The 109,872-nt window shown below is 38.1% G+C and overlaps 4 protein-coding genes across 6 annotated transcripts; all 4 read right to left on the bottom strand.

The window, feature by feature from the left end:
• Nucleotides 1-12,716: 12,716 nt before the first annotated feature.
• On the bottom strand, nucleotides 12,717-40,919 carry ctnnbip1 (catenin, beta interacting protein 1). 2 transcript variants are annotated; one of them, XM_084721343.1, is made up of 5 exons: nucleotides 40,761-40,901; nucleotides 31,217-31,342; nucleotides 27,888-28,002; nucleotides 25,807-25,897; nucleotides 12,717-13,653 (listed from the first exon to the last, which is right to left on the bottom strand). In XM_084721343.1, exons 3-5 carry the CDS (start codon nucleotides 27,981-27,983, stop codon nucleotides 13,595-13,597), a joined length of 246 nt encoding a protein of 81 aa, XP_084577469.1. In that variant the 5' UTR covers nucleotides 27,984-28,002; nucleotides 31,217-31,342; nucleotides 40,761-40,901; the 3' UTR covers nucleotides 12,717-13,594. The 2 variants fall into 2 exon arrangements, with proteins under 2 accessions (XP_084577469.1, XP_084577468.1); XM_084721342.1 differs by lacking the exon at nucleotides 31,217-31,342 and having other exon boundaries at nucleotides 40,761-40,919.
• Nucleotides 40,920-43,602: 2,683 nt separating this feature from the next.
• pik3cd (phosphatidylinositol-4,5-bisphosphate 3-kinase, catalytic subunit delta) lies at nucleotides 43,603-72,968 on the bottom strand. 2 transcript variants are annotated; one of them, XM_084721341.1, is made up of 23 exons: nucleotides 72,680-72,968; nucleotides 71,248-71,422; nucleotides 68,972-69,200; nucleotides 66,880-67,112; nucleotides 66,399-66,575; nucleotides 64,056-64,211; nucleotides 62,930-63,019; nucleotides 59,794-60,015; nucleotides 56,136-56,232; nucleotides 55,572-55,702; nucleotides 54,020-54,070; nucleotides 53,733-53,900; nucleotides 52,945-53,066; nucleotides 52,696-52,839; nucleotides 52,513-52,612; nucleotides 52,248-52,414; nucleotides 51,045-51,154; nucleotides 50,851-50,929; nucleotides 50,609-50,776; nucleotides 48,072-48,195; nucleotides 46,848-46,993; nucleotides 46,624-46,756; nucleotides 43,603-45,582 (listed from the first exon to the last, which is right to left on the bottom strand). In XM_084721341.1, exons 2-23 carry the CDS (start codon nucleotides 71,386-71,388, stop codon nucleotides 45,445-45,447), a joined length of 3,126 nt encoding a protein of 1,041 aa, XP_084577467.1. In that variant the 5' UTR covers nucleotides 71,389-71,422; nucleotides 72,680-72,968; the 3' UTR covers nucleotides 43,603-45,444. The 2 variants fall into 2 exon arrangements, with proteins under 2 accessions (XP_084577467.1, XP_084577466.1); XM_084721340.1 differs by having other exon boundaries at nucleotides 72,704-72,968.
• An 8,073-nt stretch (nucleotides 72,969-81,041) lies between these two features.
• Nucleotides 81,042-94,443, bottom strand: tmem201 (transmembrane protein 201). The gene is made up of 11 exons (XM_084721339.1): nucleotides 94,319-94,443; nucleotides 92,857-92,977; nucleotides 92,538-92,732; nucleotides 92,268-92,447; nucleotides 90,933-91,297; nucleotides 90,627-90,827; nucleotides 86,344-86,564; nucleotides 85,426-85,488; nucleotides 85,023-85,313; nucleotides 84,647-84,775; nucleotides 81,042-83,441 (listed from the first exon to the last, which is right to left on the bottom strand). Exons 1-11 carry the CDS (start codon nucleotides 94,426-94,428, stop codon nucleotides 83,344-83,346), a joined length of 1,974 nt encoding a protein of 657 aa, XP_084577465.1. The 5' UTR covers nucleotides 94,429-94,443; the 3' UTR covers nucleotides 81,042-83,343.
• A 1,342-nt stretch (nucleotides 94,444-95,785) lies between these two features.
• Nucleotides 95,786-97,071, bottom strand: foxl2l (forkhead box L2-like). The gene has a single exon (XM_084720017.1). It carries the CDS (start codon nucleotides 97,031-97,033, stop codon nucleotides 96,209-96,211), a length of 825 nt encoding a protein of 274 aa, XP_084576143.1. The 5' UTR covers nucleotides 97,034-97,071; the 3' UTR covers nucleotides 95,786-96,208.
• Nucleotides 97,072-109,872: the final 12,801 nt, after the last annotated feature.

The raw sequence follows: 109,872 nt of genomic DNA, 5'->3' as shown, positions 1-109,872 counted from the left end.
AGGTACTCAAATCAACACAGTTTCAGATGGGAAATGAATCATACTAATACACCGTGATTTGTCAGCCACTTAAAGAATGTAGAAGCATTTACATTTTGGGCTTCCAGACTCCATCATCTGCTGAAAATGAAACAGAGTAATAGATACAGCTTTGAACTTGAGAGCTCTGAGTCTGTTTCATTAATCAATGCCAGGGGTGCTGCTGGCTGTGCATCTTTCTATTCCCTCCCCAACCTCCTCAGGGAGGATTTTTATCACTTTAAGGTTCAGCTTTTTCAGATTCCTGCCGCATTGGGTGAATTCAAATGAGAAAGGAAGTTTGGAGAATATTAAGAGAAACTACCAAGATGACACATCAGACAAAGAAAGTGAATTTATATTGTTGTTCTCTATGAAGCTTTCATGTTTGAGGCACCATTTTAGTTGGCTGCAGCACTTGTGTTATTGTAGTAGTTGGATCCTCTCTAAACACTGTCTAAGTATATTCTGTTCTTGCAGCAACAGCAGTCACCCATGCTTATTTCAGTCAACATGATGATGCATACTTCAGGCCTGATGGCACAGACAGAATCTGTTTGTTATGACAGACACTCACAGTCCTCTCTGGATATTTTGAGGCTACGGTGGAAACTTGTTCATATATTCACAAACAGTAATTATATTTATAACATTTGGTGAGCTTATATTTTCACAGCATAGATTTGTAACGTTTCCAGAACACCCGGATTTGTCTTTTCACCACCTGTCAAATCACATCATAGAAATCTGACACATACTGTAGGCAGTGGTGGGAGAAATACTCAGATCTTTTCCTTATGGTATAATATCATAAATATATAAGTACTCCATTACAGGTTAGAGGCAGTCATTTAAAATCTTTCTAAATAAAAGCAGATTAGTATTATGGTATCAAACATAAGTGCTTGTTTTACAAATCATATATTGAATTTGACATGATTAGATTATTAATATTAATGAAACAATGCAGTAGTAGTGCTTAGTGGAGCTTATTTACCTCATACAGTGAAGTTCTGTAGTTTTGACCAGTGGTTGCCAACCAAGGGGTTGGGCACCTCCAAAGAGTCACATGATAAATATGAGGGGTCATGACATCATTAATGATAAAGGAAAGAAAAACAAAATTCTACTATACAAATTTCTAGCAATTTTTTTTTAAACTGTTTCTCTAAAATTAGATATTTAATAAAATATTTGATAATTTCATTTATCCTGGATTTGAACAATTATTTAAACGAAATCATCTGAAAAGTCCTAGTAACTACTTTTCAAGGAACTGAAAGGTTCTTAGTTGAGAGGTTCTTAGACCCTGTGGAAGAAATGGAAAACAGCCACTGTTTTAATCTTCAACTAATTGAATTTTGTAAAATGTGTTTTGAATCTAAAATTTTAATTTTGAAATGTAACTACAGCTGTCAAATAAAGGTAGTGGAGTAAAAAGCACAATATTTCCCTCTGAAATGTAGTGAAGTAGAAGTATAATGTAGCACATAATGAAAATACTCAAGTAAAGTACAAGTACCTCAAAATTCTACCTAAGCACAGTGCTTGAGTAAAAATGCTTAGTTAAATTTAAGATTTACATTAATTTTCTATATGACTGTGCATTATTGCCAAATATTAGATGATTATATTGTCTTGAGATTTACTCTAGTTTTGGCACTATAAGTCAAAAGTTGGACACCATGTATTCTCTACCAACAGACTGAACACTTCTTATTCTTCCCACGGTGTTCTCCTCGTCACATTTGTCATATGGAAAAACCAGAGATGACATCTCCATACATTTTGCCTACACACTGTATCATGTACAGGAAATAAATCTCACACAGTGTGAGCACTGGAGTGGGAATCCTGGAGGTGGACAGGTATGTTGATCCTGAGAGTATATTGTGGAAATAAGCGTCTGTCAAAGCAATATCACAGCTAGAAAGAGCTCGAGCAGATGGCTGAAGTCAGTACGCCTTCAGGGGAAGAAGGAGCGTGCTGTAACACTTAGGTGGGAAACAGAGAGGAAGCGTCAAATCTTTGTTTCAGCCAATACAGTCTCTGGCGGTCAGTGGTTGATGGGTTTAAAATAGGATGCATGTTTTTTTAATCACAAAAATCAGATTACTGTAACACAGGTGGTCCACAGGAGCAAATTCATGACCCCAAGGCAGCTAAACAAACACATGGTCCAGATTCAGAGCGTCCAGGTGCAACACTGAAAAAGTTCTCCTCATTACTAAGATGGTCATTTCAATGCAACAGGGAGAATAACTTGGGTGTCTGTCAGAATAAAATGCTGAATTATGGGCCTAAAATGTTTTTACTGTCTTACAGCAAAACAAAATATACTTGTTGTCCCTTAAAATGGAAAGAAGCAGGTGTTTGAGGCAGATATAAATACTAGTGGTCAGAATTTATCCCTCTACTGTCACAGGTGCTGAGGGGTCACCTGCACCCGAACCCTCTGAAAATACAGCGAGAATGTCATTTCTTTTTGTCGACCTCTTAAACTGCTCTGACCTGCAGGGTCAACTATTACAAACTCATGCTGTGCACCCAAGTATTGTTTACTCTCAAAGAACTGTGTTTTGAATTCTAGCGGAGACCCAAAAAGTTTCCAAAGACAGCAAACACGTCGGCCCGACAGGTTTTGAGGATGTGTGTATAAAATGATGCAAGAGTATTTGATGAAATGGTACAGCCAAGATATCAAACTATAATAAAACAAATAATAATAGAAAAAAGACCAACAAAGACATAAACAAGGTCAATGCAATGTGAATAAAAAGAAAATAAGGCAACAGCCATTCTTGCAGCTCTCTCAGGCTGTACTTTGGCACAGCAGTGCTTTGAGTATCATGCTAATGCTAACATGCTAACATGACAATATCTCATTGATAATACTAATATGCTGATATTATACCAAAGTTCAACTTGTTAACATGCTAATATTTGCAAATGAGCACAAAACAAAAAACTGAGGCTGATAGGACTAGCATGAGTTTTGAAGATAGGTGGTCATTAAAGAATAAATTAAAAATTCTGACCTGATGATGACCAATGGGGCCGACACACAGGGTTGCCAGGTCTGCAGTTTTCCAGTGGCATTGGACTACTTTTGAAATCTTGCAGCAATTTATTTTTTGTCCACTGGTTGGGCTGACCTTTATTGCATGCAAATTGCATAAATAATGTACTAATATCTATGAATAAACTCACACACACAGACTTGGGACATACACATTGTGTGCCTAATGCTCTTTTCACAGTTAGGGTTAAGGTTAGGGTTGATCTGACATTTGGCTGCTTTTGTCACACAGACCTGGCAACTGATATTGGCAAGATGCTGCCAGCATGGCTGAAAAACAGCAACATAATTTGGGACTTCTCAGGCTCCGTAGTCTACGGTGAGCCTACTCAACAGGAAAAATTGTTTATGTTACTGTTTGTTTGCATTTGAAACACACCATCACAGTGTCATCATGAAACTGACACCAACTGCTTCTCTCTCTGATTTAGGGGGATTTTTGGCAGAACATGGCAGAAATGCAATATAATATTAATAAATATGTTTAATTAGAGTATAATTACCTCAAAATAAGAATTGTGGTATCTTCGCTACCTTATAATGAGCCCTTTACATCTACAGAGGCCTCAGGACGTCTTGCACAGAGTCCATCATGTCGCATGCATGTTCCTACAGTAGCCCAGGCGGAACAAACCAAACATGGGCTCTAGATAGGGCATTTTGCAATTTTGCATTCTTCCCAGCCATCATAACTTCTGTTAGCTTGGAAGAGGAGGGCAGGGCAAGGTGTTTCCAATCTGCAAGCTCACCGCTAGATGCCATTAATCCTCCACACTGGTCCTTTAATCAGTGTGTGGTCCATTTCTAATGAGATGCGCTGCCATGAGGCTGAGATAAACTGCACAGAATCTTGGAACGCACCCATCATTTGTCAGTAGTCTGTTTTCTATATTCTTTATAAAAATATTACTTCCTGTATATAACTGTCTTCTGTGCACAAGCAAACGACTGATCTTAGTCGTGTCTGCAGGATTATAGATCAGAGAGGAATAAAAAAAAACAGAAAGCACAGAGTATCTGATGCATAAAGGGAGGTTTTCTGTCTGTGAAGAGAGCTTTAGACGCTGTGAATTGAAGGAACTGAGGGCAAATCTCATCTATTAGTCATGAGGTTTAGGGTGGACTAGAGTGTATCTGCAGAGCTTTGTGCATAGCTATGAGTGATTGTGCAGTGCTGCATTACTCCACAGCCTGCCTGCATGCGTCTCCCTCCTCCTCCTCCTCTTCCTCCTCCTCCTCTCTGGATTCCTCCTGGCTTTGCTTAATAATGTTGAGTCATAAGGTGGGAGGGAGGAGAGTCGCCTCCCTCGCTCCTGGAGCTGCACGCCGCATGCTTGTTTTGTGCTTTGAAGATGAAAGGTGGGGCTGATCACCTTCATTTTGTGCTGTAAAGTTATATCCTTCCTCTCAAATTTATGAGGTGGAGTTATTTTAGTGCAGGATCAGGAGAGTCAGGTGGCTTCAGACTTTCAAATTATGTTTATTTTAACTCTGTCAAGATGTTATTGATGTTGAGGTCCAGAGTCGAAGCCCTGATTCTTGCAGAAAATACTAAAACTAATACTAGAAAATAATGACTAAATACCAGAATGATAGTCTCAAAATGTTTTAACATTATACTCGGGCATCTCCATGTCATTAGCTTTTCATGAACTAAGAAACACAGTCCTATTTTCAGATTTGTAACAATGCAGTTTCCACATAATATAGTGGGTTTAAATGGTTTATTCAGCTCAAGAAATAGAAGATTCTTTTATCTACAAAAATGTATCATTTGGAGGAGCATGGTATTCAGTTTACAAAAGTTTGAAGCATCATTCATTTTTTCTTGAATTTGCCAGTGAAACTATAAACCTGCAACTTAAAATTCCCTGTAATTATTGTCAGAACACTTAAGAACTAAAACACCAGTTCTTCTAACTTCTTCTTCTTCCCTTCTTTTTGTTCTTTGAAGAAAATGAATATGATGAAAACTTGCTGTGTCTCTAATACACTTTAAGATAATCATGGTTGCTTGTTTTCACAATAATTAAAAGTCCAGTTAACTAACATTTTTAAGTTGAACCAGCTCAAAGTCATTTACAGTGCACATTTTAAAAGTTTTGTGCTTACAATAAACTCTTAAGTTGAATGAGTGAATGTTAAGAGTGAATAAGGGGAAAACTGTTTGGGTGAAAAGTGTTCAGTTCAAGATGCAAAGAAGCACTGAAGCTGTTCTGGCAAGTCATGATGAACCTTCTGTATCATCTGTTGAGGGATTGGCTGGTTTATCTCAGTTATCCCCTCACTGAGACATCAGAGATCACTCAGGACTTAACTGTATGTTTGTTTTCTAACTGCTGCGTAATGTGCTGCTCTTATGATGATTATTCTTGTTGATAGTGTGTGTGAGTTGTTTTGCTGTTTGGCTTAACAGCAGGCTTACATCCCCTTTTTGTGCATAAATCTCATTCTGAGGCACAGTGGCTTGAGATTCATCCCTGATCCTCACTCATGTCATCTCCTTTTCATTTCATTTAACCCACCTTTAACTGGAGAAAAATGGTGACTCTATCAATGATGAAATAGATTCCATCCCACCAACCCTAAATATAAATATAAAGAATTTAAATGTGTAACATTACAAAAAAAGAAGAATTAATCAACAGCATATTAGGAAAGTATGTGTTATGTTGCAGAGATAACTACTGAAGTTAGCATGCTAAACTCTCAGGTTATCCCCTCCCCCCATTCCTCTCCTGCGTCACATCTCCTGAGCCTGTCTTTGTCATCACAGGAGTCAGAGGCCAGTTCCATTTCCCGCTCGCCAGGCTCCGGTTCTGGTTCTCATTCCAGCGCCCTTCACTGCCAGTATTCCTCTGCTGGGTTCCCCTCACCCTGGACCTGAGAACCCTCTACTCCCAGAGGTCTAAGTTCTTGTGCTATGGTCTGAAACACCAACACTCCAGCCGGTGCTCTGAGCTCACAATCTGGGCAGAATCACCCAGCAATAGGGCCGCTAGCTGCACCGCTAACTGAGCTAATGGCAGCTACACTTAGCGGCGGTTTCTCTGGTGATATGCTGCTTCCTATTTTTATGGAGCATGAACAGTTTTTAAGTGGGTAAAAGCAATAAATGAATAAGTACAACTCCTTCTTTCTGGGTTTAGCTGTCAGCTGTTCAGTTCAGAGGCTTCCACTCACTGAGCCTCCCTGGAGACACTTAGTGGGTGGAAATGAAAAAATATTACATTGTTTATCACACTGGAGATCACATAGAGTAGTCTAAATGTGTGTGATTTGATTAAAAGGAGAGTTCAGGGATACAGTATTGGGGAATTTGACTGTTTTCCTAACTTTCCCAGATTCATAAACTAGTAAATGTCTTCGTACAGACCCTTTTTGACATAACCATGATCCCATAGACATCCTAGAACTGAGAGAAACCAAACATAACCTCTGCTGTCTTGTAAAATTAGGAAGTAGTACCACAATATTCATAGAATTTCCTCAAACTACTCAAAATAATCACGTCTCTGCTATCGATCCATATGTGCAGACATATTTATGCCCAAATATGGCACCGATAATGTGCCATTCTGTCACCTTCATCCAAACTCCAAAGCTCTGTAGCATCTTTGGCTATATTTAGCCATAACATCAATTTGATAAATACTGAATGGAGAGAGGAGAAGTAGATGATGCTGCAGGAGTGGTTTGGGACATTTTGATTTTTTTCCCCCCCCATTTCTGTCTCCTTCAATTGTTACTGACATGAATTGAAGCAGCCCACAGACACTGTTCTCTGTAAAGGAGCAAGCCTTTTTTTCCAGCCTGCAGAGAATCAGTGTTTGATACTCAAAAGATAGATTTTGCACGGAGAACTCTTTCAGTGTCACCCAACTAGCTGCATGTCGAACATCAAAATTTGACCACCCAAACACTTAATTAAATTAAATTAAATTAAATTAAATTAAATTAAATTAAAAGTGATGATGTTCTGTCCTGTGTGGACACTCAGCACAGAGTACAGCATGCTGTCTGGGCACACACACACTGTTGCATAACGTGATGTGATAGTGCTGGTGGCAGATATCGGCTGGCTGGTGCACAGACGCTGCTGCTGTGGGTCTGATCTGTCTGACATGGGATAAACACAACGTCAGGCTCACGTGTACAGTGCGAGAGGGAGCTTATGTGGTGTTTGGAAGGAGAAATGTGCTGCTGTCACATGCTGTACTTTGTTTACATTTCAGACAGCAGCACACAAAGTGAGTCTCCTCTATGGAGTCTAAGAGCTCTAGTTAAAAAATTATAATTGCAATTGTTGTTAACTCACAAAAAAAAAATCTGTTTTGTGATGAGGAAGATAATGTTGATACATAATCCTCACGCCAGGATCTAAAACTAAATTTGGACTACTCATCAGCCTGATCAACTTGTTCTGGTGAGGAATTTAAGTTTTAATGTCAGTAAATGACAGCTACAGTCTTAAGTGGTGCACGAACACTTTGCCAACAGCTGGCGTTCGATTCCCAGAGCTCGCTGCCTCTAAATCGCAGGATTCTCATGCATCTGTGAGAGACGGCATGGGAACAGGGAACAGATGCTCACCATTAGCACAGGAATAACATGGAGCCCCATTTCCAAGTTGATGACCAGACAGCGCCCAATTTAAACATCTGCCTGAACACCTGACAGGAACGTGTAGTGCGAGGGGCTGAGGCTGGCTACCGTTAGATAACAAGGTAAATGGTGGTGTTTTTATGTGACAAGTAGATTTACAGCAGTTAGGATGTCACAAATCCCACAGCATAAGGTGTCACTGCTGTCAGTCTTAGCAGAGCTGAAATGTCAGTGAATGTAAAGTAATGTGTGTTTGAATGTACGAGAACGAACAGCCTGGTCTCGTAGTCCTGACAACCCACCTGAGGATACTTTGTCAGGGTCAGGTTTTGTCTCACTTAGATGTGGATTCATGCATATGTGAAGGGGTGAAAATGACGGGAGTAAAGGATGAACATAGTATAACGCGTGAGAAAGTCTGGTTACACACAGGACTTTCACACAGCGGACAAGGGTTTGATTCTCATGTGAGACAAATAGTCAAAGTTGACTGAATTTGTTAGTCTAACCCAAAACTATTGTGTTTACTGAAGTAGTTTTGTTTCTTAAAACCTGACTATCTTGACTCTGTCTCTGGAGGGAGTGTGCTTGCTAGCACTGTAGCGTTAGGGCTTTGCATTTTACTTGTTGATCATAGATAATTGTCACGTCCGTCCTTTTGGAAAGTAGTTTTCAGTTGCATTCTTAGATTCTTTTGTGAATCCCTTTAGTTACATTATTAAGAGGAAAGAACTACATTTATGTACATTCTTTTTCCTGGATTTTATTTTGTTACTCCTTTCATCTCCTAGACAAAACTGGGGAATATAACAAGTTGGGGGCTCATCCAGGTTGCTTTATTTTGACAGTCAGACCAGACAATGCATATGTATCATTGCTAACTTGGTGTGAATGAGAACACATGTACTTGAGGCAAAACATGACACTGTCACGGTTGACCGGTGGGTCTATTACATGCTTTGGCGTGATACTGAGTTGGAACACATAACTCACTATCCCCCCACTCAAGGTCCACTTACTCACTTGTTTTGGAGCTTTTGACCAGATCATAGTACTCATCAGCAAATGAGGTTTGCTCAGGTGTCAAAGTTCAAACTTTGTGTTTTGGCTTCTAGAGTAATTCTCAAAATTCGTAACAGCTGGGGAACTTCATCTGTTGTCTATATTACGGTCAAGACAGTGTTAGGTAAACTACCCACATATATATCTGACCTCTTATCCTCCTCTTCACACCTGCAACTATGGCACTAGATCCTCAAGCCAGATTCTTTTAAATGTCCCCAGGGTGCACTCTGAACTTGATAAAATTGCTTTTTCTTTTTATGCACCCTGGGCCTGGGTTGTAAAATACCATTTCTTTAGAAGAACTTCCATCTTTGAATACCTTTAAAGGTCTTTTACAAACTGCCCTGAAGGAAACATGTTGCTGCTTTACAGGAACATGAACTTTTTAAATATTTGTTGTAAATAATGAATGGGCATAAATGTAATGGGCAATACAAAATGAAATCATTTTTATCTTCAGTTACACCAAGATGTTGTGGTAATACACCACATATTAACAGTGCACACAGTTATCTCTGACTGTTAAAATTATATTTATATTTTTCACTTTTGTAAGCTTTCTTAATTAATAATAAACAAGCTTTAATTGAATATCTTTTTGGTTATGTTTTTGCATTTTCAAAGCATCTTTCTAAAGCATGGGGAAAAGAGGAGAAAATTAACATTTGATAGATAAATTTCCAGCAGCTCACTTTATTCTATTATAGACTATTTGTTTATGAGCTGGATCAAATTCAGGCCTACAGTGTTTGGCACTAATGGATGTAGATGCAGCTTTTGTTTTGTTTGGATCTGTGTATTGTGCCTTGTGTTTAAATTTGTTTGTGTGCTTGTGTATTTGTTATATTTCTTTTGCGGCATATCTGGAGTGACATTTGTGGAAAGTTGATGATTTTGTTTTGTTCATGTTTGCGTAAATGTTTGGATGATGTTGTTTTCAGCACCAGCCACCAGTCAATTGCTGGTAATTTAGCAAAGTCGCTGGTAGATTTTAGACACAAAGTGATGATTTACAACAGAGTGGCTGGTGAATTTGAACATTTATTGGTCAGTGGCTGATAGACGTTCACATTTTAAAAGGTTATTTCTTAGCCTGGTTTTATTGTTCTGGTAGATGATGGTGAGTCAACATGTTGTAATGCTTGTGTTGTTGTTTGTGAAAGCTATAGGTCATGCAAACCACCAGACATGACATAAAAATAAAACAGAAATCTATTTATTCATTAATTCTAGAACAAGTGAGTGAGTGAGCCCAGAGTGAAGTTGCTCAAATAATGGAAGGTATGAACTTTTACAGTCACTGGAGCAAATGAGACAGAGATATGTTCAAAAGCCCAAGTACAAACAAGTAAGTGGACTTTGAGTAGAGATTGTTTTGTCCTCTGCAGCTTCCAAGATCGTAAGACTCCTGATTTAATCAAATATACAGACTTGTCTTTGTATACAAACTGCATTTTTCACTAAACAGACAGAACGAAAAGATAATTTTCTTCTGTACATGCAGATGATAAGAGGAACAAAGAAGCTATGATTTTATCCGCATTATGACTTTGCTGCAGAATTTTCTCCCCCGGTGCCCAGCATGAGGCCCCATCTCAAGACAGGCAGCCAGTCTGAGCTGTTAAAGGAAGTTTTTCATCTCCGAGTTCACAGTTTATTAAGAAGAAGAAAAGGCAACTTTTCACTGTTTAAAATATCTTTAATGGTTCAGTTGGTATAGGATTTGGAAGCATTAAGTCAAGACATGGTCAGCAGCCATACAAAACAAAACCAACTAATCAATGTCGACTGAGAGGAAAATAAAATACAAAGGCAACACACACAAAAAAAACTAAAAAAAAAAAAAAAAAAAGAGGACAATTAGGCAACGTCAGGTCATCACAGTAAAAAGACATATCGATCCTAGTCAAACTCAATAGCATGCTGAAAATCAAAACCTGTAGCAAGTTCAACAATGATCACACACACACACGCACTCACACACACGGACATTCATCCACGACTTGAATGAAGGCTGCAGAACAACCCTGATAGGTAAAATGTACAGTAAGACGCCTTTTAGAGAAAAAAAAAACAATGCATAGACAAATAAAGAATGTTTTAAAACAAAAGTAAACATTAAAAGACAAAATGTCTTTGTCATAGGCGGACAGCGTGACAGATCTGTTGGCGGTTTACAATGCGATGATTGCTGAGGACATTCAAATAGAAGTTATTGCCAACAAGATAAAATGGATAACACTTTACCCATTGAGAAATGATTTGTTCTTTTTTTTTCTTCGTCAACATTTTAAAAGAGCTAGTAGCTTCCACAAACGTCAAGAATGTACAAACAATGGTCATCATTGTGGTGAGGCTTCAAAGGCCCCCCGCTTGAATGAACATTATAAACCACGAGGCAGACATGCTTGGCTTCAAAACATTACGTTACAATTATTTTTAAGTTATACAAGTTAACAAACTGTACGTAAAACACATTAAATATTGAGCATGTCACTAGAAAAACATGTTTGTTGTTAACAAATATTCGTTTGAGCTATTCCAGTTGAGTCAATTAACACAGAGAAGGTATTTTTTCCAAATCACTGAAGGAATAAAAACAAGGTTACAAAGTTTTCTTTTATCCTTCGAAACAAACATAGAATCTCTGTGCTAAATATCAAAATGTATTTTTTGCAAATATCCCACTGATAATAGTGCAAGAGATACAGTACAGTCAGAGATAGCACACAGTTCTTATGTTTGGCTTCACGTGTTTAGTTACAGGTAGTTAAAAATTAGAGTTTGTGTGTATTTTAGTGTCACCGCTGATGATATTAAAAAGCGACTCATGTTAGGCTTTCACTATCTACTGGTTCTCCATCTTTAATGATGTGTCGGAGGAAGTCAATTCAGTAAACAATAAATTACAACTACAGCTCGTCTCTTATCGATTTTCTTATTCATGTTAATTTTTATCTTACAGATTAAAAAAAAACAACAAAAAAATACAATTGGCACAATCAAGTCATTATTGTATTTTCCCAACTATCTGTACAATAAAAAAAGGTTTTACATTGTCACAATAACCCAAAGCCAGTTATGTGTTTGGGGAGAATGTGTACACCTGTGTTTCATGTGATTATATCTGCTAGTGTTTTTAAATTCTTGTGCTTTCCTCAAGAGAAAAGCATTGTTGCACTCTCAACAGCCTATGGTTTTAAAATAAAGCAGCAGAAGAACAACAGGGGCCTCATTTATAAAAAAACAGTGCGAGTGTTAATATACACATCAATTTGCAGGTCATTATAGTATCTGTGTATACGAATAAAACACAAACATGCAAGTTGAAATACTACGGAGTGTAAAATATTGTAGATTTTGTGTCGGTTAAACTCAGGGTGGGAAATTAACTTTTTAAAATGTGACCATCTACCAGCCACTGACAAATAAATGTTCAAATCCACAAGCTACTCAACAGAAAATCATTATTTTGCATCCGGCCACTTTATTTTTTAAATCTTTATCTTAAAATATGTTCAGAATTTACCAGCATTTGGCTGCTGGCTGATGCTTATTTCCCATCCTGGTTAGACTGTTTTGTCTTGTTCATAGTTCTGGTTTAATTGATTAAAGAGACGATCAGAACTAAAACTAAAATAGCATGATTGATACAGAAAAAACATATTGTAGCTCATATTTGCAAAGAAACAGAGCCAGAGGTCACTGGAACTCATGTCACTGCACTTGATGACTGTGTCGGATGTCTGAGTTCTACAAGTGACTTTCTGCTGCAGAAAAGTGATAAACAGAGCAGATTTTGATATAGAGTGATACTACCTGTCTGAGAAGTACGACGAGTATTAGGGTCAGGCATAAGGGAAAAAAACAGAAGAGAAGATTTTTTTGTATTATGCATTTTTGAGGATAAATTTGAAATGCCAAATCAGAATAATATAATCGGAGAAGGAAGATTTCTTTTATTTTGCATTTTGAGAAAACTCAAAATGTCCAGAATTAAGTTGAAATACCGTTTCGACTTCATTCTCAAAATGCTAAATAATAAAAAAAAAAATGTGGCCCTAATATTTGTCACAGAGAAAAATGAATACATTAGATTTTATTTTACTACATTGCTTGTGTGGGAGATGGCGTGCACATCTTTTGTGCCTCCTTTTGTACACACAAAATATTTATAAATGAGGCCCCTCATGTGACAGAATACAAAAGCCTTTATAACACAACAGCTAAATCAAAAACAATTTCAGCCCCATAAGGGTAAGCAGAAATAATTAAAATCTCTCCCCTAACACGATCAATCATCACACTCGCTGCTTGACCAAAACTATACTTCTCTTTGCTTCAATCAGCTGCTGACTGGTCAATTCCTCCAGCGACCACAGCAGATATAACATGTAACACTGCCTAAAGTCTCAACACAGACAAAATAATACAAAACAAAACCAACCCACCCACCAAAAATAAACAATCAAAAAGAAAAGAAACTACATTTGATATTCATCCACACAATCTGTGAGTGTTTTCACTGACCGCCTCGTTGCCAAGGCTTCAACCCACAGTGAAGCACTTGAGTGCATCTCAGGTAATGGTGTGCCAGCTTGTACGAGGAGGAGTCGGGAGTAGTAAAAGGCTGGGAGAGAGCAAGGCAGAGGCAGGCAGCCATCTCCTAGTGTCTCTTCCCCTCCTCTTCCATCCCTCCCAGGTGCCCCTCCTCTCCTGAGCTCATCAGTGTCGTGTTTGTGGAGTTTGGGTTGTCATGGATCACGTGCGGGACGGGACGGGGGTGGGATGCAGAGGGGCGGAATGAGGGGGGTGGGGGGCCAAGGGTCACTGGCGCCGATCCTCCGTCTCTGACCGTGAGAACGCCATCACCACGTCCTCTGCACCTGAGAACCAACAGTAGAATAATGTAAGGTAAGTCCTCCAAATAAGTTAAAGCTTTAACTCAATTATGAAGACTGTCTGGGAGGGACAGGTGCAGGTCTGCAAAACTGGACAATCTAATTTACTGTTAACTGTTGTAGATGTTAGCAATGAGGGTTTTAAAGTTGATGTATTATAGAAGTCAAAATCTGATTTAAAATATAAACCAAACATACCGAACAGACAAATTGTAGATTTTCAAGATGATACATCAAGACATAATCTAGAAGCTAATGAAATTACGTTGATTCCAGCTGACTCACTGGTGTCACTTGTGTCTGATAAGTTCATTAGTAAGAGATTTGGACAGATGAGGTGTTCATGTCCACCACAGTTGCTTTTATGACTAACTGGAAATGGCTCATATCTTACCTTTACATCAATACTAGGTATGACCTGTAATGTGTAGTTTTGGTCTAAATATAAGACAATTAAGCAGGGTTGGAAATGAATGCTTTAAAATATGATGATCTGCCAGCCAGATCATCGGGAGCCTCTGAATAGTAAAAGGTTATTTTGTGTGGCGTGAGCTGCTATGTTCAAGGCTAGAACCTTCTTGTTTTACACTTACTGTGTGTTAAATGAATGAATTAAAACTTTAAAAAAAATAAATGAATAAACAAGCGATACGTTGGCCAGTAATGGTTCAAGCATGGATGGATCGATACCGGCTGTCCGTGACATGACTTCAAACATGGAAGCTGTAAGTTTTGCCATGTTTTGTTGTTTTACTGTTTATTTCTTAGGTTAACCTGTTGGACTATGTGCTCACATGTTAAGAAACCAGTGTGACTCCTAGCACAGGCTGAGGTGATGTTGGACTAATGCTGTGATATCGTGGAACAATCAAGAGAAACTGCGTGAACGTTAAGCCTCTTTTGAAGCCAACTAAATAACCAGAGTAGTACGTGGGATGCCAATAACCCCCCCCCCCCCTTTTTTTTGTGAAAGTTTATACTAAAACACGAGGTTCATTAGCTGCTCTATGTAAATTCACTTGATAGACATGTGCTGGAGGTATCAGAGTAGCTACATGTGAAAAGGAAATGGTCAAACTACAGGAATTCATTTGTGTAACTATGACTAACAACCAGCAGCTAGTTTGCTCAGATCATAAAGTTGCCCTATGGGCAGTGGGGTGAGATCCACCGACAACATTACACTCAGCATGACGGCACCAAATCACTTCATTGATCATAAAGGGCAACACCGTTGTTAAATAACCGCAGGGGAAATTACATCACTGTATCAGCCCTAAAAAACACTTTTTATTGACTCACTAAATGTGTCTGATAAGTTAATTAGTTGGACAGATGAGGTGTTGTCCAGCACAGAACAATCCTATTTACTACAGTGACTAACAGAAAATGTCTCATACATTTGCTTTATATTGATACTAGGTGTGACCTGTAATGGGCAGTGTCTGCTTAAATGTAAGACGAAACTAATGAACCATGAATCTTCATTTACAGAAACACACAATATACACAATCTGCGTTCAGATATTATTATATATTTGGTCTCAGGCATGTATCGTTTGAGAAGAGGACCTTTACTCAGGTATGGATTTATGGAGGTCAGCCGGCTTTTTCTGAATGGGCAAATCAGCTGTACCCAAAACAATTTGGGATATTTGTTGTGTTTTGTGCACACAAACAAGTTTAGTTTAATCACAAATTTATTTGCTTTTCTGCCTACAGGAATTCTAGACCTCTCTCAATGTTGTTCTGATCACTGGACTGTGTGGCAAGTCAACATGTTTTCAACCATCCACTTATGATCTGATCACCCAAAACGAATTTTAGGTTGAAGTGTGACACGAGCTGAGTTTTCTCCAGGTTTTTGGATCCTGTCAGTATCCTGTAAATCCTGTCAGCTGTGACTCTAAAGCCGAGAGGGAATACGCCGCCATGAAAATCCTCTTCGTGCATTCAGGTAATTTCATCTATTGCCATGTTCACCTGTTGTGGAGAGCCAGTGCCTGCCATCAGAGTACCCTGACAGGAGATACTGTAACACAAAGAGGGGCCCGCTGACGGCAGCATCCTGCTCTGTCATGATAACACTTAGATCTGAGGCTTCAGCACAGTTCAATCTCAACTCAGTGCTGTGAGGCACAAGATCATCTGTGGGTAAACAAAACTAGATTACAGCTGGTGATATTAACCTCACTAAGCTGTGGAGAAAAGAATCAATGTGCCCAAAGAAAACAGACTAAAATTATCTATACCGTAAAAGGTCTGATTTCTTTCTTCTTCTTTTGTGCTTCTTTCACTTTTACCAAGTTAATGAGGACTGTCGATAATTACAGTCTCATCTGGGTTGAGTCAACTAATGGATCCTGCCAGATACACAATGGGACTTTGTGAGCTAGCTGTTGTTTAACAAGGAATCATTCATTAGTCTGTTGCCAACTGTGATTCATCAAGTCATTTGGGCCTGCCAACACCTGCTGAGACAGTTTTTTGCTGATAAACAAATTTACATTTTTCGATAATACTTTCAGTAAGATTAGATAAAATACTGTTCTTCAATATAGGCCTCATTTTCCAGTAAGTCAAATCAGGTGAATTTGTATAGCACACTTCATATTCAGAGTGCTTCAAAATAAAAGCAAAAATACAAGGACTTGTTATAATTTGACTCAGTCTGTAGATCAGAGACTCAACTGGTGGCTATGGGCCTAATCTGGCCCCCAAAAGGATGCTATGTGGAAGCCATTTTCATGGTATGATGATGGGATGTATTGAGGTATGAAATGAGTATCTCATACCACAAAGGTTTAAATGTACTATGTGTTCTTCCCCGTTAGGATCAGTTTATGCTATAAATAAATAAATAAATAAATACATAAATAAATAAATAAAAGTGGCAGTCATAAATGCAATAAAATATAGGTGCCCAGTTGCAAACGGTTTATTCCTTTAGCAAAATATTTCCCTAAGCCGAGGAGTTTGCGTGAAGCCTTAGAGATTAAAGGTTTTCCCTTACAACATCCTAAGGAAATCCTTATGATTTCATGCAAGTCATTTTTTCCTAAACCATGAAAATTTGAGGAAAACCTTAGCCTAAGTAGTTTTATGTAACTGGACACTGATTTATCTGTCAATCCTTGCATCAACTACATTTAGGTAATTTGAAAATAAAGAATTTTAAAGAAAGATTAATCATGGGCCTTTTAATGTTTATTAATTTAATCAATCTGATAAATAACATTATTAATGTTGTTTTATTAACCAGCCACTGGCCTCCCGTTATTTTGTAAAAGGGGCCCCTGGGCAAAGGAGTTATTTTTGAAGGAGCTTCTGCCAGATGAGGAGGAGAAAGTAGTAAAATTCCCCTTGCACTATCATGCTTGCTAGCCTAGTGAACTGCATTTACTTCCTGATAATGGCAATAAATTGATTTTAGAATACATGCCAACACAAAGTACATATGGCAACATTTCTAGTGTCCTCAAACATTTGATCAAATACACATCTTTTAAAAACGAGTGGGGCAAATGACAACCAAGAACCAGAACCTGCAGTATGCACAATCATGCACTGAAATAAAACATTTGACAAGCTATGATCACAAAAATATCATTAACACCATGTTCCACACCTTCACAGAGGGCTGAGAAGAATTCCTAACGGCACCTTGAGCACGTCTGTCTGCTATGAAAGAAAAAAAAAAAACTCTCACAGCCCTCAAGTGCTTGTTAGATTTAATTATTGTAGAGATATGAAAGTAGGCCAGGGACTGAGCGCTGCTGCATGTATTTGGCACAAAGGGCGGACCCTCCTCATCAGACAGCACAGACCCTCCAAACACTGAATTTCGTGTTTCATTTGGCTATCTCTGCGGGGGAGATAATTAGCGTGTTTCTATTCAGGTCGCCGTGAGCTCTGTAAGATTGAGACTTTTGGGGGAGGGCGCCTTTTAATGTGAATTTTCAAGTTCTTCTTCCCGTGGGAGCTCACTGGCTCACCAAATGAGGCTATGGCAAAGAGGAAACCAATAGGCAAAAGCAGCACTGAGGGAGGAAACGAGAGACAGAGTGATAAAAAAAATATTGAAAGAGACATGCTGTTCGACTTCAGTTAATAACATAAATCTCATCTGCTTTGAGACAGCACGTACGGATAATAATGGTTGAACAAGAGACAATTATGTAATATCACACAATAGGGAGCTCGACCTGAACTGCACTGCTGCTGAATAGCACTGCTGTTCAGGATGATGTTTTGGCGCATGAACTTGCAATAACACCCATTTCTCACAATAAATGCCAGTCTGAATCATTTTGTGGTTGTGTGAGGGAGTTCACCCTTGTGTATTGGGCAGTTCAGAGGAAGGACGTGTCAGACACTGTGTAACTCGAGCCCAATGACCAGGAGAAATGTTCTCAAAATACTTCCAACAGAGCCAAGTGGATGGCTGGGCTATATCTGTTTTACTTGAGCACTTTGCCTGAGAGTCATTTTGGGCCTCGCCCTGCCATAAACACACATACAATACACGCACACACACACAAACAAGCTCTAGCCAACACGATGGAAACGTCAGGTCCCTCAAAGCTGTTGCCTAGCGACAGATAAAATCAGACTGCTTCAGAGGATGGCAGGCTGCTGCTGCTGCTGCCTATGAGCAGAGATTTTTTAGGCTGTTTAGCTGCAGCTCTTGCCCCTCCCTTCTCTGTACACTGATCCCCTCCTCCCTCGTCCTGACAAGGGTATGAAGAGCGACTCCGGACGGTGGATTACATAAATAACAGCAACAACAGACACAGCATCTGATTTGTCCTCCATAAACACTTTCAAAGTAAGAGAAGCCCCCTCATCCAATGCAGAAATGGTATTTCCAGGAAAAGAAGACAAAGGTAAATGTATAACTATTTCAAGAGTGTTTTTTGTTTTCAAATAGGCATTGGTGCTGCAAAAGGGATAGATTAAAGTTATTTTTTTTAATCTAACAACTTACAAAGTTAGTTATTTTTATATCTACAAGTGCTCAAGAATTTCAGTGACCAATAATGTTTGAATATCACGCCATCACAACACAACACACACATAACCAGGTAGAGACAAATATTTGGCCAATGTTAGCTAGCTAATGCTCCCTCAGATGCAGTTACACAACATGAATTGAAACAAAAAAGTGATGTAAAAGACAACTCTGCACCAGTAGAAGCCCCAAAATGTGTGGTGAAGAAATATTGAACCCTAAATACATTAAATTTGGATTTAGAACAGCATAATTATTTACTCCTTTTTTTTGTCATGATAGAGGTGGGCCTTAAGCATTCAGCATCAGCATTGTATGAACTCCCTTCGCAAGGGCATGACTGTGGTCTAATAGATATAACAGTAAAACATTTAATATATACATATATAAAAAAAGATCAGTGATTAAGTAATTACCAGTTGCCCTAGCTTCATCATCCATTTCTTCACTGGAACTAATTCATAAGCAAACAAAGTATCACTTCACACTGCTGAGAGACTAGAAATCAATATGTGGTTGAGAAAAGGTAGCCTGAAATTAACAAAAAAAAAAACAAAAAAAACATTCAGCTGAGACCTCTAATGATAAGAGAGCTGTGAAATAAACCCAAAGGGAGTTTGTTTGAAGTTGGAGGCACCATGCTACATCCCTCGACTCCCCCCTGTCTGAATAAACAGAGAAACAGCAGCCATATGATGACTCCAGTGTTACAGTGATGAAGAGCTGAGTTATTAGTCAGAGCAGCGACAGCATTTGAGGTCACAATCTGTGCAGGGTCAGCTGAGAGGATAAAGACCCCCACCCCCCCATGAAACAGACAGCAGGGGCGGGTTCAGAAGCACGACACACACAACATGGGAGTGTGTGTGGTCCAGCTCAACATGTCAGCAAACTACTACTTGTTTTCAACTCAGTTTTGAAATCACATTTTTACTTTCTTTTATTCTGTCATCACTTTTTATTTATTTAAATGATAATTCTGGGTTCACAAGAATATTTCAGGTACATTTAAGCTCAGGACTCTGCACCTCATACTGCATTCATATTGCCATTTTGGACAGCTGGTCATTCTAAAAGAAATTATGTATTTTCATATATTTCCTGGTCAATTTAAGGTTTAAAGAGAGTCTAGGAATTTAAATGAATTTGTCTAATGTCAATTTGTTTAATGAGCTGCAGCCAAATGTTTGTGATAGCATTACAAAAGATAAAAGTGGCCCAAAGTGTGTTCCATCAGTGTCTTCCATCAATTCTGTGTGTGCTGTGCAAATCTAAAAAAGTATAATTAAGTACACAACATATGCAAATGCCTGAGTCCATGGAGGCTATCACATTTCTGCAACAGTTTGTTTTTCATTCCACACGGTGATATTTCAGAGATTTAACGAGCTCTGAAATGCAGTTTAAGCAGCGCAAACTGTTTTCTGAGTCATTTTTCTCCTCTAAATGGATCCTTTAAAGAAGAATTGAATTAATTTGACATTTTATAGACCATATCCAGAAAGTAAATTAGATTATAAAGCTGTAGACTTTAAGGGGGAAGGTCCAGAAAATCAGTTTTATTTAACTTTTGGTTTCTGTTGCTCAACAGAGTAGATTTCACTGAACACTGGCTGAGTCAGCACATCCACATTGACAATCTATCTTTTAGCATTTGTCTGTACAGCCACAGATGAGATGAAGGTGAATTTAAGGAAGCCTCTGTGTTTCAGTGGGTTAGGTAGACCTGGTACTTCATGAATCTCAGTGTCTAGCTCTGATTTATGCTGCAGTGAGGAACAGGATAAAGTAAGAATCAATGCCACTCTGCCCTGGCTGAGTCTACAAACAAAGGCAGGTTCTTGTTCCATGTCACATGGCTTTCACTCTAAAAAGCAGGTTTAAACAATACATGATTAAAAAGACAAAAAGAAACAAGATCTTGTATTGATTGCACCAGGCTGCAGTAATATCTGAAACAAGAGAAGCCATAATTCTGATACTGACAGAGAGAGATTGGAATATCACACTCTGGCTGTGTAATTAGCACTCCAGCTTGCCTCCAGGCCCCCTAATGTCACCTGCTCCAATCTTCCGATGCAGTACGCTGCAGCAACACCAAAGCCCACAGGGAAGCTTGGCTTTCCTGGGACAACTAAAGTTGCTATGGCAACGCCTCCTCCTCTATCCTCTTTTGTTGAGGCCCTCAGACGTCCTTCTGGGAGGAGGAGTAAACTTTCTTCATCAAATCAGACAGACAGGATAACAAGTCTTGAGACTGCTGGCTTTATGTGTGGGTCTGACAAACTGTATTGTTTAAAGTGACATGATGTCAGTTATAGAAAGCCGTGAATAATATGAGAATTAAAGGGAGAAGAACAACAGCCTGATTGTAAAGACAAAACTTCATACTCTCTATATTATGCTGTAAATACTGTGCCACAGAAAGCTTTCTGTACCACAATGGGAATTTACACTGAAACCTAAAACCAAGGCACCATCTTAATGAGCTCACACTTCATTTCCAATCATAATAACAACATTTACACATGGCATGCAAAGTCCTGCTCACCCACTGTCTTCCATTCCTCTGTGCCACCAAATTTCACCTACATCAAGGTGTATATATATATATATATATATATATATATATATATATATATATATATATGTATATATATGTGTATGTATGTAGTCTTAATTCCAAAGTCTTTGGCAGAGAATTCCTCTTTGGCCTGATTAAAATTGCAAAACAAAAATCTGCATTTGCATGTATGGTAATCAGCCAATTAAAACTATCTGAAATGCAAATTCAGTGACCCATAGACTTAAAAGAAATGTGAATGGCAGCCCCTGAGTTGGTTTTCTCTTGTTTCTTGTTGAGTAACCAGATTTGGCGAAAGATTCTGGGTTTCCAATCAGCCTGATCAGATGTGATGTAAACATTTCAGGATAAATCAGACTGGAACATCAACAAGTTTGTTGATGGTATATGCTATGATATATGCTAATCTGACAATAGCAATGATACTGGTGACATTAGCTCTCACACCAACACCTCTATTTAACATTTCCTGAATACAGCCTGGCCTTGACTTCAAATAATCAATACCCAAGTGCGTCTCCAACACTACGTCATCATGCTCTCGGCGCCCTCTAAGCGTGCTACAACTCAATCAATGAGGCCATGTCTGATATGTGACACTACTGCTCTACGCTGAGACTCCTTGAGGACACTAGTATCAGAGCCACCTGCATCAGCATGGTCAAACCATCCTCTGTTTCAAACTGCTGTGGTTGGAGAGTGGCTGAAAAATCTCTGTGGTTGGAGCCATCTGACCTCTGATAGTGACTCCAGCACTAATAGCCTCAATGCTTTTCCAATTTAACAAAATCCAAATAATGCAAGTTTGTATAAGGGGTGACAAAAGATTGTAGAAACCTTTCAAGTAGCAGACTAAATTGTATTACTTGAGAAGGTGGAAGTGGTGAGTCATCCACTCTAAATTATTACTCTTAAAACAGCTAGCTGAGCAGCAAAGATAGAAAACTGTGTGCTTTTTATTACAACTATCACCAAGCCAGTATTGCACTATTTCCATCTGTGCAGGAGAAGAGGTCAGCTTTTGAATAATGCTGCAGAAAAAAAGCTTTGTCAATTAGCAGCAGAAATAAAGATGGACTTAATGTCTATAACTCAAACTAGATATTTTTCAAAAGCAAATTTTAATTTGGTTCATACCGTAAGACATTATGCTTTAAATTGTCTGGCTCACAATTGGAAAATATAACTTCAGCTAACAAGTAAAGAAAAAAAAAAAAACAACTAAAGCTACCATCTCAGTGTCTGCTGCAGAGATTGACCAGACCAGGAAGAGGCAAGAGGGTATGTGGGCAGGCACATTAATGATATAAGATCACACACACAGACAAACAATCTTTGTTTGGAAAACTACTGGCTTGTCACAGAAGGCTTCTGTCTGACTGCAGTACTGTGAGATGGACAGAGCAAAACCTTATTTACCTCCACACCTATGTCCAGTACAATTACCACAAGGAAATTCAATCAACTACAAGTGAATTTAGAGTGTATCAGGTCCAATACTGGGCAAAATCACTAAATCATATATCAGGAAAATAAGTATAATCAGATATGACTCATTAACCTAGACTATCACATAGATGCTAAACTAAATTTTGAGCAACAAAGAGAGATGTTTCACAAGTAACATAGATGAGCAGAATATGTCCCATAAACAGCAGCTAGAATGTGAGGGAGACCTGTCAGCAGTGCTGTTGTTATGTCAGCTCTGTGAAACTATTTTAAGCTCAAGGAAGAAAAAAGCAAAACAGCTGAGTGCAATTTATCTATGTTGTTGATGTGGAAAAGTTTAAATAAAAAGAAGCGACAGTATTGCATAACAGAGTCATGTTGCGGGCTGGGTATTTATTCCTTTATGGAAGTAGAATATTTGTTTCACAGTTTGAGTGTGATATTTTTTAGATGACTAAGTTAAGCAAACTGCATTCATGCAAATCAGGGCCGTACAGTATAGTGAAACAATTATATTGCGATTATTGTGACACATATTGAGATTGCAATACGATTTATGTTTTGGGGAAATTATCTTTTTTGCATCTGAATTTTCATTTTCAGTGGGGAAAAAAAACTATTAAAAACACGATGACATGACATTTGTTTTGGTCTGTACTAAGCAAATATGTTTTCTTACATCTGGAAAATGAAATTTGTAGGCCAGGGCATCTCTGCAGCACAGTATAAAATATAATGCTAATGATTATAATGCTGTTTTGAAACAAATTTACCTTTATCAAAAAACTGTGGATTCTGCAATTTGGATATTGCACTCAGCCATATTGCGAATTGGATAATATTCTGATTAAATTTAATCACACAATTACCTACCTATCTACATACATACACACACACATATGTATATATGTATATATATGGATATATATATATATGTATGATACAATATGTATCATAGCCTCAACAATGGTGGCAATTGCTTCATGTGTGAAGCATGAATGTGATTAAAAACTTTGATAACTACTGAGTACATAGAAATACAAAAAATCACTTTGTAATATTTCACACAGCAAGTAATTTGTTATTTGAAATCTGCACGTCAATAAAATCATCTTTTAAAGAGCCACAATGATTGTGCAAGCTGCTAGGCAATAAGATGTTTCCTTTCATCCTATTACCATGTCTAAATGAGATCAAATAGACTTCCCACTTTATGTAACTGAACCTCTTCACACCACCTCAAAGGATCCCCGAATGTGCTGATACCTACAAACTGCTGTCCTTCAGCACAGCGTTTAAAAGTGATTAACTCTCATCTATCTCCACGATGCCTAATCACAGTACTTTAGATAAGATGCAGACCACAAATTATTTATTGGCACACCAAGGAGGAGGTGGAAGGCTGCCAAATGACACTAAATGTGTCTGTGATGTATAATGCATACTTGGAGCACCTTCCACCAGTCAGATTCGTCCATAATTAATGAGACTCTTCTTAGCAGTATTGACACAGCACAGACATGGAGTCCTGTATCCAATAAAGGGCATGCAGAAAGAGAGCGAGTGTTTGCTGCTGCACAAACTGACAGCTAGTCTGTAGTTGTTTAAACAGACAGAAAACATCCCTCATAAATTAATGACCAAAAATCAGTGCTGATGTCACTTTTGGTGCTGTGCTTTTTAAGATGTGATCCTTCCTCTCTGATGCAATATTTTATGCCCTGCTGCTTGATTAAGAAAAACACTGTAATAATGTAATCTACACTGCCCATGATGCAATGACCCACATTAAATTTTCAATGATGCATCCTTTATTGCAGAATGAGGCAGAATTTATGACAACGCAGTTTAATAGCCCGCAGGTTAAAACAAAGATATTAAAAAAACATCAGATGAGGACAAAAAGACAAAGTCACTGCATCTTTTACTTGCCTCCTTAATACCCTGTATAATAAGAAACCTAATCCTTCTCCAGCACAGAAAACCACAGATCTATCAATTCTAACAACACTGATTGTTTCCTTGCAGAGGAAGGACACAGACAAGGATACATAACACTTCTCTGTAAGTAAAGTGTCGCAGGCAATTTTCCCTGACTTATAGCTCCCCTGAGGGACCAATATTATGAGGGACAAAGCAAAACCTGGGTCCCAGCAGGTTTACCACAGGAGGACAGCAGAGCTCCTATCTGACAGCCGTGTTTGGACCAAGTCTGGAAAGCTGCTGATAAGTCGACTTACAAGAAAATCATCTGGAACAATTTGCTGCTGCTTCTTCAAGTAACTGCAGTGCCTCTCTATCTGCACCATTTTGTTTAATTTAGCTCCCTCTAGTGGTTTAAATGTGTGGAAACTGTGGAGGGAATAAAGAAAGCTCAACAACACCATCTGGTGCCATGAAAAAGCACAACCACCATATGCAAGGTCAAGCAAACCAAGTCTTAATGTAACATAACAACACATATAAAAAATCATTTGCTTTATCGTATACGTTCATCGATATTTGAGCTCAGGACTCTAGCTGTGGCACTTGTGAGAAGCAGCGCTGAAACCGGCAGTGCACTCATGCTGAGAATGAGTCACTTGTTTCCAGTCAGCCGCACTGTTTGCTGTGTGAGTAATCTCACAGTGCTGGTGGGCCGCTGAGTCGGCCTCGGTGCACAGTCAGGGAATCCGTTAGGCCTGCACGAGTAAGGACTCCGGAGGAGCAACATGTGCATGTGTGTGGAGGGATTTTCCCTTGTTTTCAGTCTAGGCAAAGTAGCACTTCTGTGACATGCAAAGATCTTGTTTGTGAGCTAATGTAAATGTGTTTCGTATTAATCCACTCCCACAAACTCCTTCATTCCTCATCCCTTCAAAAATTCAAATATTAAAATTAAATAAACTTGCAGTTACTTACTGTTACTAGTGCAGCTGCCCTGCATAGACAAAGTAAGTAACTCACGCTTGACCCCTGAAACAAATGTTTTTTTGTTTGTTTTAAATACAAACAAATGAAAAATTCCAAGTATAATAACACCGGATGGATAACTGCACTTTAACTGTGTGTGTGTGTGTGTGTGTGTGTGTGTGTGTGTGTGTGTCAGGCTTACCCTGGTCTATGTTGTGCTGTGGTAGCTGGCTCATCTGACTGTGGACCACACCTGCATAATTCCGGAGAAAAGCCTCTTCACTCGGTGTAAGCTGAAGAGAAGTAAACAAAGTGAAAACATTTTATCCCGAAGAAATAGTCAAGTAGGCTTTTATCAGCAAATTTAAATCAAAATAATTCCCCTCGAGGTAGGTTTGGGTGACATTTTGGATCCAAAATATTTTTTATTTTTATGTGAATTAGTTCAAAGAAATTGTTTATTTGGTTTTCCACCCTTGTTGTGTGTTTTGGTGCACATTTGTCTCTTCAATCACTTTAAGGTCTCAGGAGCATTTGACTGTTTTGCCCATTTAGAAAGTGAAAGAGTTGTTTGTTGATTGAACAGAGAAAACATAATTTTTCTGCAGCGTTGACAGTCACAAAGCCAAATCTGTCAGTCACTTAAAGTAGAACATCTTCAGTGTTTCAGCTCTGTGGTTTGTAGCTCTGGGAACTGTTTGTTTACTGTTTTTTAGTATAAGAATCTAATTTATAGCAAAAGAACTAAGAACATACTTTTGTTAGGAATGGACTCACATTTGACATGGACAGACAGTTGTGACTGTGTTATTCCACTTACAATTACCATATCAGAAGATATCTTAATTGAAAGATTTTTTTTTTTGCCTTAAATCTATCCTGTAAGACGTGTGATCGATCTCATTTTAGCCAACTGAGATTTCTTAAATCACAAAATGAAGCTCTTATTTATTATCTGGTTTTTATGTTTTCTACACACTGGAACCAGATTATGGGCTGAGTTTATCTGTTGTTCAAATATACCAACAAAGTTATGACTATTAGAGGTGTATCCCTCTGGCTTTTTGGTTTCTACTCCATGATCTGTGCTAAAAATAAAGACCCTGAACAGGGCTGAAATCTAACTTTTGAAAGTTGTTGCTTGGTTAGCTACTGGGCATCAGCTTTGGTTTGCCAAAACAGATATGGTTGCCATTTTTAGTCACCTTAAATTTTGTGTAATTAAGATACTAAGCAGCTATAAATCAGTTTAATAATGAAAATGAGACATAGTACAATGTTTAAAAGCTTTATTACCGTAACTTAACAAAATTATTAGCAGTTTGTGTTTCATTTATCTGGTTCTTTGTCACTTAAATCAATTTGCACATTTGTTTGTTATGGTGACGAGCTAGAACCTTTTCATCCTGCGGTTAAACAACTTAATTTGCTTTACCATTGCTTTCAAAACAGATGCCTATGCGAACGCTAGCCAACACAAAAATGCACGTGTAGCATTGTCTAGTTCTAACAGCAATATTTAAAGATCATTAATGCAGCAAATATTCTTTATTTTGGGGTGCACATATTACAACTATATTTTTGTAAGTGGCTGCCAGTGATGGCAACTAAAACTGTCCAGCCCTGCTGAAAATACAGGCATTTTTCATATTTAAATATGCTTGTTAGCTTTAAAAAATTATGTGAAGGAGGACAGGTTTGCATAATATACTTGTTTCTGTAAACTTGTTATCATTTAGCATGCAGTCAGTTTTTTTGTTCTCCAGAGGCTGCAAATGAGCTCATCTCTGCTCAATTCCTTCACACTGTCAAAAGGCATTTACTGCCTGAGCTGAACAGAAAACACATCTCTGCTCTGCCTGATGGAGACATACATAATCAGGTGGATATGTTTGCTGAGTGATGTTTGATTTGAAAACAAGTGTATCCCCTCCAGAAATTACAAAAATGTTTAATTTCAGACTGCTACAAAGTGACCACCAGGGAATTGATATTGATGGCCTCCAACAAAAGTAAGAATACAATAAATTTTAATTTCACTTTGAGCATTCTGACATCTTCAACATGAAATCTGTTGATCTAATAACCATTCTGTGCATGTTTTTCATGCCAGGTCTATAACGTTTCTCCTGCTTCTGCTTGTGAACCCATCTTACCAATGAAACATACATTTTGACATGTTAATGATGTTTCCTGGTCTTGATGGCCATGTTGTCAAGGTTTCTTAGGGGCAGATTTCAGGTTGAAATCATCTAAAGATATATGTCAAGACACAGTACTTACATTTGATCCCATTTTTTTAAGCATGAGCAGGACCCGCACTTTCTGTTGGATGTACATGTCTTCAGGAGACTTCCCCGGGGCCTCCTCACGGTTCATCCCCCCTGCTCCTGTGGCTCTGGACACAAACAACTCCATGTTACACAAGACTTGTGAAAAATCACAGCTACACAAACACTCACTCACAGTGTTATTAGAAGTTAAAAATACATTTATACACTGGGTTGTACAATCTGACAGGGGATAAGCTGATGGAGTGTGATACTTGTTTTTTCTGTTCCTTTTGCATTTGTATGCTTCTGAACAAGTTCTGTATGGAATACAACTTTTCATTCACTCATATAATCTTTGGCAGTGTTCTTAAGCAGATGAGAGATCCAGACTCATGTAATCAGGAGCACTGAGCAATTATTAATATTAAAGCACAGGGTTCGTAGAGCTTTTTAAAGAACCAGTGTGTACAATTTAGTGGCATCAAGTGGTGAGGCTGAAGAGTCCAAACACCTGCAGAAACATGGCGGCGCAACATGGTGGGAGAGGACTCGTGGTCCTGCACCCTTTGTAGATATAAACAGCTCATTCTAAGTAGGGGTGTAAGAAAATATCAATCTACTTAAACTGCACACCGTGAATATCAAGATATTATGTTTTGTGATACCGTATCGATTCTCAAAAACACTGTATTGTGATATTGAGGTACATGCAAAAATTTGCCACAATGATTCATTTTGAATTGTCTTTCAACCAATAGCTAGATTAGTGTTGTTGTCTTCTCAAATGTACAGCACTGAGCTACAGCTAGATGTTTTACTATTTGGGTAAATAATACAGACTCTAGTCTGTGTGATAAGAACATTCTTATGATCCAAACAGTGGTGATATTAGAAGTCAGAGGCCTTGTTTCAGTGCAGTCACACTGCAGGTTTGGCATTTCACAGCCTGAATGACTGTTATTAATATTGCATAGCAGTTTTCACACAGATCTCGCCCCTGCCTCTTCCTTCCATCTCTTATTCTCCGTCTAACTAATGACCTATTTTCACTGTCAGTCTGCAGAGATGCAAAATATAGGCAAAGGGGGAGAAAAAGGGGGAGGGAAAAGAAGCCGATAAAAGGAGCTGCCAAAGCTAATGCGGATGACAGAAAAGGGATAGGTTCCGCTGTGATAGTGTGCACACATCAAGGTCGGCTGTTGTCGCATTAGATCTCTGCTGTAACGCACCAACAAGACAAGGCATACAGCAGTGTGGCTTGATATCCACCCTGAATTTGCTAATTGAAAAAGCTAACATGCAGGAGAAATAATTCACAGAAAAGAGCAAAATTAATCTTTTAAAAGGATAAATCTGGTGACAAAAACACAAGATTTAATGGAAAGAATATCAGTATGCAAGTCAGGATTTGTTCTCTCCCCTAAGAATCTTTCATAAAAAGCCTACGGGAGCCACAGTGACTATGATAGTTCTGGCAATTTATTTTGGCCTCTTATCTATACAAAGGACCACTAATGCATGTTGACAGGCTGTTTGATGTGGGGTTATATTTAATTGAGGAGCTGGCTCGCCATCCCCCCTTCTCAGAGCCCAGAGGGGGGAAGATGAATGGGGCACCGTTGGCCATTGGCTGGCGTTTGGGTGCCACTGTGAGCGTGTGGATTCATCCAGATCAGAGCAGCTGGAGACCATGCTTCTGGCTATAGTCCTCATAATTATAGCAACCTTTGGTGGCTGTTTACTGCAAGCAACTCACACTTGACTTTGTCTACTTGTCTGTTTTCAGTAGAGCTGTAATGATTAGTTGTCAACTATTAAGTTAATCACCAACTATTTTTGATATCCATTAATTGTATTGAGTCATTTTTATGAAGGAATGTCCAGATTCTCTGATTGCAACTTTTCTGGTTAGTTGACAGTAAACTACACATCTTTGGGCTGTGGAAAAAAACACAAGACATTCAAGGATGTCACCTTGGCCTCCAGGAAGCAGTGATCAACATTTTTCATCACTCTCTGACATTTTATGGACCTACTGGATTAATCCAGAAAGTGATAGACAGATTTATCGATCCAAAATAATTGTCAGTTGCAGCCCTAGTTTTCAGCCACACAGAGTGGTAGCAGGACACTGAAGGTGGGGCAGATGAATACTAGTGCTACAACTTACAATTATTTTCATGATTAATCTTGATTAATCTATTAATTTGGTCCATAAAATGTCAGAATATGCTGAAAAATATTGATCAGCATAGCCCAAAGCCCAAGATGATGTTAAGTTTATTGGCATAAAGGAGTAAAGGCAACTGAAAATATTCACATTTAAGAAGCTGGAATCAGAGAATTTAGATTTTTTTTTTCCTTAAAAAAATACTCAAAAAGATTCATTGATTAGTCATAAGTGATTCATAATCAATTAATTGTTGCAGCTTTAATGAATATGTTCACATTAGTTATTCACTTGTTCAATCTGAGTGTCAGGTAGAATTTCATTAGAGAGCCACCGAAGACTCAAAACTGGACAGACATGAAAAGATGGAGAGAGCTTGCTGGTGTCAGTTGCTCAGTACACCTTCAGGGTGGTGGTGGTGTGTGGGCGTATTTGGGTGGGGGTAGTGATGCAGAGAGGATGGTGACGGTGTGTTCAAATCAGCAGCAGTGACACGTTTGATCACGTCTCCAAGCTCCTCGCTTCAGACAAATGGAAAGAGCTGAGACTTGGGGCAGAGAGCCCCACCAGTGAGAGGATACACAGAATGGAGCACCAGGCTGCCTGCCTCAGACCCGCATTGGGAATAAGTAACAGCATGAGAGCCACTAGGGTTGGTCAGTACCATCTGAGAGGAATAATTCTTATAGTTATTACCATTGCAGTGGTGGTAGCTTTATGTGTGTGTCATGCATTTTAAAAAATAATATTTCAGAAATAATTTTCTGAAAAGTGTCAAACTTAAAGTACAGCATACATATTCAACATAGTGGTAATTTGTACTCAGTGATCACTCAGCATTTAAATTAGTCATGCATGTTACATTTAGTCTGTGGATCACATGTGGGCCAAACCGTGGGGAGTGATCCGTATGGACCAACGACAATAAACTCTACCCTTCGTTTTCACTGTAGAAATTTACAACGTTTAAGGAAAAGTGCTTTGCCTTCGCTATTATTGTGAGCAATGACGACAACATACTACTATGTCAAATATTACATATTGTACTTTGTATTGGCCACTTTTCAGAAGTGTTTATTTGTGGTAGTGGTAGAAAATCTATGACAGCACACATAAAGCTACTACCACTGTAATGCTACAAGATTTTTCCTAACTCTAGAGGTGTTTACCTTGCCAAAAGTCACTATGAGAATTACTGCTCCTAGATGAGACAGACGGTCCAAATTTGTGGTCCTCGCTTGCAACTATAAGCAGAGGATGAAGAGGTCAAAAGGTGTCATCTTGTCTTGAAATTTCTAAAGACAAGGATGATACAACAAACTTACATTAATATACAGGCATATTTTAAGACATAACAACTTAACCATTTTCATGTCTGCAGCATGAAAGGCCAATATATTCCACAATCATCATCTGTATAAATAGGCCCACTGCTTTCATGACTGAGGCATTTCTGATCCTCTGATGTTTGCTTTTGAAGTTTGAAAACTGGCCATATTTAGTACCATCTCTGCCCAGGCTGCTGACTGTTTTCAGGGTTGCAATTTGTATTTTTACACCAGCTTGAAAAAACATTTAATCTCGTCCCACTTTCACAGCGATATCTGCTATAAGAAGAACAAACGTAGTGCACATAATCCTATGGGAAGAATCTCTGTAGGAAGCAGAAACAAGGTAAAATTTTAAATGTGGGGGATCAGTGATGTTCTTATATTGTCGTGACATGTTTGTGAGTCACTTTTAAAAAAGAGAGAAAAAGGAGTCAGATTCCATCCTTTGGTGGGTTTCGCCTATTTTTCTTCAGGCAGAACACTAATTTGTAGATGACTATTTTGGCAGCAGAGCAGCTGCAGAACTGGAATCATTACAATTCTGGTACTCAATGAACTGCAAGACAACATGTATACAACACTGATTAACATTGTGCATATGATTATATAACGCGTAGTTTCATCCGTGCAATCCTGCTGAACAAACTAGCTTTCCAACCATGTTTATAATTCCAACAATGCTCCAGATGGTACTCGGTGCCTGGCACACAACGCCTCACTGCCACAGACTTAACCTCCAAATAAAGTCTTCCTGGGTATCACTGCTGGATTACAACATTTTAAATACACTGAGTCACAGTCAAGTCCAGTTGAAGATTATTTAAAAGCCAAAAACCACATATGTCCTCATAGTCACGTGTATTATCAGGGGCCTGGATCTTGAGATATTTGGCAATATGAATGCTGCCATTATCTATTTTCATTAAGGCTATACCAAGTGTCTTATATTATTTTAATATACACAAAGCTTCAATTGAGGCTTTGAATTTCTTTAATCATTGAAGTGCTTGTACAGTGAAGAAAAAATTGTTTCTGTGACAATAATATCCTCATAGTTTCATACTTTGCTTTTAGCTTAACAAGTGCACTTTAGTTGCACAAAAAAGTTAGTTAGCAGGAGGAAATACACAAGTTATAGTCACTTGAGAAAAACATTGTGTGTGTGTACGAGCTGAGCCCCACCTTCAGTCAAACATGCAGGGGAGGGAACAGAGAGACTAACACGACCATAAATTACAGCAGAACATGGTAAAGAAATCTCTGCAATTTTTTCCCTTTTCATTTACATTTCTTTTCTATATTTGTTCATATCATTACACATATTAAGTAGGACAATCTTTCTATGCAACTACGCAGAATTAATGGGGTTAAGCAACAAACAAAACAGATGTGCAGCATTCGAATGCAAATTGAATTGAATTTGAATTTGAATTTGAATGTTAACATTGTGAATGATGCTTCAAAGCTTCAAACTATTCGGTACAGCACTCAGAATCATTATCAATTAATGTTGATACTTTGTTAAAGTAATCATTCTATAAGATCGTTTTAAAGTACAAAAAAATTGTGAAAAATGAGAAATCAGAATTTCCCAGAGCCTACTGCAAGGTTCAATAGCTCATTTTGTCCAAGACACAGTTCAAAACTTTAAAAATACATTAAAAAAGTGAAAAGTGGACTTACAAAGTTAAAGTGCAAGGTGTCCTCTTAAAATTGCTATGTGCGACCAATGCTCTAAAACCCCAAAATACTACATTTAAATTCTCATATAAAACAAAGAAATGCAACAAATCCTGTGTATGTTTGAGAAGCTGAAACCAGCAAATTTTTGTGATGACTTAAATGATTAATCAATCTGAATTGTTATTTTCTGTGACCTATTAAAATTACAGTTCAAAACATCCAACTTTCTGTTACACAAAAGCCACACTGACCTATAAAATCATTGCAAGACTGACACAATTCGTCATATGTCTCTTAATATTTCTTCAAGCTGAGTTCTGATTAAAACTCTTCTGGGAGGACATAAGACACAAAGTCTTCTATTTATAGAAGGCAATGTCTGAATTACATGTTTGCCACTTCAACAAACAAGCAGCTCCATTTAGACTACTCTTTGACAGTTCAGACCTACGCTGCTTTTTGTTGGATATTTGTATGGTCTGACACATCCACTAAATGATTAAAAAAAGACTACTCAAAAGAAAGATAAAAATAAATATATATTCTTATAAAATGATTCCAGACATATTTATGAGTATGCAGTGACAAAGTTAAAATTTATAGGTGACAGAACTCAGCTAAAAACCTATAAATATGGTTTTGAATAAAACCTTGTTAGGTACAGCCTATGAGGAGCATTATTCTGATGTACACGCTCTTCTGTGTAACATGTCTTACATCATTTCAAGGACCACAATAAGGACCCTGTCAGGCTCCTTTGTCTGCGCTTGATGTTAGGTTCCTGAGGTGGGCTGGCTCAACACTAATCCCCCAGGGGATGCTCAGCCAGCCTCAGACACATGCAGCTAATATTCCAGACGTAATCAAAGGCTTTCTTTAATGCTGATCTAGGCCTAATCCCCCCTCTCTGCCCATGTTGGGCTCTTGTCAGTGTTGTGATGTTGGGTTGAGCTGAGACACCGAGCTCTATGTGCCCCTCTGGGCAGCACAGCTACGACGACAGCATTGCTGATACTGAACTAAGAAATCTAAAGGACACAAAAAACAACAAGAAGGCCAGCTTCAAACCACTGATCTGAACACATGGTAGTGGTGAGACATAAAATTGACATGTTGTGACTCTAAGGATTAGTTTTTACTTTACTAACATGCACTTTGATATGATTTATTTCTGACTTTTGGATTCAGAGGTCCTTTTTCATCCCCACTAACAGTTACCATGACAAAAAGCTCATAATTTCTAGAGCTGCAATGATTGATTATTAATCCGTTATTAAATTAATTGGCAGTTATTTCGATAATCGCAAATAAAAAGTCAAAATTCTCTGATATCAGCTTCTTAACCCATACCCCATCCATACTGTCTGCCTAGGACTGTTCAGGAATTACTATATAACAAATGAAAGCTGCCAAACTCACATTATATCACCGGTACCTGTGATGCAACGTAAAAAGCTGCTTCCTGGCCATTACACCATGCCATTTGTCACAGTAAGTTATTATATTTTATTCTCCACAACCATCTGGTGACCCGCAAGAATTATGTTGCAACCTCCATCGAAGTCCCCACCCCCAGGTTGAGAACCACTGGACTAATTGATTAATCAACCAATCACTGCAGCTATAACGCTGCATCACTGGTCAACATCTGATTTCCTGCCCTCCAGGAACACAGCAGGTGACTGAATGTCTGGCTATTGCAGTAGTATAATGGAATCAGGGTGCAAAATTTACGTTTTTTTGTTCAGTGGCCTAATGGCTAATGAACATTCAAATTTTACCAGCCACTCAACAGATTACCATTGTTTTTTGTTTTTTTGGCTGGTAAGTGAAGCAAATCTGCCAGTCACTTGCACTTTTTACCAGCATTTGGCTGGTGGCTGGTGCTAATTTTGGACCCTGGTTGGAATCAAGAGCACAATATTAGTACAAATATTTTCTTCAGTTATGCATCTTGTTAAGATAAATGTATGCAAAATCAGATGTTAAAAGGCCACTAACTGTGCACCACTGGTTCTCTGCATTCCAGATTTCTTATGAACATTTGTGGATCAGTGTCCATTAGTGTCTCTAAGAAACAAAAACATGGAGAAGACTTCTCAAGACCTTTTCAACACTGTGATAAGGCCATGCAGTGCAGTGAGGATCTGCTGCCAGAGATTACAGTATGCAATGTGATAGGCCCTCACATTTGCAGAGGGTCATGAAGGGCAGAGGCTGCCACAGTGCAGCAGCCCAGTCACACATGGCCCGGTCCACTTTTCGAGCTTGTTACTGGCTCTAGAATCAGATGTGCACATGATACACAATGTCTGTCTGTTTTAGAAATCAAATTCCCCTAGCCAGCAGAAAAACAAGAAAACAGGCCTCTCTGAGTTGACGAACAAACTGTCTCTAAGTGGAGATGAGTTTTTCATGAACGGCACTGACAGCCATAACTCTATAAGGCCCGGAGAGGTCGACAGGAAAAACTGAGAAGGAAAAATAACTTGAATTCAATCATGAACTGCTCCAACATCTCAAGCAAATGTGTGAGAAACCTAAGTAGGCTAGAAGCCTGGTGTGGCTGCCAGCTGGGCTGCCAACAACCTGGCCTGGTTCTACAGAGCAGCTGTGTCATTGCAGGTACTCACACTCACTCACACATGCTTTCCTCTACTGATGTCACAAAACCTAATAAAACAACTAGTGGTCATGCTGAAATTAGGAAAAAGCAATACTCTCTTTCAACAGTGCAGGTCACTGAAATAAATATCCATTTGATTGTTTATCTCATGACTGTTTAAGTCAAAATGTAAAACCATATAAATCATAGAAAACATTGATCTACAATGTAAGATTGTTTTTATTACTTATTAATGTATCACTTATGTACCCAATTAAATAGTTATGTTTATATATCTATGTAAACTGAGAAAAGCAGTAAATACTCAGATTTTTATTAGTAGGGGGCAGTAAATGTTTGGCATTTTGTGCTATAAATGGCTTCTGATGATTCATAGATTATCAAAATTATCAGCAATTTATTTCTGTCAATTAAAAGGATAGTTTGTATTACTTTACTATTAGAGTTGCGTGAGGTACTTCTTGAGAGACAGTGTATTGCCCACAGTTTGGAGAGGCAGAGAGAGGCAGCAGCACAGGAGCTAAGCAATGAACTGCTGTGGAGAGGGTCAGCGGCAACAAAAGGTATTTTATAGGGACGAGACTACACTCAGTGTCAGTGCGATATTGGCCAAAGTCATTGGATCAGATTTCGGTGGGGAAAAAAATTGTAGAGGCAGCAACAGGCAACATGCAGAGGGAGATGTGTCACAGTGTTACAGGTGACACTGTGTTTTCATTTTAAATATATGAATGGCACTGACCAATCAAAAATGCTGCTAAAAATTCTGTGACTTAAGTGAGCAGCAGTTTAACTGAGTCATGTTGTGGCCTAAAAATCTTGCTCTTCAGAGTAAAGAAAACAGGTTTGTTTGGTACAGACGCCAACAGATACCATAACGATTTGTTTTTCTTCAGTAAAAATGAAAATTGTAATGCAAAAATGATTATTCTCACTAATTGTATCGCATATTGCAACTGCAATGTCAGTCAAAATAATAGCAAAATGACTGTCACCATATTGTGCAGCCCTTGTATGCGGCTTCTCCTAACTGGGGGCATGCCGATCGGCGTCTACTGTAGGTTATACACCGTCTCTCCATAAGCACTTCATACAAATCCCCTTCAAATAATACAAACCATCTCTTTAGTCGACTAAATGTTTCAGCATAAGAAAAAAAAATCCTTTCGACAATTTCAATAGCATCAATCTGATTGACCAACACAATTTCCACCTAACCAAACCTGCGGGAACCATAATGCAAACTATCTGACCAGCTGCATAGTCAGCAGACTGACTCTCTGTGGGTTGGGGCAGCATGGGGTCCTGAAACAGCGTGAGCCAGACAAGCAGACACTACAGGCCAGAAAGGCTCTGGCTTAGACTTGCTGGATGTCTGCATGCTGCCTTTGTGTGAAGCCATCTCCTCATATGTACAGTGCCCACAACAATGGCTACAGTATTTGGGGACAATGGTGATGAACTGGATTGTGAAAACATGATTGATAAGTAGGTCATGTCTTGTTGTCACCACGTGAGGCATGAACTCAAACAATCCTGCTCAACTGTATGAGCTTAGTTCATAGCTGGGTTTCTGGGTGCACTTAACTGTCCTTTGACTATTTCTAGAACCTACAGAGAGTGAATTACAGTAGGCAGGACATGACATCTTCCACAAATGTATGCCTAACATTTAGGACCGCAACTAATGATTGTTTTCATTGTCCATTATCTGTCAATCATTTCCTCCATTAATCGATTTGTTGTTTGGTCCATAAACTGTCAGAAAATGGTAAGAAATGTTGAAAGCGGTTTCCCAGTCCCAAGGTGGCATCCTCAAATGTCTTGCTTTGTCCACAACCCAAAGCTTACTATCAGAATTTGGACATTCTCTCTTATGATAATCAACAACTAATAAACTAATTTATATCTGAAGTTATTTGAGATAGACAATATTTCCTAAATATTTAAAAAATCTTTTCTATGATGCACATTTGTAATGCCACTACAGTTTAATCATGAACTTTTATGAAAATGTAACCGTTTTCCAGCAAAAACATTTAACAATAGTATTCATGCAACCTAATTTTGCACATTTTTCCAAGATATAAAATTTGATACAACTGGGTTTTTCACAGAGCATGCTATGTAACATAATTAAATCTGGTCTGTGATCTCAGAACATCTTAGCTCACTCCTCAGGGTCCCTCAAAGGAATTGAAACAGAAGCTGCTGCCTTAAGCTGGTCCCTTGGGGGTGCGGCTGCGAGATTTCAAAAGCACCAACGTCAAAGCAGAGCATAAAATTCTGAAAGTTATATGATCTATGAACTTGAAACAATAAAATGCAATGCAAATGTGCAGGATAGCATGCACAATGGACAAAGAACAGCAAACAGAAAAGATGGCTACGTTTTCTTTAAAGCAGTTAAAAGATTTGGTGGTCATCATTTGGACTGGGTGCATAACCACGAGTGGATACAAGCAGCTCCAGTATCATAGTGTCAGGCCACAACAGGCTGGTCAATGCTGACAGGCTGACAAGTTCTTGTGCCAAAGGCAGAGCAAGAGCTTGTGAGATGAACCAGCCCACCCTCCCAAAACACGCTTGCAGGCAGCTGATGAGATCCCCTCGGGGCTCATAAGGGGGTTGAGCAGGCGCTGAAGAGCACCTGCCCCGAATGTGAGGGGGCAAGGAGGGGAGTGAGGCGAGGCCAGGGGTCCTAATTTCTCTCCAAAATCCAGCTAGCACTGGGAATGTGCAAACTAAGGCGAGCTTGACATACTGCAGTCCATGACCAACTCTGCTAGTTGCCAGGAGGATTTGAAGTGCTTGCTTGCCTGTGGCCCAGCCCTGATATCCACTGGCTGCAGCACTCATCAATGCCCCGCAGCCGGCAGGGTGCCAGCTTCACCACTCAAAGGGTTGTCAGCTATCTGACATGTGGGGGAAAGCAGACACTGTAAGAGGCAGGCAGGGTGGCACAATGCATCCATGGGTGGCATGATCCAAAAATAGAAAACCAATGAAGGAGTTATGTGAAAAGCAAACTTGAACATTAAAAACAATTTGAAAGAAAATAAATAAATACCATAGTTTTTGTATTTGGAGCATGAGTTATTATAGCTTTGTATTTTTTATTATGACATTTTGTTCAGGTGTTAATTTTTGTTTTTAATTTAGTTAAGTTTCTCTTAATTTCCAGAGCGGTTTGCTCATTCAGTTGAGTTCTCTCTGACAAAAATGTTTAGTTTATACAAGTTTCAGTATCACTCACTAGTATTTTATTACAATATGGTGGTTATTTATTCTGGGTGCAAGAAATTACTGATACGCGAGTTGTTGATTCTGAAAACACTGTATTGTGATATTGTCATACATGCATAGATTTGTCATTTTGTGTTGTGTTTAAATTCCCCAACTGCTGGATAGCAGTTTTGTTATCTATGTTCCCCGCCCTGATTGCATAAAAAAGTTAACTTTTTAAAATCTTCAGTTTCTATGCATATGGTGATGTGGTCTTTATACCATGGCAGTTCTCCTAAAATTTGATCTGTAACGACAGATTTTGGCCAAAATACACCTGTAGTATTTACTAGGGGTTTCACAATTTCAACATTCAGTCTGAAATAGGTTAAAATTAGCTTTCAGTTTCATTAATTGAAATCAAAGGCAGAATCAGCGATTCTCCCAGTATCTTATTTTTCTGCCCACCAACACCTACTTGCGGCATGATAGCTTACAGGCTGTTTTACTCCACCTGAAACCATACAGACAATCTTTTTCAAAAATAATTTGAAAATGTGAATGACAGTTGTCAGGGCATAAAACTAATGATCTGTTGATCTTTACACATCAAGACTCAATAGTTTAACAATGGTTTAGGTGTCAGTGCAAAAAATAATGTTTATATCAAAAAAATCTAACTAAGTTGAAAATCAAATAGCATAATGGATGGAATGGAATAATTTGGACAATTGTGACGCCTTTAGTTGCAGCGACAAGATTTAAGAAGGTCAGAATAGGTATTACAATAAAAAACACAACACCCAGTTTAAATAAACATATGTACCAACGCCTCCTCATGCTTGTTGTGTTGGCTTATCTTAACAAAGATTTAAACTAAAGACATTTTCTGTATTTTTTATTTTATTTTATTTTAGTTAGTTTAGTGAGTACAAAATATCATTTCAATTAGATTTTATTATTATTTCAGTTAACTACAATGTTTTGTCACACCCAGTTATAATTTTTAGTTTAGTCTTAGTTAATAATGATTGATTGTAGCAGCAGTTTAAATGTTCTGTAGGCATTTCCTTGGCTGACTGGTAAGTGTTAGATGAGTGGAATAAATTGATCTAAATTTTATTTACATGTAGGCTGAAATTCTGTATGTGTTGTCTGCTAAATTTCTTATCGGTAGGATACAGAAAATGTAAGACAGGTTAAGTACAATGTCAACGTTAGATACAATTTAAACGTTACGTACAAGATAGTAACAGCATAACCGCTGATACAAGTAACCCAGACGAGTCTCTACATAACGTACACTAACGTTACCTGGGAAAAGACATTTTTTTCCGTGTGGGTCATTTCTCCATTTTGGTAGTTTTAATCAAAGACAAACTGAGTGAGAAATAATTTTCTTCAGAGATGGATACACATGACTGTGAAGGGTTCTTGTTATCATGTTGCGGGACGCAGACTGTTCAAACTGTAGCAGCGCTGTTGCTAGCAAGCAGCCAGGCTTCAGCACATTTTCGGTATGAATATGAAGCTACATCAGCCGCGTAAAAACGTATGGACAGTTGCTCTCACTGGCTTACGGGTCGCATTCATCTTAGCCTGACTAAAATTTCATTTAGTTTACACCAAACCCGCGCTACCCTTGGCAAAGCAGCCAATGCTAACCAGCCAAGCTAGCTCGCTAGCATGCCCGAGACAAAAGCCTGAATGAAGTTCCTATGGGTGCAAACACCATCCAGGTACCGCTGCTCTCACACAAGTGTACACGCCGGGATTCAAACACACCTAACGTTTCGAAACCCGCTGACAATGTGCGACTCGTCGGGAAAATGAGACGCGAGAGCTTACCCCTCCTGGTCCAGCTTTTCTTTCTTCTGTGCTCTGTTTGAATGGTGTGTTGTTGTAGGAGGGCGTCCTGTTCCGGGGTCACATCCCTCCAGTCGGCAGAGCTACGGCGGACTGACTCAACCAGAGCAGCCAGAGTCCTGCTGGAGCTGCAGTACCGCTAACCACCACAGGGGCCGCCACCGGACCAGACAACACGCTCTACATGAGCTCCGGGATCTATTACAAAACTAACACTGGATGTACTTCATAAACACACATCGCAGAAAATACAAAAACGCTGCTCATACGAGTTTTACTTTCTGTATTTAACAGACACGTATTTTTTTTCCGTGCTTGTCAAATCTTTTCCAAATTGAAATAGGTTTTTGTTTCTCATGTTATACAAGCACAAATACAGATTCTTAGGTTTTATGTGATCTGACTACTCTTGAAAGTCTATTTCCCACATAAATAGAAATTTTCCAATATTAAACTAGGTGTATATAACAGATGTGTTTTCCAGCTATTTTAGAATTTCTTATACAATTCTCTGTCTGTATTGCTTTATTTATTTATTTTTTAACTTTTAACAAGCATACATTGAGTATAGTGCATTGAGTATATTCATTTGTATTCACTACATATCTTGTATGTTGATGTTGTGGTTCTGTGGTTAATGAAGAAAATCTAACCAAAAACACCCAGTACTATACATACTGTGCTGAAGACAGACATTTCTTCGACTGCAGTGTATCAGTGAACTTTGTCACATTATTGCCAAAACAACAAAGAACTGTGAAGGCACTAAATGAACTTTATCACAATTGCCAAAACCATGCTGCAGAATCACAAACTAATTTAACTGTTACACTCCCAAATATGAAAGCAACACTGAGTATGTTCATTAAAAAATAAGAGGGGCCCAGATACAACAATTGTGCATGGATTGATACTTAAAATGATAATTTATTTCCCTGTCTTCTCCTCAGTTGTAAGGAGGTTGATTTTGTACATTTTAGATAAAGGGGGAAAAATTTGTTTTTGTTTTTTTTTGAAGTGTGAACTGAACAATTTACTTGTATAGGAAGATATCAGAAGATATTCTGATGTTATTCAGAATAAAATGGAAATGACTGATGGCCAATGGCTCTGGCCTACACGATCAGCTTTTTTAAGCTGCAAAAATAGGTAAAATAAAGCTGACATATGGCTTGGGTCCTAAAAAGTCTCAGTACACTCTGCTGTTGCAAACTGTTTATTGAGTGTTTCTCTCCCAACAGCAAGTGATGCGAATGTAAAAACAGGATGCAGATAAAGGGCAGGTCAGGAGGATTTATCTGTTTTAGCTGCACACATGAAAATGAGGCCTGAATCTTAAAATATTTGTACCATTTGACAGAATTCATGAATTACAATCAATTCAAAAGGCAACAGTACATTTTATAATTTGCAAAAGTAGCTCATCCTCAACTCATCAGACTCCACTCCTGGCTTAGAGCAGCTTAAAGCAGCAGTGTTTAGCTGAGCCCGTACTGAGGGACACTGATGACCCATATTTAAAGTCTATTCCACAGTGAATATTTCAGTAGCTTTTAAATCTTCTTGCTGTGTAATCTACAGCTACACTTGCTTTTCTGTAAAAGTCATCATTGCACAGAGACTCATACAAACGGTAGAGATAATTTGAACTGCTATGCAAAATAAAAGGCTATGAAAAACATCTTCCTTGCAGGACTGACAGCAAGATAATACACAGCATGTAAAACAATCTCTATAAAATTAAATCATACATCACACTGGCTCACTTGAACAGACAAACACCATTTTGCACTGCACTGGATATGTCAATGTAATGAGGTGTTTGACACTGAAAGCATGAAATCTCTTTCATGGCATCTGGCACATCAGTTCAAAAATGCAATGGCAATGACACAGTGCATAACTTAAATATCAGAAAATAACGCAGGCATACGCATACGCACACACAGAACACACACACAAACACACACACACACACACACACACACACACACACACACACACACACACACACACACACACACACACACACACAGACTGCATCATCTGAGATAGTACACATGGTCCAGATTTATATTTTCAAAATGGTCATGTGTACAGAACTTCATTTTGAGAAACACAACCACAAATCTATGGCTTATTTACTTATTTGGGTTTAATGCCTCATGTATTCCTTATTTTGTCTGGTCCTTTGACCAAACAAGATATCTTTGCCTAGTGCCTGAGATAATTATTTTCTCATTTGTTAATGGTGGTTCTCATTAAAGGAATAGTTTGACATTTTGGGAAATACACCTAGTTGCTCTCTTGCTGAGAGAGTACGGCCCAGCTTAGGCTCTGTGTTGAATCTATGTTGTAGGTACCGTGTAGCCATGTACCCTATCCCACAGCCGACAACACAGCCTGAAGTGCACCTCCACAGGAACGTAACTACACATTGTGGTGAGTAGGTCCACTTGGTAGCGCCACATTTTCTCGTACGCCTTTCCAGCTGCTCCTTGAACGTGAGTTGGTCCAAAATGGTCCAACTCAAAGAGAAGTTAACTGAGGAAGTCTGTAAATATGTACATTTGTATGATTCTCCTTTGCCTCATTACAATGACTTGTGTTAACTTTGAGAAAAGTAGCCGTTATTCAGCAGTTTTTAGCTTAAGAAGAGGGACCAAGTGTACACACAACCAGACAAAATATATTAAGGAGCAAGAAAAAAATTTCACTGGAAGGTACAAAGGAGAAAAGTCTGCACACTGTGGGCTGCCTTTTAAGAGAGTCTTAAAAGAGAATTCAAAGAATTATTTAGACTTACAGTGTGCAGACATGATTTTCGGTCACTATTGTTTGACATACATGAAGAAACTCAATATAGTGGCACAGAAACCCCGCTGCCGACAATAGTTTTGGCAGTGTGATTGCAGAGCAACGCAGACATGCCAGTATACAAGTAGGCCACTTGTGTAGGCTGTGTGTAGAGTCAAGCTACAAATATAAATAAGCTTTTGGATGAGAAAAGCAATTCCACTCTCATAACAGTTCAGTTAAACATTAAGCTGAATCCAGGAGACAGTTAGGGAACTCCTAGCCTGGCTGTGTCTAAATGTGAAAACAGTCCACCTACCAGCAAATCTAATGTGTCTGCTCCACACATAAAACTGTGTTAAACCGAAACATGTCCTTTTTACACTTGAATTTTTCTACATATCAAACAAACAAGATATAATGTGTTAATAGACAGAACCAGGCTAGCTGTTTCCCCTTGTTTCCAGTCTCTTTGCTAAGCTAAGCTAAAGAAAGTCCAGATGAAGCAGCATTTCGAGAGTATCTAACATCCGCATCGTGACATATTTCCAAGTGAAACAGAACAGGCAGGACATAATGTTATGAACGCTGAAAAGCAGGCGTGCCATAACCCGATCGTACCATGCTGACACAAGCTAGATAACAAATGAGTCTCGTGTCTGCATCACTAAAAGTCGAAGTGTGATTGATGGGTGGACGTCATTACATTATTAGCCGGTTCAAGCCTACGTAAGCATGTCATACTTTGTTTTACAGAAAGAAAACGTGACTGAATTTTGATAGAAGAAGCTGATCATTTTGTGTATTTTTTGACATATATTGTTAAATAGGTATATAGTAGTATATATAGTAGTAAGTTTTTTTTTTTCAGTGAAGGTGATAGGTAATCAACCTAGTCATCTAACTCGCGAAAACAAATAACCATAAATAACTGTAACTCCAAGTAACTGTATTTACCAAAATGTCAAACTATTCCTTAAATGCATATTAGCTGTTTGGTAAGAGTCTGCTGGGTAACAGCCTGGTCCACAGTGATGATATCAAAATAAAGATCCTTTTCAAAGTTATTTTGTCATCTTATAATAATTTGTAAATATTACAATTCTTCCTGTCTACTGGCACTACAAAGGCGACAAACTGTACTTCAAGGCAACATTACACATCAATAAGTCATACAGCAGTAAAACACATCTTTTTAAAATATCCTTCATGACTTTGTACAAGTTCTTCCAAGTTACCAAATTAAATAATATAGAATAAAATAAAATAAAAAAAAAACAAGACACAATTGCAAAGAGGCAGTTGAAATGAGAGGAAATGACACAGCCATCAAGGGTTGTAAACCTTACAAAAGACTTGAGGTGAAACTGCCGCTCTGTTATTTTACTCCGTGACTGAACCGTGTCATCTGAAGTCATCATAAAGTTTGTTTGCAGTTTGCTCCCTGCTGAGTAATGCAGTCGGTGAGACGAACTTTCAGTCTCCGCTTCTGTTCCAGTGATTCATGACACTGTTGCATGAGCAGGTGTTTTTCAAGTAGATTTTAACACATCAGAAAAAGCGTAGTTCATCATTTTTGTTGATATGTGCTCAAGGCAAAGGCGTTCCGTTGTTTGATGGGAGACAGATGAGTGTGATGGGTTTCCTTCAATGCTAAAATATCCTCTTGAAATGATGCTCCGTGTCTTTGGATGCCTCCACTTAGTCGTTATCTACCACAGACAGGCCAGTCAGATGTAAACATTTGCTGAGTGTCTTTGAATGCCATTAATAAAGTAAAATATTTGATTGTGTTTTCTTCCCTTTTATTTCCATAGGTTAAAATCCATAATTTTTGGTAGGTCCTCAGGTTCCCTTGGTGCAGTGTTCTTCATGGTCTGTTATCTTTGGCCAAGGAGTGCATCATCCAGTTGACCTTCGTTTTCCAGCTCTCCCGCAGAGCTTCGTTGAACTTCACTTTGAAATTCTTCAGTGCCTCGTCCTCTGATTTGCCCAAAGCTAAAGAGTCCTTTTGAAAGCAAGAAATCAAAACATTGTCAGAATTATTATCATCCTCATCAACAGCAGCATCAGAATCATCACTGACTACTATGGATGCAGTAATATCAAAAACTCAAGGTACGATAACATTATGATAAAAAGTCCAGGATATAATAATTAGTGTGATATTAAAAAACACAGAAAAATGTGTTGTATGAAATAGTTTTTTCCTTTTAACTTAACATGCTTCTGCTTTTCTTCTTTCATAAAATAAAATAAAAGTAGCCTGCCATGACTTAAACGTGCAGAAAGAAATGGCATGAATTGTCTTTGGCATTGACTGTTTGAATTGCATATATACAACTACAAGACAAAAACAGTGCAGCAGTTAGTAGCAGTCCTTTTACAAAAGAAAATAAAAATAATAAAGCTAAATAATAACCATGTAATACTGAGAGTGCATTTTGTCACAGTCTAGACATGTTTTATTGTGATATTGCATTATTCCATATATTGTTAAATATTCCAGTTTTTGCCCTGATTCTCAAAAAGACAGTACTCCCATAAAGCCATTTACATGACTAATGAAAATAAATAATCCACTGATATTCCCATTTACATGGGGCCGTGCATAGTCTGATTACTCACCTACTTGAAAAGGTGAACATTGCAACATTTGTGCATGTCAAGGAATCTCCTAATTTCTAAGTTTGTAATAATATTTAAAAGTAGGAGCGTTTCTCCTCCTGACCAGAAAAATGGGTTTTTCTTTTGTACATGCATCTCTACCCTGGCCTTCCAAACTGCTGGATAACAGTTAGTTGGTTTGTTTATAAGACACGGAGCTGACTGTAAACAGGTGAGAGGATGTGTGTCATCAACTGCACTAAAAACTGCTCTATACATGTTCAAAGAATGCTCCTAACAACCTGAATATTATGCATATCCTCCATGTCTTAAAATGACAATGCTACATTCGGAAAATGGCCTAATTTGCTGTTTACATGACCTGTATCAAATGAATAATATTGGAAAATAGCGTGCATGTAAACATAGTCACTTTGCATACCTTTAGATACTGGATGTCTTTGAAGGAGGTGAGCTCTGGCAGTCCTGCTGCCTTCATCATGGCAAAGAGGTTGACGAACAGTGTCCCGTTCCGACACAGGATCTTATAGGCCCGCTCACAGTACTCCCTGAACCTGACGATATGGAGGCGGTAATTAGCCATCGGTTGTAAATATGTGAACAGAATCCCAGATCAGGAAAAAGGCTGATATAAAAATACCGTACCTCTCAAACTTCTCACTGTTGTTTGTCCGTCCTTGCTGGATCACATGGACAAAGTCATAAGTCAAGATAAAAGGCACACGCTCCCTGTTGATCCCGAGTTTCCGCTTGAAGTTGCCCAGGAAATGCCCAAAGTCGATGTGGAAGAGCTGAGGAGCAAAGGTGAAAATGATGTCTGGGTTCTGGAGCACAGTCACATTTCAAACAGACTCATTAATTAGTGAGTAACTGGAAGGATTTTACCACCAACCTAATGTGACAAAACACTTTGACATTAAGAGTCACAGCCAAGTGTTATTAAGGTTGTTGTCTACTTGGAAACTAACAAAAAGTGACACACAATCAAAAGGCGTCAGGCGTCAATATTAAAAGTTGATTAATCAATCAACCATTCTCAGGAATGAATTGTATTTTCAATATGTATATTATGTTCAAAGAGGTTGTATGCTAAAGTTTGCATGAATTTAATCATTGCGTAGGCATGCAGTGAGATTCTGTGTAGTTTATTTATGGAAGCCTGCTGTTAGTACACTCACTGACTGCAGCTTGATATCATTATGTGAAAGTCCCTAAATGCTCAGGTGATAAACTACCTCAGATAATGAGAAAATGCAAGTTTTCAAACAAATGGTTGAAGGAAAAGTTTGAATCATGGCTGTGGCCTGTCTCTGGAAATAACCATTAGAGCGTACAGCTCTGTGTGTCGAAAGGCGATCAGTGTAGCCTCCATGGGGATAAACATTGTCCAGTCCCACACACGAAGTGCTCGCCACAATTTTTATTATTGATATTACTCTTTCAAACAGAACTTGCATTGGGTGAGCTCATTCTGTTGTGCTTTGTTCACAACTTAAGTGAATTATGTAACCACAAACTAACACTGTTTATTTGTGCTCTCTTACAATCGCTGTATAGTAAATGTAAGTTAAAGCGAGGCGCTGATGTAACCGAACAAGCGGTGGCAATGAGGTCTTAAAATGTGTGGAATGGGTCTTAAAAAAGTTCTTCAAAGGTATTAAATGTAACATAAGGATCCTTGCATATAGTCTGAATCAGTATTACAGTTCATGTAGCAGTGGAAATTGCTATACTATCAATTTTGGTTACAATTGTTCTACATTATGAAGCAGAGGATCAGTGAGGTCAGGCTGAGCACTGCATTTTAAGTACCACGCATTCCCCACCTTATGTCTAATCGCCCCCTTGTGGTAGATTTCAGTCTCATACCTGTCCAGTTTCCCTGATCATGATATTGTCGTTGTGACGATCTCCAATGCCCAAGACATAAGTAGCTACACAGTAGCCAGCACAGGACAGTGTGAACTCTTCTATTGCTTGATCAAGTTTGTCCCTGGTGACAAAAACACATCAGAGAAACAAGGAAGCAGAGAATGAGGGGGTTTTATTCTTACAATACATTTACACCTCTCTTATCTTCATCATATATCCTGCATAACTACTATACACACATGCACGCACACACACACACACACACACACACACACACACACACACACACACACACACACACACACACAGACAAGGTCACGAGGCAGAATTTCTTCACTGCTATATGAAATATTCACAGAAGAGTTCCTGGGGCCGATTAATGATTGACCGCCACGTCCTTTCACGGTCTAGACGTGCAGTGGGTTTACTGTGTCAAGCTTTTACTAATTTTCTCCGCTCCATTTTGGGTGCTGCAGCATTTCAAGCTAATTACCTTTCTGTTCTGTCCTGCAGTCAGCTCTGCCTGTCTTGCCAATGTGACGTACAAAGCCTTATTCATTACATTGAATGCTTCTCTCTCCTCGAGGAGCTTTTAGAATAGACAAGACATTCAGACTGTCTGGCACCAAATAAAAATCTACTCTCATTTAATGTTTCTGAAGCTGTAGTCGCCTATGCACTTTGTGTCGGTGTGCCACAGTTTGAAAATGCTGCGCACCATAAATACTTTGAAGTAAACAATTCAAGCCACACACACAGACATCCAGAGAGAATTCTTGAAGCACGAAATTTAAATGTTCCCATCATAGAAAGAGAAGGTATTTCTATATAATCTCTATACTATGAAGAAAAACTACCTACATATACTGGGCCTGTGCTCCAACTGAAGCTGCAGCATATAATGCTTATATCAAGTGAAATAATTTTACCCATGCAAGGTTAGCATACTGCTTTGAATTACATGAAAAAAAAAACTGTGAGATTACCTTGGGATCTTGACTAGAATTTAAAGTTCTAACCAATAATTGTTTAAGCACTAAATTTAAAGGGTAATGTACAGTGAGCAGTTCATTACTGTGAAATAAACCCCAACAGGGTGAAGCACAACCCTGACATGAGGCAGAGGTGTCAACCTGAGGGGTGTTATTTCACAATAACAATCTGCTCACTGTTCATTATCTCACTTATTACATGGCTATCTACTAAAAACCTCAATAATTTACCACAAAATAATAATTTAAATCATTTTATTGCTTCTGCAAAGTCCTAATGTCACAATTTATCAGAACTGTGTGATAAATAAATAAATAAATAATTTATAGCAGCTATTTAAGTGTTTATGAATATGCAGTATTTGCCAAGAATTATGACTTCTTCTTTTATATTATTAAACTATATTTTACTGTTTTATTGTCAGTTACCTTTTCTGTTTTATACAACAGTCTCTCTACTTATTGGCATCTCAGATGGAGTTGGACAAATACATCAATAGTAAAAATGTCCTTGTATCTGCGTACAGCCACCCTGTAGCGTAACCAGTTATTGAATGCTCATATACATTGTTTTAGAAACGCAACACAGGGGGAGGGTTAACTTTAAGTCTTACCAACAATACCATACATGTCAGTTCGAAACAGCCAGTGGATGTGACACCTTTCACACCATCACTGTGTTTCAGTTGCCTATCATGTAAAAATACTTTAAGTGCCATAGTTGGTGTGCTTTATAGGCAGTTTTTTTCACACTTGGACAAACAAAATCAATATACTACCTCACAATTCTACCTCTTGGTACTAACAGGAAATAACAAATTGCATGCTGAGACATGACAGTCAAATTGCAACTTGCTAATGCCTATTCCAAATTTTAAACAAAACTACACGACCAGCAGCTGCAAAATGTTTTCCCTGCACATTTAATTAGTTAATTTTAGTTTGACGAAATGTCCATGAAGCCAACGTTCCACTATTGTTTTAGCAGCTGTGGATAGCTTCTGCATTTCTGTTGTGCACTACACAAAGTGGAACAATAATGCTTCTTTAACCACACAACAAACAATTCTGCATGTTGGCATTCTAAGGCAAACTTGATTCCACATTTATGTGGGTGACCACAATAGAAAGAGATTAACATATGTATTTGGGACAGAGTTGGCCGGGGAACACTTGGGGATCCCCCGATGAGGAGCTGGGGGAAAAGTTACTGGGGAAAAGGCCATTTGGGTGGCTTTGATTTGTTGATAAATTCTTGCAATATTTGGACTGGAACTGATATGTAATTCCATCAGTATAACATCTGTATAAAGGTAAATGACCAACAGTTTGTTCCAATATATTTTGCTGTATCCCTGTTTCTTAAAAAAAAAAAAAAAAAACAGTATAAAAAAACAGAAAAACTGTGATTTTGTTAGCAATATATAGGCCTATATACACACACACATATCTATATATGTATATACAGATAAAATATGTAGAATGTGATATTTTGAGGCTTCCAGTGTAAACCATTTTGTCAAACTTGTTCATCATACTCACTCAGGATTCTTGGATTTGAGCCAGTTGAGCAGGGCGTCCTTGTTGAAGGCAGCGGTGGCGGCACTGTTACTGTTGTTCCGCTGGATATTGGCGATGGTGTCCGAGTTCTTCACCACCTCGATGAGCCCCATCTTGTTCCCAGTGGACAGGCAGCCATATGGGATCATCCTGTGTGAGTGAACAGTTTTAGGTCGTTGTAGAGGAGCTCCTTGTGCAAAACTTAACAGCTGCTCCCACTGTACCTGAGATCCAGGCCTTCTTTCTTCCACAAATTCTCCATGAGCTGTATCATCTGGAGGGTCAACATGTCTTGTCGAAGATCTAAAGGTGATGATGTCGTATATCAAATTTAAATGTCATGCTTTCACCTTGGTTACTTGTATGTTAATGAACTAAATGAGTGTGGTGTGTGTGCTCAGATTTTCTTGCATCTCACCATCTCCATTCTTGAAGATGATTCCAATCATGTCTCCTTGAGCTGAAGGGTTCTTATACATCAGCCAGAGCGGCTTCATCTTGGAGTCCATAAACCTGCACTTATCTGCACTGCAACAGCAAACACACTCCTTATAAACACATGATCATTGTAAGTCATTTCTAGAGACAATGTTCTTTGCATAACATGACAATTCAGAAGACAACTATACATACAGCAGGTGTTAGTGCAGTTATACAAGCTTTAGAGCACAACTGATATTGGGAGTGTCAGTAGTCTAGTCCCTGGGTCTTCAACGGAGGGGCCCCAACCCTAAGGGGGTCCTCAGAGTTACTGTGGGAGGGCTACCAAATCTTTTGTTTAATTTTTTATCTACCAAAAATTAAAATATGTAGGAAAATATACATTTATGTGACTCCAACATATTATTAGCAAATATAACTTTATGTTTTCATAAAACTGAAACATGTCATTTACACAACATTGACAAAATGCTAGAGCCCCCTAGTTTTGAGATGTTTTCAAATGTCTTGTGGGATGATTGATATAATATATTTACATTTAAAATTAAAGTGACAGTCTATGATTACACACAGATTTCTAGCTTCTATAACTGGGCCAGGTTCTTAGACAAAGGACAAAATACACTTGAAAATGAGGAAATGCCTGTTTTTATAAAATACTGAATACTTTTTAGTTTTTCATCCTGGTGGCCGTTAACTTATTTTTTTCTCAGGAGGAGAAATGAGAGCTTACCTGCCAAGCTATCATGAGGAGACTAAGAAGGCTAACTAACTTTTTAGCTAGCCAGCAAATAATGTAACATTTTTTAAAGAATACAAAAAAGTGTATATAAGATGATTTTCCAGCCTTTTACATACTTAATTAATTAATTAAATAATGAATTTCAGTTTGGATTCAAGCATCTCCTTATTGATTAAACTCTATTTAAATTTGGTTTACATCAATAAACTTGGACTTGGACTTTGATTTTTGCTTAATTTTAAATCTGGATTTACTTATTTGAAACCTAGTTTTGTATAAGATGTCATATAGCAGAATTTAAAATAAAACACATTCTACTGATGCTGTAACAAGGGTTCATTTGTCAAAATGCTGCATAAATGTATTATTTTTTTAATTCAGTAAACCCAGAAAGAAACCAAAATTGCCCCCGAAAATCTAATTAAGTCAGGCACTAACCAGATCTCAGAGAGGATGATGCTGGGGTTGAGTGGTGACAGCAGCTCTGACAGGACCTCCAGGTACGACTCCTGTCTGATGCACAGCTTCAGGTCGTCCACCGTCATCTTTTGGGAGCCCGACTTGACAAAGTCGCTCAGGGCCTTCATTTTGCCCAGAGCCTCATTCTGTGCGACAGAGGTGATACAGAGGCTGAGATTTAGCATGAAACAAAAACACACACTTCAGGGCTTGACGTCAGTTGTGTCTAAGTGTGTGTGATTACCTGTTTGCTTAAGAGCTTGATGTGGTGGATGTTTCCCCTGCAGTAGGCTTCCAGAATCAGGCCAAAACGTAAACTCACAGACGCCACGTGAATCTCTGACCTACAATAAACACAGATTCTCCGGTCACAAACAAAAGGCTGCAAAGGCACACCATCTCGTTATTCTGCAGGACCGTGACGCACCTGAGATGCCAGAACAGAAAGTGTCCTATCCTCCTGTTGGACAAAGCCCTCTCCAGCAGGAAAGTGGTTAGGTCACAGTCGAGATAGGACTCATACTTCAAGACCTGGACCAGCTGGATTAAATACTGTAGGAGTTCATCATCACTGTGTACAGAGAAAATGTTCCATAAATGAAAACGCTGTAAAACACAAAGTGTGTGATGCTCCATAGATATGAGCAAAAACATGAACATAAAGACGTGTGTGTACCTGAGCTTCCTGAGACATCTGATTGTGAAAGAACGGACTGCTGGGTCAGGAAAACTGTAATCTAAGAGCTCCAAGGCGTGGATGGCAGGGAGGTCCGGCCAGTTCCTCAGTAAACTCACCATCTGAGGGGAAGCAAATGACCATTTTCCACCTCGATAAGAACAATCTGAACTCTCGTGTTCGATGACACATTGAACTTTTTTCATCTCTTCTTTTCCTTTGAAAACAGTTTCAAGAGCTTTACAGGTTGCTGAATATATCGATCAGAAACTACTTGACTATTATTAGATTAACTGTTTAGATCATTTATCAAGTCGAAAGATTTGCTAGTTTTAGCTTCTCCATTGTGTAGATGCACTGCTTTTCTTTGCTTGATACCATTGTTGATCAAATATTTTTGGGTTTTGGACTGTTGGTTGGACAAAATAAGCAATTTCCGTCTGTCACCTTGAGACAGTAGCAGTGTGGTGCTACCACCAGCCTAGTTTTGGTCTGTAAAGACGCTAAGAACTCGACATTTCTCATGACTTTTACTTCAGTGTCAACATGATGATCACATTTTTGGTTCACAATGAAATATCTGAAGAACTACTGAATCATCAGGTCATTTTTATTTGTTTTTTATTTGTCCTGAATACCATTATTATTCAAAGCTTCAGCTGGGGATGAGGAGCGCCGCAAGTTATTATAGATTTACCATACTTTGCAATGAATTAATATTATTATTTGCTATTAGAATAAAATTAACCATAGTGGGGATCTTCTTTTCAAAAATTCTCAATTTATACCTGAACTACGTCCTCACGCTTGTTCCATTTGGTGATGAGGAGCAGCTTGGACAGACTTTCATGGTAACGGTCACGGACTTCTGTGCGAAGCTTCCACAAGAGCTCCTTCTCGTCCTCAAAAAACTCAGTGTAGTTTTTGTTGTCCATGATTTCTTTTAGTTTCATGTACTACAAAGAGCAAAACAACCCAAAAACATACTCATAAAAATGTTGTCAGGAGGAAACAGCTGCTGCTTTTAACTTAAACCGTGAAAGAAATGTAAAACGTGAGAAGCAGAAAGTCTTACCTCTTCTTTAGTGGCAATAGTCACATCACCATTCTTCTCCATGTCACATATCTGAAAGTGATGAGGATTTATTGACTTACACAAATCCAAATTTCAGTGAAATTTCACTTCAGATTCTCTACTTGCACAATGTAGAGTCACATATGTTTTACGAACCACATCTGTTTGCTTCCTGTCAGCTTTATAGTAACATTACTCTTCCAACCTCAGTGATTACTTTGCTTCATCCTTAAGTTCGTTACTTCACTTTTCACAGTTATCCTTGTGCATATTGTTAAAAGTATTTACCAATCAAATCACATCAGTGTCTTAGATAACTGTTACTGACATTAGCTAGCCACTCAGTGTAGCACCAACCTTAGTCTGATTTTCACAGCTTGGCTAACGTTAACATTAGGTCACTATGGCTATTTTTTAAATTTGGTGCTTGGATATAAATATCTGACTTCCAACGCTGACTTCCTTTGACAGCTCAGACCAAAAATCATTACAGATTTCATCCACGTCTCAAAGTGTGCGTCCTCTCATTATTCTTCATCGATCTGTAGCAACCAGCTCTTACCGAGACTTCCCCTGAAAGCTTAATTCGAAACTGTTCACACAGAAAAATATGAGCATAACGTCACATGGAAAATTAAAACTGAAAGCCACAAAGACTAATATGTCAGTGCTCATGTGTACTCTGTCCATGGTAGGTATTAGCTGACGTTAATGGAACACTGTTGGCAAATTTAGTTATTTTAAAATTAGCTGAAAATACACAATTTAAACCTCTTATCCAGCAATGAAGTCAGAGCTGAGGTTAAAACATTAGCTGAGGTGTGAAAATCATCAACATTGTTCCTACAGCTGTTTGGAGAAGTTAGCCTTCAAGGCTTTCTGTCAGAGAGCCCTTCTTGGTTAGGTTAGAGGATTAAAATAGCAAGATTTCTGCCAGAAAAGGCTTCCTGGCAGAAAGCACTCAAGGCAAAATCTGCCATGTGCTGGTGCTACACTGAGTGGCTCGCTAACATTGCTAATGGTTGAGGGGTTTATCAAGATTATCCAAAAAATGAACAATAGATGTGCAAAGCTGAATGTTAAGTGAAGTAATTTCCGGCCGCTACAAGAAACTACTGAATATTCTGTGGACATTGGAGGCCGCAGCAGAGTTTCCACTATAATAACCACAATATATAACGTAAAATACAAAATTATCTAAATAAAATTGTCCTCATGCTTCTTTTAAGATGGTTTAGGTCATACTCACTATAATTTTACCTGGTAAAATATGAGCTCAGGCTTATTCCATCTGATTTCACAAAGAATCCAACCCAATTCCAGGCATTAAGAATAACTGTATAGAAATAGCTGATCTTCTCGCTGATGGTCTTGTTTGCTTATGCAATTAACGGAGACTGGTTCATAACTCTTTGTAGTAGCTTTAAGGATGAAAAACTGCTTAATGTTACTGTATAGTTGACAGGAAGTAATCAGACGTGCAGTTTGTAAAACAGATATATGTCACACTACGTTGTGTGAATACAGAATAAACCCTTTTGGGAATAAGTACCTTGTCAAGTCGAGGGTAATAGAGAGGATGTGGCCGTATATTGGGGAAGCAAATGAGAAGCCCAGCAGCGCTGTCCACATTGGGGTTCTTCTCGACTGTTCCCATTGGGTTCAACAGGTCGCCTTTGTCATCTGTGATAAAAAATGTCATATATAAACTGTGCCATTTTGGACATGCTTTAATTCACTCAGTGAGTATATATCCAGCTTCAGTCACACTCGAATCTATAAAACGTTCAGTGAGTGTTAAATTTATTGCTCTCCCAAACTGCAGATTAAGACAATCTCATTAAACACTACAACCAAAGTGAACAATCATGTAAGCCTTAGTTTACAGCCATGTTTTTGACACCAGCAAATACTAATTTCCACATCTTAAAAAGGATATCTGCATCAGTGCATCAGGAAACATATGATGAGTGAAAATGTGGGGTATTGATGGCGCCACATGTCACTTTGGGTATTCCAGCCCTTACTGTGTGCTGCCAGGCGCTGCGGAGGAGGAGGCTGTAAATGTGTGAGGTGTTTTTGAAGAGGAGGAGATGTAAGAGGAGGCTGTAAGTACCAGGAACAGATGGCCAAGTGGACAAGAGGAACTCCCCGGTCTTTAGCTGGTCCTTGTAGTCAAACACCATGGTGTTCACCCAGGCTATCGGACAGTCCTGAAGAGAGGGACAGGGAGGGAAAGGTTTGTTGATTCACTTTGAACACCATCTGCAAGCAGTAAAATCATGCCAAATGCAAGCGGAAGAGGGACAAACACTGCTCTCATTTTCAGTCCAAGTTATATTGAGGATTGATCCGTTGCAATTTTGTTTTCTATCAAAATTTAATTTAAATTTAAATTTTAAAATAATTTGTGATATATAAAACAAGAATCTACATGTATTTTAGCAACTGTCTGCTCTTTTTAAGCTGTCAAAAAAAATCATTTTTGCAGCATCCAAAAAACATATCGAAGTTCTCTTAAAGATTAAGCATTCTCACTAATTAATCTAAAATGTATTTCATTATTAAATCTCTCTTGCATGCCATCTGTTTTATTTTAGATGCCATTTTGAATTCAAATCAAATAACATCATGTTAAATAACAAAATGAGAAGTGAAAGGATTTGCAGCTGCTACTCAGCATGTACACGACGATGTGGGTATATCTGTGAGGTCTCAAGTGTTAGAAGATAAAGCAGTGAAAACAGAAATAAGATCCAGACGGACCTCAGCAGAAACATAACTTATTTTGAATACATTTAGGCTGAATGTAGCCGGCTAAAAAAAGAGGCGATGCAAGTAAACAAGAGTGGCTAAAATAGTCCAACTTCCGTCTGTCTTTCTGGTGTCTGTCTGCAGGACTTCTCTTCCGGGCAAAAGAAGAGAGAAGTGGTTCAGAAAGCAGAAGTGGCCTCGATGCCCAGAAACCCACCTGGGTAACATGTTTAGGAGGGCGGCCCAAATATGCTGCCTAAAGCTGCAGAGAAAAAGCGGAATTTGCTGTTGTTCACTGTACTTATCAGTTTACAGTGCGTGGGCGTGTGAAGGCACTTTCAATATAGCCTCTCAGGGTAGTACTATTGCTCATGTAACTTCCTGCATAGAACAGGTGGAGAGGGGTAAAACCTTGAATTAAATTTGCCTCTGGTGGCATATCCTTTCTCAAATTCATAAATGTAATTGAGACTGTAAATAACAATAATCTTTAATTATTTATTAATTTCATTTTTTTAATGAATCACTTCAATGAATTGTTAGAAAAAGTATTTAAAATATCATGATTATAAAGATTCTTTTGTTCAACCAACAGTGCAAAAAGAATTTCAATTTGCAATGAATTACAATTCTGTTCTATATAAAACAGAGGAAAGCTGTAAATCCACACATTTGAGAAACAGGACCATCAAATGTTTGGCCTTCTTGTTTGATAAATGGTGCCTAATTCATGATCATTGCAAATCAATTTTCTGCCAATCCATTAATCAATTTTACAAAACAAATGACATGACATCACTTTCTGCACTGATGTTCTGTAACTTGTAATAACTTGCCACAAGGTTTCATTCTTTTCATTCATTCATTCATTGTCTGTAACTGATTATCCTTGAAGGGTCGCGGGGGGGTTGGAGCCGATCCCTGCTGACCACCGTGCCGCCCCAGGTTTCATTCTTTGTCCATTATAATTCATAGAAATGATACTGTAGGTCTATTCAATTACTTTTTTAGGAGGTTCAGATTTGAAAACGGTTAACTCCTAACAACGAGACATTTACATTCCCTAAGTCTGACAAGTAATATTAGGAATTCAACTGTGTAACACAATGCACCTTTTTTCTCCGCAATTCACCTTTGTAATCTTAAATTAGAAGTAGTATGTTGTTTTAACAACACAGTGTTGCATTTAACATCTTTTTTCATTCAGTCTGACTCTTGTAAATTCTCTGTGTCTAAGCAGCCTGAGTTAAAACCTATTAAATTAGTAAGTGTGCTTCACAACAGACATAACCGATGAATAGACTAATTAGGCCACTAATAAAATTGTGATTGAAACAATAATAATCGAATCATAATAATCTATACAATACCAACACCCATAAATTTAGAATGTTGTTTATTTAAATAAAATTATACACTATTTTACATATTTAAAAATGATCCAAAGGCTGCATTTAGCCCACGGGCTGCCAGTTGAATAAGTCTGTTACACTATTTCAACACAAAGGTACCCAAGTTATGCTGATGACACATTTGTGTTTGTTAAGTTTACAATCTGCATATTTGCATCTACATATTTTACAAAAAAGTGCTGCATGTAATTTTGAAGAATTCTGCAGCTGTGGACCAGCAGCATCACAGTAAAACAAAAAATAAAGAACGGGGTTAGCTACTCTACACTGTTGAGGAGTTTATATGTGTATGTATGTGCACGTGTGTATATATATATTTGTTCTGTTTTATTTATTTATTTAATTTTTTTTATTGCTTTAAATGGTATAGCTGTTTTATGTCTTTTAATCTGTTCTTGTATTTTATTTCTGTACAGCACTTTGGTCCACTGTGGTTGTTGTGGTTGTGCTTTACAAATAAAGTTGGATTGGATTTATTTACATTTTGTATGCATGTCTCATGTTTAATTAACATTATGAATACATATTTCTTAGTGATTTAACACACAAGTGGAGTGAGTGGGCTCTTTTTTTTTTTTTTTTTTTGCTCTGGTTGTGTCACTGGAACCTGAAACTTTGTTTCCAGCTTTGATCTGAACAAAGGGTCACTTGATGAGTCTTTAAAGCACTGGTGCTGTGCTGATGAACTTTTGAACCATGTTATGAACACTGCAGGGATGATACTATGCTGTTTTCTTTTTAATTATGTGTTTATTTGTTTTAGTTGTATTTGTTAATTTTTGATTAAACATTTAGTCGATCAAAGACAAATTAACTGACAACTATTTTGATTGCTGATTAATCATTTCAGTCATTTTCCAAACAAAAGTGTCAAATATTTGTTGATTCCACCTATTTAAATGTGAGGATTTGCTTCTTGTCTTTGTTATTTATGATAATAAATCACTTTGAGTGCTGCATGGGAAATAGCATGGGAGCATTTTCCACATTTGAAGGAAAAGGGTGGTCACAATTAATATTGACTTGCTTTAGATTTTTCTTCTGTTCTCTCACTTTGCATTTTATAAATTGATAAAAAATAAACAATTACATTTTTATATTTTTGAAAGCATTCTTACTTTACAGCATTTCTTCACACCGGCCTAAAACCTTTACACAATACTGTACATATGTATATAGTATATACAGTAGTGGAGGATTGCTTTGCTGTCCTCAGTGGTGGCCTTTAAGATGAGGAGTAAATTAAAAAGGTAAAACGCTCAGTAGGCGGAAGTGTTGTAAATACGGATGGCGACTGTACAGATTAAATTAGAATTCCTTGAAAAAGTTTGCCAATTCCTTCCTTCCTTGGTGCGATGTACAGATAAAAGAACTGAAGCGGATGAAATGTTAACCGCAGCGTTGCCACTGAATACACTTGCACAACCAGACACAGCAGCAAAAAAAAAAAAAACACCCACACAACACACACTGACTGCGCACACTACACACTGGAGAGGAAACAGATCTGTTTGTGCTTGCTAACAAATTCACACCCACCAGCCCTAACACTTGCCTGCTCACTCACAAGTGGTACACTAAGGCCTGAAAACGCCATGATGGACTCACCGCTTTCTTATTCTTCTTCTTGGTGCCTCGCGGCTTCTTGGCTTTCTCAATGACAGCGTAGAGAGCGAAGCACAGGCGGCTCATGCGAGGCAGGTCAGCAACGTTTATGTCAAACTCTAGCTTTTGATCCCACAGTGGCTCAGAACACACTGTCACCTCCGAGCTCGTCACCACTTTGCAGAGCAGCTCGCTGCCATGGAACAGACCGGCCTGCACAACGAGCTGGACGGGGAAACACACATGCACAGTAGTGATTAGTAGAGGCGTAACGATCCACAGATCTGAGTCGATATATCGATTTAATGATAAACGATACAATATCATCGATCCAAAGTGAAAACATCGATCCATGTCATCGTCTTTACAGTCTGTGTAAAGCAATAATTATTATGTGTCCTGAGTTTGTTACATCACAGACAAATGCGTTATTAACCATTTAGTCATATTTGAGTATTTTTTTAAAAAGTATATAAAAAAAAATAGGTTTCAATAATGTAATATTGTAATTCGTGGGTTGGTTCTTGGTAGAGGTCTTCTCATAACTGGCACTGCTAATGCAAAATCCTAATGTAGCCTACTCTAGATTATATAGAAGCAGTTTCACACTACATGCTTGAGCAGCACGTATGCGTGGCATTACCTGTTGGTTTTTGACTCTTGCCTATTTTTCCCATGTGACGCGTGTGGTTTTGTCAAAAATACACAGTGAAAATGATCTATTAGCAGTCATGCTGACTTTATTAAAGCAACATGATGACTTTCTCTGCAGTTTCAGTGTCTATATCTGTAGCATATGTCACAGACATGAAAAAAATCGGGTGAAGGCGAGTGAACGTTCTTCTCTTTCCCTCTCGCCCTCCCTCCTTCCCACTCCCTCCTCGTCTTTCTGAACGAGGGTGAAAATCACTGATTGCCTTGTGTTTTCGGCTCTTTTCTTCTCTTCAAAACTCTCCAAGAAAAACATGATTAGGATATTTACTCCCCTCCACAGCAGTGTGGAATCATTTTGAATTTTGGAGAAAAAAAACAATGCTTTTTTAGATTAAATACTCACTTGACAGTTTTTTAAGCTGAAAAATTGTGCATGCAGGCTGAAATTCAACTGTGGTTTTCTGTTGGGAAATGTAGTGACTTAAACAGGAGGTAAGTAAGAAAAAGTATAAATAATACATGTAATTTTTTAAGCTATGAGTCCCTTGGCCACTATGCTAATTTATGTAAAATGCCATAGGCTTAGAACCACTTGTTTTGTCAATGAACCTTGAACCAATGAACAGTTATTATTGAGCCAAATTGTATACTTTCGTTAAATGTTCTTGTGTGTAATAACACATTAAGATATCTGTAATAATGACTGTTAAAAGTATAGGTAATAAGGCCTTTATAAGATGATTATTAACATTCATATGTGTTAATTGACAGTTGAAAAGACAGCGTAAGAACATTCATAAAGACATGAGTTTCTTAATAATAACTGCTTTACAAACATATTTATTGGGTTTAACTAACTTACCTATGCCACTGCTAACTTTACCAAGTGTTTCTTGTTGCTTTATTAAGATTTCTACACACTTTATTATGCATTATTTTTCAGCAGCTAATGTGCACTTATTAACAGTTAAGGATGCATTTCGCGACCACTGCATCAAAAGTGTGAACATCCTTATTAAGGTTAATAAATCTTTATTAACAGTTAAGTATACGCTCTGTGGCTAAATAAAGGATTCATTAACAGTAACGTACATTGCTCACTCTTAAGATTTGGTAGCCACAACATGCATAGTTAGCTGCTAATAAATGTATAATAAAATATGTAGAAATCATAATAAAGTAACAATGAAAACTATAAATTTAACTATGACATAACAGGTAAGTTGTTAAACTCAATAAATGTATCTTACAATCTAATAATTAAATGTGTTTATCATGGTATTACTCACACTTATTATTACTTACACTACAGTCTTATTAACACACATTAATGTTATAGGCATCTTATAGGGCAGATTGTGTCATAGACTGTGTAAAGAATCAACATAATATTGTATGATGAGTTACACCACTAATGATTACATGCAGGCATGACATGTGGTTTGGAAAGTGAACAGTTTTAGCACTTGTGTGAGGGAGATTGTTTGTGGAAATTTACAGACTTCACGAGATGATTCAGAGTTTCCTGTGTCACTCAGGCTATGAGTCAGAGGGTCTACACATTCATAATGTAAGCAGGTGGCGATGCCTTTCAATGCTATGCAGAGTCGAAAGTCAAAAATGATAAACAACCACCGGAGTCAAAATTCAATATTGTAGGACCATTAAGCTTCTGCCTTTTGGCAAATCCAGATCATCTGAATCTATATTTACAGAATATATGAGTGGCTATTCCCCCCCAGGCTGTGTTTTCAGACCTTCGCCTGCCAACTGCAGACATGACTGATAATAATGTGACAGGACAAATTTGCCATCAGTCATGATGTGCTCTGAGGCAGCAGCCGGAAGTGCACTTACACTTAATAACCCATCTAAAGAGTAATATAGTTAGTTATGAAACAAACACAGACACACATTAACAGAGTTCCTGATTTGTGTTCTCAGGCTTTTCTTGTCTTTTCTTTCCTTTTTTTTTTTCTTTTATGTTTGTCTAAAATTTCAAAAACGACATTAAAACAAAACAAGGAAGAACTGAATATGCCTCCTTGCTGGATATTTCTACATTCTTTTGGCAGTCATTTACAGGGAAACGTTTTAGATTTAACGAACACTATTTCAAAAAATTTCGACATGGGTTAGAGCCTGTCTGCAATAGTAACACCATGCATGCATCGCCTTCAAAAAAAGAAGTGCATTGAAAGCGAGAGAGGGAGAGACAGCATGAAGTCTGTCTTTTTTCTTAGAATCTAGGCCTCAGAATGAGACGTAAAAATCAGATAGGCCCTCCCCACTTCCTGTTTTGAAGTTTTAACCAACCGCCTTGATGAATTATGGGAAACGTGTGGTCTGGACCATGTGACCCCCTGTCATTTACATGTCAACCCCGCCGTTCGTACAACTGAAATTGAGATATTGGTAAACAAGTGAATGCCACACTTCATTGAGCAGCAAAGTGAGAGAAAAACCCACACATAACCACACCGACCTTCATTCCTTCGTCTGCGTTGACTCGGCTGCCCTGCATCAGGTGAATGTAGAACAGCTCATTGATGGACCACAGAGACGAGGTATTCTGCTGTAGGGAGGAGAGAGAACAGAGGAAATTTAATTTTTCCTTCAGTTTTTTTTACATTAAAATGGCATTCATGCCATTCATGCCAAAGCCATTGCCAAGTCTCAAGTCATGAAACTGTTGCTACAATTTCCTGTTTGGCAACATGTCAGAAGATAGAAACACAACAACGTACACTTTGAAAAGAAAAGTTTAAAAAAGGGAACAAACTTTGCAACTGGAAGAAACAAGACAAAAAAGATCTCCAGGGTACTTTGATTAAGTCTGATAAACAAGTAATTTTATTGCACTTTACAGTTAACGTTTCTATTTTTGCGTGAATTGCTTTGGAGAAAAGCTTAAAGGGATAGTAGATGGCGGCTGGCAGACCCCCAGTTTGGAGAAGCAGTGGGAGTACTGGTGTAGGAAGCTGAGCAATCTACCGCTGTGGACAGGGTCAGCAACAAAACATTTTTTAGAAAAAGGCCCAACTAAAAAAATCATTATCAGTATAAGTGTACGCTCCATTTACAATATTTTCAGTGCTTTACCTTGCTGTCAGACAGTCTTTTCCAAAACCATATTTAGTTTATATAACAGCGGTTTCCCTTTGGAAAAGTCTGTCTGAAAGCTAAACTGATACTGATTTTTTTAAGCTGCTAAAATACCTGTTCACAGCAGTACATTGCCTAGTTTCATTCACTTCCTACTCTTTGTTTCTCCAAACTGGGAACACGCTGACTGTTATCTACTGTAGGTTATGCGCTGCATATCGGTAACTACCTCATACAAAACCACTTCAAAAAATCTGAACTTTCCCTTTAAAAACACATACTAAAATTCATTCTGCGGGTGCTACTTCAATTCTGAAGTAGGTAAAACTACAAGACAAACTACAGTAAATTCAAGAAAATGTGTAAATTATCAACATTGTGTTGCAGAGCATGTTTCAAGTGTGTCAAAGTCCGCAGTCTAGTTGAGCAACTGCTGCGCTGTGTAGAGAGACAGAAAGAGTGCTGCTCTGTTAATGAAAGACGACGTCCGTCCGCTGACCTCTTACCTTCTTCAGGGGCAGCGGAGGAGGTCTGGACAAGGAGCGACTTTTGTAAACCTGGCTGCACATTCTGCCCTGCTCCTCCTGATATTTGCTGATGGTGGAGTGGTGCACCATGGTTAGATGAGGGTTTTGGCTATTTCTCAAACATGAGAAAATGTACTGCGAAAAAACAAAAAACACAGAGACGGACAACAGAAGGGGACAGAAGATTTTTTGTTTACTGGTACATTCATCAGTCAGTTCACCCACAGATATTTCCCAGTGTTCTGATAGCGCTGGTTAACTCCTGCAGGCTGTTCATTTGCTGTAGGTTAATGCAGCCCAAATCTCATTATGTGTGGATGGATGCAGTTCCTTTCTGCAGGGCTGCTAGACAGATATGAGTCACCCCTGCAGGTAGCTGGAGTTTCAAAATCAACACTGGGGTCTCCTGCCACCAAAACCTTGACTCACCCCACTCCTGATCTGACAATCATTTTAACTATTATGGGTCACTCGCACAGGCAGAGCACAGACAAAAAAAAAAAAAAAACATCCAGAGAAAATAACAGCTCCAGAGCCTATAGGTAGTAAAGGAGTATTTTTAACACTTTTAGATCACCATGTCGTACTATGCACATATTTAAGAATATACATCAAAAAGACTTTCTGAACTATTTGCATTCACATATCAAAATCCAATCATGTTTTGATCCTGTAAAACAAATAGGATGTTTGCTCACATAAGCTTGAATTTCAACAAATATCATGACATCCACCCATCAATCAATCATCAACTTTTCGCAGCAAAGAGGTGAGATTCAAAACACAGACACTCTTATTCTTCAGTGTTATGTTCCGCCTGCCTATCGGGTTTCACTTGGAAATACATCACAATACGGAATCTATCTCCTCTCTAAATGCCATTACATCTGTGCGAAAAAAGCTCTGGAAATGTATCTAAATTAAGTCCAATTAATCGATTGCCAATCGATTGTATTCACCCGCTTACTATGACACACCTAGAAGTCATGAAGTCACAAATGACTTAAGGTTAAATACACCTGATTCAAACACTGGTTTTTGGAGAAAGACTACAGCACATACTGAAGTTAAAGGGTGATTTTTAAAGGAGAAATATGTAAGATCTGACTGTTCAAAAATAAGTACTGCAGTCCAAATACAGAGCCGGAGCCAAATATAGTATATTAAATAGCTTTATTCTCTATTTAATATACAGTCCGTAGTTAAAGTGAGTTTTTTCCATTGTTGTCGGAGAAGTCAGTATTTCAATTTAGCATATTTCCTTAATCTCTGATGACATTTTATGGTCACGGCCATGACTGAGAACAGTATGAATATTGCATATTTGTCTTGAAAACAAATCTACTGTAGAATTATCAAAAAAAATACCAATCGGGGAGGACACAAGAAATTTTTCAGCACACTGAAAGTTCTTCAATTAGGTCAATAACAAAAGAGATGATATGATATAAAATTTGTGCCCTCAGAAACTGTAGCCAGTAATGAAGGAACGGCAGCTCATCAAGTTGCACCTCTTTGTGATAAAAACAAGTTGTAACACTCCAAACTCTTACATGCAGAGTTTCACTCTTATTAGAGCTTCATGCACATCATCTTGGCATTTGGAAAGATCCAAAATTACCAGTTATGGTTGCTAAACTTTAATTGGGTAATCACTGTTGGGGGGTTTAGGTTTAGTAAGCGGTCAACTGCTTTGCGAGTCACAAAATGACTGTTGGAAAACATTGCACACACATGGCATCTCAACTGATTTTTGCCTTGGGGCACGTGGGAACCACTGAAACAAAGAAGATTTTATCATCTGAACCAGAATTAAGCTTTTTGCTTGTCATAATACTCACTGTTTGGCATAATCAAAACCAGACCATGAGTCAGCAAAAACACATTATCACGATTCATAACCATGAAGCATCATGTTGCATGAATATTTCTCTGCAAATTTCATGGAGGAAAACCGCCTTGAGAAAAGTCTTTATAGGAACAACTCCAAATATAAAGAAAAAGCTACACATGATTTGCTGGAAAACAATGTCCGAATGTCCAAATCCAGAATCTGTGGTAGGGTTTGTAAATTTCTTTTTGTTTAACTGCCTCATGCAACTTCCTTCCATAGAAAGAACTGGCCAGACTGAAGCATCCAAATGTGCAAAAGCTGACACAGATGCATTATTCATACAAACCCAAGGCTTTAAATTACTGTCAAAGGTGCCTCCTAACTACACTGCGTCTCTCAACTCTACATTTCTAATATGAAAAACATCAATAAATGTTAACAAGGCAGCCGTGCTTCCTCTCAAAGACACTTCTGTTACAATCACTCACTTTGAACTGGCACAGGGGGTGTTTCCCATAGATGAACTCCCATCTCCCGTTGACCTGCAGAATGTAGTCCTCAGGCTCCTGTCGCACTGAGCGAAAGACGGTGGCCTTCTTCTTCAGGGCGCTCCTCATCAGAGCCACTGGGGGGTCCTGAGGGTCCTGCTGCAGCATGAAGCTCTCCTGTGAGAGCCACAAACAATTTAATGCCAAGAAAGGTGTCTGATTTACACAAAAAGTGTAGCTTTCATGTGTGGATTTTGCTCGTGAGTGTTGTTTTGAAGGTGCTGTTTGTGGTGTGGGAGGGGGATTTCCAAAGGTGCTCAACATTTACTTCATCCTCCAACACAAATTGGAACCACAGTTTTTCCAATCAGAGCTGTTGTGTTCTGTCTGCTGCCCCATCATACCATAACTTTTAATTTGTTTAGCCCTTACAACTTTTACAAAAATGACTCAGAAAAACTACAACAGCAGGTCGACTCACATCACTGGCTTCAAATTTGACGTTGATGAAAATCTTCTTGGTGTTTTTTGACTTTGCGCTCCCACACTCCGGCGGAGAGCAGCATGGCTCCAGGTCACACGGGAAGCTGTACTCCATCCACTGCTGCCATGGCAACGTCTGCCGCTCCTGAGCCTTCTCTTCGCAAAATGTGCGCATCTTAGTCCGAAACTCATCCACCTCGTGGTTCTTCTGGGCCTCAAACTCATGCAGACCTGAAAAATGAATAGGATTAGTGTCAAAAAGGAGCATGAAAACTATACAACATTTGCTGATCTACCTGAGAGTCTGATATGTTTTTATTAACTGTAAACTCAAAGAAGAGTAAAACTAAAACTACTACTTTTTTAACTGACTAAACTGAAGCCAAGAGAGGAAGGCAAAAATAGCCTATGAATATATTATGAAGTCAAAAACTCTACTAACTGCAGTCAAGAACATTAGCATTAGTTAGCCTACCTGTGCCCCAGTTTCAGTTTTAGCTACATTAGCCCATAGCTAGCTTTGCCAACCTGGACGTCATGAACATAAAAGCAATTGAAGATAAAACTTTGATTTTTTGAATTCCTTGTTTTTCATTTTGATGCAAAATATGTAAATTATACCACTACGGCATGAGGAATCAATTGTAAATAATAACAAAAGATGTTATTTGCATGTGAAGTTGTGTGGGGATCATGGGAGTTGTTTCCTTCATTGTTAAATAAACCACCGTGGCAGATGAAAATCTATCTGACATGACTCAGGCAGAAATCATGTTCACTGGCAAAGTAATGTATAAAGTTTTTGTTATGTTTAGTCATTTTTCCACACTTCCATCCTCATTCTCTGACGTACCTGATGTAACCTGTGTCCTCCCAGAAGTTATAGCAAGTAGAAGTTTGTAAGAAACGCACCGATACGTAGAATAAATTACGTATTTCTCTGAGTTTGAACATTGATGGAAACATTTGGGATAATGTGAGCAGATAACTCAACCAAATTATAAAAAAAGGTCTGGTATTTTTTGATACTGTAATGCAGAAATGTTACATATTATAGCTTTAAGTGTTAGTTTGCTAACTTTGCAGCCATTTGGTTCTGCCCATGGAGGTTGTATTTCAGCCAGTGGGCTCATTTCTTTCTCCAGAGCAGCTCTAACCTAGTCTAGTCCCAGACCTGTAAATCACTGTCATATTACTTTTCATGCATTCCAATAGCGCTGCTGTTGTGCTTGTTGCAATGCCTGTTTCCCCGGGTGGAAAAATAACCAAACCAGTGAGTTTTGTGAGCCAGAGCCCGAAAATGTTGGCAGAAAAAATCATGTCAAGGAAAGTTGACTTGAAGTCAAAGGAAAAATTGATGAGATTAGTGCCGCTATACAGTTTGTTATAAGTTGACTTAGAGCAATATAAATTCAAATTCAATTAAAACAACATATTTCTTCCTAAACGCTAAACTAATGTCATTCAACTCATATACAGTCCATTTTGTTTATGTATATATGTGTGTGTGTGTGTGTGTGTGTGTGTGTGTGTGTGTGTGTGTGTGTGTGTGTTTTCACTCGTATATGTATTGTATATTTCATTAATGTGTGTTTATTGTAGGCGTCAAATATTCAATTTGTAATGCTTTCTATCTAGTATGTCTCACTTCTATACATTTTGGTGTTTTGCCACTGTTGCTCATTGCTGTTTTTGTTACATGTTACAGGCCTTTGAGGCAAACTGATAGACTTTGACTTAACCTGACTTCATCAATGTGAAAAGCATTAACTGCTCTTAGCAACCACTACCGAAGCTTCCTTGTTATCTGATGCCATGATGATGAAATATCCGTCAATGGGATGGAACGTCAGTCACTACAAACTGGTTAGCGAAAAACACAAAACTGCTAACAGGAACACAGTGCAGGCTCAATAATGAAGTGAAATAAAATGGTGATTCACTTTGAAATTGACATTTCTTTTCACTTCAATATTTTAATCAATTGTTCCATTTGTGTGGCCGAAGAAATAAGAGATGTGTCCAGCTCTGCCTCTGAGAATCATCATGACAAAAGCAGCTCAGCTGTATCAGGGAAAGGTGCTGCTGACCTTTGCCAATTAACAGGCTGATTTGGGTGTTGGTGAGTTTCTCCACTCGGTCGCCTTCCCTCGCCACCAGCCTCAGCACGCACATGAAGGGCCGCACATCGTTTATGCGCCTCGATTCGTCCTCCAGCTCTTCCCTCTCTGCTGTCTGGTTGATGCAGGTGAAGACGTACGCGTCGGGATCACCCAGTGCACTGAACAGGGCCTCGCTTCTGGCGTTTTTCCAAACCATCTGAAACAGGAGACAAAAGCAATGCGTGAGACTCAGAGCGCAGCGTTTATGACCTCAAGTGTACAGCATGTTCTCTGTGTATGGTCGTGTTGTATACACCTCAACAACTGCCATGATTTCTATTTTATAAAGCAAGAAAAAACTGCTCATGTTGAAGAATAACATGTTCGCCACCTCTCTGATTTCTCTAATGTGCTGCAGTGACAACCTATTGTGCAAAAAATGGCCCCGCAGTTTTTGAACATTTTCTAAAATTCCTTGTGAATTACCCCGATTGGAAAGACATTTAATCTCTTAATCATCTTAACAGCTTCCAAGAGTATCATTACTTAACACAGCTAAATCAAACAGCCTGAAGTGGCAGAACTGTTGGCATAGAAACTGGCACATTCACATTTAACAGCAGATCTGCTTCAGCACAGAGCTGCTTGTGTGTACCAAGGAGGAAAGAAATCTGCAGCTCCTTCATGAACAGACGCATCAAAACTTCAAGATGAACCAAAAGCACAAGCGAGTATTGTTCAGATTGTGTGATGTTTTAATTAGTTTAATGTCTGAAGGTAATATCAAGTCAATTTGCTTAAAAGCGTATTGAGTAAATATTGTAAATAACAACAGTGTTTGTGGTCATCAGAGCTGCGGCGTTGTGCTGCAGTCAATCAAACACAATCTTTTAGAAATACAGTGTTATCTCTTTCCGATACATTGCAACCTGTGTTGCCAGGCTGGGCGATATATTGATGTTATGTCAGTGTAGTCACTTTATGCACATTATTGATGATAATTTATAAAAAATATCATTGTGTTAATATTTTGTGAAAGCAATAATCGTCCCTACAATATTGTCAAAATATCAATAAATATCTATGTTCATATTGTCCAGTCCTGATCTAAAACAGTACGTATTATTCTATAATATCATCATATGTTAGCACTATTTGAAAAAAAAGGGTTGCAAATTTTTTCCTTGACCAGTTATTGAAAATGCCAACAATCGATTAATATATTAGTCATTAATAATTAATAATATACAAAACACACATTTCTTCCCCTCATTTTATTTTTTTCTTTATTTTCTTTTTTTTTCTCTTTTTAAGTTTCCTTATTCAACACATGGCTCGGCCAGACAAAACAATTACTGCCATTTCTAGACTACTGATTAATTATCAATTAATACATTATTATTAAGTTAAATTCTTAACAGTGATTAATTGATTAATAATCATTAAAGGAGCATTATGGAGCATTTGTTCATGCAAAAGCTAGTACAGGAAACTAAGTGGAGCCATGAATGAATGAGTGAATTTTATTTAACATACAATCTTTGATTGAAGCAAGTTGCCCCCCAGACTAGGGGAAGCTCTGCAGGCTGCAGGATCTGTGCAGGAGCGCAGGTCATGCGCAACATTGGAAACTGACAAAAACAAGAACAAGCAACAACAAGTCCTACACTGTTGGTTGATCAGCTGTTTATAACTATCTATTGTCTGTCAATTCAAAGTTAAGCCCGTTATTCTGAAAACAAAAGCACACTGCTCTGAAAATACACACACTGGAGTTTGAATTAAGTGACTGCCTGCCTTACCATCAACAAACTGCTCAATTAAACTGTTAAAAATATCTGCAGCCTCTAAAAGATTGTTCATGATTTCTTACTACTCATAAACAGACACTAACTCATTTGGCGAACATTAAGTATTTATTTGAATTCTGACAAACATGAAACGGGCAAACTAAAACAGTTATTTTGGGCCAGAATAGAAATTTCGAAGGGGAACCCTGCGGCTGAGTATTTCAACTTAACATGTATTTTTGTCTCTGATGTGAAATTATGGTGAATTTATGATTTATTTAGAGTGTTTAATTTTAGAGAAAATGTGAGTACTGAGATACATATATTGTGGCATGGCCTAAAAATATTGAGATATTATTTATAAGCCAAATCGCACAGCCCCACTGTGAGGCCATTATACGTCATATATCAGTCGTAAAAAAATATTCTGTCACGGTTCCCCTGATCTCCAAATGTTGATGTGAGGGGACGTACTTTTTTGATGCTTTTGATGGTGTCATTGCGAGACACGGGGAATTTGAGGAAGATCCCAGTAGGCAGCAGGAAGTCCATCATGATCCCCTGGTCCCCCTCCTTCTCCCATTCCTCCTGCATCCCATACTTCCCCGGGGGCATGGTGACGGCCTCTCATTTACCGTCAGCTCCTCTGCTGCTCACCGGAACAAACACACACACAGGAAACACACAACCAGGGTTAATATGTCCACTATTAACATCATCATGTGTTACTGTACATGTCCGTGTCCTGCTGTAACACCCAACCCTGAATGATTTATCTTCCTAAGGCTGTTCATTGGAATCAGTAAGCAGCAACATACAGTGACAATGACTGACTGAAAACAGCAGCCTGTAGTTTACAGCTGCAATGATTAGAAGATTAATCAATTAGTCAATTGAGAGAAAATTAGATGATTAGAAGAATAGATGATTATCTTGAATTGATTAATAATTTCAGTCAGCTTTCAAGGAAAAAAAATTATAGTTTCAGCTTCTTAAATGTGAGGATTTTCCGCTTTGTCATTTATGATAGCACATTAACAAGCCTTTGGTTTTGGACTGTTGTTAGGACAAAAGAAGCAATTTAAAGACATCACTTTGGGCTCTGGGAAATTTTGATGAGCATTTTTTCACAATTTAGACACTAAATAATTACTTGATTAATTGTGATAATAATCTGCAAAAGTATCCATAATCATAATAATAATCATTAGTTAGCCCCACTGCTGTCGTAGGGCCTTGTTTGCATTAAGATGCCTTACTTCACCTCCTCAGTGCTGTTGAATGTGTGCATAATAACATTTATGTGTAAGATATGTAACGATGAACTCATGCATCTTTTCAGTGTGATTTTGGTGTGCTTGCTTTCAGTTTATAGTTTGCACTTAATTCTTGCATCTCCACCCTAACAGACTGAATACTGTGTCAGAAAGAAGCGCTCAGGGGTCAAATGAGGTGAAGACACACTAAAAAGAAAGTTAAATCTACTGAATCACACACACCACAAAAATACATTTTATTTGGAAATTTGAGGCCCCTTTTCCTGCAAATCTATTCAACTGACTGTGCAAACACTGTATTTTCAGCGTTATCTTCAGTAGTTTGCCATAAAGTAATTCTACACTATTGATTTTAGTAAGAGGAAACTTGTGCTGTGTGAGCAGCTCTGTCTGCCAGATGTAGTGTATCCTACCAAGGCTACATATAAAAATAGATTTGAATGAATTTGAACACCCACGGCGTGCATATAGTGACATAACGCGCTATAAAGGAGAAACATCTTTAAAATCTGCAGTGGGGAGGGAAACAAGAGGTGCACATGCAGCAACAGTCTGATATAAAACGTGAAATCCAGGCTGTCTGACTAAAACTTGTACACATAGGAGATCAGAGAGAAAGGCTCGCCAACCTGTTAGCGCATGCAGACACTTGCCTGTGAGCTCTACAAGCCGGTCACCTCGTCATGCTTCTTATTCCTGCGAAGATGGAGGCTGGAACATCACGGTGACATGACTCGCTCAGTCTCGCCGATTTGTCCCCTGAAGTGAGGAGCTGCTGCGGTGTAAATAAATCCGGCTCAGACGGACGAAGCGCTCATGTCAAAGTGTTCAAGTGTTTCCCTGCTGCGTCGATCAACTGCGCTGTCATTCATGCGGAGATGTTGTTGCACTGACCGGACCCACTGACTGACTGACTGACTGAGCGGCTGCGCTCTGCTGCCTCCTCACACACACACACACACACACACACACACACACACACACACACACACACGCACACACGCACGCAGCAACACAACAGCTCCCCAGGCGCCAAGGGACTGTCCACCAAAACTTTACTTCGCGTGAAGTGAAAGTAACAATTTTGTTTTTAACTTCCGCCCTCAATCCCTCCTAAATGCCTGCATGATGGTGGTGTTGAGTGTTTTTATGAGCTTAAACAATCAGACTGGGTTGCATCAACAAAGGTTATTTTAATCTAAGATAAATTCTAATCAGAGTTTAGCAAAACTAGGTTTAAAATGAGTAAATCGAGAAAATTAAGATGGGTTTTGTCGCACATTTAAAATACAATCTTTAGTGATGCACATTAAAGAGATTTTAATCAATATGGAGATGCTTACCCAGATTTAAATAAACAAATAAGTAAATACATTTCAGTGCTAAATCCATCTAAAAGAGGCAGCCATTTAAAGATAAAACCTCCTCAAGTGTAAAGTTCATTCTGGATCAGAATTTAAAATGGAGTTTAAAGTTTTGGTGCAACAGAATTAAATTTAATATAGGTTTAGAGTAATCATTAAACTTATGTTTTAAGAGAAGTTTAAATTTAATCTTTCTAAGTTTGGTCCAATATAAAGTTAAACCATGATTCATTTGTTTTTAAAAATCAATCCTTGTTGGCGCAAATCCGCCTTAGTCAAGTAATGAATAAGTTCACTGACAGAAAATAAATCAGCAACTATTTTGATCATTTTTCAGTGTTTTTTTCTTTTTTTAAGAATTTTCTTGCTTTTACTAAAATTTTCTTCAAAAAGTTTTTTATTTGCTCATCTATTCATCACAAAGTTTAACAAAGCAAGCAGACAACTCATATTTGTTGCTTTTATATGACAGTCAACAGGGGTGGATTTGGTCATTTTGATGCTTAAGGCAAAGACAGGCATGGGGGTCCTCCACATCGCTTGTTCTCCCCCATTTTTAATCCTTGAGTAAATAATAAGCCATAAAAATAAACTGTAATTAATGGCAGTGTGTGGAGGATGAATTGAGGAGTCTCACCACCTCCAGAATGAAAATAGTCAGGGTGTGCAGCAGTGGATACTTCTGTATCTCTTGAGGTTGGTGATGTTGTACTGGAGTGCATTATACTGAAAGGTGATTCTAATACTCTGTGTACAGTTACTGACACAATTAGTGTTTGTGAGCATCCCACAAAATGGACTAAGGAAACAAAAGGAAAAAGATGAGAATGTTCTTGTAGAAGAATATGCAAAGCTGAAAGCATGTAATAAAAAAGTAAATTTAACCCAGCTATAACAAATATGCGCAAATAAAATCAATCAGAGAAATCTGCTGTGAACCCGACTTTAGACAAAGTCATGAAGAAATGTGAAAATATCACTGTGACATCAAGAAACAAGGAAAATATTGACAGGAGTCAACAAAAACTGAGTTTCAATAAAACGATATAGCTAATGTTAATACAGGAAACAGAATTATGTTAATGTTTGGCTAGCTAGCCACAAAGTTGCAACAGTTAACGCTGAAGTGATACTTTGTAACAAGTTGCCCATCGCTCAATGGGTTTTCTCTGTCCTGAAAAAAATCCTCTTGGTATGTCCTCCTCTTCTTTAATCACCATAAATTCAATCGTCTCCATAAGATTCTGGTACACGTCCCTTAAAATTTTCTTAGGAAAATGGTCACTATAAGGACCTTCTACCAACACATAAGTGAATACTCAAGTAGCTGAGGGCAAACACTCAGAGATCAAAAGGTTTTCCCTTACAACATCCTCAGGAAATCCTTACGCTGACTTTATGCAACTCATTTTTGCCTATAGGGGATCCTTGGATGAAAAACTAAGGGAAACCTTAGCCTAAGTGGTTTTATGCAGCCGGGCATTGGCCCTCTCATGTATGCACACAAGCTGGACAAAGTATTAGAAACACCTCTCAATATAATGCAATCTAGTTCACTGAAAAGAACCTCAAAAATAGACCTGTAGTTAGGTGAAGTGTGGGCTACCTAATGAAGTGGTCAGTGAATGTATGAGTAGAAGTATCACAACATAAAAAATATTTACAAGTGAAAGGACTCGATGTAGAGAAGTGGTCCCTATGAGTGTTAACGTATATTTTTTTAAATAATTATGACAGCAGTGATATATTAATGTGTAAGTGGCATTTTACGGTTGCACTTGCTCTAGTGAAGTTAATTTTTATCTATTTTATAGACAAACAGATCAAATGTTTTGAATGTAAAATGTTTATCTGTAAATCATAGCTGACAAATAGATGTAGTGGAGTGAAAAGTGCAATATTTCCCTTTCAAATGTAGCTGATGGAACAAAAGCATAAAGTGATATTGAATGGAAATAAGTAAAGGAATAGTACTTCAGATTTTGAGAACAGTACTTGGATAAATACCCTTTGTTAGGTTCCTTCCCTGGATTTAGACTGTTGATGGGATAAAGCAAGCGATTTAAATACGGTTCTGGGAAATTAGAATGGGCATCGCCACTTTATTGCAAATGGGAAAAAAACAGATAATTAATAAATAAAGAAAACAATTATATGTTGCAGCCCTAATCTCATTTTAATCTCTAATTAAGGACATCATCATCTTCAATTTAAAAAGCTTCACACAGTAATAAAGTGATTAAAGAGTGACAGTACTGACAGTATTCTGCATGTAAAGATAAAAGTACTGTAGGTACTTTCTTCTTTTTCTTCCCTCAACCATTGCGAGTTTCACAAGTCTAACGCGCTCTGACCCAAAATAAACCAGACGTGTCTCCTAGTTTTCAAAATTCTTGTAAGTGGGACGGAGGTTAAGTACATTTCCAGGTACGAGAGTGTAACTTTAGATATTCCAGCGCTCTGTAACGTGGCTATAAATAATAAAAGGAAGTTAAAATGTGCATATATGAACATCTTGTTACAGTGCGTTGAAGAACGTGCAACCCATCATAAAACAAAGCAAGCAGAGTTTAGAAAAGAAAATAACGCTTTTTATTATGAATTCCAAAATGTAAATATGCAAATAAATAAATATGCAAAATAAATAGATACACTGTTTTATGAACAATGAAACTGTTTGCTAAATACTAACCAATAGAAATTTGAAAATAATGAAGTGCTTTGTGAGTGAATGTCTTCAGGTGACCCCTAACATTACCCACAGTGAAATTTCATACCTGCCTTTATTTTATTATTTTTAGTTTTCAAGAGGCGGTTGTCTACATTTAAAGTAAAAGTGGGAAATCTGCCTTCCTTTTTCATGTTTCCATATGATAGCCATGTAACCTGTGACAATTTTAGTTTTGCAGCACTCAACAAACAATGTCACCACTCTCATGGAAGTGGAACATAAACCACAGTACTACTCCGGTAAAAAAAAAGGGGAAATTGAGGGGCCAGCATCAGCAGAATGAACATTAGAACTATTCTCAGCTATTTCATGCACAAAGTACAACTTTTTTTCCTGATATCACATCGCAGGTGAACAAAAACATACAAAATGTTTGTCTGCCAGTTGTTTTTATTTCAGTTTGATTTGCAGATGTTAATCCTGCACGCACACGCTGAGTTTTGGTGGTCTGAACCTCTACAAACTCTGGTTTCCTGTTGAATGATGTCTTAGAAGCCACTGTCATGAGCACATATAAGATCAGGCAGGCTCAGTTCATGTATTTTGAAAAACACAACATGTGTTTGTGTAAGTGCACTTCAGACCAGCTGGTGAAAACAGGAAGTGATTGTGCAGAAGAGAAACTTTTGGCCAGAGGTGCAGACTGAAAGTTTGAACCTGCTTCCCACCCATCGCCCCTGAAAAAAAAAAAACCCTGTCAGTAAACAAGGTACAGAGATGAACCTTCATCGCTGTTTAGTCTGACAGAAGTGCAGCTCTAATTGCTTTTGTTAGGAGTTCAAAGCCAAACACAAATATGTATGCATGGGTGTTACAGAGTTTACTTCATTTGTGCTGGGAATTAAATGAACTTCAGGTATAATAACTGTAGTAATTAAATCACTGGTAGTTACTGGAAACCAGTGGTGTTACTTTAACACAAAGCAGTACAGTCATCACCAGAATAACAAAGTTTTTCAGTGCACCTAACACCAAATATTTAAGACAGTAGATTCATGCTGACAGTGAGTGAACAACACATATTATTAGCTTGGTCATGTGATGTTCAGATGTGTGACCTGTTTACTGTCTTTAGGTTTACCCGCAGGTTTGTGTGTGTGTGTGTGGGGGGTGGGGGGTGGGGGGGGGGTTGAGAAGGGGGTCTTGACTTCCTGGTTAAGCATTGTTCTGGCCCTAACAGCCACAGCCAGACATCAAAATAGTCCAGGCTTAAAAACAAGTTTGTGCTTGGCTTTTCTGTTTTTTTTTTACTTCTTTTAAATGCACGCACTTGTTGGATTGTGCAACATGATGATGTTGTCTTTTTTTTTTTTTTATTCTCAAGAAAAAGAGATGAGATAAACTTCATCTGCACTGGAAAAAACAAAACAAAAGCAATGCTTGAAAATGAAGTCTATAGCAAAAGCAACAACAACAAAAAGATTATTAAAGTGGATGATGAAACCACAAATTGTCAAGGATTAAACAAACAATATATCATCTGTTAATTTGTGAGATTTAGATGTGAAGGTTGTAGGATTTGGTCGTTGGATGGAGCCAGACTAGCTGTTTCTGCATATTTCCAGTCTTCATGCTAATCTAAACCAGTGGTTGTCAACCTGGGGATCAGGACGCCCAAGAGGGTTGTGAGACACTTTCAGGGGGCCACCAGATGCTTTTGGAAGACACACTTAAGTTTTGTGGCAAGCAGAATGGAATGAGAGCCAGGAATTGGCTCTCATCGACATCAGCCCCTGAAAGACAATCAATACAAGGGACAAAGTATAAAAATACAGCTGCAATGTACAGCTGACCTCAAGAAATATATCAGCAGCCTCACATGTGGTTAAAACTATAAACCAGAACAAAAAAAAAATACAATTACCAACAAAAACTACAATGTTCTGAAACTAACATTCCCAATTTGTGACACAAAATTGAAAACTATTCAGTCCAGCAAGCATAATGGGAAATGATAACCTGACACGCCAGACGGTTTACCCAGAGCCATCTGGGAAGACGACCTTAGAAACTGTTTGGAAAAGGGCGGGCACTTTAAAAAACACATGGCAGGTTCAGCTAATCGGACAACTTGAAGCCTGGCAAGATGGATTCTCACGTGATCTCACCAATCCAGCTGCCTCGCAAGGTAACTGAGGCTGGGAAATGGGTAAAGTTTTTGAGAGGGTAATGGTTTTTACATTACTTTGCCTGTACGAGTGATAGAACGAATTTTAGACCTGTTTGGTGTGTTTGAATGCAACAGTGTGTGCACACAAGTTCTGATCGGAGGCACACACACAAAACCTTTTTCATTTTGGTGTTCTTGGGCCACGGTGTCATGTGTAACCAAGCAGCTATAGGCAGTTTTGCTGGTAATCACATGGAAGGTGATCAAAGGTGACATGATTTTTAGTTGATGGTTACATGTAGGGAGATTGCTGTTTGAGGATTTTAGTTACAGATTTCCTCTCATTAAGCTTCAAACGTAGCTGTCTAACTTTTGATGTCTTCAGGACGATCCCAGGGGTCTTTAAATTACATTGAGTTTGGTTTTAGGGGGAGATATTACAGCATGACAGAAGTAAAACAGTCCAAAGAAACTGTATTTGTGACAGTGACGATGCTTTCACTTACAGATGTCCTATTCTCTGGAACAAGCTGCCTGCTGACTTAAGATCCTATTCCACTAACTATTTCCACATTCAAAATCCCCTCAAAACATGTGTGTGTGTGTGTGTGTGTGTGTGTGTGTGTGTGTGTGTGTGTGTGTGTCAGTGTGAAGCACAGTAAGTTTATGTATTATGAAGTGAGCTATAGAAATATAGAAAAATGTCGTTCTGAGTGATCTGACAAAGAGGAAATGTACTGTAAAGAGAAAAAAGGATGGGACCTATGGACCTCACAGGAGTGGTTAAGGATTTATCAAGAAAACGGGTTTTCAGAATGGTTCTAAAGAAATACATTTCTTTAAAAGTTATAGCTTTAGAGAAATGAATTCCTTGTGTGTTTCAGACAGGAGTCAAAGTTCACTTTGTTTGTTTGTCTGTCTGTCCACAACATTACGGTGAAACTACTTGCCCCATTTTCATAAATCTTGGTGGAAGGGTGTGGCATCAGCCAAGGAATAACCCAATATATTTTGGAGCGGATCGAAATCACTGATACACAAATTATTACTCACATTCATTAACACTGCTAGATCAGGCAGTTCTAGTTTTCAGGTGATTATGCATTAATGAAAATACTAAATACTTATGAATATTCTATTCAGTTTCTGCCATATTCTGCCAATAGATCCCAGTAAATCTTGCACCCAGGACCTTTAAGTTTTATTAAACATTTGTGATTTATTTTGTCGTCCAGATTAATTCAGCTTTTCTAAATTCCCTTTGTGGAGGTTAAGTGGCATCATTCAGCCAGTTGATTGTTAGTCTTGGGCTTTTTCCTTTTGAGAGGGATCTGTGGTTAAGAGGCTCCTCTGAAGGTCACAGAGAACGTGAGCCTCTGACAGAACAAGAAAAAGGGGAAGCAGTGACAGTAACTGACAACTAACTCAGAATGTCAGCGCGAACAAAGCAAAAGCACAAAAACCAAAAGAGCTCAGCTAAGGGTGGAGGATAGGAAATGAGATATTTAACACAACTGGCCTGTGATGAGAGAGGAAGATAACTATTTCTGAATTTTCTACAGGAAAACAGAAGTCAGATAAAGACGTGCTTCATGTATTGGGCCATTGACAAACATTTGAATGATTTAGGTTGATTGATAAACTCATGAACAAGCAACATGGAAAGTTAGGAGAAAAAAAAAAAATAAATTCTGTTTTCTTAATGTGTAATTAAGTGATGAGTTTTTGTACTATTTTATGTCAGTGTACCTGACTGCAACAATGTGCTGATTAGAAGAGCAACAATAACAAAATGAAAAAAATTGAAAAGGGGATAAAAAGACTTATGTTATGTGATCACTTGGAACCTGCACAAAATTATTGTGTTGTTCAGTAAAAAAAATATTTTATTTGTGTTTCTATAGCAGCCAATTACAAACATTTCCAAGCTCAAAGTTTACTAAATAAACAGAAATGTGTTGAGATGCGGAGGAGGACATTTCTGGGCACAAATCTTTGTTAAAATCTGTGAGTGCACCTCTACAGTTCTGTTTACAAACAAAATAATTGTGTTATTATCTAAACCCATAGCATATCTCTTTTTTATTCGTCCTTGACAGCTTGGGCAATAATGCACTTCTGGTTGCTCCCTCGTCCACCGTGTCAAACTCAGTCCTTCATTGCTATGGCAACATTTCAGATGTCTCAACTTCCCTTAAGGCTTTGATGTAACCTCAGTAATGAAGACTTTCAGTTTACCAACCCAGACATCATACTGAAATGTTCAGCAAAGACTTGCCATCATACTGAAGGAAAAAAGCTTAAGAGGGAAAACTCTTGGGGATGAACTGCAAGTACAATGTGCTCTCAGTGCCAGAAGGGGGCGAAAGACTGAACCTAGCTTTTAAGTTTTTCCAGCTGTGGTGAATTACATATCATACTTATCTTAAGTATATACTCAAGATGATTAATTCACTTCTTCACCACATTAATTCAGATGTTATTGTACTATAAATAAATATTTAACTTAAAGAAGACACAACAAAGTTTCATGTTTTATAATGTGCTACACAGCTGAGCCAATATCTGATTTATTTTAATTCTTTATCTAAAAAGCAGGTAGATGTTTATTATCAAAGTAATGCAATTGCAGTTTCAAGCACCAACGCCAAAATCCAAGCACTTTTTAAACCCTGAAAGCTAATTAAAATTTTCTTTCAAGGATTTCCAGCAAACCCTGCATCTAGAAATGACAGATTTCTGTACCTGGACAGAGAGTAGAATCTTCATGAATTATACAAAAATAATTATGAAAAAAATTCTTTATTAAAAAAGTATGGGTCCAGATGAAACAAGCCAACGCTGTTCCTTACAATCACACAGAGCAAACAGCTTTTGCAGACAAACATTTGCATTGCATAACACAGTGAATAACAACCCTTCAAACAATTAGTGAAAATATTTAAGAGAACATAAATTCATACTTCTGGTCAAAGACTCTGAAATTGACAGACTCTTGATTTGACATGATAGTGATGTGATGCACAATATTCAATTATAATTTGAATACAAATTTAAAAATAAGTTAAATTAATCTTGAACTGAAAAACAATGAGGTTCATCTCATCCAGGAAAATTCAGCATTGCTGAAATACATTTACATTTCCACAAATACACGATCCATCGATGAATGAGTCTTTTTCTAAGAAATCAACGTATTCACGGTGACACATCCAGTACAAATCAAAGTGTATACAGTATGCTGAAAGGTTACAACAGCTTTCATAAACTATTATTCATTGTATGGTTGTCTGATGAGTGTTTTCCAACCCAGATACAACCCCGGTTCCAAAAACGTGGGATGCTGAGAAAAACGTAATATAAAAACTAAATACAATCACTTTCAACAATGGTTTTGTGAAAAGTGTTATCAAGCCCATGTAGTGATATCCTTTATACAACTGTGCTTCACAAAGTGATGAACCTCGCCACATCCTCGCTCGAGAACTACTGAGCCTTTCAAGGATGTCCTTTAACACCAAATCATGAAACTCTTACCAGTTAACCTGTGGTATTTTTTGGAAGCAGGGTTGTATCATCAGACATTTCCATGGCATTTAGACATCTCTCAGTAGCAAGTTTTAGTTTTCTCAGTCACTTATGTCTTTACATTAGTTTCATTAATTATTACTTTGGCTCAAAATAACAACTTGAAACAAGCAACTGCACTTTAAATGACCAGAAACTAAAATAAGCATCAAGTGTCTGAGAAAAAAAGCAAACAAACAAACAAACAAACAAACAAAAAAAAAACCCAAAACACACAACCCAGTTAATTACTCAAAATTATTCCTCTCAAAAATCAAGTGCACAGTCATTCAGCAATGTGGAAATAAACATCCAAATGCCAAACACTATAACTTTTACATGAGAAGCAAAACAAGCTCACTGTAAACTGTTTATACACAATCTTACACAAAATTCACAACTTTTGTTACTCAACATACTACTCAAACACAAACAATAATCACAACTGCTCTTCATGTATAATAATAGAATGATTTCAAATCATATATTCAAAATACAATACAGAAGAAAAACAAGTGCAAACAAATTATTTCAATTTAATATGTAAAGGTTTGACTAAATGTTTTGTATAAATTAGTTCACAGCTCATTTAGGAGTAAAACCTCTATCTGAATCTCTGCCTTTCGGCAAATATAATGTAAGTTTGAACATGATTTCTTTTTATAGATTGGAAACAACTTTTTTTTTTTTTTAATATTGCACTTGGCTTGAGGAGTTTGGCCCCTTCCTAGCCTGTGAACAGAATATCTATAAGATATAAAGGAAATGATTTGGTGAGAGAGAGCCGTTTCACTTTCGTATGAGATATAAATGACCAGAATATTAAAAATAACGACCGTAAACTGTGTAACAAAACAGGGTAGAGTTTGACACACCACACTTCCCCAGCTGAATACACATAAAAAATACAATGGCAAACACCAGTGCTGTGAAATTATGACACTACGAAAAAAATCTAACTATATTCTAACTGTACAGCACAGACATAACATGCTGCTTAATGTTTGGCTATTGACATGAGTTCCTCTGGTTATTCAATTGGGAGAAGTTAATAAACTCATCACAATCACTAGATAAGTAGGTAAGACATGACTCTCTGTGTCTGAGCAGCATCGACTGAACAGTACATGTTTATTGCACATTTCACAGAATGTTTTTTTTTAAAAAGCCATCAAGCATCAGTGCAAGACTTGAACCTTTTAAACAAATTACACATGCACCTGTGTCCATGTGACAAACCAAAAGACAAAACAAGGCCAGATCACAAAAGCAAAAATATTTTTAAGCAGTCAAATATTTTTATTTCACCTTCAAGTCCTCTTGTAACTCCAGTCAAATGGGAGGTACACTGCTGAACATCTGTCAGCTGACATATGTATTTTCACTGAGTAATAAGTAACAACCAGAGGTGATGTTTTCTGGCGTTGCTGAATGACCTTCAGGTCCACAGACAGACCTGACAGAGGCAGACTCACTCCGTACAGGTCACAAGAGAACAGCAGCAGCAGACCCACCATTAGTTCAGCCCCAGTTATGGTACATATAGAAGCAGGCGAACAACAGGTTGGCTGTCAGGCTCGCTAATAAAAGCCCCGGCCAGACGAGACGCTTCACGAAACCTGAAGACGTCACAGAGAAAGCAGGTTAATCTCATGAAAAGCATCATCAGTGTAGTGCATTTTATGTGCATGTTTAGCAGTTAAGTTACGTTCAGCCAATACACTCTCCTTCAGAGCTGATACAGATCTCAGCTAGTTTAAATTTAGGTACATGTTGATAACACCAGAGAGGGCAAAAGGACAAATATTCTTTACCCAAGTACAAGTACAGATGCTTGTCTATGAAAAGCTAACTGAACGTCACAATATACTAATAAAATAATTCAAAGACTACTAAACTTAACCTCTTCTCACTTCAAATAAAAAACAAAAACAAAACAGGACCCTTAAAATAATGAACATTCACTCCAATGTGCAAAACAGTTTTCAATGTCAGAACTTGAAACATTAGGATCAACACGAGAACACACTTCAGGTCTAATTAAGCCTATTTTCTTTTGTTAGAAATTCGCTCATCTGTACAGGGCAACCAAAATCTTTTGTTCAGCCTAAGCAGCAGCTTGTTTTCACTGTTCTTTAAATCAAGGTGTGCCCTTTCGGTATAAAAACGAGTCTTGCCGTGCTAAAAAGCCTTTTACAGGCAGCTGACAGACTCACTAGATGCCTTCTCTCCGCAGTTGAGTCTCCATCTCTGTCTGTTTCGTCTTGTGACATCATGCTTGTGAGTGATATGCACTGATGGATACGCCAAGCAATTTTCATGTTATTGCCCCATTCATTTAGGTTGAAATTGGTCTTGATGTTTTAAAGGCAGTTCCCAATGATGCAAAATAGAAATAATCAATACTTTCCCTCAAATGCATTAAAACTAGAGTGAGAAGCCAGTTTTGAAAGTGTAAGGAGTAGAAAGCACAGATATTTGGATATTTAGGGAGTCAAGTATAGATACCTGAAACTCTACTTGAGTGCCATAACAAGGTATTTGTACTTGGAAAAGACCATGACAGGGCTTTTGTAGTTGAATGGTTACTGTGCATGCCACATAACTGCAACATCAGTGGTTCAATTCGAGCCAGGAGCTTATAACCAATGAAGACAAAAATGCTCTCCAAAATATTGTAAAATTAAAAAGTAGGCCCAGAACTAAGACGACGTGACAATTGTGTTAAATAACAGCCATGACACTAAAATTTAATTTTAAATATTTCTTGCAGATAGTGGACACAGCATCCTTCTATATGTGATGTTTTAATCAGATGGCTTACCCTTTGGTGGGGGGGTGTTCTCCAGCCCCTGTGTAGTAGTGCCAACCATGCATGTGGAGGAATCTGAGGAGCTGCCTCGCCTCTCTTCCTCTTCAATCACTGTGCCGTCCCTTAACAAAGAACTCAAATCTGCAGAAGCAAATGAACCATGGAAATCATGATGCCACAGATAAAAACATGAAGTTAATAATGAACGTGAAATCTTGTCTCTCTTTAGAACCCTTGAGTGTAGGATTAGAGAATGCTTTACTTTGCCATCTGGTGGTCGTATTGTGAATGACACTGAGGTAGACAGCAGTGCATGTTGCTGCAACATACCTGCAACAAACAATTTACTATTAACAAGTTTAACTGCAGCTCTTCTCTCAGCTCTTACCATTTTGGCTTTGGAAGGGGGATATGTCTCGTGAAAAGCAACCACTGTAAATGGAAGGGGTTGGCTCCACGTGGAAATGTGACGGAGACACAGGTGGGGACATGAGCGTGGGTTCTGGCTCTGCAGAGAAAAGCCGGAGTTTCTGGCCACTGATGTTGAGGCGAGCGGGGCTGATGAGGGGCCGCCGCTGTCTGGCAGAACCTGAGCTGGATGTAACTGACCCAGCAACTGAAGGAGTTGGAGAGGGGCCTGGAGATGAGGGGCGGCTCCCAGACATCAGTGAAAAATAGTCTGTGCCAAAAAAACAGAGTGAAAAATGTCAAGCAAATGCCCTGAAAGGGTTAGGAGGCGTTTAGAATATGCAGCAGAGCTGAGATGACAAAATCACTAGGAGTTTTAATACCTGAAGGCGGAGAGTCTTTGTATTGTGAGGCTGGTCTGCTTCCACTAAACAGATAACCAGAATCTGAAAATAAGATAAATACAATATACAATCACAACATTCTCCACAACCATGAAACAGGACTTTTCTTAAACCTGCATTAGTCAGACGGCAAAAAAACTATAAATTAAAGCTAAACTAAACCTGAAAGTGGCAACTTTATTATTTAGTCTATAACAACTTCATATGTTGGTGACATGTGGTAATGATAGTCTGTATGTCTGGTTATTCTGAAGATTTTTTGCCCCCTAGTGGTAAAAATGTAAACCAACTGTCAAATACTGGATCCAGTAACTGATTAATCGACTCATTGTTTCAGCGCCAAATGCAGCTTTAAATAATGGAATAAGGTAACTGGACCACCATTTCATCATGCGGGGCTCAACAATAAGTATTTCGCACTTGCCTAGTAAATCTAGCAACTAAAAGAGAAATTAGAAAAAAGAATTACTATTAACTATTAAAGTTAAACTATTACTATTACTATTTTTTGACATTTAATGCACAGTCCTTAAAAAAACAAAAACAACAAAAAAAACACAACAACTAAGTTTAGTCTAATTTGACAGCTGTTACTTAATAAAACAATTTGTAAAGGGGCAAGAAAAAATATACTAGTAGATTTCTGACCAAGTGAAAAAAATGAAACAATTCACAGCCATTCAGTAGGAACTGTAGGCAGAAGTGAGCTGAATATTCTCTTTGCATCTGAGTCAATTATCTTCAGTGAGCGTTTTGAATATTTGACCACAAATAAATGACATGGCACTAAATCTAACAAATTAAATCATCGTCAGATTATGCCACAAGGCAAAGAAAGATGTGTCAGTAGCAGATGATTAAGAGTTTTTTTGTCTGACAGCTCAATTTCAATGTTACCTGTCCTGTTGAGGGAGGGTATGGTGCCGAGGGAGAGGGCTCTGCTAAGGCGCCCAGGCAGAGAGGAGGGGGACGCCTTGCGCTCGCGAGGACTCTGCTGGCGGTTGATGAGCTTGGAGAGGTTGGGGGGTGGGGCTGGAACGAAAGAGTCTGCCAGGTCGGGAGAGAGCATAGGAGGCTGCCAGCTGAAGGGAGGGACTGCAGAGCTACCTGCAAGGTATCTGCAACACAAGAGCAATGCAATGGTCCAGTAGCTGAAATCAAAATAACAAAATTGTCAAAAGTTTTTCATACTAGACACAGCATAATAGTAAACTTTTGTGCATTAAAATGAAGATGACTCCACAAAGAGCATCACAAACTGTAAGAAAAAACCCAATTTGTAATTTTGTGTGTAAAGAAAATAGTCTGTAATGTGTTTTTCCTGTTCTACCCCAGAATCAATATATTGTTGGTACTGAAATATAAACTGAAATACATAATATATAACAATTACAAGGGCGCCTGAAATCAAACCAGTGCACAAACTTTGTACTATACAGCTGATATCCACTTAATTCGAGCGAGTGAATGATGGCAGCTTCAGTGAGGCTGTCACTGAAGGGCTGCAACAGCTGTCAGGAAAACATGCAGCAGCTGAACGTGCCTAAAGAACAAAAGCTCCAGGAGCAATGCCCAGCAGTATGTCTCAACTCTCTCACATTTCCACAGTACAGTCATACATGTTATGTGTAAAAGCAGTTTCTATTAAGTGGCAATCAAGCTTTATCTCTCTAAAATAATAAAAAAAAACACAGCTGTCCTAATTAACATTTTCCTGTGACTCCATTGCCGTGTAATAAAGCAGTCAACAAATGCATAAGCATATTTCAAGTAGACAAAATGGTGCATTTGTGTTGAAAACAAACAAAGAAGGCATCTCCTTTCACTAGTTGTTTATTATATTCCATGTACAGCAAGCATTCCTACAAAGTCTTCAAACTGGAGCCTCACATTAAGAGCAAGACAACCGATTTCAACACCCAAAACACAGCAAGTTTTATTTGGGTATGTTGCAGAAAACCCTTCAACATGGACGGAAATCCATTTCTGAGTCTGCTACAGAATATATACTGTATATATATATGAAACACATTGTAACTCATCAAATTGAGATGTAGTTACCGGTAATTAGCTTATTTATACTAGTTTGGAACAAATTATTGCTTAAATTGGGTAAAAGCTACCAGGATTTGGCATAGTAACCTTTCATTTTCTCAAGTCTTAGTGTTTCTGCAACACACACATTTCTCAAACACCGAGATATGACACAATTACATTTGTTAGCTACATACTGGACATCTACGGTAACAGTGCAGTAAAAACATTAACATTCACGACTTAGTAAAAAGGTTCTACGGCTATCATTGTTAAAACACTACAAAACATGTTTGTGGCAATAGTAGAAAGGTAGTTTCATTATATGGCAGCTTCAAATTATGATTAACATACATGTTTGAATGTAGTGCTTTAGAGCGAAATGCTTGACACAAACAAATGTTAACAGTCATACAGTTTATCAGGTTGATACAGGAATTCTCTAAAAATAGCCATATACTCAGGCATATATCACAGCATAAACATTCACACTGGAGGTTTATAACTTTTTAGCACAGCAAGTAAAACTTTGGCAAAGATTAATACATGTTAAAATGGACCTTACATATAATACTGTACAAACAAAGTCAGAAATATATTACAGTATTATTAAACTATGATCACACACACAGCGAGGTGTGGACCAGCGTCAGCTACAATGCAAGTCCACTACAATATTTCACACTTTTCTCCAGTTCACCAGGCTCTATTTACTGCGAGAGAATAAAGCCTGTTGGACTGGAGCTGAGCGTGTGACATGTTTTAACTATGATCGAATATCTTTGTCAAGAGATTAAGATGCAGTTTGCAATATGATGCAGTTTATAAAAAGGTAAAAAAGGAACCAATTCTAGGTCATTACTGATTGATGCTATAGTACTACATAAAATTGCAATGTTTTCATTAGATTTTTTCCAGAGGCAAATTTGAAACTACCCTGGAATTACTCTAGGAGAAGTAAAAATCTTACACAGAGTCAATACTTTCCTCATAACCTACAAACGGCATCTTTGATTCATCTGGCAACACTCGAGTTGCAAAATTTCACAATTTAAAGCTTTGAGACTACTGCACCAAAGGAGCTGGTTTGAGAACATAAGTCCATTTACAGGACAGCACAACATGCAATCTAAACCTCACAGTTACAGTGCTCTACGTACCAAATACAATCTACAACTATTAGTTTGACCTTTTCACATTACTGTCATATAAATATCCCCCTTAACTCAATACATTCCAACAACGAGACACAAAACTGGGTAACAGAAATTTGCGAGAGGGGAAATGTTAGCACATGCAACTAGAATGTTCAGTGTTTAATACATCTACATGTTAGACTGTTGGTAAAGAAAAGTTTAGTATAATTGGATGTGATCAAGGAGGGAAGCAATAGTAAGTGCAAAAGAATTAGTTTTAACTGGAAATGGTAGACCAGCATTTTCAATTTAAACGAGTGCATATGTCTTGTCAAATAGAAGATGAAAGAGATGACAGTCCAACACCTCACTTGAGACTTCCTTGAATCTATTAAAATGTTAGGATGAAAGACAACCCTAACTGTTTGTAACCATGTGGGTAAACTGTGCAAACTCACTATTTCTAATACTGCTGAGTTTGTAGTGACTTATCTTGCATAAACACAATATGTGAGGTAAGAGTCTATAAAGAGTCAGCAGAGCACTTGGTCACAGTTTAACATTACACTTACACTACCCACCAATGACCATATTCAGCTGCAGAGTTAAGCACTTCATAATGTTTCTTTGTTCAAGCACTGATACAGCAAGGCCACCAGAAACTACTACTTAGACATGATTACCTCAAATAAATGTCAAGCACCTGACAGGTAGTCATCTAGAGGCACCACTTTTAAGCATCGGCTTTTGGTACAGAGTAGAGTAAGAAACAAATAATACAAGTAGAGTATATAAAGGAAAAATGCTTTTCACGGATTACTGGTGTACAAAGAATGTCATGCATCATTTCAATGCAGAGGAAAAAAACTGAAGCGTGATCCAAATGTAAATCACAGATGCACAAAATCACACCGACGGGGACGGGAGAAGAGCTGCAACAGCACGACTTTTCAACTAAAAACTTACACCATGTTTTAACATTCATATTGTTTAAAAAAGGGTTACTGACTACTATCAAGATTTGCATGAATTGTATGCAGTGGACTGTCTGAATGGAAATGCACCGGCATCCACTTCACTACAAACATAACCACATACTACACATAGAAAAACCTTCCAGCTCTGCCTTGGGAACTGACCAGCTGTTTAAGCATTGATGAGATTCCTTACGGATTTCAGTTTTAAATAAATAGTAGCCTCAAAGGACTCATGGCCACTTTTTGGAAAGGTCCTCACCCCAAATCCAGGGTCACTCTTTGCTCAGAAATTGTATAAAAAAAAAATAAAGGGATGTAGAAGGGAGGGTGTGATTATTTAAAAACCACATCTTGAGGATGGTCTGCTGCATCTTCAGAAATTAGTATTCATGCAGCTGTAGTTAGTAAACAACCCACAGCTACACCAGAAGGTTAATAAATAAATGAGTACATTCAAAATGCTGTTAAATAGTCTAGTATAGTGAATAGAATAGTAGGATACAGAGTTTAGTATTAGCTTGAATGTTAAAGTCCCACAACATATCTTAGTAGTGTTGTTTTCTTAATGCTGTCACTGAGTGACAATTTTGTAACCAACAGGAGAGGTCGACAATACTGAGCTGTTCCATCTTTTTTTTTTTTTGCAACAATACCCTTAAATGCAAAATTTTGAACACATGTAAATGTGTGCTTGAAGGTGAGGTTCTGACATGATTAAGCAAGTAACACTACTCTTTTTTATTCCCATGGGCCACACACACACAATCCTACACTTCAAGTTTGTCATTCATATATTATAACCTCACAGTCATTCACACACAGCAGTAAAAGAAGAGAGTTCTGAGTAATAAAATGGACAGTGAATTTAAAAACAGCATGTTTCTTGTACTGTTGTTCTTATAAACTGATAATGCCTGTAGATTAATGTGTTTTGATCTGGTTCTAATGAACACAAACCTCTCATGGAAAAAGAACTCTTTACAAAATCCCATGTTTCAAATACAATTTGCAACACTACTTCTCAAATTCTGACCTTCGGTATCTGGCTCTTCTTGGACCCAGCGGTTTGCGAGTTGCCACAGCAGCGGCAAAGCTGACAAGGCAACAGAGGCAGACTGTACTGAGCTTGGCTGTGTCCATCCAGCCCAAGGCACCAGTCAAGTAGCTCTCAGCCAGGTGGAGGCACAGGAGGACAAACCACAGGACCGAGGCCACAGCATCAATTCTCCTCAACCTGAAAATGCAGAAACACGTGAGTTTTCAGAGTTTGATTTTGTATAAATAAAACTTGTCTGGGACAACCTTTCAAAGACAAAATGGAGAGATGGTGACTGCTTACCTCACAGGCCCTGCTAAGAAGATAGCAGTGAGACAAGTCAACAGGCCAACAGACACAACAGCTAGCTGGTTGTCCTTTCCATGCTGCCACACCAGCTTGGCATTTTCTACAGCCTTGTCTGGGAGCAGCTCCAACAGACCCTGCCATACAGGCACACCTCCACTGCTGTCATTGTTGGGAGTGGACTCATTGGAGGGTTTAGGCTTTGGAGGAACAATCCCACCACTTAATGTCTGTGGGCCACCAGGTGATGTGAGCTGGTCTGGTAATTTGCAGAAAGATGTGGCAACAAGGAAAGCACATATCAGGAAGGCAATGGCCCGTAACAGTATGACCCCCATGGGAGAAGACACAGAATAGGAGCTCTGTAGGAGAGAGAACATGGTTTCATTGTGAATCCTGACATTTTAATAACATATGGAAATCAATAAGCTATGCAAAGACCAATGCTGTCACAATTTAAGAACAGGCTGTTGCCTGCACAACAATTTTATCATGATAAAATGTTTATTTCAGTAGCTAGATAATTATTAATTTTTAATGACACATTTTTTAACTTTTTTAACAAAGAACCACTTTCTTTTGAATTAAGCTGCCATATTTTGAACTTAACCACCTTATTTATTTCTCTCACTCATAGCATGCTTCATTACGACGGGATATAGCAGGCTGTTTATAAGCCAGGACATATTTGTTGTGTGCTTTCATTGTAATTTGCATTAAAGAGAAACCACTGAACATTTTATTGAATACTTTTCTTACTGCTATTGATAAAGTGTCTTCTGCTATTACACAGCTAGTGTTTTATTGTCCAAGTCTAACAATACACAATGGGAAGTGAAGCAGATTCATGTGTTCAGTTTGACGAAAGACTACAATTCAATTAAATGAAAAACTACACATAAGCACACATCATTTTGCACTAAATACTGTAAAGTAAGGACTTAAATGGTAGAATAATTATTACTGATGTGGGGGAAGAAAACCCTAATCCTACACATTCTATACATGACTTTACTTTTTAATGAAGGTAAGCAATTTTAAAATCACCAAGTTAAACAAGTCCCACCCGAATGGATTTTAAATATCCTTTCTTTATGTCATAATCATCTCAGCGAGTATATAACAATTTGTAGTCACATGTTGAACTAGCAACTATGAGTGTAATTATCTGACAAGATATGACAACATTTTAGCATGACAGTCTTTGGCTGAAATATATACACTATGCATGCCACAGTATAAGGTTACCCATCAAGTCTGACCATCTTTCATGTATAATCTATTCATTCACACACTTCACTCATCAGCAGTTTTGGAATGGATTGCACTGACCTTTACAAAGCCCTTGTCTGATTCTCGGCTGCGTCGAAGCTGATGGTTCAGGAGCACTGTTCGAAGTTGACGGTTTTGATATTTGATGTAGTATTCCACCGCTGTCTGACATGGCCTGCATAACTTGTAGGTCTGCTCCAGGTGGTGCTTGTAGGCTTCAATTTCCTCATCGTAATTCTCCTACAAAAGAAGCAAAGAACCAATTTTAGTCTAAGTAAAGATAATATTGTAGCAGTCTGATAGTGAATGGAAAAAGAATACAATACGTACATCATCCCTCGGGATAAATGAGGCCAATTGCTTGATCTTTACGGATTGGTTGTTATTGCACTTCCTGCACAGCAGCATCTGACAGTTGACCCACTGCAGTGTCTTAGGTGTCTCAGATGAAGGAAGGCCACCAGATACTCCATGGTTCAAATGCTCCATATACTGAGCTGGAATAGGTTTGTTGTAATCCCCATTCTGACAACAAAACAGATAGAAAAAAAAAAAGGAATAATGTAAAAACACACAGCTTTACAACACTGGCAATATGAAGAATTCAGTTAACAGAAATGCGAAAAAATGATGCACTTTTGACACTTACCTCCTGGAAACCATTGTACTGGTCACAGTTAGGACAGTCCCAGCAGTTCCTGTTCCCATAGGGCACCACTGTGTTCTGATTACAGAACCAGCAGTTCACATTCGCATGGGTTGGCTTCTTTCTGTAAATAAAAGGTGAAGTTCTTACACTATTAAACATCACAATTTCAATCATAGATGAAGGTAAAATTCTGACAAACAGGTGTTTCCTGCAGTGGGACACAAAGACCACATAGGTCCTGAAGTGGCCTCAGAAGCTCTGCAAATATCACCGTTATCTTAATGAGGCACTATTTGTTTTACATATTGACTACATGTAGTATACATCTAAGATCATATCAAACGGATTGGAGATCCTTGAAGTGCAAAAGTTTGGGATGTTATTTATTACACATTATTAATTCATATTTTTTAATTATGCATTGACACGAAGTCAGCTTTTTAATTTCATTTTATTTCTATTCAAATACTACTACTATGTGATAGTGCATTTTGTTTTAATTTTACCTCAGATTTAGCTGTTTTTATTTGCCCTCACCAGCTATCAGTTGCTGAAGTGCCTCCAGCATATTCAGCTCTTTGTAAACTCTGTTTTAAAAGGGTGCTATATAAATAAAGTAATTACTTTGAAATAGTCCTCTATATACACAAACACACAATAAATCCTTTATTATATATACTGTGCCGTCATCATGTTCAATAAATTTTTATCCGATGCCATCACATCTATTCATACTGCAAATATACTGGGAATTTCCTGCTTGTATCCTGTGCAACCCAAACTTTGTGCAATTATTCATTTTACAAGGTAATGTTATTATACATTATATAAGTATATATATAGATATATGTATGTATATATGTGTATACACACACACAGTCAGTACAATACTACATACCAACTGTGTGATACAATATGTACGCAATTATCCTATACAATTATCCATATATCTGTATACTTATTTGTAGTTGTCTTTCACTCTTCTTTAACATCTAGTTTTCATCATCCTTGGGGTGCTGTAACAAGTGAATTTCTCTGGTGTAAGATCGATAAAGTTTCTTATCTCATCTTATTTTGGCAACTTGATGCATAGACCCATAACAGTGACTGACTTAATCATGTACATAACATTTTCCAAAAACAAAACTGCAAACGTGCATTCTTATTGTACAATCAATAAATCAACAATTGTCATAACGGTAGTGTCACAAAACTATCTCGTTAGCATGAAGTTAGTTAGCACCACGACTAGCACAATTAGCAGTCGCGCTAGCGTACATTAACAGATCATTCTCTGGAAATAAGAACTATATCTGGACATATTTGTTGCCATTATTATTTGTTGAACGTCGAATTTTAAACCACCGATGCAATCTGTAACACCGTTTGCTAACTTGTAGAAACGGTAGCGTGGATGTAGTTAGCTAAAAACATACAGCGCGGTGAAAAACCTTGAAGTTACCTGGTGGCTATTTTGTATATCAGCGCTCCACCGGCGACAAACGCTGTTGCTCCGAATCCACTGTACATTAGTTCCGGATATTCCACCAGGATCTGGTTAAACGCCTCCATTTCCACTGAAATTGGTTGTAATTAAGCTAACAAGACATGAGAAATGTAGTGTTGCAACTATACCGCAAAGCACGGCGCGAGAGCGCACGCGGCAAGTGAATCCTCTTTTGTTCACGCCCATGTAACGGAAACGGAAACGCGTAAGCGTTTGGATGCATTCCATTATTTTTACTATTTTTTTGTTGACTGTACCTTTCACTTAAACCACTAGTTGTTGAACTAGAATGTGTATCAAATTATCTTTCCGTAATTTGAGTGTTTTGGCTGATATTGTTTTTCAAAATCAAAAACATTCTCATTCTGCTTTGATTTTAACTAACGCGTAGTGTGGTAGACAGGGAGTATGATAGTGTTGCAACGTGACAGAAGAGAAATACTGCCTTCTTTTTCTCTCGCTTGGTATATCGTATATTAAACGGATAAGTTTGAACAGATTTAAATGACTATTCTTAAACGATTCTTTAGAAATACATTATCAAGTGCTTCAATTTGTGTTTTGGAGAATCATTGTCTTATAATAACCACCTATTATAATATAACACATAATAGATCATGACAAATAATATCAAATGTCATAAAACAAGAAACTGACTGACATTACTATCCCATTCTAGTTTTGATAAACTATATGTTACAGTTAGGGGTGGAATGTAAGTATTTATTCAAGTACAAGTTTTTATGTCACATTTTACTTCTTTTCTACTATATTTTAGATTTAATTATTTTGTTTTTTTTACTACACTTATCTGACAGCTTTAGTTAGTTACTTTACAAATTAAGATTTTTGCACACCAAATGTAATAATACAAGATAACATAGTGTCTAAAATTTTGTTCTGTTATAAACTGAACCACCAATACTAACCAGTACAGCAGACTCTATCAAAAATAATACGGAGATGAATCCAAATTAAAAATAATACTTAGTATACAAAATAGTTAAAATGAGATTAACTTCAAACAATTACAACACCAAAATCCTGCCTTTACATGAGTAATAGAAATCTGATGATATTAATAGTGTCACGGGACATTTTCTGCATGGATTACTTTTACCTTATTTTTTTTTCTGATTATCTTACATACTTTTATTACAGCAAAAGATCTGAATACTTCATCCAATACTATCAATAGCCTCGAAGAAAAAAAAAGGAATAATCACCGAAGCTTACCTCTAAAGTTTTGACAAGGAATAGGCTCAAATTAAGTTTGTTTACTTATTATAATGAATGTCAAAATAAATAATTCAAACAAGTCTATTATTACATTGTTAGCCATAACTAATAAATAGTAGAGGAGTTAGTAAATTAATGAGAGTGTTTGATGCAAAAATAACATTTTATTTTAACAAACTGATCATGTGCTTCAATTGCATAGCAGCTCGAGAAAAAACAGAGAAAATTAATAAATAACATAGAAGTACAAATGTATAGGCATTTCCAAAAATAACAGAAATGAGAAAATAATAAAAGTGAAAAACAAAATAAAACTTTAAAAAAACACAAAGAAAACATTTTTATTTAGTTGCAAAATGATTGTCCAACAAAAGAGGCATAAACTAAGCCTCAGACTTAAACCATCCGTCTTCCTGTAGTTCACTTGATCAGTACTGACTTAATTTGTTTGCATTTGAACCCAAGTAAACCAACAGTTTACACAGCAGGAACAATTATTAAACCAACAAACAATAAATTTTACCTGACAAACGAATGACAGCGGGACTGAAACAGGTGAACTTTGAGTCCAGGAACTGGCTGTCAGTGTTCAGAATAACTCAAACCCTACAGGTCAAAGGAATAAGCTTCCCCCTGCCTTGCATACGAGGTGAACTGCTGGTAGTTGCACGCCACGGAGACGGTGCCTCCGTCGGGACTCATCGGCTGGGTCACCCCGCCGTAAGGACACCCGTTGTGGGGAACCAGCACGGGTGGGTGTCGGTGGTGGACCGCGTAGGCAGGGTGGTGGAAGTGAGGGGGTGGGCAGTAGGAGCTGACCGGGCCGCTGGGGGACACGCTGCGGGTGTGCCCGGCGATGACCTGGGAGGTTGTTGGGTATCCGACCGGCTGGGGGGAGCTGGGCTGGCGCAGACCCCAGGAGCCCACATACGGCTGCAGGTAAAGCGGCTCCGGATAGTCCACAGGGTTCCCGGGCAGGTAAGGCACACTCGGGGGTCTGTAGGGTCTCCTCACCCGCCTCCTCCTCCGGTAGTTCCCCTTCTCAAACATGTCCTCAAAGGCCGGGTCCAACATCCAGTAGTTGCCCTTCCTGTCCCCTCCGGTCTCCCTGGGCACCTTCACGAAGCACTCATTCAGAGATAAATTGTGCCGTATGCTATTTTGCCAACCTTTTTTATTCTTCTCATAGTAGGGGAACTTGGAGATGATGAAGTCATATATTCCGCCCAGGGTCTGTCTCTTCTCCTGGCTCTCCTTTATCGCCATGGCGATTAGAGCAACGTATGAATACGGCGGCTTCTCCGGGTGCTGCTCGGTCTCCTGCGCCCCTGTGGGCTCCGCAGCAGCAGCAGCAGCAGGAGGGTTCGGGTTGGAGCTGATGTCCAGGAGCTGCACTCCTTGCTCAGCGGGGGATTTTTCCGCTGCATCCATGGCTCAGGTATATCCGCTTGTGCTCGTCCTCCTGCCGGGGTAAAAAGCTACAGAGTGCCGCTAAGCAAGGCAGCGCTGTGATTGTGTCCGCAGGTGCACTCACTCCTCCCACAGGTACAGAGCGCCTTCTTTCATCTCGCCGAGTTTCTCACAGCTGTACGGGACTTGTTTAGGTTGAAACAGGGGTCACACCACTGTTTAAAAAAAACTGCCACTTTGAAGCGAGACAATCAAAGACTAAGTGCCCCATGCCTTTACAATAGATTAAAAGTCATTTGTAACAAATGGTAACATTGACTTTTCACTAAAGTAAAGCATTTTTGTTTTGTACATTTAGTCGCCCTAACTGCTGAAAATTTGTTATTCGGCTCTGTGTTATTACAATGTGTAAAGAAAAGAAAAAGAAAGAGAACCGTCTAAAACTTAACGTTTCTGTTAATATTAGAAAGATGTTTGCTGTCATACAGGTTATACAAGCACAATCGTGTGAAAAACTTTGGAGGGAATGGCCCATTACAAAATAACTGTAAACTAAGTTTTTGATCATCAGTGAACAAATAAGCCCTGAAAGATTTTTTAAAAATATTTTTTATTGATAAAGGTACATTGAAACACTTGTCTCATAAGCTTGCAAATAGAGATACCATATTACAGTCCATTAAAAATTCTGAAATTTACAAACCCTGATTTATATGTGAGGGTTGGAGGCACTCACACAGACAGACACACTCATTGATCTGCTACCCTTGGACACACAGGACACACACCCTTGCTTAGCACACTGTATCAACTCATAGGCCCATCAGAAACACAAGATAAGTGATAACTATCATGTGCCTCTGAGCTGATTCTGGTTCTATGTTTCCTAGATTTTATATGGCAGATAATGAAAACATGACAAGGCATGATTCATGGAATGACTATATAATGAAGGAATATAAAAGTTCCCTGGAGTCAGTAAATGAGGTACTACAAAATAAAAGTCCCCTGAAATAAAAATAGTCCTTTGAAAAACTCTTTTTAAGATAACAACCTATTTAATTATTTACTTGTTAGATTTATATATTTATGTTTACATGTATCTACATATGTATTGCCTTTTTTATTGCCATAGCCTAATTTATTTATTTGCACTGTAAAAAGAACGCTGTAAAATTTTCAGTTACTTAGTGGCAGCAATTAGTTGGTAAGTTGCTGTAAATACTATTTGTTGGCTATTTGCAGCACAGAGCAGAAGAGGAAGTGTGTCACAAACTGCTGTAAAAACGCCAACTGAAACTCATATTCTGGAGTTGCTGTTTGTCCAAAGAATGTTCCTGAAACCATAAGGCCCAATTCAGAATATCCAACCAGAATATGCTATGATGCCATGCCGCAGCCACACTGTTAAACGCTGATCAAATCTTTTAATAACTTTGGATCGCAAAGTAGTCTAGATGGCACAAACTTATTTTTAAGTCAACTGTATTATTTCTGTAGTAGGAGTTTGTTAAAATACAATGCCTGTAAAACACTGAAATTGACCATGAAATTCAAAATGCCCAACTTCTTGTTGGGTTTAGCCTTTGTGTTCAGGAGACTTTTTTGTGCATCTGTCAGGATACGTGTGTACTGATTTTCGTTCATGTTGGTGAAATATGCCACTGGGGCTGAGCTTTAAAGGGTGTGATCAAGCCATCTGGCTTTTTCCATCAACAAAACTCATATCATATGTTCAGGCCTGGACTAATACTGAAGAAGTGAAGTTCCAGACAGATTGGACCAAGTAAATGTAAGTTAATGCATCTTCCTGTGTGTCAGCGAAACATTGACCTTCGCTGTGCTGCCATGGCAACGTTGTTTGACGATACATCAAGATCTTCACAACATAGTATTATCAAGGTAATGGTCACAGGAGGCGCCTGTAAACCAGGGACACTCAACTTGTTTTGCCTGAGGGCCCCTCTTGCAAAAAATGACAAGGGGCCGGGGGCCAGTTAATGGACAAGCATTACTAATAACATTATTTATCAGACAAAATGAATAAACATTAAAAGGCCCATAACCAGCCCCAAACTAAAACACCTTTTTAAACTTAATTTAAAGTGACTGCACAGTTTTATTAGTCGTATTTACCCTGTTCTGGATTGATAGAGGATTAAAGCTGCTCTAGGACTTCAAACAGGCAGGTTTAACTTGAGCTCACTGCTGTTTGTGAGGGAACATGGACTGTTTGGAGTATCTAAATCAGGGGGTGGACAAACTTTTTCCCTTCAAGAGCCAAAACTGAAAATTAACGTAGTTAAGATACAAAATGATACTAACATCCCAAGCTCCCTTACCCTCCCGTGCAAGAAATCACTCTACCTGTCTACTCAGATTATGAAAATTAATTAATAATCAGGGAATCTGTTGAATGAGTTTTTCAGATTAGTTTGGGGGCTTTTGCCTCTATTGGACAAGACAGGTGAAAGTAGACAGGAAAGGTGCGAGAGGAGACAAAGGAGACAGCAAACAAAAATAAAACAGCATACATAACAATTTATATCTTATATATGTATATATATGTATATATAAATATGTAGAGAGAGAGAGAGAGAGAGAGAGAGAGAGAGAGAGAGAGAGAGAGAGAGAGAGAGAGAGAGAGAGATAGATTACCTACTTTGGGCAGCCCTGATCTAAATAAAGACCAACAGACACTACAGAGGCCAGATGAGTCTGTTTTTTAACTGGATAGTTCATTAACTGGACAGTTTGTTTCAGAAGCATTTTTCACTTTCACTAGTTATCTGAACAAATTCTTTCTGCCTGTGCTGTTGTTTTCACGATTCACTCCAGTCCTGGTGTTTTCTAATCCATTCTGCTAATCAGAGTTCAAATTAATGTTGAATGTTCTCTGAATGAGTTAGTGTCTGTTTATGAGTCCTATGAAATCATTAATAATCTTGTAGAAGACGTAGATGTTTATGACGGTTAAATTCAACAAAATGTTAATGGAGTCTGGCAGACAGTAAGACAGGCAGTCACTGAACTCAAACTCTAGAGTGTGTATTTCATGTCCTGTTAATTTTGCTCAACTTATCAGGTTTTGCTGGTTATTGATCCTGTTTGTTAAAATGTTCCATAAAAGTAAAAGTATGTTTAAAGTTTTTTCATGCAAAAATAAATGAATATTTGAAGAGTCAGAGTCCTGAGTTCAATCCCCCAGCTGGTTGGGGCAGGGCCTTTCTGTGTGGAGTTTGCATGTTCTTCCTGTGTCTGCGTGGGTTCTCTCTGGGTTCTCTGGCTTCCTCCCACAGTCCAAAGACATGCATGCTAGGTTAACTCTAAATTGCCCATAGTTGTGAATGTGAGTGTGAGTGGTTGTCTGTCTCTATGTGTCAGCCCTGCAATGAACTGGCTTCCAGGGTGAACCCCGCCTCTTGCCCAATGTTAGCTGGGATAGGCTCCAGCCCCCCATGACCCTTTGGGAATAAGCGGTTACAGAAAATGGATGGATGGAAGAGTCAGAGTTGTTCTTTATTTTTGTTGTCATAGTGATGTCAGTCAGATTTGGTTTGATCAGAGCTGTGGAGTATTAAATTTAGTTTTTTAAATCAAGGTAAAAACTACAGATTATAGGAACCTTTTTAAAAAAATTCAAACTTCTGAAATCATCAGTTATTTTATTGGTATGTGAAGCACATAGTTATCATATCAGCTGAAAAACATCCATATTGTTCAGACTATTTAAATATTTACAAGATCAAAATAACTATGTAGATCTCCACATTTCTTTTCTTATTTTTTCACAGATTTAATTTTTTTATGACACTCCTCTGACTCTGTATTTGAACACACTGAGCTTGAGATCAGGAGAGAGAGTGAGAGAGGAGCTCAAACTGTTTACATATTTTTTATGAACGTCTCGATCTGGAGATCCAGTCAGAAAAAGTGAGAGAAGCTCACTCACACTTTAAGATCCAACCCACAGAAAGTTTCAAAGTGAGGGCGTCACTGTAACCATAGAAACTCACAACTGACCTCCCTCTGCAACAGTGAGCCTGTCCCCCTGCTCATGTCCGGAAAGGAACCCTTGATTCGCTAAACGCTCCATAGATCAGCGTGGTTTTGGGGTTCCCCTCCAAAGGCTGAAGAAAGTGGGGAATTTTTAGTAGTAGTTTACTCTTGCAATACAATTACTTGGAGAAAAGCAGGTGGCCAACAACAAAAACCCATTTAAGTATTCTCATAATTTGTGACACTTACCTGGACTGGAGGAAAGTCAGGTCCTCTTCTGCCTTCTTCATACCAAAATAAGAAACCGTTTGTATTTTAAATTATGCAGGAAAATTACAGTTTACAGTACTCATGCAGTAAAAACAATAGAAACTGGCATATACATATTATAGAGTAAGGATTTCTTAATTTTACAATAATAATGCTGTGAAAATTGTAGGAATTTGTCACAGTGTATTTATCAGTAACTTAATTCCATAAGCAGTGTTTCCAGCGTCCTATGTTCCCCAGCCCCATGTAGTATATAATAAGTTAAGGTTAATGGTTGGGGCATAGACATAGGGCCCTGGGATCTACACACTCTCCTCAGTCTGCTACAGGGCAGAGAGGTATTTAGGCTTGCAGGTATCAGAGCCCAGCATACCACCCACATACAGTGAGGCATGAACAGCAGGCCTGTCTGTCCGCTGTGGAGGGTAGATAATGATCACCTGCTCACACCAGACAGTCTGTCTCCCTTGAACTGATAGGGAAACACAGATCTCAAAAAGCGAGCAACTAGTGGAAGGCAAATTTGGCAAGGATTAGACAGTATTGTAGGCAGACCATTGTTATCACTGTGAGGGTATTAATTGGTCTTACACTGAACTCTTAAAAAATATTGTATAGGCCATTATAATTACAATGATAATTATTATTGATCTCATATCATGAAACCTATCATTCTGACATGACAAATAAATGCATACGAAATGATGCACAAGACATCTGGACTTTACCATTTGCTATAATAGTGCAGCAAAGTTTTGTCTCGTGCACGTAATCAAAGTAGAGATCAGACCGTTGCAAGGTGTTTGGGGCTTTTTCTTTATAAAATTCAGACTTCGTGGCCAATAAGATTTAAGGAGTGACTTTTCCTGACTCTGGAGCAACTTATGCTCACACACAGGGCAGGAATGAATCTTGATAGAGGCATATGGCTCATATGCTCTCCTCTCTGATTTCTCAGTTTTTAATAAAAATGACAAAAGGAAACTGGACAACCCACTGTCCTTTTTCCTCACAGAGAGAGCTAGATTTACCTCCTGATGTCATATGAGCGAAGTGAGGCGCCAGGCTAAACACAATCTGTGTAGTTTAAGCTATCTGAGACTAAAGAAGAATGCAGCAAAACTGCCAGAAACAAAGATCATGAATACTGGGTTTGGACAAAAGAAGAAATGAAGAGTTGCAGCCTGCAAACATCTTCAATCAGCCATCAAGTGTGACCTGAACACAGCGCTCAAGTTGACTATAAAATATAATTGATCCGATCTGTTCTGAACAAGCAGAGTATTTAAAGGTCTGTCTTTTTTATTTTCAATATGACACGTTTTTTTGAATCCCACGGCATTCTCTGTCTCTCTATTCCCACATCATTTAAGACCCTCACAGCATATCTGATCAAACTCTTTCAAGGACAAGTTTGTCTTTGACGTTTTCTGGTTATTTCTTTCTAATGGAGAGATATAACAGATACCATTCCTAATGCTATTGGAAGATGTAAGGACTTCGGAAAAAATCACTAATGAAACCCTCTGTAAAAACAATGCCATAGTATAGGTCAATTCACAACCATGTTGACAGAATATTCAGTGTTTCTGTTTATATGATGATGGTTATTCTGTTACTGTTACACTGACAGAAAAGTTGAGGGGTTCATGGCTGTGAGGCTGTTAACTATATCATGTTTTTTTTGTAACATTTTTATCACACAGTTAAATGCAGATTTCTACTACTATAATCGTTTAGAAAGACAATACAATGTAATATACAATATTCTGTGACACAAGCTTTATTTATTTATTGACTTATTTACTTGTACTCTACTTGAGTATTTTAATTTTGTGATATTTTCTGCTCCACTAACTTTCAGGGGGGTATTTCTCTCTCCATTACATTTGTCTAACTGCTCACTTGTAAAACACACTGCGTGGTGAGTTTGAAAGTCTTTTTGAGTCTGAGAAAAATGTTGGGCACTAACTAGCTAATAACACATCTGAACAAACTCTGTAATGGCACTAATGCAACGCTGTTTTTAAAGGACCAGTGTGTAGGATTTGGAAGCATCTAGTGGTGAGCTTGCAGATTGCAAACACCTCGTCTCAATCTCCTCTTCCACGCCTGCAGGAGAACCAGTGGTGGCCCACAGAGCCAGTGTTTGTTTTGTCCAGTCTAGGAGGAGGAGCTGAAGCCCCATAGACATAAACAGCTCATTCTAAGGTAACGAAAACATGATTCTTATTTGTAGGTGATTATACACAAATGACTATAATAAAAAAAAGTTATTTACTTTTCAAAACAAAGTTACTGAGTGACTTCACTTATATATGTTGGACTATTTTTTACGTTTGAGAAGGCTACTTTTGCTTGCACACAGGCTTTTAGCAAGTCAGTGGGGATGAGCCCTCGAAAGAGGAAAGCAATGACTTTCAGCCTGCTACAATCAGGAGTTTCCCTGCAGTCATACCACAAATACCTTTTATGCACAGATGGTGACTACACAGCTGCAGTAGTCCAGAACACCAACTCGTCTTAACAGATCAAGTGGCTCAACACCTTTACTTCTTTCTTCCTGAAGACTGACATGGAGGGTGTGTATGCGTGTGTGTATGTGTGTGTGTGCTACGAGGCTGCTTATGATCACACCCTATTGACACTGCAGCAACAGGACACCCTGACGTTTGTAAGTGTGAAGAGTGATGTCCAGCTGCAGACATTTTCTCAGCTGCAGCTTTAAAATTCCTCCTCAAGAATCTCACTAAACAGATCAGTAAGAAGATCATCGTCCTGGTAGCTCATTACTTAAAAATAAAGTTGTTAATTATTAATCATAACTGTTTCCACACCAATAAAACAAAACAAATTAATATAATCTTTTGAGTTTCTTTTGGTTAAAATTCTGTGTTAGTTCAGTTTCGACTTGTCATAGTTGGAAAAGCACAGGTGTTACATATAACATTGATGATGGCTCTGGTGTCTCAGTGATCCATGACAGTGAGTCAGCACGTACAATACCAGGACCCTTTGCCCAGTTTCATAAAACTACTTACAGTTTAAGGTTTCCCTTCATCTAAGGATGAAAAAATGAGGATTGATTATCTTGGGATGGAAAGGAAAATAAGCGTTTGCCCTCAGCTACTTAAGAATTTCCTTATGTTTTGCTTGAAGGTCCTCAGTGACCATTTTCCTCAGAAAAGCAAAAGGAGATATTACAGTCACTTAAAAAGTGAAATTATCTGTGGAACAATGGCTGAATTTGTGGACTGAAGAGGAGGAACAGATACCAAGACACATTTTTCACTTCAGGGAAAAACCCACTGGACACTGAGCGATGTGCAACTGGTTAGAGAGTACAGGTGCACAGTGACGTCATTATTCATATCTGTATTTCGGTTTGTTCAACTAACAAAATTAACTGTCTCTGTATTCAGATAGAAGAAGAGGAAGACAAGTCACATTTAATTGGGCAAATGATTTATACCTAATACCTAATATAGTGGCTATAATGCATCAAAATGATTTAGAATTGGTATATAATTAATAATGAAATATATTTCCACATCTTCATAATGTACCTTTCACTACTCTCTCTTTCTCTCTCTTTTTATTTTAAGCTAAACTAATTTTTATGAACTATCTGAAGCCCAACACCTCCCCTTTACCTGGGGCTATTGAAAAGTCAGAAACTGAAAAAAATGTTTTATAAATCAAAAGATTATATTTTGCATTGGAAATAGAAAGTCTTTACACTAACGATATGCAAATTTATAAGAGTATCCTTCAATTGATTAATCTTGGTGTGTCAAATCAGCGACTAATCATGGAAGGTGAGAACATTTTTTACCATTCTGAAGTAATCATGGAGCTGACTTTTTATGAAAAATAATGAGTAACTTCAGATAGAAGAATTTCATTGCATTGTTTGTGCTTTCCTGATTAAAGTATTTGAATTCGGGTGCATTCCTGTTAGAGAGTATATTTGACGTTAGTACTTGCAACTTTGTGGCCAACTTGCCAAATGTTAACATAGCTCTATCATTTTATTGAACCTCACAACTTTTTGGCAACTCCTGTCAGTGTCAATCAGCTCTCTTACTCTCACAATAATATTTTGATATTTCTTCATCACTTCATCTACAATTTGCTTCACAGCAAGTTTTATCATATTAATTTTGTCAGTTACTTCTTGCTACATCTTCTTCTTATGTGTATTTGTTATGACTGGGTTAACTTTACTTTGGATTATGTTCTTATGCTTCCTGTATTCTTTGAAGAGAATGACATTGTCATCTCGTGCCCAGTCTGTCTTTTTTCTTCTTTTTGATTTTGATATTGTAATAGTAACTGCTGGCACCAAGTGCTGAAATTGAGGACACACAGAACACCTACATGGAATTCAGCCATCAATGATGTTGTGATTTACACCTGTGCTTTTCTGTGTCATAATGTCAAAAAACAAAAAACAAAAAACAAACTTATGACATCTCAAAATTTTAGTTTGGTTTCAGTCAGGTTCTTCCTGTGGCTTTTAAAATATGTCAACAGGACCTGATTACATGCACACAACATAAACGTGTAGTTTGACTGCAGTGGGCGAACACGTATGAAATCTGACTCACCAGGGCACCTGTAAAGCTGCGATCAGTGATAAAAGGAAATGACAGTATGTGTTGTGGCTTCTGTTTAAACACAAGTGCATATGGCAGACCACAGCCAACTCCTCGATGTACAGTAGTCATTTTAGGCACCACTCCCAGACCTCCCTAATCCACAGATTACAGGAAACCTGACTTCCCTCTGTTAGTGACAGACCAAACAACACACTTGATCTGATGTGATGGGCGCTCAGACTGACAAAAAGTCAACATCGGAGTCAAAACAGAGTCAGAGTCCCCCCACAAGAAAATAGGTGCACATATGGACATTTCAGAGGTGATAAATGTTATCATTTCTTTCACTCCTCTGACGCTGCTTGTTGGCTGAATTCCCATGGTAGGTGCGGCTCTCTCACAGGTGATGAGATACAGGTTCCCTGTTCAGTTCACAATGTCATTGAACCATGCCTACTCCCACAATGCATCTCTTTGTAGAGTTCTACATGATGGCCTGTCAGCCAGCTCAGTGCCAGTCTAGCCTTGCAGCCTACATCTCCAGTAAACCACTCCCAGCTTCAAGCCAACTTCTCTATTGTTTGCATAGATGGCTGCCTAAACGGAGGCTATCACACGTACTCAGAGAAGATGATAAATATTAGTGTGTGTGATTGACACTTTGTCAGATCTTTGTTCTTTGACATAAAACCTTACATGTGGTTAATTTTATGACACATCCACTGTATAATCTTAGATGGTTTGTAAGATTGTCTATGAGTAGGTAATAGCTGTTATCAATCATGGACTGATACTTGTCTTCGTGGTGGAGACTAAATGTCTCAGTCTCAGGTTTAAGGTAAAAATAACATTGTTGCACTCTCCTGTCAGTTACCAAAATACAGTCTCTGCCAAGATAAAGTCAGCAAGGATTCCTCAGTGATAGATCGCATGATAACAGTTTAACACTGTAAAACTAAACCAAACTAAGAGTTTGTTTTAACTTAAAGAAGTTAGTGCCTGAGCTGCTGCAAAATCTTAGGTTGACTGAGTTTGAAAAGAGAAGTTGTGGTGGTTTTGAAATGATTCAAAACCTGTTCTGTAAGGTTAAGATGTCAAGCTGAACCAACAACTCTTCAGTCACACTGACAAACATTTAGAACATTTAATAGTTATTACAATGATCAACTTTTAATTAACTCATTCAATACTAACCTTCATCATGGTTTCGAGGAAACAAGTAACCGTGACTTATCTTAAAGTGTATTAGAGACACACAGCAAGTTTTCATCATATGTTTTCTTGTGACTATAAAAAAGAAGGTTCTTTGGAGAGGGGGTCTCTATGCAAATTCTGGGAAGTCTGCAGAGATGCTCATGATGTTCCTTTAGAAACTTAATTTAATGAGTTGATATAACTGCACAGTTCATTCATTCAACTCATCATTTCAAGTCAAAAGACTTAATTACCAACTTAGAAGAACTCGAGTTTATAAGTTGATCTCTGATGATATGTCATGGTCATCTTATGATTTATTACAGTAAATATCTCCTTCATTTTAAAACTATGTATTAGTATTATTACTTACTTTTTAACCACTGATGTTTAATGCAGTATACTTCACCAGAATGGGGTTTTGGTTTCTCCAAATCTTCAGTCTAAATTATTCTGTTCTGCTCTGTGGTCACAGTCACATTTCCATCCTGTACCTGATGCAGGCTTTGTTTTCATCCACATGTGATGGTTTTCAATATAATCAGTCAATCAATCACTGTTTGCGATCAGCGAGCCTTATTGGCCACAAATATGCAGATGAAAGGCCTGGATATTAATTCCATTAGGCTACTCAGGAAATTACATAATGTAATGCAAACCTACCCATAAAAGTACAAGAACCACCAAAAATGACTTTTTATGGAATTACAATTACAGTGACAAAGTCTCACCATTTTCCAAAATCACTATGATGTACTAATCACCAGCAAAGTATTTCATCATGGTTTGTAGCACCTTGCCTGATATGCTTTTACTCCAGAGTAATCCATCTTTCCTAAAACAAATCAAACAAGAAGAGCGCAGATCTCTAACAGGCAAAAAGAATATTTTGAGTTAACCCCTTTGCAATCAACAACATTTTGATTAGTAACTGAAATGCTTTTTTTGCAGCAACTGTAAATAATTACAATTAAATAAAACTCATTAAATGTAAGTAGTGATTCCACAGCACTTTAGTCTCCAATTAAATATTTCTGTGAAATTGTGTCATAATTACCATATAAATTCTTAGTTATGGTTATGGCCAACAAGGTGGTTTGCGAGGTGACGGTGACCTTTGACCTTTATCCACCATAATTTAATCAGTTCATCCTTGAAGTGGTCATTTGTGCCAAGATTGAAGAAATTCCCTGAATGTGTTCTTGAGGTATTGTCTCTGTCTCTGTCTCTGTCTCTGGTGTGGAGCCTGTTTATAAAGTTTTTCAGGATTTCTGAAGAATTAGGAATCATGAAGATCCTTCAGCATACAGTCGTGAATGTGCCCCTGAAAAAGAGGCTTATTGGTCCAGTAGTAATATTACTTATGTGAATTTAATGATAAAAGATTCCATCTATGGTTGATTCCATTAAATCCCTGTATGATGATTGACAGTGCAGATTAAAAACCTTAGTTAACCTCACAATGTTTTTAATATACGTGTTTTGCATTTTAAGCACTTTGCTGATATTCACATCTATAGGTACAATTTAGCCTCTTATTGAATAACTACTGGACAGAGTCAAACATACAGGCTTCCTGTTTAACTTGTTGTCAACCTGTTGACACATGTGTGCCTTTCATTAGAAGCAGTTATGCAAAGTTTTGCCACAGTACGCTCTCGCTTCTTTCCACATAACAACTGGGAATACAAACGCAGATCTGAGATAGCAGTGACGTTTGTTACATCTCACTGACAAATGATCTCTATCAAACTCACTGAGCCTCTCCCTGTTGGCATGAGGTATGTGACTGATGTCAGATCACACATGATAACGACACTGCCAAATACCAGCGTTGCCTGAATAATCACTATGCATGTTCCCACAAGACAATATTTTTAGTTTTTACTTTTCCTAACAAACTTTTAAGATCCTTCTCTCACTTTGTTAGTTTTATTGCTGTAAAAATATATTGCAGGTTGCTTGTTTAAAAAAAAAAAAAGGATATAATTTCTCGTACGTGGTTCAAATTCCCAGTAAAAAAACAGAATGTAACTATTCAAAAGAAATGGAAAGGTTGTCTGCACACTGAAACGTTCAAATCTCCTAATTTGTATCTGATGCAGTTTTCCCAGTGACAATCTCTATGTCAGGCAAAGTTATATGTGAACAAAAGCAGGCAGACATAAATGACAGCTACAATGAGATCACATGATACAAAATGACAGCCATTGTCCCCATTCACTTTATGAAACGTGTCGTAAAAAAAGGACAGTCACTCATACAAGACATACATTTTTCTTACCTCATACTTACTTTTTTTTGCAATAAACATTTTTTCAAAAAGAGAAAAAGATGTCTACAGTCCTCTCAGGACTCAGCTGAAGTTGGATGTGCTCACTATCTGCCTTGTTTGCTTTGACAACCTCCTTTTTATTTACCCAGTATGCGTTTAATAATTGTCCATTTGTTTCTCTCCTGCACCATCTTGTGGAGAAGTACAGAAGGTACAACCGTAAATCAGCTGAGGCTGATCTCTGTAAAATGAAATGCTGAGATGGAGGGTCAGTGAAGGCCACAGTCTTAACACCCTATAACTCAAATTACCATGTACTACGTTTAATGAGTGATACAGGAAATAAATACTCACTATAGATATAATATTATAATATGTATCAAATGTGCATCATAAAAATGGTATTTGAAGTTTGCCTTTATTGATCCTGGGAGGAGGAAAGAAAGAAAGAAAGAAAGAAAGAAAGAAAGAAAGAAAGAAAGAAAGAAAGAAAGAAAGAAAAAGGAAAAAGAAATAAAGAA

The sequence above is a fragment of the Lutjanus erythropterus genome, chromosome 6 (assembly GCF_056507025.1).
Source record: "Lutjanus erythropterus isolate fLutEry1 chromosome 6, fLutEry1.hap2, whole genome shotgun sequence".
In the NCBI taxonomy this organism is placed as follows: domain Eukaryota; kingdom Metazoa; phylum Chordata; class Actinopteri; order Lutjaniformes; family Lutjanidae; genus Lutjanus; species Lutjanus erythropterus.
Note: the sequence above shows the minus strand (reverse complement) of the source record. Positions and strands in the feature narration are given on the sequence as shown.

Excerpts from the sequence above, each read along its gene's own strand:
- ctnnbip1 (XM_084721342.1), bottom strand. The coding sequence starts at position 27,983 with ATGAACCGTGAGGAGGCCCCGGGGAAGTCTCCTGAAGACATGTACATC. Across the intron at positions 25,898-27,887 it reads TTAAAAAAATGGGATCAAAT|CTTACACCGAGTGAAGAGGC; the intron begins GTAAGTACTGTG and ends ACTTCTCTTCAG. Across the intron at positions 13,654-25,806 it reads ACAGCACAACATAGACCAGG|GTGCAGAGGACGTGGTGATG; the intron begins GTAAGCCTGACA and ends GTTGGTTCTCAG.
- pik3cd (XM_084721341.1), bottom strand. The coding sequence starts at position 71,388 with ATGCCCCCGGGGAAGTATGGGATGCAGGAGGAATGGGAGAAGGAGGGG. Across the intron at positions 53,901-54,019 it reads CTATTGCCACTAAAGAAGAG|TACATGAAACTAAAAGAAAT; the intron begins GTAAGACTTTCT and ends TGCTCTTTGTAG. Across the intron at positions 45,583-46,623 it reads AAGACATCCAGTATCTAAAG|GACTCTTTAGCTTTGGGCAA; the intron begins GTATGCAAAGTG and ends TGCTTTCAAAAG.
- tmem201 (XM_084721339.1), bottom strand. The coding sequence starts at position 94,428 with ATGGAGGCGTTTAACCAGATCCTGGTGGAATATCCGGAACTAATGTAC. Across the intron at positions 85,314-85,425 it reads CAAAGACTCTCCGCCTTCAG|ACTATTTTTCACTGATGTCT; the intron begins GTATTAAAACTC and ends TTTTTGGCACAG. Across the intron at positions 83,442-84,646 it reads GAACACCCCCCCACCAAAGG|GTTTCGTGAAGCGTCTCGTC; the intron begins GTAAGCCATCTG and ends TGACGTCTTCAG.
- foxl2l (XM_084720017.1), bottom strand. The coding sequence starts at position 97,033 with ATGGATGCAGCGGAAAAATCCCCCGCTGAGCAAGGAGTGCAGCTCCTG.